The sequence below is a fragment of the Hippopotamus amphibius genome, chromosome 16, assembly GCF_030028045.1.
Source record: "Hippopotamus amphibius kiboko isolate mHipAmp2 chromosome 16, mHipAmp2.hap2, whole genome shotgun sequence".
Classification (NCBI taxonomy): domain Eukaryota; kingdom Metazoa; phylum Chordata; class Mammalia; order Artiodactyla; family Hippopotamidae; genus Hippopotamus; species Hippopotamus amphibius.
The window spans coordinates 44,409,816-44,534,857 of NC_080201.1; the positions used below are offsets into that span (position 1 = coordinate 44,409,816).

Genomic DNA, 125,042 nt, shown 5'->3' on the forward strand with positions numbered 1-125,042 from the left:
CCAAGGCCCAAGGCAGCAGTGATGACATGACTTACATGCCCATTTCACAGACTGTGGCAACTGAGGTCACAGTCCTATTTCCCCCAACTCTATCCCTCTTAACTTCCAGGATAAACAGCCCACCAATGGGGGTGGAGGGGAGGGAAGCTTCATCAATGTGTTGTGTCAAAGGGGGAAAAAAGTTCTGATTGGCTGATTCAGGTGGTATTGGGATTCTGGGCAGAGCTTTACAAAAGGATAATGTATCTTTAAGCCTAGGTGCCCTTCAGGGAATGTATTGGATAAATGTCTTCTGAAAAGCCTGTAAATATTCCATCGCCTCACTGTCATTACTACCATGAAATGATAATGGAGCATGAAAGAAATATAATTCCATATTCAGATGACAGCATTAGCCTCCATAAGCAAACTGAAATATTTATTAGTAAAATGTTCAGTATCTACGCCTGTAATCTAAAAAAAGGACAAAAATGTTTTATAATAAAAAAGAGATTGAATGCAGAGGTAAAATCTGGTTGGCTGATTTTATTGCTTATTATTAAATCCTGGCAAAACAATTATTTTTTTCTTTTCATTAGTAAGACACCCAAATTAAAACTATGCCCTCCGGCTGCAAGGTTTACAGTAGTGATTAAAAACAAGGAATTGTGATGCATGGGGCTTTTGACAATGGCATAATCAAATTCATTCATATTGTTCAATCTTTCACTGACAAATATTTTTACAGTGAAATATACCAAACAAAGAATCACATACAACAACTATCAATACAGAGAAATGAGGAAACCTTGTTATTATTTAAATAGTGAAGTGATACAACGTTGCCATACTCTTGAATACAAACATTACAGTGTAGTTAATTAGGGTAATTATTGCCTAAATTGTGCTTAATTGTCTTATCCTGAATAGGATGTGTGAATGAAGCTTTTTGAGCTTTTTACAATACGTTGAGTGCCGCCGAACTATTTTGTTATAATTTAATAAGTTTTGATGGTATTTCCTATAAGTCAGGAAATACATCTGAATACAAGCTGGGAGATAAACAGGAGCCATAGGCCTTGACCTCTGTTTCACCTTATTGAAAAAGAGGCATAAGAGAGTCATTTAGTAGACCAGCATCATAGAACGTTCCGTAGCTGGAGCACATTCCTTTAAGGAAAGGGGAAGGAAAAAAATCAGGGTCTTTGAAGTGAATGAAAAATTAGAAATTCAAGTGCCCACGATCAATTCTGAAACACTGCACAAAATTAATTACAGTTTTGCATCAGAAGCAAGAATGTAGATTTCAGACAGTCGGTGTCATTTATCTCGAGCTGCACAATATACAAGGCGATTAAAAAGCCAAATCTGTCCCCACCTCCCAAGTCTAAGGCCTCTCAGAGGCTGTGAAGTACAAATGATTAACTCCAAATTATGCAAGGGATTGTGCGGACGCTTCAGCTTGAATGGAGTGTGTGGCAAGTCGCAGAAGCTGGAGAGGGACAGATTTTGCGGCTCTTTATCAAAATCCAGTCTGGCCACCACTGACGGGATCCAGATAAATTGCACAGAGATCTGACAGTGGCTGCAGAAAGCTTGCCCAGTGAAATCCAAATCTCTAATTTCTATCTGTTTTTAATCGCTTGCCTTAAATTTGCATTTTTCTGCCATTGGTTTAAAGGATTTATTCTATTCCATAGGCTACCCCAACCAAATTGCTTCCCATTTCACGTGGAGTTGCAGGACCCTGTCTTGGGCGAGGGGTGGAAATTTGACTTGGTAACCACCTTTCACAAGCAAACTCAGGGTCCAAAATACACCTTGACTACGGAGGTCCCCTGCCCTCTCCTGCCCTCAAAACTAGCCCAAGAAGCCAACAGCATCCAGGAGGCACACAGATGCCCCTTTGTCCCCAGAAGAAGCCCAATGAGCAAATACCCCACAAAGAAACCCAGCCTCACCCTCCCTCTGTCCTCTGGGGCCCTGCTCTCATGAGCCCCACTTCAGAAAAGGCAGGACGGACATGTGTTCAAAATACATCTTATTCTGTTGTCAAAACTGACTCAGTGTTAGAAAGGCTGACAGATTTTCCCTGACTCCAAGAAACCACACGTGGTGTGTCACACACACCCGCACACACACAGGCAAGCTGGGTGCCTGCTTCACTTAACCATGCATTAGTAACCAACTTGTTAACACGAGGCATCGCCAAGCGAAAAACTGTCATTTTAAGATTTGTAAATTGAGCCTCACCTAACGAACTCTTAGATTCTAAGCAATTGACTCTGGGTCCTGGGGAAACCCCAACTGCCCTCAACCAGCAGTACCTTCACAAGCTCTACCTGCCTTAACCCAGGTCCTCCCCTGCGTGCCTCTGCTGAATCCCCTCAGACCTGCCCCCGGGGGTTTCTTGAACACATCTGGAGACATTAATTCACAGAAGTCTCTCTTCATCTAAGGAAGTCTGTTTATCCCAATGCTCTTGGATGCAAACAGCCACTGGGCCCAGGGAGGTGACACGGTGGGGAAGAAGACTGGATGTCAGAAAAGACCATTTCCCATTCGCCCCTTTGGGTAGAGACTTGAAAACAGAGAGCTCGTCAACTCCGGTTGGAAAAATAACAATGTAAACACATTAGAAACAGCAACAGACTCCCTGCCCCAATGCCAGGGATACTAGGGAGGGGTGGGGACTATGGCTAACTTTAAATACATGATCCCTCTGAAGGCGCTGCTGCACCGCTGCTCCAATAGATGTTGCCATGAAGACAAGCCGCTTTAGGTGGTCAGATATTTCGAATTGTTATGGAATCTAGACTGTTCCAGAGAATTCCTTCATTTTTTTCATATTGATTCACATTTTTTAAAGTAATTAAAAGAACCATTCTGCTAACTGAATAAAAAACACTTCTGATGGCCGACTCCATCAGGGCCCCCAACTTGTGACTTTAGGTCCACACTTTTGATGGATATATGCATTTTCATTGTTGAATGATTGTAAAGGATACACCTCAAGATTCTAAGGGGCAGATGACCCCCTTGGCCCCCTGTCATAGTCAGAAAGACTCTGTAACAGGAGTCCCCGAATTCTTCCCCGTGTTGCACTAACCACTCCCCAACATCCCAACCCTGCAGTGACTAGAGCTCATAACCTTGGACAACTTATGGGCTTTGTCCCAGCTCAGGGACAAAGTGGCTTTCAGGTTCTAGACCCAACCTTGGTTTTTTTTTCCAGTTCTTGGACTTCTAGAGAAGTTAAATAAATGCCCAAAAGCACAAGCCCAAGACCTTGCTTCAAGTACGCTGGCCTGGCCACCCCTGATCCCTGCTGTTCCAGGCTGGGCCCTTCCCTGTGCAAACCTGGGTTTCCACCCCTCTGCTCCCGCTGGCTGGGCTGCAGTCCCTCTCTAGGTGGACTTTCCCATGGTCTTGAGCAGTTCAGTACGCCTCCTAGAGAGAGAAAGACGTGATCAGCTACTGTGGTGTGCCCTCAAGCACCCCCCTGCCAGCGCCCATCACCCTTACAGAGTGAGGAGGAGGTAGGGAAGGCACTGAGCTGGGTTCCCAAGCACATGCCCCCCCAAAGCAACCAATAGTTATTGGTTGCTGATCCCTGGCTGAGAGAACACTTAGCTCTGACACCCTGGCTTCTCCCTATCCCGGCTCTCCTGACGGTCGAGGCCATGACAGCGACCACATGAACCCATGAGTCTCTGGATAGCACTCTGTTCTTGCACTGAATTATTTATGCCCCACTCTGTGGCTGAGAAGGCGTGGCCTGAACGTAGATAGCAGGCCACACCTGGTATATGGTAGCCATAGCACCTTGGGGAATCACATGAGCTCAGAGCTTCTGTTGGCGCATCCAGAGAGTTTATACCGCCTGCCTTGCAGGTGCTAGGGGAATTAAATTTGTTGTTCAAAGGCATCAAATCATCATGTAAACACCAAGGATGAGTCGTTTCTTTTTTTAGGATTATGTGGCTGTGGGAACAATGCACAGGGACCGGGTTCAACCTTGAGTCACTAAACTTCCAGTCTAGGACAGCAGTGCAATGCACCTTTGACGTGAAAATGGTGAAAATATATTTTTCTAAGAAATTCAATCTGTAATAATTTTAAGATGCATTTAAGAAGCCCTGAGAAGGATAAGAAAATAAGAGCGTATGGTTCCTACCCTCAAGGAGCTTCTAATCTCTTTTCAGTGCAGAGATGGTGGTGGGATAAAGTGGATGTGAGGTCCAGATACCTGAAATCAGGCCCCACTGGCTGGGGCCACTGTCTTTACTTCCCCAGCTCTGGAAAACAGCTTCCCAAAGGCTCATACCAGCCTCAAAAAGGGAGAACTATTATTTTTGATGCTTATGTTATTTGAATCTCCTGAAAATAAATCTTCACTTTTCTAAAGGCAGGGAGAGGCCAAGGGAGGGGTCTTTTTTGCCTTTGCACCCCAAGGTGGCTAGATGGGGAAGGAAACCAGGCAGGTTTGCTGCTCCAAGCCAAGTCTATCACTGAGATTGTTGTGACAATCAAATGAGATGACGTTTGAGAAAGGGTCTTATAAATGATTCTAGTCTTACAAAATATTCCAGTATTGTCTTCATCAAAGGGCTTATAATGTATAAGCTCAGAGTATTAAAGAAAAGCAGAAAGTTTGGCTTTGGGAAATCTATGAATCCGAGAGCTCAGGGTTTAACAACTTAGGAAATCATTTTTTGTAATATCACAAGTTTGAGTCTGTTCAGGCAATATTTATCTGTTACATTTTTTTCACTCTGCATCATGATTTAAGCTGCAATAATTTACTATGAAAGTAACAGAATGTCTATCTTGCCATTGATTACATGAATGTAATCATAATGTAATTACCTTATTAGAACCACAGACATTCATGTTAATACCTCCTGATTACCACTGTAGTTGATTTGGGCTAGGATGCCTCAAATGTACTTGAATAACGAAATTCTCTTCAAGGCAGAAAAAGACAATGTGCCCTGCAGAAGAAACAAGCACCTGGTTCACCCTCTTGAGCTTTATGACTTGTAGTTTTCAGAATCAGGGAGTGGCCTTACAATGAGGAAATGAAGGATCAGAGAGGTGGAGTGACTTATAGAAAGACTCACAGCAACTTGGTGACCTAAGACTACAATGCCCATCTAGAGCTCACTCTCTGCTCCCCCAGGGTAAGGGAGCCCCTCTACTGACACTTGAATATCTCCATGTTCACAAGGGATCGTCTTAGACCTTGGAGAAGGGAAAGGTCAGCCATCCTCCAGCCTGAGGGCAGTCCTTACTTGACTGCAGTTCCTGAGTTCCCCATCAGCTTCACCCTGCAGATGGGTTTTTTCAGAGAGGAACGGCACATCAGAGGCACTCCAAGTCATCTGCAGGGCTAGAAGTGGTAAATCGTGTGGAATATTGTCAAGGCCTTCAGGAAAACATGGGTGAAACAAATCTCAAATTATAGGAAAATTTTCCTAAGCAGAGCTGTTGACAGGGTATTTGTGTGGTTGTCTCTGAAAATTTCCAGGAAAAGGGAGACCCCAATTAAATTAGAAAGAGATGCACAAAGTTCGTGGAGTATTTTTCTTTGACTCTGTCCTTGGCAATGTACCTTAGAGAGACTCTGACAATGACAATGCAAATAGGATGATTTTCATTTCAAATTAGCTATTGGATATTTCACAACCCAAAGCTTAGGCTTCTAGGAGAATATCTGTCGCCAAAAGCAACGCATCACATTGTTAAATAAGAGCCAAATAAGTTTCATTAGAAAAGAGAATGATCCAGGGGTCATAGTGGGCCACTACTGATGATGAGTCAGGATTGTGAAGCAAAATGGAAAAACAATGAACCCTAGAGTCAGAATTCCCTGCTCTGCCAATGACCTCTCCTTATGTCTTGGTTTTTTCAGCCACAAAGTGAGGGTTATATGATACCCCTCCTGTCTTTCTCATGGTGTTGTTTTGGTGGCTCAAGAGAGAATGCAGATAACAGCATTTGGAAAACCTAAGGTGCCGCACATGCATCTGGGTGTACTGCTGAGATGTTAGCCCTAGGGTTTAGCAGGGTTATGGACTTGATCCCCCTTAACATGATTTTTTACATTTTTTAAGAAGAAAATTAACACATGTATACAATGGAATATTACTGAGCCATAAAAAAAGAGAAAATAGGAACTTCCCTGGTGGTCCAGTGGGTAAGATTCTGTGCTCCCAATGCAGGGCGTCCAAGTTCGATCCCTGGTCAAGGAACTAGATCCCACACTTATGCCACAACTAAGCGTCCACATGCTGTAACTAAGAAGTGTGCACGCCACAACTAAGAAGTCTGGATGTACGAGGAAGTCTGGCAGAAACCAACCAGGCTTGCCCAGACAGTACAATTGCCCAGAGACCCACAGAATGGTAGTTCCCTGAGCCACTGCTTTGAGGTGATTTGTTATGCAGCTGAGACACCAATCAAACAACCTCATTGTTATAGATGAAGCAGTAAGGGCCCAAAGGACCTTCCTCCTCTCCCCTCTGCAGCCTCAGCCTGTCCAATCCATCCATCTTTCAGCCTCCAGAGTGTAAGTTCCAAATTCAAAACTTACCATGTCTCTGCCTCCCAGGAGCCTTGCATCCCAAAGAATTGCCCCAACTCCTCCTCACCCAGCAATGCTGGGCCCAACCTTCCAGCCATGCCTCTCCAGATGAATTCTCCAGCAGGGGTCTTCAGCCACTGCCAGGGGTTCTTTGAGAACAACCACCGCCCCCCACCCCCCAAGCCTGGTGCTCTCTCAAGGGATCAAAGTTTCAGGGACACCAAGGTGGCTGACTGTTACTAGAAGGGGAACCCCTTCCCAGGCCTAAGAGTGGGCTCTTGTCTAACACCCAGAAATGAATTGTGGAGGAGACACACATGCTGGCAAAGCAAAAGACTTTATTAGAAAGGGGTGCTTGCGTGGAGAGCAGCAGGGAAAGGGAACCCAGGAGAAATGCTCTCCTGCTGGTGGGGTTAGCTTTCCAGTTTGTCTCTGGCCAGTCATCTTGCCTGTGCTCGTATCTGGTCCGACTCAGGGCCCTTCCTGGTGGCGTGTATCTCTCTGCCAAGACAGATTCCAGCACAAGGGTTTCGATGAGGTTGGCAGGATATATTTTGGGCTGGCGCCTCCTCCTTCGTTTTGACCTCTTTCCAATTGTCTGGGTTAGTTTTGGGCAGCAGTGCAGAGTTCCTCATCAGGACCTCCTGTTGTGAGACAACTCATGCAAGGGGTTGTTGTCTGCCTGTCCAAGGCAAGTGCTTTCAGACAACAGTTCCCTATCAGTCTTGCTCTGGGCTGGCGGCTCCCCTGTCCTCAGACTGGGAGGCTTGTCCTCCGTGCAGCCCTGCCCTGCTCTCACTGCTTCTGGTATTGTCACTCAGCATCTGCCCTGTCCTCAGAGTTCAGTCCCCAGAGGTCCGGGGCCTCTTCCTCACCTCGGGACACCCCACAGAACCTGGCATGGGGTCTCAGATCCCCTGCACACTGGTAAGAGTTTGCTGTGGCTACCGCAGCTGCTAAGCCTTGCAGGTGTGACACAGGGAGGATTCCAAATGTGTGACGACACAGAAAGAACCTCGGGTTCAAGTCGTGCCCCTCGACTTGCCACCTTGTGATCAAGGGGCAGGTTGCCGGAGAGCTCAGCATCCCAGTTTCCTCGTTTGCCAAAGGAAGCGGATGAATTTTGCTCAATCCACAGGGACACTGTGTGAGTTGAAAGTAATGCAGGTCAGCGTCTAGTATGGTTCACCTGACCAGCTGACCCTTTAGCATGCTCCCTGCCCCTTCCACTGAGTAGCAGCGATACCCAACCTTCACATCCCTGCCAGGAGCCGCCTCCACCACTTGCCACAATGCAGGTTGCAATGCACATCTGCAAATGCCCCCTCCCTTCTTCCTTTGCTTCCCTTCCCGCTAGGAAAGACCACCCCAGCATCCTTAGTCGGACAAAGACATCCTGTCTCTCTGCTTCTTGGATCTGAGTTCAGAAATCTGCAGGAGGCAGCCCCCAGAATGGAGGTGGCTTCTCTTACCCACCATATTTTGTGAAAAGCCCTCTCCCAGCCCCAAGCAGGAAGGCTGGAGGAATCCGACATTCTGCCCAATTGCCCCATTTTACAGATCCCAACAGTCCTTAAAACTACATCTCTGGTCATTGGCAATATGCATAGTAATCCTTGAAAACGGAAGGCCTGCCCTAGACACAGCCTGCTGAGCTGGGTGGCCCAGATGACAGCACCTCCTAGGAAGCGGGGGTTAAAAGCAGCGCCTCCCCGCCCTGCCGGCCGTGTGTGTGCAGCCCCTGGTCCCAGGATCCCCTGACTAGACCTTCCTCCGCATGCCTGGTGGGCGCACAGGAACTGTGAGGAGCTGCTTCAGAGAAATGGAAATGCAATTGTCTGACCAATGAAAAGCATCCCTGTATGTAATCCCTGTAATCGATTTTTAAATTCTCCGTGCCGACACACTGTTATGTGTTCATGGTTTATTATCTGTCCACTTCCAAACCGTAAGAGGTTAGATTGTTTAAAGATGTGTTAGCTATGAACTGCTTAAAGAAGGCCAAGTAGGAAACTTCTGGCTAATTGAAAAATAACATTTTATCAGATTCTCCTCTGATATGATATTGTAATGGTCGTACTTAGAGTACTCTCAATACTTCAATAAGTGGTGAAATTAAAAAAATAACATCTTCAGGGCTTTGCAGAAAATGTGGCTGTTACCAATTTATACTGCTTTTTTAACCATTATTTTCTTATATTTCCCACAATGCCTTGGATCAGAAGCAAACAGAAACTGAGTGATTACCCCAAAGTGTGCTAGATGAACTGGAAAAAGTCTATTCAAACAAAGCTCATTAGTTCTGATACCTCCAGGGCTATGACAAATTAAGCGGCTGGTGAGTGTGCTTGCAGACAAAAGGAGGATGCCGAAACGAGGGCTGAGCTAGGCACTGTGTCAATAAATTCCCCTGAAAAAGGTAAAAATTACAATTGGAGCTAAAATGGAATCCCTTTAAGGAGTATGTACAAAATAGATCATCCCTTCTTTCTTAAGTACATTTGTGAACCCGCCTGTGATGAATTATTGCAGCCCGGGAAGTGGCCACTCCTGAGGGGCTGCTGGGCCAGGTGTGCAGCCAAGGCACTGGCTGTTCCAGCACGTCCACCCTCTCGCCTCTGCAAAGACTTGGCCCTGCCCGGAGGAAAGGGGTTCCAAACTCAACAAGCAGAGCACACACTTTCAAAGCCACGGGGCGGGGATCTGGCTCGCCCACCCACCAGACTCCAGAAGGCAGCGGCCTGGCTTCGAAGGGCTCCGTGGCCTTAAGATAACCTTGGGTTCCCAGCCAAAAAAGGAACAGCCATAGAACCATGGCTTTCCTTTTCCTGGTTTGTGCATCCATCAATATAAAGGATCTTAGGAAATTCCAAAATGTCTATTGTACTTGCAATGAATCTGGCACCTAGAAGCTTTAATAATTATTTGTTGAAAAAATGAATGAAGGCTGAACAAGCCAGGCCTTCAGGTAGGGCCACCTGAAGAGGAAGTGGGGTATCAGGACTGGGCCCAGATTCTCGAGACTGTCCTTGGGTTTTCTGGTGCACCTACGTGGTGGTCACATATGCCCTCCTGCTTTGTGGGAGCCTCACAGTGCATTTTGATCTCACTGGCAGGATTTCTGTGCCACAAAGAATCGTGGTTTAACAGTAATTGCAAGACTAACAGAGTGGGGAAAACTCTCAGAGAGCTCCCAGTACCCCGGTCAAAAACTAGAAGAGCTGGGGCCAAATCTGACCCACAGACTTTTTGCCCCATGCAGGGATGCCTTTCCTTTTTATTTGAAATACTTGCCACCTAAAAATTTGGAGATTTCTCACAAATGTTCATTTCCCAGCTTCTTTGGAGACCTGAAAGATCTGGACAAACTGGGTCCGTGTTGCCACATAGCCCAGATGACCAGGACAGAATCGTGGTTGCCCCATTTAACAAGAGTGCCCACCCCAGTGTGCCAGCCTCTGCCAGGCCCCTGCACCCAGATATTTCACCAACCTGGCCCCTGCAGGCATCTGAGTTTACAGCCTCTGGTCTAACCAATCATCAATCTAGTCAACGTGGGGAAAATAAGCCCCAGAAACTGGGAGTGGTTTCCAGGGCCGACAGAGTGCCCATGGCAGTGCCAGGATTAGACGCCAAGTCTGAGTATTCTCAGTGCCAGCCTTGCTGGAGCCATCCACCCCCCTATACCCAGCAGAGTGAATTTTCCCCTCTTTTGTTTTTACTTCTGTACCTTGTTCATCTCTCTCTCAATGTCCTGTTGAGCCATGCAAAAAGGCGCCAGACTTTGGGCTGGATGCTATCATACACTCACCTGTTTGCAGTTCTGTCTCCACCACTAGACTGGGAGCCATTTGAGGGCAGGAGGCCCCGGTAACCATCCCTGTCTGCAATGCCTGGTACACAGGAGATCTTCAGCAAAATCTTGTTTCCCTTTCATCACACAGTCTCATGGCATCCTTCAGGTTCTGGGTCCCAAATCTTCATGGACGCATGCAGTAACTTGGGAGTGTAGCCCAAGACCACCATGACCATCAGTCTCTTCTTCAAGCCTTGACTCATGACCAACTCTAGCACCACTTCTGATGCAGACCTCCACATTCTGGCTTTCCTTAGCTTTCCTGAGGCTACTAAGAGAAGCACCTGGTCACCCCCAAAGGTTCATTGCATCCACACAGCAGGAAAATAACTTCCTTCTTTGTGATCCTCCTACTTTATTTACATTTTGCTTACATTTTCAGAACCGAAGATATTGAGGGGTAATTCTTCTCAAACCGATGCATGCTCTCACCTACAGGTGAACTTGCCGTTGTTTTTGTAATCCTGCCTCAGGGTGGCATGGCTGTGGCTTGGAGGCTTACAGCATGTGATCGTGGGGCCTGGGGACCACAGGGGAAGCTAGGAGCAGGAGCTGTGGGCAGGCGTGATGAGGAAACACCAACCCCATAAAGTATGGACCCCCGTTCTCCCCCCCATACTGGCTTATACTGCATAGGCAGCCCAGTGCAACACACCTGTTGTTGCAGAGAGGTTAAAAACAACGGCATGGACAAGAGAGAAAACAAAGGGCAGGACACACTAAATAAGCAGCATGTTTGTATATAAAAGCCAAGAAAAAGGGATGAAGACTTGGGATTTCACAATACAATTAGTTCGCTTCTGTTGGTTCTTTTTGTAAAACTTCTTTCAAAAAAAACTAAAACTTTTCAGAAAAAAATTTTTTTTTTTACTTTTATCTTTCCAATGTTGAGAAATAGGTGGGGAAAAAAACTAGGAGTAATGTGCAATCCAGGTGTTCCCATCACCTAATCAAAATTGGTCTAGGGGAGAGGAGAGAGTCAGAGCGGGCAACAGTACAGGGCCCAAGGCCCCCTGGGCATCTGCCTAGCCTAGTCTGCAGACTGCTCAGCTCCCTGGAGCACCACCGAAAAGGATGGGACAGAGATGCGAGCATGGGGCTGGAGCCGGTAGGTCTCCATCAGCTCCTCCCAGTTCCCAGGGGCTCTGGAGCAGCTGTGGAAGGCCAGCCACTTTTCCCACACACCCGGCAAGAAGGTGCAATGAGCTGGGAGAGAAAGTATGCAGCACGGGAGCACTCGCTGCAGGATGAGGAGCTGGCAGGTGTGGACACATCATGGACCAGTGAGAAATCTCTAGGCAGCAGCATTGAAGGCTATCTGGCTGTCCCCACTGCCCGCATGCAAGCTGTCCTCTCCATCCCAGGGATAAGAAGACTTGACTGAGAAACTCCAAATTAACTGTTTCTCCAGAATTGATTAGCTTGAGGTTCTACCATTGGCACAATATTTACAGCAACATAAAGAAAATTACAGTATGTCCCCACTTTGGTACATCTGACTTGGTGAGCTGAGAACTCATCCCCGTCACCTACTGGTTCATCACCATTTACTCTCACTGCCACCACGAAGCACGTTGGAAAGCATCTCTCCCAGGGGGAGCCCCCAGGCCTGGGGGAAGGAGGAGAGCAGGTCTAGGTGCTGCCTAATAACTGCAGAGAGGGCAGGAGTCTGAGCCAACGGGAGGGCACCCGAGGGCAGGCGGCAGGTCCCTCAAGTCAAATGCGGAAAGGATGTCTTCCAGGAGGTATGCAGGTGAGGCAGAAAGACTCCAGCACTGAGACCAACCCGCAGGGCTTTTCAGGTGGCCGGGATGGCTGGGCTAGTGGGAAGCTCTCTGCAGCCTATCATGGAACCCAAGTATCCCTTCTTCCCAGAAGAGCACAGCCCAGGTCTGGCCCAAGCCAGAGACACTCGGAGTGGGCCAGGCATGTCCACTGACATTCCCACAGGGTTTCCCCCACTGCCACCCAGCAGGGGTAGGAGGAGAAGCCTGTCACATGTGGGCTCTGCTCAGCGCAGCTCCGCGGGCCTCCGCCAGGGGTCTCCGAGCCTGGGCACACTGCACAGAGGAGGCAGGCACATGGATGGCTCAGCGGGGCCCTCCCTGTCCTTCCGACCCCAGGTCCTTCCTCGGCCCCTCATAGCCCAGCTCCCCTTCTCTTTGGAGTTGAGGAGTCCTTCCCCCCGCTTCACCCCGCTGCTCCCGCACCTCCCTGACATCCCTTCCTGGGCCTCCTAATGTAAGGATGCCCTGAGATTCTGACCTCCTCTCTCCCATGTCTCTCCCTGGTGGCCGCGTGCCCACATCTCCATGGGAGCGGCCTCCGCGTGTCCCGTGTCCGCCCCCACCCCTCTCCCAGACCCAGCCTCCTGCCCCAGCCTCCCACTGGGCCTGCCCTCTCAGGGCTTCCACTCAGACTCACCGTGTCCGTTTCTCCAACCTCCCATCCATGTGTTTCTCCAGCATATCATCACCATTTCAGCAGGGCATCCTTCCAAAGCTGGCGAACAGGGGTCTCTTTTGTAGGAAGTGCTCAAGGAGGACACCACCCCTCCTGGCCCACCACACCCTGCTCATCCCTCCTTCTTCACATCCCTGTTTCAATGCCACTCCCTCCAGGAAGCCTGCCCTGACCACCAAGAGGGGTGAGTCTCTCACTATATATTCTCTTTCTTCAAAATATTTATCAAGATTCTGATCAATAAATGGTCTGTGCAATAATTCATCTAATAGGGCCCTTCTCCCTGCTAGACAGTAGATTTCAGAGGAGCAGCAGTGGGTGATCTCTTGCTTGCCAGGCGCCTGTATGAAATAAGCACTCAATAAATGCTTGAATGAGAGGGAGTCAGGCACGTTCATTCATTCAAGCATTTATTCAAAATAAATGAAAACTGGCCACACACAAACTGGAATTTGTATTACATTTCTTTATTTGTGATAAATTTGTACAAACATCGCCTATTCAGGAATCTAGCAGGCTAGACATACAGGGCCCACGTCTTCTAGAAGGATGGCCCTGCCCCTCATCAAAGAATGAAGTTAAGCCCTGCTAACCCCCACCCTCAAAGAAAAGCCCACCAGGGGTCAAACTTCCCAATCCAGTTTAAGCTCTGGTCCTCAAAGCAAACACTAGTGAAGAGTCCAGCACCAGCACCCCTGAGCTTCAAAATACTTCGGAGCTCCAGAAATACGGCAGACCTGCCCCAGCGCCCATCACTGGCAAAAGGCAGGCAGAGAAGTGGCAGGGCCGGCCCCAGAAGAGCCCCAGCATAGCTACGACTGAACACTTCTCGAGAAGCTGTTCCTTCTGATCAGCTCCTTCTCTGCACATCCACCCACCAGCAGGGCAGTATCTTGGAAATGTGGAGATTTTTCATTGCACAAGGAATGGATGCTTATTTTTAAGAAATGTGCACATACAGACAAGCAAAATGAAACCACCCATGATTCCACCATCCACCTAAACCAGCACCAGTGTTGGCGTTTTGGTATGATCCTCAGCTGGTTCCTTCTCAGGAAGCTTGACATTTTGGGATGCCCGAAGCCCAATCCTGGAGCCATCCTCTCTTGCTACTCCCTCCAGCCCCATGGCTTCATGGGGTAACCTCCAAGGGTCATACCTCAGCCCAGCCTCCCTCCCCAACCCCAGCACCGAGCTCCCACTGCCCCGTCGTCACCACTTGGACATCTATCCCATGTCTCAAACTTAACATATCCAAAAACGTCCCTGCAAACCTCCATAAATAAAATCGGGACTGGTACCTTATTCGCTGAGTTTGAATCCCAGCCCTCTCTGATCTTGAATTTGTTTAGAATTTTGATATTTGTTCACATTTTTGCATAAATTTTGACTTTTTCAACCCTGTGTCCAAATGTGATTTAGCCTGATTGCCAGTTTGTTGGCACTGGAACCTCACTTGCCTGACCGCAGCCCTTGATCCCCACCTTGGTCACCACTGTGCAACCAGCAGCCAAGCCACACCTCTCATGTTTCCAGCATCTTCAGCCACTTGTAGACTTGCAGGAAACACCTCACCTCTGGGTCTGGGGCTGGTGTGGTGAGACGCTGCCAAAGGTGTAATCCAGAAGATGCATCTGCATCGTGGAAATGCAGAGGAGGTGCCACCCAAGGTACTGTGAGCAGAGGGAAACAGGAGATGGGAGGGAGTCAGGCACACAAATTCCCTCTTCACTTTCACCTCCAACTTCTCAGAGTCAGAGTTTCTGCGCACAGCCCATCTGGAGAAGACCGCAGAGCCAAGCAGAGCCACCTGCCCAGCCACCTGCTGTTTCTGTCCCATCACCATGCAAGACTGCACGTGGCTTCCCGTCCCTCCTTACCTCGCTTCCCCCGCCCTCACTCTCTCTGCCCAGTTTGCGCCTCCCAAATAAGGCATCAGCACTTTCATCCTTGCCTCGAGCCCTATTTTTCAGACGGCCCGGGCTATGACAGGTCTGCTTCTGAATTTTATGTTTTGTTGTCTTGATCTATCTTGTGGCTTTAAAATTCGTTTTAATATCTACTACGTTAGGAGATTGGGATTGACATATATACACTAATATGTGTAAAACAGATAACTAATGAGAACCTGCTGTATAGCACAGGAGACTCCGCTGTAGAGTAGAAACTAAGGCAACATTGCAAAACAACTCTACCCCAATTTTTAAAAATTGTCAATTGCCATTAAATTAATAAACAAATTCAGTGAAACCCTAAAAAATATCTAATACAAATTCTCCATCTCTCTTTTTTCCCCCCAAAAATGTCCCCGCCTATTATTAATCATTTAATCAACCAAATGAACTTTCCCAGAAGTTGAATTCTGGGGAAAAGAACTGCATTTCTATTTTTTAAATCATCTTCACATTTATCTTTTTCTAAATCCCACACAAATGTTTAGTAACAGCTTGGATGTAAGCACAGTCCTGGGCTCCAGGACACCCCAAGGCAATTGCCTTCTAAACAGAGCACGAAAGGGAATAATAAACAACCTTCGTGTAAGCCCTCGGGGTAGATGGCAGCAGCCCTGGCTAGCATGGAGGTGGACCCAGAAATTCCAGAACTGCCTGAGAAGAACAGTGGGAGGAAGCCAGCTAAGGCTAGAGTCCCCCGACCCCCAGCCTCTGGTCTGTACACTTGCCAGCCTAGAAGAGGGATGACAAAGACAGTACGCCTCAGGAGAGTAGGGGGATGTCACGGGAGGCTTCACGAAGAACAGAGGAGATTCAAGGAAATAAGGAAATACCCTTCCAGGGAAAGAGGAAATCTGTGGAAGCTTCCAAAAGCAATTGGAATTGGATTCCAGAGAGGACCCAGAAGCATCCAGACCGTGGTGGACAGGACACGCATACAGCAGGCACTCCTAAGTCCCGGGAGTACACAGCTGGTGGTCAGCCATGGCTTCTGATCCTATGAGTGCTCACTCCTGTCCCCTGAAGATTTTCCTCTGAACTCCCTCCCTGTGGCCCCAGCGTAGGCAGAGTCCTCAGCTTGTCCTAGGCACTGTTTGGTGGCTGTGTTTCCTGGCCAAAAGTTTCCAGGGAGATGGTCCAAATCCAGGACAGCAATGCCCCACCCTTGTTTTGCAGGATTTTTTTAATTATCTTCAAATGATCAATTTTCTTGAACCTCTCAAAACAAAATTTGACTTGAAAATAATACCTCTTATTATGGTAGTAATCTGTGTGCTTCTTAAAAATTCTTCAGTCGAAAATCAATTCACACGACCACAATGTCTCATCCACCCAGTCCCGTGCATGGGACTCATCATGGGCACCACCTCCGAGAAATGTATGACCCGTCTCCCCTTTGTGGGCGGGGATGTCTGCCCACATCCTGAGCAGTTATCACAGTACCCAAAACATCGTGGACACCTCAGTGAGTGAAAGAATGAATAAACTAATATGAACAATGGAGTAGACTCTGAGCCCCTGGTGCCGTGTGAACAAAGTGCCAGGGAAACGCAGGAGAGGGAGAAGACACACGTGCAGGGGACACTGTTGAAGCACCAGGCTCTTTGCCCAATTCCTGCTCAGCTGCCAGGGACCAGGAAGACCTGTATCATCCAAGGAGCAGTGTGTGACATGATGAACCAACCGCGATTCCTCAGAAGGCAACTGCCACCTTAGGGGGTGGCAGTGTATATGGGGGGGGGGGACAGATTCCTGAAACAGGACTTTTAGAACCCTCTGGAAGATCCTGATTTGGCTATTTCAGGGAGCTGGGAAGGCCTTTGCAAAAGCATGAGGCAAGAGCCTTGAATGTGCTTTGAGCCTGCAAAGTGGTCTGATGTAATTGGAGCCACTGACCGCACAGCATGGGACCAGGAGGGAAGGAGGGGCAGGGGGGCCAAGGAGGAAAGCATGGGCGGAAGAATGGATGACCTTGAATGCTGGCTGTGGGGAGGGGGGCCTCTGAAGACACTCTTGAGTGCCCCCACACTGTCCCCAAGAGAAAGGCTTAGAGAGGTACATCCATCCATCAGGTATCAGTGGTACACTTCCTACCGGCCAGGCGCTGCTCTGGTGCTGCAGCCGCAACAAAGGGCAAGAGAGATGAGATGCCTGCCCTCGCGGAGCTGAGGTTCTAACCAGAAGATAAAGCCTTCTGGACGCAAGAGCTTTGAGGAAATGCAACAGCTGTGGTGTGACAGCGACCGTCGGCCATCAGGAAGTCAAGCCCCAAATGCCAAACTGCATTTCGCGAGCAGAGGGAACGGCGGACGCTAAGGCTCAGGTTTAAGGAACCAAAAGGTCAGTGGCTGGAGGCTCCCGAGCATCGGGGAGAGTGACCTGGGGTCAGAGATCTGGCTTGTCCACATCGTGGAGGTCCGTGGAGGCTGTGATGAGAGATTAGGGGCTCATTCTAATGCAACGGGGAGCCATTGGAAGGGTTTGGGCCGGGCAGTGGCAGGGCCAGATTTCTGCTTTAACCATCATTCTCTCTCCCATGTGAAAACACAGGGAGAAGGTGGCGTCTGCAGCCCAGGAAGAGAGATCCCTTCCCAGAGCCTGACCCTGCTGGCACCTTGATCTCAGGCTTCCAGCCTCCAGAACGGCAAGAAACATATTTCTGTTATTTAAGCCACTGAGTCTGCGGCATTGTGTTATGAGAGCTCAAAGTGACTAACACAAGAGTCCTATTGCCATGTGGCACTTGGCCTGCTCTGCCCTCTTCCAGAGCATGCCACGGAGTGCTGGGGGTTGACGGGAGTCCAATTTTCATAGAGTGTCAAACTCTGCAGAAGCCGACAGCCCCAGCCCACACTATACACCCAGTAGAGGGGAACTTCTCACCCTTCCTGGCTCTCGTGCCAACGCATTCCCGTGTTTCATTTTAGCCCCCATCATTATGGCGAATGCAGACGCTCCCACAAGCTTTTTCTCTAAACACAGAAAAAAGAAAAAGAAAAAGCACCTGCACCAAAGATCTCAGAGGAATGTACAAGTGGTCTCAGACACTACAGACAAGCTCAAGCACAGTGGTGTCAAGACCGTAACTCTTGCAACTTTGAGTCACAAGCTCTGGCCATGCACGCCAGGCCGATTGCTGGGCTTAACTTTTTGTCCTTTGGTATGGCAGTCCACCAACATTCATACCCACGTGCACAGGGCACATGAATAAAAGATGGAAGACGAAAAAACTGCATAGGAGAGCAAACCTGCCCCGGCATTTAGACTCTTAAAGGTGGTCCTACATCACCTGCTATGAGGCCAGCCCACAATTCCAGCGCAAGACCCAGAAATTTCCACACTGTTTTTTCTGGGACTCTGCAGGATGCAGAGCTTCACTATACCTTGCCACTTGTCCCCGGTGGGCATGTGGACAAGATGTCCAAGGAGGGAGGGTTGACGAGCTGTCCCCAGGAGGCATCTCCACTTCTACCTCCCTTCCCTTCTGTGTCCTTGCCAGCTCCTGGGAGCAAGAATCACCATTGACTCAGACACTGTCTTGCCTTCAAGGAGCCTCAGGATGAAGGCTCAGCCTTGTGATAAGGACAGATGAAAAGATGAAACACAGCTAAAGAGAGGATCAGGAAGTCTGGGGCCCAAATGAAGAAAAGATCAATAAGGGGAATACAAGAAGGCTTCGTGGAGGGGATAGTTTGTGCCCTGGTTCTGGAAGATCAGGCTGGGTTTCTGCAAGCAGAAAACTGCCCGCTGTCCCTTTTCTCTGCCCCATTCCTTCCTTCACTGCCTGGATGGCTCCGGGTCTGCCTGTTGGATGCTGGCTGTGGTCACTTGAACCTTCTCAATAGCTGTCTCCATGCATGTGCACATAGGTGTCCGTGCCAGGCTTTCCCCACCAGGTGCACCCAAAGCCCTGGGTGCCCCCCTCCACACGTAAGACTGTGCTCAGTCCCTCTGCTGTTCCAGGAGCCAGACCTCCCTCCTGCCCCGCAGACTCCTCAGCAGCCTTGTACAATCACAGCACCAGCCTCGTCCCCACTGTCCCCCTGGGTACCAGTGCCCATGCAGGCCTCCATGAGGAGACACAGCAGACAGAGGGAACATGGGGAGTCCAGGCTGCCCCCCACTGCCCAAGGGAAGGGACATCCCTCAGCAGAGCAGGCAGATGGAGGCGGGCATAGCTGACACTTGTAGGAAGGGCTCTGAATTTGAGCACTTCATTGTCTTGGGGCCTCAGAAGAACTCTGAGGCAGGTACATTTTTATTTTTCCCATTTTACCAGGAGGAAACCACAGCTCAAAGGACCACACAAATTCCCATAGAGGTCACACAGTCATGACATGTCTGAATCTATATTTGACTCCAAGCTCCACGTGGTTTGGGGGCACCCAGTGAGAAAGAGACGCTGCCCGGTGCCATGTGTGCACTGAGCACACACTCCCGTGCCAGGGGGGCTGGGAGGGGACATGCCCCAGTTTCTTCACACCCCCAGGAGCTGGGAGGAGCAGAGAGTGCTGCAGGTGCACAAGATTCCAGCAAGGAAATCACGGTCTCCAAAAGTGGCACCTGTCACCAATTTCCCACAAGGCGGAGAGGTTCTTGTGGGGGCTGTAGAGCGTGGGCAGCCCGGCTCCAAACCCCAACTCCACGCATACAGATCTTGGGCGAGTGCCAGGCCAGTCTGCTTCTCTGCAAGGGGAGGAGGGCAAGGTCCCCCCCCTCCTGGGGGTGTCAGGAGGACCAGCATCATTCATGGAGTACACCATCAGCCGGCACAGCTGCTCCACGCCCATTTATTCAACATCAGCAGCCACAGCCGTTTTGACACAGCTGCTGTCACAGTAGTGACCTCACGTGCATGTTCTGTGTTGCATGCGCGTGTGTACAATGAGGTCACAGAGTTGCCTATGCTGAGAACGTGTAGAACACGCATGAAGCATCTGTCAGAGGTGACTACCTCTCCCACAGGTACGTCCTCACCTTTGGACCACCCCGACTCATCCCAGATTTTACCCCCTGATCACCCTTCTGGCTCCTGGACCACGCCCAGGTAGGGTGATCAACCACCTGGTTTGCATGGAACTGAGGGGTTCCCAGGATGTGGACATTCAGGAGTAAAACCCAGAAAGTCCTGGGCAAACCAGGACCAGTTTGCCAAAGGCCGAGGGCCCAGGAAAAAACAGCTCACAGTCCAAAGCCTGGGGCCCTTAGGACAGAGTAGCGCCGCCTCACCCTGCCTGGCTCCACTCCTGCCTGTGGGCTGGGCAGTGACGGTCAGTCCCCCACCAGGGCCGAGCGTGCTCTGCAGAGCTTTTTGGCTTCATAGGGTTTCTCAGCCTCCCTCAGGACCCCTTTCTTCCTGGAGAGTTGCTCAAGCTGTCAAACAGTTCACTACCCAGGTGGCCTCCGCTCAGAACCACAGAGGCAAGCGGGCATGGATGGTCATTTCTTGCAGGCTCTGACTTACGGAGGGACACAGGCTACAGAAGAGAGGCCAGCAGGCAGGTGATGCCACAGCTCCCGGGTCTGCAAAAGAGGCACGAGGGAGCCCTGGGCCTGCTCAGGCACTTGCATGCTCTTGGAAGCCAAGCCCTGACCATGGACAAAGGGCACCATCTCAGAGTCTGCGTGGGAAGGTCCCAGACCCACGTAGCTGGCATTTCAAGACCAATGCTTGTCCTTCCCCATCAGGCCACCTGCCGCCTCCGCAATCCACTTCACCGCTACACAGAATGGCTTTCATCAGCTTGGTTCTCCATATGGCAACCTTGCTGAGAATCAGGAAAGAATCTCCAAAGGAAATGACCTCACCGGTCAAGAGAACGTCTTCTCAGGGAGATGGAGGACCCTTCTAGAGTTTAACTCCATTTTCCAGCTGAGGACAAAGGTGCCCCGCTGGTAACGCAGCAAGTCGGCGACTGAAGCCTGTTCTAAGATGATGGTTATACCCCAGAACTCCCCCTCCTAACTGAAGGCCACAGGTGGGTCCCAGGATGCAGGGACATCCCTAGATAGGCAGTCACATTGCATAACCCAGCCACAGAAACCCTCGGCAGAGGGACCCTCTGTACCTGGTGCAGCTCAACTCCAACCCACCACATGGCCGGGGGGCTTTCTGGAAAGCAGTGGCCCTGGGCTGTGTGCGAAGCAACATTTAACCTGATGCTGAAGTCTGCATATTTCCACTACTGCGTACATTACCCTTTATTTAATTCAACTGGGCCCCAATCTACCGAACAGCCAATTAATAAGGTAGAATTGGAAAGGTGGGTTGTTCCCTTAGTCGGACACTGTGGCAGCCCCGTCCTTGCTTTCGCCATCTTCCTACTAATAAGAAAACTTTGTCCCTGCCTCTCCAGAATGTCAAGGCAGGCCAACACCTGCGGGGGAGCCGAGACGGCGCCCTACAGAATGGCATAAGGACAAGGAGAGTTTGTGGGAGACGGAGCCTTCTTCAAGGGCTCAAGGACAAAAAGCAAGAGGCTCCTGAGCCTTAACTTTGTCTCTCGACACTTGGACCTAGGGATGTCCTGCAGGGCATAGGTCCTGTGGAGGCAACCACAGCTGCCCTTCCTCCATGGAGGTCACTCAGAAAACATCCCTGCCTTCCAGCCTCCCCCCAGCCAGGGAGGCAGGCCCTGGGCAGAGCATGAGCTGGACCCCAGGAAGCAGCTGCTGTGTGGAGCTGAGGCTGCATCCCTTTTGAAGGGTCCAGGGGTGCCCTGTTACAAGCTGCTCCAGCTGTCAAGCACAGGCCCAGGCTTTCTGGAGGAGAGGAACACAGTTTAGGGAGTGTGCTTTCCAAAGATCAGATCATAATGATGCAGGTTCATGTTTCAGCAAGTCGGGGCCAAGGGCAGTCGGCAAAAGCTCTGTCTACCTGCCCACAGTCCCCTCTCCCCTCACCCCCGCCTTCTCTCTCTGCCCCTACTTTGCGCTCAATAAGCAGTAAGGAATTGCCAGAACAATAAGATCATCAGCATAAGTCAAGCACTTTTGCAGAGCACAGGAAAGGGGTGGGAATACATGGTGTGGGCACTTCCTCCCCACTTGCATCCTTCTACATCCCCCGTCACTGGGCCATCTATGATCAGCAAAGGGTCACGGGAAACTTCTAAATGAGGAGCAAAGAGGCAAAATGTGGAAGCCAGGCAGGCAATCCAAAGGAGTGATGCCAGTCAGGTGTAAGGAATACAGCAGTGCAAATTCAACTCTATGGGGACTGCCACGCACTGCAGGGCTGGGAGAAGGTGCAGAGCTGCGGGAACCAGGGCAAACTACAGAGCATGACCTCGTCTGAAAGGGGCAGCCCTATTCGGCACCCCGAGCACAGTCATGCAGGAATCTCTGGATTTTTTCTTTTTCAAGAGAAGTCGGAAATTTTGATTTTTACATGCAAATGTGATTTTTTTTAATTTATTTATTTATTTGTTTTATTGGCTGTGTTGGGTCTTTTTTTGCTGTACACGGGCTTTCTTTAGTTGCAGTGCGTGGGGGCTACTCTTCGTTGTGGTGTGCAGGCTCCTCATTGCCATGGCTTCTCCTGTTTTGGAGCACGGGCTCTAGGCAAGTGGGCTTCAGTCGTTGCAGCACATGGGCTCAATAGTTGTGGCTCACGGGCTCTAAAGCACGGGCTCAATAGCTGTGGCTCACGGGCTTAGTTGCTCCGCGGCATGTGGGATCTTCCTGGAGCAGGGATCGAGCCCATGTCCCCTGCATTTGCAGGCGGATTCTTAACCACTGCATCACTTAGGAAGCCCAACAAACGTGTGATTTTTAAGGGCTGGAACTTCATTGGGGTTTCGGTAAAAGAATGGAGAGAGAGAGAAAGAGAAAGAAAGAAGGAAGGAAGGAAGGAAGGAAGGAAGGAAGGAAGGAAAAAAGAAAGAAAGAAAGAAAGAAAGAAAGAAAGAAAGAAAGAAAGAAAGAAAGAAAGAAAGAAAGAAAGAAGGAAAGAAGGAAAGAAGGAAAGAAGAAAAGAAAGAAAGGGAAAAGAAAGGAAGGAGGGAGGGAGGAAGAACGGAGGGAGGGAGGGAAAAAAAAGAAAGAGAAACTACCTCGACCTGAAGACAGCCCATGGACCATCTGTTTGCGCCCTCTGTAGTCCCCAGGAAAAGCCAACCAGTAAGGGATCTCAGGCAGGTTGAAACCCCAGTGCAGGCCCTGACTCAGGGATCTGCCCTCCCTGGAACCGGCCTGCCCAGGCCCCCACCTCTGGTCTGTGGGTGATGCTGGGACTTAATGTTGGAGAACAGTGGAGAGACCAGGGAGAGGGGGCCTTGTCCAGCTCCGGCAGTTCGCTGCCGGCACACGCTACACAGTGACCTCTGCAGGGATGTGGGGCCCATCCACACACAGCGGGAGAGGAGGAGGGTGTGAGTTCCCTGCTCTATGGCCCTGCTGTCACCCCAGTTGAAAAAGGTATTTGAATGAATTAAATTCCACGAAAAAGTTCTGTTTCCCTGTCAAGGCAGCACCTATTTCCAAGTGTCTGTGATTGACACGACTCTTAATGTACATTTTTAAATGAGACCATTTTGTGTGCAAATATTGCAGGAAAAAGAATTCCTTGGTCCAGCGATCCTGAGGCTTCCTCTCCTGGTGAGACGCCCAGAGGTGAAATTGCCCTTGAATGCTATCCTCTGCTTCCATTATTTTTATCTTAGTTTCCACACCACAAATGAAACACGTTGGGAAAGTAAGAATCTGTGGCCACTTCTGGAAGCCTGTCAAAGGTGCTTGCATCCTGGCTGATCCAGTGGCCTTCCCCACACTCCATCAAGCTGGCCTGGCCACAGCTGAGGTAGAAGAGGACCAGTACTGTCACCAGGGTACCCCAGGCTCCAACTTTGGGTCTGTTCTCTTTAGCCATGGACAGAGCCTGCCACCTGTGCAATGCCTGGGTCCCTCACTCAAGAAGGGCCCTGCACTGGGTTTAAGAATCTGCGGCTGTGTCTTGAAATTCTTAATTTTGTAACAAGGGGCCCTGATTTTTCATCTGACCCTGGTCCCCACAAACCATGCTGCCAGTCCCGCCCTGAAGGGCACACATCCTGATGGCTGCCCTGCTGTGGGGCTCAGCTCTTGAGGGAGTTCCCTACCCCAGAAGGTGAAGACACACTGACTCTGACACCTTCACAGCCAAGGAAGCCTCATCTAAAGCTGTTTGCATGTGGTTGTGTGAGGAGCCCAGAAGCCTGCAGAGGAGGAGAAAGGTGTTCACCAGTATGTGTAGATACAGCACTGGAAAAGCAGAGTTCACTGTGGGCTTCCTGGAGGAGGGGGCCCGAATCCGGGGCTGAACTGGACAGATAGGCAGGGTCTGGAGGAGCCATGAGGAGCGAAAGTGGGATGTGTGGAGCACAGGGGATCAGCAGGCCGGGGGCCCCTGACTGAGGAAGAGGTCTCAGAACGAACCCCTTTGGCCGGCCACCCCAGCCACTGAGCAGTGACTTCACTCATCCTCCCAGGGTCATGGCATCTGCCACCCCCTAAGTACCCCCAGCCCCTCATCTCTCTGCACAAAGGCTGCTCTAATTCTCCTTGCAGTCCGGGTGAGAAGCAGTCAGGGAACAATGCTATCTGTGCATGGTGGCGCCCAAAATACGACTGTCATTTATTTCGTTATATGAAATTAGAGCACGCCTTGTAGCCATAATGAATCATTTCCTTCTTGCCTTGGCCACGGTGTCAGGCAGGAGCACGGCATCCCCCATTCAGGGCCTTTCACTTCATCGCAGGCTAATAATAACCCACCCGGGTGAGCACACATCTTCCCGAGACAATGCAGGGTCTGGACGGGCATCGTGGGCAGGAGAGCAGTGCCTGTGAGGGAGGGGGAGAGGTCAGGGGAGAGGTGTCACGCAGGAGGAAGACAATGCCCACAGGGAGGGGAGGGATAGCACTAGGGTGGAGGCCCCAGTGGGAAGCTGGGACCCCAGGTCCCTTTTCCAGCTGCTCCACCTGATGGGAGCAGGGAATAGACCACACTCCTGCTGGCTGTCTACTAGTATTTTTTTTCAATTAGTGCCCAGGTCTAGCTCAGAAGCCTCCTTCCTGCTCTCCCACCATCACTAGCGCCTGCACCTTCCATACAAGGGTGAGCTTTCAAGGCACTGACTGTCTCCACAGCCTTGTCGCAGCCCCACCCTGGCCTGGAACTGCCAGGAGCTGGCCTCACCTCTCTCATCTCACATCCCTGCCCAGGGTGGGCTCGGCAGTGGCAGACGCTCAGTATATGAATGAGTGTGCCATGATGGGGCCAAACCTCCAGGTGTCTCCCACTGGGGCCGTGTCTGGGAGCACCGCCTCATCCTAGGCAGGGGAAGCAAGGCACAGACCCTGCCCCCTCGAGTCTCCTCTAGGACAAGGCAAGGCCACCCCAAGGGAAACTATCCTCCCAGACCCTGTAATTACTCTTTGCCCCTTCCACTAACTGTAACTCATAAGGTCTTTTAATCACCACATCTGCAGAAAGAGGCTTACGTCAACTTTGTTGAATGAAAGAATAAATGAACAAATAAATGAATAAGGGCCAAAAACCATGTGCTAAATGACATTGAACAAATCCCCGAGGGAGAGTGATCAGAGAAGGGAGTCTGCCCGCTGGGCCCAGAGGAGATAGAAAGACAAAGGTAGACTGGCTAGGACCTCAAGACCCAAGAAATGACATAGTAGTCAGTTCCCGTGGTTTTATTTTTGCTTCATATATACTAGACTTGGATCAGAAGAAGCTGGAGAGACTTCCCTGGGGTGCATTGGTTAAGAATCCACCTGCCAATCCAGAGAACACGGGTTCAATCCCTGCCTGGTAGGGGAAGATCCCACATGCCACAGAGCAACTAAGTCCATGCGCCACAACTACTGAGCCTGTGCTCTAGAGACCACAAGCCACAACTATTGAGCCCATGTACCACAACTACTGAAGGCCGTGCACCTAGAGCCCATGCTCTGCAGCAAGAGAAGCCACCTCAATGAGAATCCTGCAATGAAGAGTAGACCCAACTCACAACACCTAGAGAAAGACCACATGCAGCAACAGAGACCCAATGCAGCCAATAAATAAATGCAGTGGATTAATTAATTAATTAATTTAAAAGAAACCCCAATAAAATCCTGATCTCTCTAGCCAAGGACAAGGAGAGGGGCATCCTAGTAAGACAGAAAACTTTTAGACAATAACCAATCTACTCCACCCAAACAAGAAGAGAAAAAAAAAAACTATAGTTTTGCCCACACCCATACCCACAAAGACCCAATGTGGGAAGTCTAGATATCCACATTCAAGAGGCTGTAACAAGGAACCCCGTAGTCCTCACTAATGTAATGTCAGAGAAGGACCAGTATGGAAACAGGACCTCCATCCGCACTGGGCTCCCTCTCCCAACAGGGTCAGTGAAGACAATGGGGAGCCTGCACTTCACCTCTCTCAGCAGTAACAAAACACCCCTCCCATTCCCAATGGAGTCAAAGCAGGCCTAGTGGAGACTCAAGACTTTCGCCATCACCCAGTTAACAAGGCCACCCCATCACTGTGTCACTGGTGTCCACATGCAGAGCCAGTACTCTTACCCATACCCAAAAGTAGTAAGGATCCTATTCCCTCCGTAGACAATAGAGTGGGGAACCTGAAGGTAGACTATATTTATATTAGATGAAATAGACTTCAGAGCAAAGAAAGTATCAGAAACAGAGACATTACATAATTATAAAAATGTTAATTCAACAAAGAGACACATCAATCCTAAATGTGTATGCACCAAACAGAGCTGCAAAATATGTGAACTCAAAATTAATGGGCAGCATCCCCCTTCCCCTACTACAAGAAAATCATCTAAAACAAAAGGCTTAAGTAAGATCCAGAATCTCCTAAGATAATGCAAATTCCCAGACTCCAATAAAAAAAAATCATTATCATACCACAAAAAAGGAAGATCTCAAACTGAATTTAAAAAGACAATCAGATGCCAACAACAAAGTGCAAAAGATTTTAAAGCTGTCACTTTTTAAATGCTTCGATGAGCAATTACAAACTCATTTGAAGCAAATGGGGGGGGGAAGGAATCTCAACAATGAAACAGAAGATATAAAGAAGAACCAAAAGGCGATTTTAGAACTAAAAAATACAGTAACCAAAAGAAAAAGAAAAAAGCTCAGTAGCTGGGCTTAAGAGCAGAATGGAAGAAAAAGAGGAAATAATTAGTGAACTGGAAGAAAGGACATTACCTAATCTGAACAACAGAGAGAAAAATAGACTAAATAAAAATAGACTAAAAAAAAAAAAATAGTAGCGCCTCATGGTCCTATGGGATTATAACCTAACACTCATTTCATCAGAGTCCTAGAAGGAGAGGAGAAAGAGGACAGGACTGAAAAGTATTCAAAGAAAGAGTGGTTGAAAACTTCCCAGATTTGATCACATAAACCTACAGATTCTAGTAGCTAAGTTTACCCAAACAGTATGAGTGAAAAAAAAAAAAAAAAACCATACAAGACACACAACACACCACAAGTAAACTTCTGAAAACTAAAAACAAAGACAAAGTCTTGAACACAGCCAGAGAAAAATATGTTAATACTGGGGAAAAGCAATGAGAATAATAGTAGACTTCTCATCAGAAACTATGGAGGCCAGTGGAAGTGATACAGTGTCCCTCAAGTGCTGAAAAAAAAAAAAGGCTGCCTACCCAAAAGTTTATACCCAGCAAAAATGCCCTTTCTTAATTAAAGGGAAATCAACACATTCTCCAGTGAAAGTAAACTAAGAGAACTTGTCCCCAGCAGACCTACCCTAAAATAAAGCCTAAAAAATTTCTGTAAACAGAAAGAATGCTATAAAAGAAAGGAAAAAAAAAACCTTGGCAAATGAGGAAAGAAGAAAGAATACAATAAGTAAAAATATGGGCAGGTACAATAGGTTCCCTTCTCTTGAGTTTTCCAAAAACGTTTGATAAGCAAAGCAAAAATTATAACACTGTTTGATGTGTTTCTAAATACACATAGAGAAAATATTTTAAACAACAACATTATAAGTGAGGAGGATAAAGGTAGTTAAAGGGAGGTAATGTTTCTATACTTTACTCAAAATATAGAAATGATGATACCAGTAGACTCTGATAAGTTATATATAAAGAATGTATTGCCTAGAGCAAACACAAAAAAATTATACAAAGAGATACACTCAAAAACACTACAGATAAATCAAAGTGGAATTTTTTTAAATATTCAAAGTAACCCACTGGTACACAAGAAAAAGAAAACATAGAAACAAACCACAGAAAACAAATGAAAGACAATGGTAGAATTAAACTCTAATAAATCAATAATTATATTAAATGGAAATGGCCTAAGTATACCAAGTAAAAAGGTGGCAGAAATGGATTAACAAACATGACCCAACTACATGCTATTAACAAGAAACTCATTTCAAATACAACAATATAGACAGGTTGACACCAAAGGGATGGAAAAGATACATCATGCAAATATTAAGTAAATAAAAGGACTATTTATATTAATATCAGATAAAATAGACTTCAAAGAAAATTACTATAGATAGAAAAGGATAATACATAATGATAAAAGGATCAGTCCACCAAGAATGCATCCTTATATACATTATTCTTGTATACTTGTATACAAGAATAGAATGTGTATACATCCTAAATGTGTTTATACCAAGCAAAAGAGCTGTAAAATATAAGAAGTAAAATCTGACAGAACTGAAAGGAAAAAGAGATAAATCCACAATTATAGTTGAGTGTTTTAAGTCCCCTCTCTCAGAAACTAGACAGAAAACCAACAAGGAACGGAAGAATTCAACACCATCAACCAAGAATGAATTGACATTTATAGAACAGTCCACACAACAACAGCAGAATGCACATTCTTTCCAAGTGTCCGTGGAACATATACAAAAACAGACTATGTCCTAGGCCATAAATCTCAACAAAGTTGAAGGAATTTAAGTCACACAGAATGTACTCTTCAACCACAATAAAACCAAATGGAAATCAATATCAGAAAGACAACAGAAAATTTTCCAAACACTTGGAAACTAAACAATACACTTCTAAGTAACCCATGGATTAAGAAAAAGTCTCAAGGGAAAATTTTTAAAGAAACAATGAAAATGAGAATACAACAATCAGAAGTTGTAGGACACAGCTAAAGCAGTGCTGAAAGGGAAAATTATAGTACTAAAGGCATACATTAGAAAAGAGAAAAGCTCTCAAATAAATAATCTAAGCTCCCTGTAAAAGAAGAGCAGAATAAACCAAAAGCAAACAGACAGATGGAAATAACAAGAACAGAAATAAATGAAATTAAAACAGAAAAACAATAGAGAAGATCAATGAAACAAAGAGCTACTTCTTTGGAAAGATCAATAGAATTGACAAATCTCTGGCAAACTGACAAAAGAAAAAAAGAAGAAAATGCAAATCGTCTTGATAGGAATAAAGAAGAGGATATGACCACAAACTCTGCAGATATAAAAAGAATGATAAGGAAATATTGTGAACAACTTCACATCCATAAATCTGACAACTGAAACAAAATGGGTTGATTCCTCAAAAAACACAAGTTACCATAATTCACCCAATATGAAAGTGAGAATGGAATAGTCCTATAATGAATAAGAAATTTGAATTTGTGATTTAAATTTTCCAAAAAGGAAATCTCCAGGCCCAGATAGTGTTACTGATGAATTCTATCAAACGTTTAAAGAAAAATTAATGCTATTCTATAGTATTTCTTCCAGAAAATAAAGGGAAGGAAACACTTCCCAATTCATATTATGAAGTTTGTATTACTGTGATGCTAAAACCAGACAAAGACTGTGAAAGAAAGAAAGAAAGAAAGAAAGAAAGAAAGAAAGAAAGAAAGAGAGAGAGAGAGAAGGAGAGAGAGAAAGGAAAAGGAGGAAGGAAAGAAGCAGGAAGGAAGGCAGGAAGGAAGGAAGGAAAGGTGAAAGAAATGAAGAAAGGGGAAGGAAGGAGGGAGAAGGAAGGAAGGGAGAGGTGTGAGAGACGGTGGGAGGGAGGGAGGAAAGAATGAAACTACATGAATGTAGATGAAAAAATCCTTCACAAATATCAGCAAATAGAATTCAGCAAAATACAAAAGAACTACATACAGCAACCAAGTGAGATATGTTCCATGGTTCAATATTAGCAAGCTAAAAAATAAAAACCGTATGATGATATTAATTGATGTTGAAAGAATATTTGACAAAAATCAACACCTATTTATGATATTAAAAAAAAAGAATGATGCTCTCAGAAAATTAGGAATCGTGGGGAATTTAGTCAACTTGATAAAGGGCATCTACAAAAAACCTACAGCTAACATTGCACTTAATGGCAAAAGACAATGTTTTTCCCCTGAAACCTGGAACAAGGCAAAGTGTCACTCTCATCATCGTTATTTAACACATTGGTAAAAGTTCTAGCTAGAACAACAATGAAACAAAAAGGGAAATAAAAGGCATACAAATCAAAAGAGAAGAAAAAAACTGTTCAATTTGTAGATGAAATGATTATCAATGCAGAAATCTACAAAAATTATCTTAGAAATAACAAATAATTTAGCAAGGTTGCAACATACAAGATAAGCATGCAAAAATCCATTGTATTTCTATATACTAGCAGTAAACATGTGAACACCAAAATTGTTAATATAATACATTTATAATTGCTCAGAAAATAAAATATTAAGATGTAAGTCTAACAAAACATGTACAAGACTTGTGCAGACAACTACACAATGCTGATGAAAGAAATCAAAGAAGATCTAAACAATCGTTCATGGATTAGAAGACTCAAGAAAGAGGTCAGTTCTCCTCAAACTGATACACAGGTTTAATACAATTTCTATCAAAATTCCAGAAACGCATACACACATGCATGTACGCACACACACACATACACACAATTCTAAACTTTATTTCAAATGCCAAGGAACTAGCATAGCTAAAACAATTTTGGAAAAAAAGAAATAAAGTGGAAGGAATTGGTCTACCCACGTTCAAGACTACTATATAGCTACAGTGATCAAGACTGCGTATTGGCCAAGAGATAGAACTGTATCTCAATGCAACAGAATAGAGAGCCCCAAAGTAACCACACAAATATGCCCAGCTGAATTTTTTATTGAAATATAGTTGATGTACAATATTATGTAAGTTACAGGCATACAATATAATGATTCACAATTTTTAAAGGTTGTAGCCCATTTATAGTTACTGTAAATTATTGGCTGTATTTGCTATATTATACAATATATCATTATAGCTTATTTTATACGTAACAGTTTGCAACTCTTAATCCCTTACCCCGGAGCCCCGCCCCCCTTCCCTCTTCCCACTGGTGACCACTGATTTGTTCTCCACATCTCTTAATCTGTTTCTTTCTTCTTATATTTACCAGTTTGTTGTATTTTTTAGATTCCACATACAAGTGATAACATACAGTATTTGTCTTTCTCTGTCTGACTTATTTCACTCAGCATAATACCCTCCAAGTCCATCCATGTTGTTGCAAATGGCAAAATGTTATTCTTTTTTATGGATGAGTAATATTCCATTGTTTGTATATATATATATATACCACATCTCCTTTGTCCATTTATCTGGTGATGCGCACTTAGGTTGCTTCCATATCTTGTATGCCCAGCTGATTTTTTACAAAACTACAAAAGCAATCTAATAAAGGAAAGATACAGCCTTTTCAACCAATTGGACATAGGCAAAAAAAAAGAACATTGATCCAAGTTTAACACTTTACAACATAATTAACTCAAATTGATCACAGTCAAATGTAAAATGTAAAACTACAAAACTCTAGTAAAAAGCATGGGAGAGAAATCTTCAGAATCTAGGGCTAGGCAGAGAGTCCTTAGACTTGATAGGAAAAGCATGATCCAGAAAAGGAAAATTTGATAAAGTACACTTCATCAAAATTAAAAACTTTCACTCTTCAAAAGACCATGTGAAGGGCTTCCCTGGTGGCACAGTAGTTAAGAATCTGCCTGCCGATGCAGGGGACATGGGTTTGATTCCTTGTTCCAGGGAGATCCCACATACCATGGAGCATCTAAGCCCGTGCACCACAACTACTGAGCCTGCGCTCTAGAGCCCTCGAGTCACAACTACTGAGCCCACGAGCCTAGAGCCCGTGCTTCACAACAAGAGAAGCCACTGTAATGAGAAGCCCAAGCACCGCAATGAAGAGCAGCCCCCGCTCGCCACAACTAGAGAAAGCCTGCACGCAGCAACGAAGACCCAACACAGCAAAAAATAAAATAAAATAATATATTTTAAAAAGACCTTGCGAAGAAGATGAAAAGACAAGTTCCAAAAAATACTGTATATCTGAAAAAGAACTAGTATCTAGACTAAAGAAAGAACTCTCAAAACTCATCAGTTTAAAAAAATCAGTTGAATTTTTTAAATGGGCAAAAACAAAAATATATGTCCATATTCATTTGCTTATCGAGTAACAAGGTCTAGCGGCAGATTCAATACTTTCTAAGTAGAGATGAACACAAATTATATTTCAAGACACCTACAATAGCTATAATGTTATATGGAAATATCTGTGGTTTCTATTGGTGACAAAGTCAAAGGATATACAAGGGACAGAGGAACAGAAGTGACGCAAAAACAAAGCAATCAGCAAAATTACATCTGTGGGAATGGTACAATTCATCCAGTTCCTTCTATACATTCAAAGGGAAAAAGAGAAAGAGAAGGTGGGGACTTAGAGATGAAAAAAGATTACATATGTCAACCAGTTGCAATGGATGGACCTTATCTGATTCAAACCCAAAAAAGCAGCTTAGAAGAAAAAAGAAATATTATGAGACAAAACTGACCATTGACTGGATGTTTGATAATATGAAGCAATTTTTGTTAAAGCGGGGTAAAGGTATTGTGCTTATGCTTTTCTAAGGAGTTCTTATCTGTTAGAGATGCCTTCTGAATTATCAATGGAGGAAATAACCCGATATCAGAGATTTGCTTCAATAAACCAGGGGACAGGAGGCGGCCTGGGAGTTAGAGCTTGGGAATGGGTACGTGGGGGTCTGTTTTTCTGTTCATGCCAGTTTTGTACATTTTTTGGTTTTCTATAATAAAAAGTCAAAAAATTGCAATAAACATCATTGTACATGATTCTCTGTTTCCATTTAAGATTATTCCCTGCAGACATTTCATGAAAGTAGAAGTGTAGCGTTCAAGGCTTTGCACACCGAAATGCTTTTGAAATGCACTGCTTGAGAGAATTAGCAGAACATGAAAAATCAAGAGTAGCCCAGGACCACGCCCTGCAGGGAACCAGGGAACAATCTCAGAGGTGAGCGTTGCTTTCCTCCGCCCTCCCTCTCCTCCTTGCCCAGATGTGTCCTTCCTCTATGAAAAAAAACAAATCTGACTTCTGGTTTTCACCGTTTCAGCTTCCCTGGTTCTTGCACCCAACTGCTGCATTTAAATCATTCATCCATCTAGTCTGGTGGTTAGACATATACATTTCATCTGTACCTTTCTCTTATACAAGATGCTGTAGCAACACACCTGTAGTAAATTGCCATGCTTATTTGTAAAAACATCCTCAGAATAAACCCCTAGAGGAGCCTCACGAGGTTAGAAGACGGTGTACTCTGCCCTCCTAGAAACTTCTCCCGTTTCTCCCCCTCACGGCCAACAGTACTGCTGGTTCCTTGCCTCTGACTGCATACCATCGAGCCTACAAACAAACACGGACCAATTTGGTGGGTTAATATAAGGTCACCTTGCCATTAACATCAGCATCTTTTATTACCGGGACGTTGAATCTTCTAATGTGGTAAACCCTTAGGAGCACAGAAGAAAGTTTAATTCCTTAGACTCCCAAGGAAAATAGGGTCTAGCACAGATCCTTCCTCCAGAGAGTGGATTTTCTGTTACCACCCCCTCCACAGCCAAAGCCCACATGCTCCCTGAGTTGTGATCCCTGTGTGGGGCCCCAGCCCTGGCACGGGAACCACTGGAGAGGAGGTCCCCTGGGAAAACTCCAGGAGCAGAGTCTCTGGGAGTGGAAACCGGGCATCACTGTGGAACTCTAAGGAAGACTTCTGACCAGCACCGCATCCCTAAAACCTGAGTAGGGGTGGCAGCTGCGGCTCTTTCCCAGGAGGCAGCCAGAAGCACTTCTTACTAAATGAACCAACAAGGAATAAGAGAAGGAAGGAAGGAAGGAAGGAAGGAAGGAAGGAAGGAAGGAAGGAAGGGAGAGGGGGAGGGAGGCGGGAGGGAGGGAGGGCAGGGGGAAGAAAGGAAAGGAATTGCTTAATTAACTGACCAATAAATTGATTAATGAACAAATGAGTTAATTCATTAACAAATGAATAAATGAGGCAGCGGATGGGTTAATAAGTGAATGTCTATGAGAGAGCTAGGAAGAGATGGAAGCCTGCCAGCCTGCTCTCTGTTGCAGGAAGCCAGGCTGGAGGGAGAGGCAGAACCACATCCTACCCCCAACCTCCCCGTAGATGCCCCGGGATGCTGACTGGTGCACCCCAGGACCAGAGCACCAAACCACACCCACGATGCTTCTCATAAAATAACAGAGTTTTACGTTTTCTACACATTTTTTTCAGGGAAGTTTTGTGTGTCCTCACATACAATAATTATTTCAGGGCAAGGGGGAGGAAAGCTTTCAACATCTGAGATAAAATAACACAAGCTGCTGAGAAAATGAACACTTGCCTTCTGAGTAAGCAGAATGGATTTTCCAAATTTCCACCAGGGAACAGAGATCTGAGCCTCTTGGGAGCTGGAAGCTCCTTTCTCCCTTCTCTTCTGCCAGCCCCCACCTCCACCTTTTCCTTCTTTGTCTTCCTAAGAAGGATTAGCCCCGGCTGAGAAAGCCATTCACCACGCCCCCCCAGGTCACCCCGACCCCCTCCATGCCGCATGGGGGAGGCAGCCTACACCCCCTTGCCAATCCCCACCCAGAGGCCAGAGGAACAATGACATGTCTGGGATCCCTGGGCAGCGCACAGGGACCGAGGTCTGGGGTCTCTGCTGTCTGTGTTCTAACCCCGACTCCAGCTTCTTCAGGGACCCACGGGCACCTGAGAAGACCCCAGACTCGGGAATCAGGGCAGGGTTAGGCTGATGGCCACAGGCCAGCAGGGGACACACTGCTTCATGTTTTTAGCCGTCCTTGGCCACAGCAGACTTCTCTCCGTAGAAAACCCAGGAATTACTCATTTTTATTGCTTGTTGCTACAAGTTCTTGAAAATGAGTGCCCCAAAACTTGGGCAGGTTTTCCCAAGAGGTTTCATTTGCTCCTGTGCTCTGCCTTCTAGAATAGGCTTCCCCCTCCTAGAAAAGCAGCAGGGCCTTTGCACCTTGGGAAAGCAAGAAAGGCTCAGCCAGTGCCTCACTGCTATTTCAATATCTGAGCACCACCACCTTTGTGTGCCTCACTAACTCTGTGACAAAGAAACGGCTCTGGTTACACCCACCCTGGTCTCCGCCCTGGGAGGCGAGCCAGGGTGGCAATGATGAGGCTCACGCCCTCGGCACGAGGATGCTCATTGCCTCTTAGCCCAGCTAACCCCACGCCCCCTCCCCCGCCGCCGGGCTCTGCCTTTGCTGCCAGCCCATCCTCCTCCATCACCTTCAGAGGACCCGTCCGGCCATGTACCGCTTCCCTCCAATGTTACTTCAACTTCTCATCATAAAACGAAATGATTCCACTGTTTGTGCTGTTAGCTACATTTATCTTTAAGAGCAAAATGTTGAGTTTAGTTTTAATGATGAAAAAAGCCTTTCCAAGGATAACTCATTGGAACTCATTATGTACCATAAAGGCCACTATTTAAAGATTCAGTAATTCCAGTGATGATCTTTTTAAAGCAGATTTATAGCAGAAAATAGTTAGATTCTTTGACTTCGGTTATAATTTTCCATTTTGTAATTTAATACTCCTTTAGTTTATATTTGCACATTAAAAATATAGCATCTAAAAGTCCATCATTAAATACTTTTAATAAGTGCAATAAATAAGTTTTACAGTGTACATAAATCTAAAAACAAAACCCAACATAAATTGTTAATCTTACACTTTTTCTCATTAATTGCAATACATAAACATATGTTTTATACAAAGATATTTGCTACAAAATAAGTATAATAAATACAGTTTACCACATGTATTCATCTTAATAGTTACAAGCTGTTAATCTTATATATTAGGTAATAATTTGCAATAAATAATTGTTTATTATCTTGATGTTTGCTTGTCTTGGGTTTTAGCAATATGCAATAAAGAAATGCAATTTTGAATAATTTGATTGTAAGACTGCTGGGGAAATACTGTATGTTATAATTAGCTGGGAGACGATTCTGTTCACAGGAAGAACTGTGGAAATGGGGGGAAATAAGCATACGTTAGTGAGTCCATAAATAATTTAAGAAAAGTTCAGTTTCAACTAATATATTATTTTGAACACTTAAATGCAAATGCAATTAGTGAAACATGTCACATTCCTTCGTGCTTTCATCATTACATATTCAAAGAAGGTGGAGAAAGCGGGAAGCCTCACGGAAACGGCCCAGTTCCAAGATGGGATGCAAACATGATGGCCTTTTGGTGGAAAGAGTGAACTGTCTGCCCCATCCGCCGAAGGCTCCCCGCAGCCTGTACGTGCAGCTTTTGGAACAGCCGGCAGGAGCGTGTGCAGACACAGCACCCCCCAGACCCAGCCTTCTGCCGGCACTTGCCCGATTCCACGTGAAAACCGCACGCCCATTTTCAGAGAGAGGTTGTCACCTTTACGGAACTGAATAGAAACGGTTCCTCTTATATGTAAAGGTAATAATTTGTCATAAATAATTGTTCATTATCTGGGTATTTGCTCGTCTTGGAGTTTAACAATATGCAATAAAGCAGTTCAATTTTGAGTAATTTGATTGTAAGACTGCTGGGGAAATGAGGTGGATTGTAATGAGCTGAGGGAGGGTCCTGTGGGCGAGAGACGTCAAGACAGAACCAGACCACTGTCTACCAGCAAATATAAAACCAGCGCCCTCGCCAGTGACAACATGGGGTCTTTAAATATTCACTCAAAGACAGAGACTGCATCAGTTTCCCTTTCTTCCCTTTCGGAGGCAACTAGCTCTGGCTGAATGAAAACTTGATCCCTCAGTGATGCAGAGGTAGCCCCAGGGATGCTCAGGTGCTACTTACGGGTGCTGGGGGCACAGCTGCAGACATAGGTCTTGACCAAGACCCCACAAGGCCCTTCTGCTGGCCAGTTGGTGTCCAAGGCTCACCTGTTGGCCTGATGCTTCTCACTGCAGCAACCACACCCTGTCACACCCCTGCAGGTGCAAAGCTGGAGGGGTCCCAGCCATGATGAGACTGTATTGGCCGGGAGCTAAGACCCTGTGGGCTCTGGCCTCATGGGATCCCAAGGGCACAGTCACTTTAGGAAAACCTCCCCCAGCCAAGAAAGGAAAGGAGGAAGGGAGGCAGGAGGGGAGGAAGGGAGAGAGGGAGGGAGGGAGGGGAAGAAACAGAATCCCAGGTTCATTATAACTGTGAACAACTTTTCCAACTGTAGACAACATTAGCACCCCCACACAGACACACACACACGCACGTGCGCACATCAAGTGATGCAAAAGTCTCCACATCGAAGCACACTAGCAATGTGTTCATGTCAGTAGTCCCTGTGGCTTTAACACCTCCTTCTTCTATGCTTCTGTTACCACATGTCCCTGGTACAGCCAGCCTGGCTTCTTTTTACACCCAGCTCCTTGGACAGCCCTCCCAGCCTCACCTGGAGGGTAAGCCCCTGCCACCCTCTGCCCAGGCTGGGAGGAGGCTGTTCATCAGAGCAACAGATCAGCTCAGTCCCTGGTTGTTCCTGCCTAGCTCTGGGCTTCAGGCAGAGCTGGTTCCAGGTGTCTGGGAGCAAGTTCCATGAACCTGAGGCTCAAGGGATCTGAAGACATCACAGACTCACTGGCTTCTCCTCTCCTTGGTCACAGCCAGCAGCTTCCATCCAATTGCCCTGCTCTCTGTTAGACAGGGAGGAAATCCACCCCACCCCCACTTCCCCCACCTCCCCCCAGGCACACATCTCCAACAAAGCCCTCAGTTCTCAGGTGTCGCTAACCCAGGCTCCCCAGCCTCAACCCTGGATATGAGATAACGGGTCTCAGGATGCTGTTAGCACTGCGGGGGCAGGGACTGGCCCACCCCCAACTCATTCCCCCATATCATGACTTTGGAGAGGCCTCCTAAGGTTCGAGAGGGGTTGGCAGATCCACACCCCAGCTCACTGAGGGGAAGGAATTTTAGAACATCCCTAGATAGTCGGGAAAACCTGGCTAATCCGAACTTCTGGTGGAGAGCCCGGCTTGAAGTGGGACCACTCTGATACCCCCGAAGATGATGTAACAGTCGCAAAAGGGGAGATTTGGGCACCTCTCAAACTCAAGGGGAAGAAAAGCAGTCTGGAAAAGTCTGCTGCTCAGAGGCAACTACCCCTAAAACCCAAATTGACGAACACTAAAGAGCGTTCTGGCAGATGGAAACGCGCCTGCCTCCTCGCCTGAAGATGCAGAAAGCAATCCGAGTCCCTGAGCGGCGCGGGGCAACTGCGGAAATCTCGCAGCCAGATGAAGCTCATAAATTTCCCCTATGAACAATTGTTTTCATTTCCCTCCCATGCCACTAGATATTATAAGTGGAAAGCAAAACACAAGTAAATATGTTCATTCCACTCTTGTGATCAGTGATAAACGAGAGGCCGCCGAGGCTGACAAAGGTCAGCGGGCCGCGCGGTGGGTCTGCGAGCGGACACTGCCACCCTCCGGCCGCGCGCGGGACTGCACTGGTCGGCGCCGCCCGACTAGCCTGCCTGCCTGCCTGCCTGCCTGCCTGCCAGCCCGCCCGCCGGCCGGAGCCGCAAACGCGGTCTGCAGGCTCACTTCCTATAAACGTTCACTTTGCTCCAGTTAGGGCATCAACGCATACGAAGTGCAGAAAACTGACACAGTACGGAAAACCCCAAATTAAAAATAGACATCATTCATAACCCCTTTTATTAACATTTTATTAACATTTTAGTACATTTTTCTCCTCTTATTCTGTGACCGTCCTACCATGCATACAGAAGCTGTGCATACAACATATAAAAGCGCCTGTTCAATCCTGACTTTCTATGTGATGTTTCCGCTAAAGTAATTCCATAAATATGGAATATATTTTTAAGGGCTGCATAATATTTCAACTTGCGACTGTATGAAAAGTTATTTAACTATCCTCCAGTTTTTGTTCATTTGAAATGTCTCTGATGTTTAAATCATTGTAGATAATGCTGTGACTAAAATCTTTATGCATAGACTTTGCTCTATGTTCACATTGTTAAGACTGGTCACTACTAAATGGGAAGGAAATCCAAAGAAGAGGGGATACATGTATATGTATAGCTGATTCACTTTGCTTTGCAGTAGAAACTAACACAACATTATAAAGCAACTATAACAAAAATTTAAAAAAAAAGACTGATCACTAAAGGCAGAATTACTAAGGGAATTAATTTTTTAAGGCTCTTAATGATGTTATTTTCTAGATGTGTAATACCTATATGAAGAATATTACAGAAAATGATAGGTGAGCATGAAACAGTACTATCAAGTGAATAATGAAAGGTGAAGAAGCACCAGCTCCTGGACAGAAAGGCTCTGCACTGTCAATGTGTCAGTCTTCCTGCATCTAATCTTTCAATTTAATGCAAGCCCAATCCAAATAACATCAAAACGTTTTTGAGATTTTGTCATATTGATTTCCAATTACATCTGAAAGCATAAATAAATTAAAAAAAACTTTCCAGGAAACATTTTTTAAAAAAAAGGAAAAGAGAGAGATGGATACATGAAAAGAAAGTTGCTCAACCAGATATTAAAATATATTGCATAAAACAACAATAATTAAAACAGCGCACAAATATGCATACATTTATAAAGGCATTTATATCAGTAAGGGAAGGATGGCTAATTGGTGAAGTTGTAAATACACTCTGCCACTCATTCAAAAAACAAACTAAATCAGTGCCCTACTTCGCACCACAAATCAAAACAAACCCTATCAGAATCAAAAGATTTTAATTTTTAAGTAAAACTACAGAGGCACCATTTATATAAATTGTAATGGGGAAGCTCTTTCTAAGACCAATTCCAAAGGCAGTAACAAGAAAGATAAAAGATGCAAATTTAAAATATGCATATGTGAAAAATGCAATTTTGAAATTGAAAGGTAAACCAAAACCAGGAAAAAACATTTTTAACATATATAACAGAGAGAAGGTTAATGGTGCCCCTAATGTAGAAAGCTTTCTTACAAATGAATAACAAAGACAAATATTTCAACAGGAAAAAAATGTATGGAGGACATGAGTAGCAATTCACAAAAGAATAAATACAAATGACAAACACATAAAAGATACTCAACCTTCTTAGTAATCAAAGACACTGCAAATTGAAACAAAAATGAGAGATCATTTTTGCTCCTATATTGGTAAAGATCAAAACAATGATAATATATGGTGTCTTCAAGGAGGGGAGAAATGAATCGTTTCAACACCACTGATGATAGGGTAAATTAGGTAACCTTTATGAAGGGTAATTTGGTAATACTATCAAAATCCTTAAAAATGCATGACCCAAAGATTCTACTTCCAACAGAATCAATTATGGATGTGTATAAAGATTTAGCTGTAAGTCGTTCATTGGTATTGCAAACAAACCGAACGTCCGACAATAGAAGAGTAGAAAATTATGCATATTCTCCATACAATAGAGTTCTTAAAAATGTTATAGAAATGTACCTAATAACATTTAGGTATGTTCACAACATACTGTTAAGTAATAAAAAGCAAGTTACAAACAATGTAACTATGTTTTCTACACACATAGGGAAAAAAAAAAAGTAAGGGTTTTTGTTTTTTTTTTAACTACAAAAAATACTGGCAGGTGAGACAAGTAATTTTTTTTTCATCCATAGTACTGAATTTGTGTGGATAATTGATGCAGATAAACAGGTATACTTCATATACAGTTACCGATACTTTTTTATTTTATTCAAGTATAGCTGATTTACAATGATGTGTTAATGTCTGCTCTCCAGCAAAGTGATTCAGTTATACGTATATTCCTTTTCATATTATTTTCCATTATGGTTTCCCACAGGATATTGAATATAGTTCCCTGTGCTGTACAGTAGAACCTTGTTTTTTTATCCATCCTGTATATACTAGTTTGCATCTGCTAGTTTGGGAGTTTGGGATTAGCAGATGCAAACCAATACTTTCTTAAACAGTTCATATTTCAGTGCTTTGACACTATTTTATTTACGCTTTGTTTATGTACACTGGAATCTTTCTTAAGTCCATGCACTGTCAACACGTTTTGTACAGTAATTCACAAGGCGAAGGTAGTTAATAGTTAATTTCATATATATGTAATTTTTAACACTTTTTGCTGATTGGTATTTTCTAATTTTCTCCATTTAATGATTTCTTATCAATTGTTAATGAGAAAAACAATTTTTAGGGGTTTTCTAGAAATGTACTGATTAACATGCCTTACCAAGCAGTGCATTCGGGTGTTTGTTCACTTATTCATCAGATACTCTCAGAACACAGACTCAGAGCAAGGTGTATTCTAAACGCTGAGCTACAGGCCTGAACCCTCACAGAGTTCCAGCGTCAGGGAGACAAAGAACCAAGGGAGGAAGGAGCGCTGGGGTGAGAGTCTAATACGTGCTGAGCAGATATCTGCTATGGAAGGCTGGGGAAGGGAGCTATCTTAGGGAGGGGGTCGGGAGGGCCTCTCTGAGCAGAAGAAAGAGGAGAAACCCGAGTAAAGTGAGGAGCAAGCATTCCCAGCGGGGGGGGCAACAAGGTTGAAGGTGCAAGACCGGCTTGCGTGGTTGCAGGAGAGAAAGCAAAGGCGAGGTGGCAGAACATCGAGGTCCAGGACATTGAGGGAGGGGATGGGTGACAACAGCCTGGAGAACCTTTTGGGCCACCGTAGGAAGTTTGAATTTTCTTCCGGATGTAATGGGAACCATTGGAGGATTTTGTGCAGAATGACGTGATCCAGTTTTGTTTCTCCCAGGATACCACTGGCTCTGGGTTGAGAATGGTATACAGTAGGCAAGGACGGAAGCAAGGAGACCCCAGTCACTGCAGATGCTGGGTCTGGACTGGAGTGGCCTGGCTCATGAGAATCAGGCAGGCCTGACCATCACACTTGCTAATTTAGTGAACAGCCGTGAGGGCATCTTGGGGCTGGAATCTAAATACGTCTTCTTGGGGCCCTGGTCACTGAGGATGCTCAGGCAGCTGATCCCTCAGTACAATTGGACTTTCCTGAAAAGAGAGAACCAGCTGAGGGGTTGACCATCCTATCCCTCCCCAGCCAGCACTCATCCTGCAAATGGGCCTTGAGTCCAACCAAAACGTTGACCAGTTAGTGGCTAAACAAATCATGGAGTCATAGTTCCCACCTGCCCTTACAAGAGCCTGCATGTCCGTCACCACAGGGACCAACATAGACGTCACACTTTCCCCAAAAATGTGGATCTAAAGTTTTCCTGCATCCAATGCCCCATGTTATGGAAGGAGGAATATATATGATCTCACACATTTTTTTTCAGGGTTAGGAGATTAATAACAGATTTCTAGGACTTACTTTCTCCTGGGTTCCAATGTGAGTCCACTGTATTTGTACGGAAGGAGGAAAAAAAAAAATCTGTTTTCCCTACTAATATTATTTTTAAAAGATTAATCATCTTTTGTATGATAAAAATTAACCAAAATATATTTTTACTTATTCTTATAAAATTGTGGTGTCTGTTCTAGACCTACGCATCTTATAGATAGGTAGACCATCAATTACAATAAGTCTTTGCCTCTCCTGGTGCCATATCCCCACTTCTCTGCACACTAGGTCCCCAGTTTCTGAAGAGGTCTGTGTCACCTCTGTTCCTTTGCACCCAGAAAGCACTGGGAGTCACACCCTGGGGACAGTCTCAGGCTAGTCCTATGCCTTCCTAGGGAGCAGACACTAGGACCCACTGCCTCTGTGCAAATACATCAGAGAAGAATTTGTGATTTGCATCATCCTTACCCAAAGCTGGATCTAGCTGCTCTCTGTGCATATCTAGAGGACCATGTACTTGGGATAGGGGCAGGGGGGTTCTTTTGTGCAAGGCCCCTCAGGAATTCAGTCAGCACCCTAAGGCCAGAGGCATCACCTCATTGAGTAGATCCAAAGGCACCAGAGAAGAAGGTGCCTATGTGGATACAGATACTGGGACTCCAGGCTGGGGTCCTCTCAGCCACCTAACTGTAATCCATCTGTCCCCACTAAGGCATGTGATAAGAGCAGGGCATCCCCAAAAGAGTCCCCTGGGCATAGTGCTGCCACCAAAGCTAACCCAGAACCCACTCCATTGGCCTGGAAAGGTCTCATAGGAAGTGACTCGCAGAGCCCACCACAGACAGCTTAGTGCCAGCAATCTCTGACGTGCCCCCGGGGCCCCTGAGGTATCACAACTGACCAAAAGCCATAGCCCAGCCTGGACAACATTGCCACACCCAGGCAGCCACGGCATGAAGTCAGAAGGCCTTCCCTTTCCACTCTGGCTGCGTCAACAAAGGAGCCCGCCGAAAGGAAGCCGTGAGAACACACGCGGCATCTGTGAGCATCTCAATCCACTGCTCTGCCCAGGTGCTCAGTGCGATGCCTGGCACGCGGTGGACACTCAACAAGTGTTCACTAAATATAAGAATTCACAAGGGAGGGTGGAGGGAGGTGCAGACCCAACCCAATGGCTTGTTTCTCTCCCAGTTTTGTATCCAAATGCAACGCGGCATTTCCGGGTCGAGCTCAAAAGCCGTCATCAATTGCATACTGAGCATCTGCTGCGGGAGAGAAGACCACGTCCACGGTCTGGGTGGCTCTTACCTTCATGACAAATCGCCTTCCGAAAGACCCTCCCCAAGTGCTGCTGGGGAAGAACACGGCAGAGTCAGAGCTGCCCTCGGGGACGGCTGCAGCGCAGAGGCAGCTGGGCTGGAATTTGAGCGCGTGCTATTCACTTGGCAGCAGGGAAATTTGGACAAAGCTGGGTCTCTGCTTCCCCATCTGTGAGATGGCGCTAATTCCCCAGGCTTGTCCCAAGACTCTGATGATGTAATGAGCACCAAAGCCCCTCGTTAGCGGGGGCTGACGGCATCACTGTGCCATGTTTGAGAGAAGCCCTGTCCACCGCAGGCCAGAGCGCGGAAGGGGATGAAGGGATGAGTACCCCATGAGCATCGCACAGCCCAGAATTTTAGCCCTGGGGCTCCTGCCCCTCCTCTTGGGGACCAGAACTGCCTGCTGTCTGAGTTCCTTCTGAGTGCTCAGGGGTATGTGGCTCTGCCCTGGAGGATGGGGAGGGTTCGTGGTTGGGGGGGGGAGCAGCAGAAGGCAGCCCCTCATTGAAGGGTCTGTGCTCCAAGTACCTCCTTTCCCCTGTGCAGAGGCGCGGGGCGGGCAGGGCAGGTATGCGTCTGCCTCCCGTTCAAAAGGCCTCCCCACTGGCTCATCCCAGGGTTCTCGCAGGGAGCCCACAGGTCCCCACACAGCACTCAGGCTGCGCCACCACCAATGGACGTGGCAACAGAATGTCCAGCGGGTAGGATGGATAACCAACAAGGTCCTTCTGTACAGCACAGGGAACTGTATCCAATATCCTGTGATAAACCATAATGGAAAAGAATATTTAAAAAAAGAATGTCTATCTGTGTATAACTGAGTCACTTTGCTGTGCAGCAGAGATGGGCACACATTGTAAATCATATATACTTCAATTAAAAAATTAAATTAAATTTTTAAAAAAATGTCCAGCAGGGCCTCCTCAACTCCTTCAGCGTCAGAATGACTAAGAGATGAGAGGTGACACAAACTAGGAAACAGATGAGCACACTGAATAGACATCAGGATGATTGACTCATATTTTTTTTTTACCCCAACATGAGATTCCTAAGCCGACTCTGCCACGCCCACTCCCCAGGATTAGTGTAGGATGTTTCCCACCAGGCACGTGCTCTGGGATGGGTCGGTGTCCTGCTGCTGCCATGACAAGGGACAAGCCCCCAAGCTGGAAACACAAGGATAAGGTCTGCACCAACACTAAGCCTGCAAAAACAAGACAAAAGAAAGTGCACCTCCTGCACCCGCGGACAGGAGAGTGCCCCTGCAGTGACCTTCACCACACGCAGGCTCACCGAAGAGACATCCATGCTTTAGTCCAGAACACTCCCCTTCAAGCTGTTCCATTAAGGGACTCAAGGACAAAAGGGGAAGCTGGAGATTGGCAGGTGTGTCCTGAGAACCTGCAGCACCCTCACCCTCCTCAGGCTTGAGGAGATCTCCAGAAAAGGTAAAGAGGCAGTTCCAGCCCAGGGAGCTCCCAGTGAGCCTGGAGGAAGAAGACCCAAGCCAGGAGGGAACCCTGGAGGAGGCGGCAAGTAGGACACGGCACTGTGCCTGTGTGGCCCCACAGAGCCTAGCGGAGCTGTGTGGGCAGCAGAGGTCCACCCAGGCTGGGCAGTCAGGGCCTTTACCAAGCAGTGTTTCAGGTCAAAAGTGGCCTTGGAGGAATGAAATTAATCGGACTCCCCAGCCTGGACACGTCTGGTGGACGTGCTGGATGTCGCTCCCTGGGGAAGAGCATGGGAACCACAGTGCAGGTCTCGTTCCGTGCAAGGCCTGCTGCCTGGTTCACGCCTCTGAAACCAGGCCATGGGTGAGGGACGAGGGGCGGCATTCGGCTCACAGGAAGCCAGGGCGAGGGCACAGGGCATTTGCTGGAAGGTGGTTAGGTCTGAAAGCTTACTATCCTGAGAGTCTGGGGGTTCACCCGGCCCCTCATTCTGCCCTGCTCCCGCCTCACACTGAGCACACCAAGCCCTCTTCCATCCACAACTGAACACATGTGTCTCCTCTCTCTGGAATGTTCTCCAGGTCACCTGAGAGCCATGCATCTGGTTGCAGGTCAACACCCCTTCCTCGGGGGCATCTTCTCCACCCACCCCAGACCTGGTCTAGTCACCCTGATTCACATAGACAGGGCCAGGGTGAGGAGAGTAAGGCATTCAAAGTTTGGGAGCGGGGGGGCCACAAAAAACTCAACAATTAGGGTAAGTGCAATATTTTAAAGAATCAAAATTGACACGAAAGAAATCCATGAGCAAAATCTCAAATTTTATATAAAATAAAGATGACCCCACCTTGGAGGCCCCCCCCCAACCCCAGCCCTGCCATTTCACTGTGTCACAGTGCCCAGTACTCTGTCCTCATTGTCCTCACCCTGGCTGTAATTCAGTATTCATGGGGTGACGGCAGGATTCATCTCTGATCCCACAAGGGCAAGGGCAGCGTGATTCACCAACCCTGGTGTCCCTGGCAAGCTGAGAGCTTGGCACACGGTAAAGAGGTACCTGGGAATCCTGGAATGAACATCACAGGTGGAAAAGAGCCCTGACAGCTGTGTGTGAGCTGTTCTTCTCTGCTCAGATGACACGACCCGCGAGAGGCTTCGGTTCCCAGTCTGGGGGACTCGCCCGCTGGACCAGTCACTGCCATCCAACAAGCCCCCATCTTCCCGCAGGAAGGAGCCAGGGCTGGGCTCTGATGACCCTATTGCTGTCATTTGTGAAAGGATACATTACGCGCAGGGCCGATGGGATGCAAAAGCCAATGAGACTCGCAAAACAATCAGGCAGATCCTGAGGAAATGTATCACCCATTCATTTCCTATGGATCCCAGGACTTTTTCCACCTTTCTCACAATGGCCACCTCCAAACCGCATGAGAGGGTGTGTCCTGCCGGTCCAGGCGCTTGGGTGCCTGGGCTTCCACCGCTGGGGTCCCAAGTTGGCTCCATTCCCTGTCCACTTGTCCACAGAGAACATTTCTATTTTGAGAGAGTATAATTTGAGGCCGGTCAGAATCACAGTGGCTAGGTTTGCCTGAAACATGCTGAAATGCAGGCAACTGCTAAATAAAAGTCCCCAAATAACCACGCTCTATTTTTGTGCTTTTATAAGTTCTTTGAAAGGAAAAAGAGAAAGAGATTAAGAAATGCAGCATTTTTCCATTTTCTTACCTGATGTCCCAGTTGCAGGAGAAATAGGAAAGGGGGAGGGGGAGCAGGGGGAGGCGGGAGCAGGGGGAGTCCCACGTGGGCCGTCTGCAGGCGCCAGCTGCCTCTGCCCAGCCGGCACTCCTGCTCTGCGGGTGGGCACTGCCCCAGCCCTCCGGATGCACCTGCCTTGTCCCTCTGGTTTGGAGGGGCAACTGTGCGGTTCTACCTCCGAGGATAGAAAAGGGGAGAAGAGCCCCAATTTTTACCATTCACTCCTCAGCTGCTGGAAAGATGTCCAGCTGGAGAGATGCCCGTGCACAGCCCCCGATGCCAGCAGCCCGGTGCTGCCGGCTCCTGGGGACCCAGGCCGAGCCAGAGACCAGCCTGGGCTCATTGTTGAGGAGACACAGATGAAGAAGGGAAAGCAACACGCTGTTCTGATTCTTTGTTAAAAACTCACAAGCCCTGGCAAAGGGTCAGTCTCTCTTTCAGAAAGGACATGAGGTGCCGTTTTCCTCCTGGAAGCCCCATAAATCCCCACGTCTCCTCAATATACAATTCAAAAAAGGCCTCAAAATTGCCACCGCTGTCATGCTAAGCACTGGAAAGTTCTGCTTGACCTTTTATTAACATTTTTCTAAACCAATATGCTTTTTTTTTTTTTGCTACAAGCACCCTGAGGAATTATGAAAAATACTTTTTTCTGTAGTTTATCCCATATGCACTTAATAGGCTCACAAATATAATACCATTATAAAAAAGAAAAACTGCCAACTCTGCTAAAAAAATTGTCATAACACTAAATTATTATATAAATATAAAAGGAGTGTGTCTGTAAAATATTCACTCAATGAACATCCCAAGGTGATGGTTTTGCTATGTTGTTTTTATTCCTGAGAGATCCATAAGGCATTTGGAGATGCCGCATGTCACCACATGAATCAGGCAGTTAATGCATGTGCTTTTTAGAAGCAGGGATGTCTTCCCAATAGAATGTGCTATAAAAAAATGTAGAGATCCGGCTGCTTTGTCTGATAGGCATAATTTAATGTCTTGCTTATAATACTGCATCTTAAGGAAAAATACACACTGTCCTATGTAGTTATTTACAATATATTGCTAAGTCTATGCAAATATGTTTCCCCGAGCCCGGGATTATATAACAAAGGTCAACAATGTTTGAAATATTTTGAAGCATATTCCCAATATGCTTAGTGTATGGTGCTAATGTCCAATATATGCACATATATCTTAATATATTTCCAGATATTTCTGTTCATTGTTCTCGCCGTAGAGTCCCACAGAATGCTATTAGAGGAAGGTTTTCCTCAGAAGAAAGCCAAACATCGCCTATCCATCTTGGAAAAATTTATTAAGGCGGCTAATTATGCAGTCCTTAATACTGCATTAGTGTGGAGGTTGCTCAGTGCCACTGCGGAAGAGAAGAAGATAGAAGCCAGTTCAGTGATCCTGAAACCAGAGATTCGACATCTGCAGAACGAGCGCACACCTATGCGATCTTATTTTGCTGTCACAAATTTCCAAACCTGGCAATTACACAGAGGCAGCGCACGCGCACACACACACACACACACACACACTTGTGATTGGGCGTACACAAAACAAAGATGACAAGCCACACAATCTAACTCTCCTTTCTAAAAATTGCAAATTCTGTCCTTATTTTTCTGAGGGGAGTTTTGTGATCACATGTAAATTTCATTCACATCACTTTCTTAAGGAAAGAAAATCTGATCAGTTGCACAAGGGTTGGGGAAAGAGCCAGAAAAACCACACCTCCAGTATCCAAGCTACGCCTGGAAGAGATTCGTTTGTATCAAAGGTATCTGAGATCTGGGCCCTCAATTGCATCCTCCATTCCAGACACGCTGTTCTCTTACCATTCCCCAATCACTGGGTTGGACCAAATGTTAATCTGGTGTTTGGGGGGGGTTTTGGCCATGCCACACAGCTTGAGGGATCTTAATTCCCTGACCAGGGATTGAACCCAGGTCACAGCAGTGAAAGTCCTAACCATTGGACTGCCAGGGAACTCCCTGGACCAAATTTTTAAAACCTATACATTCACCCAGACACCAAAACAAGCAGCTGGTGCCTTTAAGAAGAAGTCAATCCTAAGAACAAGACTGGTCAGCTGGTTTTCATTTCTGTGCTGTTGTGACACTGTGTAGCTGTCACCTACCCTGGGCCACATCACTCCAGAGGTTCACTCTGCCAGCTTCACACTCCCCTAGTCTTCAAGGTCCTCAAAAACCCCAACGCAAAACCCTTCCAAACAATCCACTATTTAAGACACTACAAACATCACCTGCTTTGAAGGGCTATGATGTATGCCTAGATCAGCACTTTTTATTAGAATCCTTTTCCATATGATCAGTCCAGCCAACCACAAAGCCCACCTGATAAGGCCTCTGAAAAGGGCCAACGCTATGAAATCAAGCTTCCCTCCAACCAATGCTTTGCATCCACACCATCAACAGAAAGGAGTTACCCAGAGCGGCCTTGAACATGGAGTTCTCGCAGAAGCACAATCAAAGACACACAGTGCAGGCTCCTGGTGAGAAGGCACACTCTTCTTTTTCTCCAGAAGGAAACTTCATTAACAAACTTTGGCACAACAGTGCAAAGCAATTATATTCCAATAAAGAGCTTAAAAAACAAAACAAAACAAACTTTGTTCCAGATGACCTTCTTGTTTGACTCTGGCCATGGGGTCCCCTGCACCCCAGGAGTGATCCTACATGTGTGGGGGTGATGGGAAAATAGGACAACATGTGTGCCAAGGACAGCCCCTAATCCTGCTAAACCATACACTGGCTTCATTGAGCATTCCAGAAGGTTTTCAGAGTCTCACACACAAAGGCCAAGAGAGCTGTGAGCATCTTTGTTCTCCCACCTGAAGCTCAACTGTATATAAGGAAGAGCAAATGTTAAATCATTTAAAGAGAGCTATTTTTCATAGTTTCCAGTACATAAATGTGTTTCCATACATGTTATTATAAAATAGTGTTCCTACTTACGTTCTTATACATCTGTTGTGTTTACTCATCCTCTAGTTCTGATGTTTAGAAATAGCAATACATCTATTTTTTAATCCACTCTCCTGATGACTGATCATTCATCGCTAAAAGGGACAGAGGGAGACCTGTGTGAGGAGCGATCCACCCTCTGGAGCAAACTCCACTTTCACAAGATAAACAGGGTCCGGGGAGATTCCTCTTCTGTCCTGGGTAGTTTATGCAAACGAAGTAAGGAGTTGGTGGCAGCTCAAATAAATATAAATTACCCTCCAGTGGAAAATCCAACCACTTGTTACAGTCAGTTTCAGCAAGGAGGAGCCAATGGTGACATCTACACAAACAGTACAATTCATTTTTATAGTGCGTCCCTAATACAAAGATCACAAACGGCTTTGTGGAAAGTCAGTCATCCCTGAGTGAAAGCAGAGAGGATGGGAAGCCAACCAGGTGGAGGGAAGAGGAAGAGGAGCCTCCACCTCTGGGCCCTGGGAAGAGGGGAGGAGCCAGTGCCTAGAGAGCTGCGTAAGCCAGGATAGGACAGGTTTGTGCTGCTGTAACAAACAACCCCCAAAGCTCAGTAGCTTAACACAACAGTGTTACTTTCTCCCTCTCACAAAACTCGCTGAGGCTCATAGGACAGCTGTCTACATTCCATGTGACTCAGTGGTCCAGGCTATATTGATCTTGTGGCTCCTACATCTCAACAGAGGCCTCTATAAGCAGAGGGATCAAGCCATGGGTAGCCACACACAAGTGCCTCGATGCTTTCACCTGGAAGCAGCCCTTTGACCCTCCATATTCGCAAGGGAGCTGGGAAATTTAGGAGAACAGAAGGGAATGTTTGGTGAACACCCCTACCTCTGCCACTGGTGACAAACCATTCCACTGAGTCAATCATGGCAGAAGGAAGACGGTTCCCAGGCAGGACACATAATATAGGACGTTCCAAGCACTTATCCTAAAAAACTGTTCACTCCCTTTGTCTCTAACTAAACTATGCTTTGTTTAGTTGGATTCCTTGGGCTGAGAGGTCAAAGAAATGTAATTTCCTCATCTGTAAAATGAGGGTACCGATGCCAGTCTAACAGGTTACTATAAAGATATAAGACTTTATGCATTTGTAAACCTCACTCGGTGCACACATGTGGGTTAGTGGAAATAACAACCATAGGCATTTGGCCAGCATTTCAGCACGTTGGAACATGCTCTGGTTCAATGGCTAGAACCGCGGCATCCAGAGTGGTCACCAAATGGTGATACCCTTCTGGTTCTATCTGATGTCTAGCTGGTTGCTTTGGAAACCACTTTTGCTTTTAATGTCTTTCACTGTCATATTTGCTTTAACACCTCTGCCAAGAATATACACTTCTCTATTTTTCGTATACACATTCCTACCGAGTGTCAGAAGTTCTCAATTCTGTATACTTGATCCCACAGCAGAATGCCTAGATTATTGGCTAGAATTTTGGTTTTTTTAATGAATGCCAAATATGTTCCAGGATATCTAGCAGGTTCTTGGATTTTCACTTAGTACGTGCTTAATCTTGTCAGTTTTCCCACACTGGAAAGTTAATTCTAATGGGTATATGAGGGGGTCGTGGGTTCAGGTATTTTTCCAATGGTCTAATACTGATTTTCTGCTTTTGGGTTAGATATATATTGCAAACCATTCTTCCTAAAAGCTTCTGACACCGTCTCATCTCTAAGTCATGTGTGAAATGACCGATTGCAAGCAAAACCACCTTAAGACTCGACAAGAGGAAAGGGCTGGGGTGGAATCGTTCTCACTGGGTTCAGTAGAGATGGCATGGCATGGCAAAGTGGAAGGATCTTGACGTTGAGCTTGGGTTCCAGTCTCGACTCTGCCATTGCTAATTTGGCCTTGAGCAGATGGGATCATTTCTTTGGCCTCTGCTAGCAGGAGAGGAGGGCAATGCAGGGTGCATTCAATAATTCAACATCCCCAAGACTGTGGCTTGGTGATGGTGGAGTGCTCAGGGAAGTCCTTTTTTTTTAAACCTCTGGTGACTCCCTCATCACTGGGCATCCGAAGTGCAGTAAGACTCTGCCCATGTAGGTATCATGCTGGTTCAGGGAGTACATGGGAATAGTCTCCTCTTTATAACTCTGTTGGTAAAATGGAGCCACTTCTAGAAAGTAGCCCATAAGAACTTCCTTGTGGCTTGAACCGGAACCCCCTAGAAGCCCCCAATAATGGGGCCATCCAACCATGGGCTTTCCTGCTCAAACTCACAGGGCAGAGTCTAACCTTTGCCACTGCCGCCTCCTCCAACATTACGGATGGGAATTCGTGTTGAAATCATCCATCCGTTTTCAGACCACACTGACCTGTGCCCAGTTCAGCTTTCTTAACCAACCTATTGGCTATTTCAACCAAATTACCAAAACACGAAGATAAAATAATCAGAAATGCTAATTCGTCGCTGAATATCTGGCCAGCAGGGCCTAGGTTGTGCGAGCAGATTTAATATTATACTTTTGTGCTTTCCTAAACTAATTTAGCCTACTAATTTTCTATAATTACCTGAATGCTCTTAGCTTTTGCTGGTCAGATGAGTTCCGAGACACTTACATAACCAGCATTAAAAAGATGCATTTAGCAGCTCAGATTGTTAAAGTAACAAAGCCTATAGAATCCGGAGGTTATTGTATTCTCCCAAAAGTACTTAAATAATAGCCTAAAATCTGAAGAATTACTTTAATACTTCAATAAAAATAACCCAATTCAAAACATTTTCAAGGAAACAGAGTTCTTTGCTCTAGGCTACCAAGTAATGGCTGAGAGAAAGTATATAGCCTGTCACTTCTGATTAGAGAACTGTGCCTCTGTGCTTTGAATGAGGGGCATGTCTGGTAATAGGAAGTGCAGATATTAAAGTTAATAAAATAATGTGGAATACGATATATATGAAACTTGACCAAGTATAGCACAGAATATAACATACATTACCCTGTTCAGTCAACTCCTGTGGCCCGGCATCTAATGACAAGCTTAATTTCTGTTTCCAATGAGAGTACAGCTAAAAATACAATTTCCAGATTAGACAAATATTTTATCCGACTCCCTAACAAATGTAACCAAGAATGGCTGACATGTCTACCCAGATGCCCGGCGACCATGAGAGGGAATTACTAGGATTGCAAACTGCTCAGCCTGAAAAGTCCACGAAACCTCATCATCTTTGAGGTCATTATAAATAATTAGTTGCAAACATGGCAATGTCGAAGCTTCACCGCTGGAAAAGGACAGGGGCGCCTCCATTTCTCTCCTACCCTGAGAGGCTCCGGGCTCCCTCTCGGCACAATTAGGCCTCCCCAAACAACTCGGCGTCCAGGCCCTGCACACCCATTATTGCATCTTTAATCTAAAGCCCCAACGCCAACTGTAATGGTTTTGTTTTTCGATACATTAACCTTCAACTTGTATTTTCACTATTAAATAACCAGCCTGAGAACCTCCTAGAATTTTTTTTTCCTCCAGTCACCTACATGAAACCATACAGTACCCATGATGTGACCCTCTTAAGGGATTTAAAAGCAATTCAATGAGCTAATCTCGGTAAGCCTAGAATCAAAGTTCTTGTTTCCATATTTCACTTTCAAAATATTTAGAACTTTGACAGATATGACATTATGTTTTCATTAAAACAGCTGATTTCAAAATGCTGCAGTGTGCAGAAACGCCATAAACAGTTTATGATGAACTGCCACGCTCTTAATTAAAACAATAAATCCAAGCACACAATATTTGTGCAGCCTCCGGTCTGACCTTTGCCTCTTGCTATCCACCACGAAGCCGCGGCTGCGTTCCCAACGCCAGACGGGGAAGGTTTTAAAACATGATCTGAAAGGCACTAAAGATAAAATAAGAGAAAACGTACCATTAGTCTTCGCAGTTATGATTAATTCAGTTCATATTTTACAATCTGGTTATGGAGTAAAACTGCAGACTTTACATCAAGTATTTGCCATTCACTATACCTAATGTATAAAAATGCTTGATATTTTAGAAAATGGCACCAAGCTAATTCACCACCACCCCATGAAGGACAGAAATTGAAATCATAAACACAGAGAGTGATTAGCTATCCATCTGAAGTGACGGGCAGAACTCACTCGGTGGATGGTCAGCCTCGGACGATAAACATGTCGACTGCAGCTCAGCCTCACCACGCCACTCATCTCCCCGCTGCTAGATTTCAGATTAAAATATTCCCTTAAGTCTCTCTCGCATCGGCTGCTGGAGCAGGCAGCAAGGGTGTTAATTACCAAGCAGGAATAACAGTAAATTTGTGGCACTGGCCCGGAGTCGCCAAGTTAACCTGGGTCCCTGCCAGCTCGGGGTGGAAACTATTCTGAGCTGAGTCTCATGTGCACCCTGCATTAAGAGGGCAGCAGGTGGCTGGAAGAGTCCATTCTGCAGCCTCCGACTTGATGGACAGACAGACAGCCAGCAACTGTGCTCTGGCAGACACTGTGCCCACCCCCACCCCCACCATGGGGGAATGAGAGACTTCCTGCAGGAAGGGGAGAGGGTGGCCAAGCTCCTCTGGAGGGATGGGGACCAACCCCATGCTGCCTGCAGCAGACTGGTCCCCAGGCACCTCCCATCACACCTGATGTGAGTGTATGTGTCCAAGCCTTTCCTCTGGGCTTTGTCCCAGCTCCATTTTGCTGTCCTCCCAACCCTCCATCATCCCACGTCCCCCACTGCACATTCATGTGACATGCACACAGCACTTGGCCATGCTGACAGCGGGGGACAGCAACGCCTCAGAGGCTGGAGGACTGGAGGGTGACAATGAGAGGCGGGACACCCCCTTCAGGTGCTCGTTGGTGCTGCAGGCAGAACCCACCAGAGTTCCAGAAGATGGAGCGTAGGGAAGCAGTGCCGGCCACAGGAGGCCATACAGGCTTTCAGTCCAGGAGCGGCATCCCTCTGCCCACGTTGGGAAAAGGGAAAAGCCTGGTGGGCCACCTCCCGCTGTGAGGGCAAGACCCCCACCTTAGCCTAGCTGGCTCTGGCCTTCACCCACCTCTGCAGCCTCATCTTGCCTTGTCCTCTCTCTTGCAGGCACCTTACTTAACCCCAAGGGCCCCTCCCAACCCACACAGCTGTGAACTCACAGCTCTGACCCGTGCCCAAGTCCTGGAGGGGACTGCTTACCCCTGCTCCTGGGGTGTCCAAAGGCAGCCTCCAGGGAAAGATGCCCAGCTGACCCCCCAGGGCCTTTCTCCCGCCCAGCCCTAAGACATGCCTCAACCCTGCTGTTTAGTTGGGGAACTCTGTCCCAGGTTATTGTAGCAGGAAAAGCCCCCTCCAGGAAGGCTGGGCTCTGGGGTCCCTGGGCACCATGCAGTGATCCTGTGCCCACGCAGCACGAGCCTCTGCAGGAGCCCCTCAGTGTCCTCGACCTTAGAGTCAGACAACATAGTTAGGGTACATTCCACTCACTGCCCCCTCATCACAGAAGAAGGCGCCCCAACAGGAGTCAGATCCCTTGCCCCCACCACCTGTCCGCATCCCCAGACACTGCGCACCTGTGGCCCCCTCCACAGTGTCACGTACCACACTGTCCAGCAGTTCGCAGCCCACCCTGGCTGACAAAGGTCACACTACACATGTCCTTGTGGTCACAGTTGCCCCCTGCCCCCATGCCATTTTGTGAATACCACTATTTTTCAGAAAACTGAGTCCCAGAGAACTGAAGTCTCCATCCTGAAGTCACCCAGCCAGTGAATGGCCCCACAGAATTAAAATCCGCTCCCTCTATCCTTGGGACCAATGCTCCCTCATGGTGATGCCCCTCCTTTAGGTAAACTCTGAGACTCAAACTGAGGCCCCTGGATATATTCTCAAGGGTCCGTAACTCTTTTTGGTAATTTTTATTTTTTAATTTTTTTTAGTATTTTCACATCCGTGAAAATCCATCTAAAAGACACTTCTATCCTGTGATAGAAGATAATGGAAACAAATATTTTTAGAAAAGAATGTAGGGGCTTCCCTGGTGGCACAGTGGTTAAGAATCTTCCTGCCAATGCAGGGGACACAGGTTCGAGCCCTGGTCCGGGAAGATCCCACATGCTGTGAAGCAGTTAACTAAGCCCATGAGTCACAACTACTGAGCCTGCGCTCTAGAGACCATGAGCCACAACTACTGAAGCCCACGCACCTAGAGCCTGTGCTCCGCAACAAGAGAAGCCACTGCGATGAGAAGCCCACGCACCACAATGAAGAGTAGCCCCTGCTCGCCGCAACTAGAGAAAGCCCACGTGCAGCAACGAAGACTCAACGCAGCCAATAAATAAATAAATTTTTTTAAAAAGTAACCATTACATTAAAAAAAAAAAAAAAAGACAATGAATACATATTCTGGATCATCTGGGTAACCAACAATCGTATGATTTCCATTCCAAGTTTGTGTGTTCCATTGTGGAGGTAGAAAAGCACACTCTTCAAATCAGCTAAGCCTAAAGAATGGGCAGCAGAGTGAATGGGCCCCGGGGCAGAGGGAAGGCCAAATAGAATTATAGGATTCTGTCCATGGAAGTGTAAGCCTTGCGTTGCTCCTACCTCGGAGTGGGGAGGGAGGCCTGTGCCCTGAAAGACTCTACAGAAGAGTACAAAAGATAGCATATTACAAGCAACCTGGAGTCTTCCCCCTCTGTTGCTCTCTCTTCTCTCCTACCCTCTTGGTCTCTTTCCATCCCTATCTCTTCCCTGTGGATCCATATCCCATGCTGGAGAGGCAGGGTCACGTCTCCAGATTCTGTATTGTTTTGAGATTTTAGGCATCTCAGATTCTTCAGACTGTATCAATGACCTTTTCTTGTTAATCTTGACAGCTCTTCAAGCTTAACTTTCATGCGTTGTTATGAAATTATCTTCTCTTTATTGATTCTTCAGCAAGGAATAAGGGAGGTCAAGGAAGAAGGGGGCACGGAAAGAAGAACCCCCTGTCTGGTCACCAGTGATGGTTCAAGCAGAATACAAGTGGTGGAAAAATTGAATCAGCGATTTCCCCGCCCCACTCCACCCCCAAGATATGTAATCTTACCAATCTGGAAAGAACCTGGGACGTATTTGTCAGTTCCAGAATCATATTATAAGCTGTGATTTTGTTTCAGCAAAACAATATTGTCCCTTCCATTAAATGAATGTTTCTCTTTTAAATTTCTTGGTTTTATAATTTTGTTTGTATTTAATTTGTAAGTGAGGCCTGGTTTTAGAGTCGTCTAAAAGCTACAAGCACAGAGAGTTTAAATTGACATTTGTAAGATCTTTCATCAAGAATACTACTGTCTTTCTCCTTGAGTGGTTATAAGAATTAGATGAAATCACGCAGGGAACATGCTTAACACAGTGCCTGGCACATGGGAAGAACTCAATGTGTTACTAAATTTTTTATTGAAGCATCATTGATGTATAATATTATATAAAATACAGGTGCAGAATACAGTGATGCACAATTTTCAAAGATTATACTCCATGTACGGTTATTATAAAATATTGGCTCTATTCCCCGTGTGGTACAATATATCCTTGTAGCTTATTTCATACCTAACAGTTTGTACCTCTTACTCACCTACCCCATGTTGCCCCTCCCCCCCACACTGATAACCACTAGTTTGTTCTCTAAATCTGTGAGTCTGTTCCTTTTTTTGTTATATTCACTAGTTTGTTGTATTTTTTAGATTCCACATATAAGTAATGCCACACAGCATTTGTCTTTCTTTGTCTGACTTATTTCACTTAGCATAATGCCCTCCAAGTCCACCCATGTTCCTGCAAATAGCCAAATGCCATTCTTTTTCATGGCGGAGTAGTATTCCATTGCATACATAGACCACATTTTCTTCATTGTTTATCTGTTGATAAACACTTAGGTTGCTTCCATCTCTTAGCAATTATAAATAGTGCTGCTATGAACATTGGGGTGCATGTATCTTTTCCAATTAGTGTTTTTGGTTTTTTCATATATATACCCAGGAGTGGAATTGCTGGGTCATATGGTAATTCTATTTTTATTTTTTTGAGAAACCTCCATTCTGTTCTGCACAGTGGCACATGAATTTACATTCCCAATAGTATATGAGGGTTCCCTTCTCTCCACATGTTATTAAATTTTGTTATCATCTTATAATAATATTATAGCAAAAATACATCAAGTACTCTTGATGGTTTGCAATATTTTTTCTTTTTTTTAAATTTTTTTTATTTTTATATTTTTTTATTTATTATTTTCTTTGGGGGGTACACCAAGTTCAATCATCTGTTTTTATACACATATCCCAGTATAATATTTTTTCTTAATAAACTACATCAATCAGGGTTTTTGTACCTCTCAAGATTCAAAAATTGAAGTCCTAACCCCCAGTACCTCAGAATCCGACTATTTAGAGACAGGGCTTTTAAAGAAGCAATTAAGTTAAAATGAGCTTCTTAGAGTGGAGCCTAATCCAATATGACTGGTATCCTCATGAGAAGAGATTAGGACACAGACACACACTGAGGGAAGACCATGTTAGGACACAGGGAGAAGGTGACCATCCACAAACCAAGGACAGAGGCCTCAGAAGAAACCAACCCTGCTAACACCTTGATCTTGGACTTTCAGCCTCCAGAATTGTGAGGAAATAAATTTCTGTTGTTTAAGTCCCCTAGTCTGTGATATGTCGTTACAGCAGCCCAAACGAACTAATAGACATGTGAACCTCAAAACTCAGGAACAGACTTGCATTTCCCCGTGCTCTGTTGTGCCGTCCCTTCCACAAGCAGAACCCTGTCCAGTCAGGGTGAAGAAGGTGGGGAAAACGATGACTACGAGAGCTTGAGTCCACATCCCAGCCTCATTTCTCTCTACGAGGCTTGCCAGCCAGGCCATGAGATCCTGAGCTGAGCCCTGTCTTGTCCACCGGGGTCTCCCCTCAGGGCCCGTGTCAGCAGGAGGGACCCTATGGTCCCCCACCACCTGCACCAAATCCAACATGTCTTGGCATGCATCTCGCTGCCCCTGTGCCTCCTGGCGGGGGCGAGGTGGGGGCAGGGTGGGGGCAGAGTGGGGGTGCAGCACGGAGCAATCGTGGAGGATGGCCCTTGGGTGGATGCAAGTTCAAGCAGGGTGGCCACCCCAGGCTCTGGAGCCCCCGGAGCAGCCTGGGGTGCTGAATCCATCAGCATCCCACTGAGTCCATCCATCCTAGGGGCACCCTGCAGGGCAGGAGGGCCAGAAGCACAGGCAGGACCACAGAGGCCCCCCGGGACTCAGCTCAGCTGTACAAGGGCACAAATGGACCGTTTCATTTGCCAACATAGCTTTCCAGGAACACTTCCATCCAGGATCATAAAAGAAGATTTCAAACCAAGAACTTTTACAGGGTTTTTTTTTTAATCTCTGTGAGTGTCAATTGAGTTTTACACCCCTTTAGGGTATCTATTGGCTGCGGGCAGAGTAGGAAAAAGCCTTTCATTAAATGCAGGAAGGAAGGAACAGTCAGAAACGAGCTGGACTCTTCACCCTCCGGTTTTAAGGTAATTCTTTTAAAACCCCACGTTCACGCCTGAGCTCCCATCTGAGAGCAGCCAGCAGACTGAAAGGTGGCGCCCTCTGGTGGGTGGTTGCGTTCTGAGTCCTAGCCTGAAGTCCAGCGGGGCCACGGTCAAGGGCTAGCCCAGCATGAAAGCCTCCTGAGGGCGACCAGGGCCAGGGATGATGAGGAGCAGCCGACTCGCCAGACAGAGAGGGTCCAGGTACCCACGTCCACTGGGCCCTGGGAGCAGAGGGGCAGCCAGCTACACAGGGTGCCCGAGGAGTCCTCAGGCTTCCCCACATCTCGTGACCCACCTCAGAACATCCCATCCTGCTGTCAGGAATGTCAGCACTACAGGATTAGCCTGTGCATTAAAGACAAACTGTGGGTTCCAAGGCCCCAGGTGAAGGAAGCGAGGAAAGGCTTAAAGAGGCAAGGGCAGGCCAAGGAGTCACCGGGTCTGCAGACCGCCCATCAGCACCTGCTGGAACAAGGTATAGAGCATGCTGCTGGTGACACGGGCTTGAGAGGTCTTCCTCCAGCTCCTGTACTCCCGGCTCACTGAATCTAAAGCCTCAGCGTCTCCATCTGTGCAATGGGAGAGGCACAGAACTCATTGCAAAAGTAAAGAACACACGGCACAGACATGCTGAGCACCAACCTGGCCCAGCACATGGCTCTCAATGTAAACCACTGTCATCTCTACCAAGATGATGGCCATTACTTTCCTACTAACACCACATAGCGTAGCCAATACAAACGGTGGCCCGAAGACCCACCAGGGACCCAAACCTTCCCCAGAGCCAACACTCTATATTTTCCACCAACTTGTGGGGAAAGAAGGGGCAGAAACATTGGCCCAGGATCCCCTACATCTCCCCCACCCCCAGGACTCAAGCAGCATCAGACACTAGCCCCCCGTCTGTCTGTGAGTCTTACCTGTTCCTTCTCCCACTGCAAACACCTCCTGCCCAGCTCCACCACCAGATAACCATGGAGGCCAAGACGGCCAGAGCTGAGCTCGAGGAGAAGTTCGGTGGTGACTAGGGAGGACACTGGCGTCCCCAAGTCTATTTCCATCTCGAGACACAAAAATTCTCCAGACACCCTTCGATCTGCCGTGAAGGCAGGTCTCTGCCAGCACTGCACCCACACGCACTGCTCCCCAAACCCTACGTCCAGAGCACCCAGCAAACACAGGTTGTAACTTTAAAAGCATGAAAATCAGGAAACGGAACATTGCTAATTCTCACGGCAGCATTAACTCATTCGCGTGCCCATATGGGGTATTTGGATCCCAGTAGGTCTTCTATATATATAACTTATTATACAGTAGGTGCAACTTGGAGAATTAATGTTGCTATAGGAACATTCGGATCAAGGCTGGCTTCCAGAGTGAAGAGAGAAAAAATAAGTTTTCCTCCACAGTGTACTTCTCTGTTTTCAGTTTCAAAGAGGAAGAAGCAATGTAATCGAGTCAAATGAGGCGAGGAAGGGCTTCCCCTAGTGGTTTGGGGAAGGTGAGAATTCCTGGAAGCAGCTCACTGGGGAGAGAAGGGGGAGGCTCCGGCTGCGCCCCGGTGCCCACGTGGCTGGAAGGGCTGCAGAGAGAACCCTCGGAGACTGGGGGTGTGCGGGGGGGAGGGGGAGGTAACTGCCGACTCTGGCCAGGAGCAAGACAGGTGCCAAAGCTGCAACATGGCCTTGGGGTGATTCCAGAAACTCCCTTGAGGGAGGCTGGAAGTCCTATAAACTCTAGAATATGATGTGCTCGCCTCCCCCAGCCCCACGCCCTTGCGTCCTATTCTTACAACTCTCCATCCTTGCTGGGGATAAGGTCGAGGGAAAGGGGAAGTCATAGGTGAGCTGAGTGGTCTGCATTGGTCCCTGGATGGACACTGCAGGGACCCGCCTCTGGCTGAGTTTGTGTCACCCATGATGTGAGAACTCAGATCTCGTGTTTCGACCTTGTGTCCACCTGCAAATCCCCTTCCTAAACTAAACTCTATTTGTTAAAAATCTGAGCATTTGGCTTACCCATGAGAGATTTTCCCGACTAGTAAACCTGGATGTGCACTGAATCCCCTAAGTGCTCCAAAATGTGCAAGCCTCTCCTTTGGGAAGAGTAAGGGTCCTAAATCTCCTTCCCCACTACTTTTCCTACACTATCTGGGGGTCTCAGCAGCCCACAGCCACTGAGGAGCAGCCAAAAATTCTACCCACGGTGAGGGCAGCCCCAGGACACCCCAACTCACACAACCAGATTGACCACATCACCCAGCCTCAGCATCTGGCAACATACTGGGCACAGAGAGGCAGCCCAGAAATGCGTCGACTGAAGGAGTGGATGCTGTGTCCCAAGATGGCAACAAAGCAAAGAGGAGAAGAGGAAAGAAGAAAGGTCAGCCATCCTAACACCACTTCCAACTCCATGTCTTCCAGGTGCCCACAGATAGTGCCAGGCACTGAATTATGCCCAGGGGATACTCAGATAAATAAGACATTACCTCTGCCCTCAAGATGCTCACAGCCCATCTAGGGGAGGGTGATGAAGAGACACAAAAATAAACAGCCAAGGACCATGTCTTACTTGTGGTCTCCCCAGGAGCCATGCTTAGGCACCTGCAAATGTCCATGGGATGAATGTGGAAATGGCAGAGTGGCAGGGACCTGCTCTAGGAGAAGCGTCGAGTGTCCAAAGGAGCCCAGAGTGAGGTAGGTTCATTCCAGACAAGGAGGCAACATCCCACAGGCCCTCCAAGTCCAGCAGTGACTAAGGTCTCTCTTTCCATTAGCTATCTCAGACACGTTCCGAATACTGGGACAGGGAAAAGAGGCTGCCGCTACCCTGAGCTCCTATTTTGCATTTCATTTGAAGCTGTGTCTGCTTTTAAATATATATGTAAGAGTCAACTGGAATATCTGAATGCTTCCCAGTCCACTCCACTTAGAACTGCGTGCTGAACATCTTAACCAGTGGGAGAGGCTGAGTCCTAGAGACAGAGGGGAGACCGGAGCACTTCCATCCTCAAGGAAGGCAGACAGGACAGGCATCAGCATTCGCCTCCCCTCCCTCTCACATCTTCTCCACGGTTAAAATAAACGTGGATTTGCAGCATCCCTGAGTCAACAATTGGCCAAATTTCACATCAGAGACCAGCAAGAGAAAAAATGAGTAAAATATACCCGAAGATATTAGTAACTCTAAGGTAGGGGTGGGGAAGTGGTTTAGGGTTATCTGTTTGCTTAATAGACCCAATAGGCCTCTGGGGCAGCATGGAGAGAGACCCTGTTCCAGGGCTCCCAGGAACCACACAGCATCCTACACATTGTCCCTCTGTTCTGTGTCAAAAATACTTCCCTTTGTTCCTTCAGCTCACTTTAACTCAAGTGTGGTGTTTTTAATTCTGTCTGTGACATGATTTTGAAATTAAGCAGTTTGTGTGCTGACAGCTGGTGTTACAACTGGCCTATTCCCTTCCACCCCCACAAAGAGCCAACTCGGTGGGCGTGCAGCCTCAGAGGAGCTCACGCACGTCCCAATACCCACCTCCTCTCCTTGGGAGCGGGTGAGGGTGCTGTGGGGTTAAGAGGCCAACAACCTCACACAGCCCTGGGTGCAACCTGAGGAGGCACAGCAAGCACCCCTAAGGCATCATCCTCCCTTTCCAACACACCTTCAGGACACTGTCAGGGTCCAAAATATGCTCCACGCCATCGGAGGCCTTCCAGCACCTCCCAGGTCAGGCCACAGGCCCAGGCTAAGTGGCCGCGCCACTAAAGCGTAGGAAGGTGTGTGTCCCCCGGGTGTTACAAGGGAGAACTCTGGGCACACGGTATGTCTTGAGAGCACTTTATATTCATTACTCTGATCTTTTTGTCTTGACACAGCCCTAAGACTGCTGTCAGCCAGGCTGCCCTAGACAGGTGGGGGGAGCGATTTCCCAGGAGGTGGGCATTTCCAGAATTTTGCTTAGTTCAAGGTGCTAAGAAATGGTCCCCAAACATAGAAGCAGATTTGAGAAGGCAACCCCACAAAGAGCCAGTAACCACGTGCACTTCCAGACCTCACGTGTGCCCATCCGTTATCCACAACCAGATCCCCGGCTCCCACCCCCCACCCCTCACCTCATCCTGAACCTTCCCCCCACGTCACAGCGGGTCCTAGGGTTAGACAGCAACCAACAGAAGTGGTCTAATCCCTGACCCCTATGCCCGCGAAACCTCAGGCCTCGGCCATCCTTGACATCTAACTTATGTCAGAGGCTGCCAGAGCTGCTTTTTTATTTTCCTCTAGGCATTTATATCTCCCTCATCATTTAGACCATTTTACATAACCAGACAGAAAGTGAAATTTCTGGAGTGATTTTTTTCACTATGGGGTAGTCTAGACCTTAGGACAGCTAATCTAAGTATCCAACTTCTTCATGTGAATGCAGAGTTGAGATTTCTGTAAAACAAAGGATATGATGTCGTTCTTTGCAAAGTTCAGTGAGTGGTTCACAAGGTCCTTCATATTCTGTGAAACCTTTAACTGGATCCCACTGGTCTCAGGATAAAGCCCCAACTGCCACCAAGGCCCACAACGCCTGCCTGCCTGGTCTGTGCCTTCCACCAGCATGTGTGCTGTCCCATGCCTCAGACGTACCTCAAACACACCAAGCTCCTTCCACTCCAAGGCTGGTCTCCATGCCCATGCCTCTTTCTCTATCTGGCCAACTCCTCCTCATTCTTCTCAGTCTATATAAACGATGGTTTTTTCAGGGAAGCCGGTCTTTTCAGAGACTGTTTCATCCTCTCAGAATCCCTACTCTTTTTCTTGAGAGCAGTTTTCATCAGTATAATTATGTAAGTACTTGTGAAATTACATTCTTACTATATATCTAACTCCATATAAGCAAAAATGGTACATTTTTCTCACCACAGTATCTCCCACCCTAAACAAATGCTTGGGGCTTAGTAAGTCCTCGGGAAATATATATTTTTAATGAAACATTCGTTTTCATTATTAAATCACACATACAGTTAGGCTTAAAAGAAAAGCAAGTGAAATTGATAAATTGGACGTTATCAAAATTAAAACCTTTGGAGTCTGCAAAACCCATGTGAAGAGGATAAAAAGAGAAGCTACAAGTTAGGATAAAAATAGTTGCCAACCGCATATCTAACAAAGGACTAGCATCTAGAATATATAAAGAATCCTCAAAACTCAACAATTAGGACTTCCCTGGTGATACAGTGGTTAAGAATCCACCTGCCAATGCAAGGGACACAGGTTCGATACCTGGTCCGGGAAGATCCCACATGCCACAGAGCAATTAAGCCCATGTGCCACAACTACTGAGCCTGCACTCCAGAGCCCTCAAGCCACAACTGTTGAGCCCACGTGTCACAACTACTGAAGCCCAAGTGCCTAGAGCCCGCTCACCACAACTAGAGAAAGCCCATGCACAGCAACAAAGACCCAATGCACCCAAACTCAACAGTTAAAAGAACACAATCCAATCTGAAAATGGGAAGAAGAAAAAAGCCATTAGCAGACACTTCATTGAGAAGAACATACAAATGGCAAATAATTACATGAAAAGGAAGGTGGATGTGTCACCAGGCTTTCAAGGGCCCTTTTCCAGAGAGTCTTCTTCTAGGGATTTCTCCAAAGGAAATAGAAATCTGCGAAGGTTGTCAGGATTCCAATTGTTGACTGCAGCATTATTTACTTACAGTAACAAAAATTTGAACCCTGTAAGTCTCCAACCACAAAGGATTAGTTGAATGATTGTGTTTCATCCAAATGTATCAGAATGTAGACTCCTCCAGGCTGGGGTCTTTGTTTGGGCAGCAGGATATCTGAAATGCCTAGAATGAACTTGAGTAAATAGTATCAGATTGATTTGAACTCAATGGTGAAACACCTGGCACCACAGAAAATTGTGACATAGGAGAATGTAAGTGAAAAAAGAGAAACAGATTGACAGACTATGCATACATTGTAACCATAGCTTTGTTTAAAGGAAAAGAAATTTATGTATGTTTGCATGCTAAAAGACAAAGGAAAATAAAGCAAGACCTTAACAGTGGCAATCTCTGGCAAATGGGCATTTAGGGGATTTTTCGTTTCCTTTCCTTTCCCTTCTTTTATTTCCTTTGTATTTTGTATGTGTGTTTTCTATATATTCCAAATTTTCTACACAGAACATTGACTCCTTTTTCAAACAGAAAATAAGACAGTGGTATTTTTAAAGTAGTTTTGAGGACTTCCTAGGTGGTGCAGTGGTAAAGAATCTGCCTGCCAATGCACGGGACACGGGTTCGAGCCCTGCCCTGGGAAGATTCCACATACTATTGAGCCTGTGCTCTAAAGCCTGTGAGCCACAACTATTGAGCCCATGTGCCGCAACTATTGAAGCCCACGCGCCTAGGGCCCATGCTCCACAGCAGGAGAGGCCCCTACAATGAGAAGCCTGCACACCACAATGAAGAGTAGCCCCCACTCATAGCAACTAGAGAAAGCCCGTGTGCAGCAACGAAGACCCAACGCAGCCAATAAATAAATAAATACATAAATACATAAATTTAAAAAAAAAACTCACAACCTTTCTAAAATAAAAAATAAAGTAGTTTTGAGGACTTCCCTGGTGGCACAGTGGTTAAGAATCCACCTGCCAATGCAGGGGACACGGGTATGATCCTGGTCCGGGAAGATCCCACATGCCTCGGAGCAACTAAACCCGTGTACCACAACTACTGAGCCTGTGCTCTAGAGCCCAAGAGCCACAACTACTGAGCCCACATGCTGCAACTACTGAAGCCCGCGCACCTAGAGCCCGTGCTCCGCAACAAGAGAAACCTCTGTGCACTGCAACTAGAGAATGCCCATGTGGCAACGAAGACCCAACGCAGCCAATAAAAAAATAAACTTATTTTTTTTTTAGTTTAAAAAAATAGTTTTGAGTCTGTACAGAGTTACAGTGAATTCTGGTGCAATAACAGAGTTCCAGGGGGAGGTGCCCTGCCTTTCTGCCACCAGCCCCTCACAGCAATATGGCAGTTTCCCAGACTACGCCCATTCACAGGGCATCTTCAGGATCTTTCCCGTAAACCAGCACCACTTGGACTCGTATTTACTTAATATCATTCTTAAATAGACTCTTCTTATTTAAAGAAATATATTTAGAAGGAATCTTTATCATTACCACAAAGGGAAACCAGTATCATTTGTCACACATAAAAACATAATTATAAAATAAATACCAATTTTAAAGTGGCATTTTTTAGCTGCAGCTGGATACTGTCCCCTGAAGAAGGTTCTGAGTCCAAGGCCTGTTCTCCGTTTTTTCATAAAAAGAGGTTAGCAAATCTAAGAGAGTCAGGTATTAAAGACATTTTCACACCATCCATTCTGGGTTTGGGTTAGGGTTAGGGTCAGAGTTAGGGTTAGAGCCTTTCTCTTTGATACAATCAGAAACATTGAAAATGGATTGAAGGAGGAAAGATATTTGATTCAATATCAGTTATTGCTATGTCTCCATAGCAACCCAAATATGTCACATGCCACTAGTGGTACCCATCCCACTGCAGAGGGCACCGGGCTTCATGGATAATCCCAAATAAAGCCCTGGAGTAGCCCAGCCTCCATTAGCCCTTTGGGCTCCGAGCCACCCCTCCCGAGATGTGAGACAGAGGAAGGAAGGCAGCAGAGACCCAGAGACTAAGGAGGGACCCTGACTTTGTCAAGCCCTAGGGGGCTCAGCAGGTCACCCTGAGACACCAGGGAGGGTCTTCTCCCACCCAAGGAGGAGTCATGGGTAGGGGAACAGGAGCGCCCTCTCTCCAGCTCAGTAAAGGTGTGAGATATACTCTTCTGGGGCACCAGACAGGAAGGACTGGAGTGAATGATCTGCAGTCATGTTTGCTGGTTACAGAACTAGGAAAAATGATCCTTTTCTGCCCAGAACATTATCGAGTGAACTGCACCAGCTCCATTAGTGTTCAAAGCATCCATATGAAATTATGGAACTCATGATGGCTTTGTCTGGGAAACTGTTCATTTCTGATCGGAAGTTCTATTACACATGAATTTAATTCTAAACAGTGTTACCAACAGATCCAAATGATGTACATGTTAAGCAATCTTCCTTCGTTATCCCATACCTTGTCGGATAGCAAAAGATGGATTTTTATAAGCCTCTATGATAAGAAATGATGAATGTTCCTAAATGGGAGTCTTTCCCTACTCCAGCTGTTTTGGTGTGGGGATCACATCCCTCAGTCCTGCTTCAGTGGGCACATGTGAGAACTGAGATCAAAGAAAGGGCATGCAGAAACTGCATCCCAAACTTTCCTTATGTTGGATCTAAACAAGGTAAATGTTTCCAGGTAGGGCATTGATACCAGTTTGGTACCATTTGGTACCAAACATTCTCTTCTATCCAGAGAGAAGGAAAGAGAGAGAAAGAGAAAGGGAGGTTATCTACTAATAATGTCCAAAACTGTTACACAATCTTGAACAATTGTAAGAGAAACAACCTGGTTTTAACCCATCAGGACATGGGTATGTGAGAAGGGAACGTGGACACTGATTCCCAAGTAGAAGCAAATGTGGAATTTGAGTCTCATTGGTGCTTTGAATCATCTCAATGCTAGAGGGTAAATGAAGCAAGCTGGGTCTCTCACTTGCTTTGCATTTGCCCCTGAGTTCATTCCATCCAAGGGAGACGTGGACAACCAGCCCAGAGACACCCTGAAGATGGGACAAAGATAAGGTTACTGTATAAACTTTTCCAGAAACCTCTGTCCACACACCAGATTCAGATGAGACATTCCTTGAGGGGCAGATTCTCTTCCTGCAGTTAATTTCTCCCCCACCTTTGGCCCAAGGAAGGGTCCTCTGACTCTGAATGGCTTGGGTGAGCCCTTCGGATTGAATGGTTGGGTTAGAGCCTGCGTCATCTGGAAGGAAAACAGAATGAGATGTGCCTGGGGCTGCCCCGCAGCTGAGCGGCAACTTTAGACTTCACCCAAATCATAGCACAAGTTTAAACCCAAAAGTTTAAAAAGTGAACAAAATAAAAGGCAAGCAACTCCATGCGCTGATTTCCAAATTTTAGAAAATAGGCAAAAAATAGCCTCCGGATATCATCTTTGCATCTTCGGGAATCCTGCTGCCCTCTAGGCTTTGGTTGCCTCAGAAGACTACTCCAAAATGACCAACAACAGCAAATAAAGGGGCAGGAAAACAAATGGCATGGCAGAACGTGAACTGCCCTCCACTCGGGGAAGGGGGTCATGTCCTTGAAGCAGGGCCGACGGTTACCAGGAGCCCCCTAGAAAGTCTCCCCCTCCCCCTACCGTTCATGGTATCTTTAGAATCAAGGCTACAAACTGCATGAATAGCGAGTAATTCAATTAACTCTATAGTGTGAGATGAAAAAAGGGTCATTTTGCTAGCTCGAGTGGAGCACGAGTTTAACCCTGGTGCTCAGGAAATTCCCAGGCCAGACAGCATATTAAACCAGCTCTTCAACTTAAGAACAATTACTGTCATTTATCAGCCTGAATAGCAATAATGCACAAATCGACAGCTTTCAGGAGGCAAAAAGCTAGCTAGGTGTAATGATATGCAAAGCCACAGCACTCTACATTTTGAACTGTCTCCGTCCCATCAATACATCTCCTACCACCTACAATTTATCAATACAAATGTGGTGCCCAATGAAGGCAAGACCAAGAAGATAAATATGAACGGGGTGAGGGGAAAAAAGGCTCAGGAATGTTTGAATTTTAAAATGATGAAGTACAGATCACATTCTTAAAGCATTTTACATGCAATGACCCGATCACATCAAGCTCTCTTCTCAAAGAGGAAAGAGAATAAGGGGATTTTTCTACTCCAAGGTTGTAGGTAGATGCAGATTTTATTTCTTTCTGTTCCCAGATTATATCTTGAATAGAAGGGTGTGATCATTTAGGACCTAATAGCTAAAGGACTAGCGAGAATGCTAATCACGGTGACGAATTTGCATAGAACCTTTTTCCTAATTCCTTTCACATCTATCACTTCATTTTAATTTCATAACATCTATAAGAGGTAAAAAGATAAATATTATTATATCCCTTTTGAAAGAAGGGGAAACAGAATTTGAGAAAGCCCCCACATCACTCTCTCAGGGCTAGAATCAGGGTCTGAACTCCCAGCCCACCCTGGTGAAGTCACAGCACACCCAAGGCAAGACCAAGCTGTCCAGAAGTGATGGGGAGGATTCAAGAACTCTAGTACACAAAGGGAGAGGATGCTGATAGAAGTGGGAGCCATGGAAGAGGGGCAGGATCAAGACGAACAGAATTTCAAATTTCAAAACCAGACAAATGGAATCCCAGGGCTGAAGCACACAGTGCTTGAGCTTCCAGTGTGAGCTGGGGGAGGTGGGGACAAGACCACTGCTAACCCAGGACCTGCTCGTGGTCCCTGCTGCCCCCACACCCACCACACACTGACTTTTTGCTGAGCAGCATCTCTTAGCCTGATAGAATAAATTTACTTTATGTCGAGGGAAGCTGGGGAGGGTGGTACCCAAAGTGGAAAATATGCCTGCAAAGGCAATGGGGATCATTGCCCCTGGGAGTTTTGGATGCAAGTCAGGCAAGCAAGGCCCACCCAGCCTGGTGCCGGGGGAGTTCTGGGGGTTGTTTACTGCTGTAGCCACTTTCATCCTTCACCTTCCAATTATTCCACAGACCCTTTCAAGCCTCCCAGTGGCTCCATCACAGGTGCTCATCATCTCAGCCCTAAGATTGTGCAACAGCCTCTAACTCTGGCATGCAAATTCTTGGCCTTTAGGTAATATTTTTAACCAATTTAAAAGGGAAAAGAGTGACTGGTGATAAGATTTAAGGGATTTGTTTGCTTGGTTGTTTGTTTGAAAGGTTGGGGTTTTTTATTCTGGTTATCTTTCTTTCCTAATGTAATACCTATATAATTTAAAATCCCACTCACAAATAAAATGATCATCTCTGATAAAACACTGAGCCGATCATTTGGTGAAATGACATCTTATTTCTTAATTTTTAAAAGGGTGGGGAAAATCTTGAACAGTCTTATTTTCTGACCTCAAATAAGAATGTGGATGCACTTCCCTCTCTTTATAAGAAATTACACCTTGCTCTTACTATTAAATTAGAATCTCCTCTCCTCTCTCTGAAATTTGGCTGCTTTACAATAAATACATAAATCAAAGAGGCATGGCATCCAGACGCCAATTGGCAGACGGCACTATGAAATAAGCACCGGGACACGGGCGTGCGGAAGTGTTACAACCTGTTCCAATCTGCTCCCTGTTCTCCCTCATAACAAAAGAGGAAGAGAGTCCAAACCCTCTTAAACGTGCGTGTGTACACACACACACACACACACACACACACACACACACACACACCAGAGCAAAGTTTGGGAGGTTTAAATAGAGCTAAGCCTGCTGAGAAGAGCCACCCAACTGCTCGGGACATGGGTTTCTCACTCTTACCGCCGAGCTGCAATATTTGCCACATCTTGCCAGCAGAAGATGGTGTGAACCTGCCATGCGACTGCTGAGAAGTTTGGAAAAGCCTGGGGTTTTGCCAGTATTGTTATCACCGTTGTCGTTGTTGTCTTCAGGCCAAAGAAATTTTCCAAGCACTTGAGCTTAGGATTTCTCTCAACAGCCATGAGAGGGTGGTCAGGAGAATTACTGCTATTGTTCTTGTGACAAAACCCATCCAGAGAGAATAAGGTGGGTGTAGCAATTTGGACAACTTTGGTGGCCGGTTGCAGAAAATACAACCCAAAGAGACTTGAAATGAAAGAGAAAAAGTAAAAGCCCAAAGGGTGAGCTGGCTTTGGGCAGGAATGAATCAGAGACCTACCACTCCCAACCTCCACCTCTGCTCCCTGGGGTAACCTTCTTCCCCAGCTCAGTGGGGTACCCTGGCAGCCTAAGGCTCAGGTAAACATAACACAAGGGTCTGCAGATGAGTTCAAAACAAAGCTCAGAACTGACACTGACTGGCCCATATTGACTTGGGTCATGTGCACATGCCTGAACCAATCACTGCAGCCAGAGGGATGGCGTGCACTGATTTGGCTTAGATGGGGTCACATGCCCCTCCCTGGGCAAAAGCTTCACCAAAGCGTGTAGACTTAGAGAAGTGAAGTGGGAGCTCCAGCCAGTAAAACCAGGTGGGCTGGATGTTGGGAGGTAAAATACAACAAATGTCCACTTCAAAGCATCATGAGATTCAATCTTCGGTTGGACCAAAAATCTCCAATTCCAATGACCAAGACACATGCCCAGAGTTCATGTACAGCTTGAGTAGAGAATATAGCCACTTACCTACACTGAATACCTTGTATCTTTCAGCATCCAGACTGCATATAGCCACTGCATCTCCAGGACAATAGGTTCACAAAAATGATTCCTGTAGGTGAGTTTCTCACCCACTAGTGTGCAAACTTTTAATAACTGCCACTCTCAAGTTATAAAGCTTACACCAGATGATTAAATCCACCCCCCACCCCCCAACCCCAGTTAAGAACTAGAGCAATGAGGTGAACTGCAGGACCAAGTCACTTCTGCTTTATATGTTTTCTAAAATTTTAATTAAGATTACAAGTCAGATTAAGTAATTGCTTTCTATAAGACAGATAAACCCAGAAAGACAACCACACCAAGATTTTTTAAAAGAACCCATTTAGTTTCAACTTTGATATCTTCTTTTTTGTGTTCATTAAACTTCCTTTGTTGAAATACAATGTACATATGGACAAATGCACATCATAAGTGTACACCTCACTTCATCATCCCAAAGTAAACCTACTTTCAAGCAACTACTGTTGAGGTCAGGAAAGCCCCAGAGGCCTCTTTTGGGCTCCCTACCAATCAGTATCTCACTCTTCCACCAAAAGGTAACTACTGTCTGATCTCTAACAACATAGATAATATTTACCTCTTGAGCTTTATATAAATGGAGTCATAGAGTGTATACTCTTTTGTGCCTGGATTCTTTCTTTCAAAATAGAGTCACCCCAGAGAAAGACAAAGACAGTATGATATCACTTATATGTGGGACCTAAAAAATACAGCAAACTAGTAAATAAAGCAAAAAAAGAAGCAGACTCACAGATATAGAGAACAAACTAGTGGTTACTACTGGGGAGAGGGGATGGGTGGTGGGGCAACATAGGGGTGGAGATAAAAAAAGAGTTATTATGGGATTATACAAAATCATGTGTGTGAAACTTCTGAAAATTGTAAAGCACTATACAATTTTTTTAAATAAAATAAAGGGGACTTCCCTGGTCGCGCGGCGGTTAGGAATCCGTCTGCCAATGCAGAGGACACGGGTACAATCCCTGGTCCAGGAAGATCCCACATGCTGCAGAACAACTAAGTCTGTGCACCACAACTACTGAAGCCCGCACTCCTAGAGCCCATGATGCACAACAAGAGAAGCCACAGCAGTGAAAAGTCCACACACCACAACAAAGAATAGCCCCTGCTCACCACAACTAGAGAAAGCCAGTGTGCAGCAACAAAGACCCAACACAGCCAAATAAATAAATAAATAGTAAGAAAATATTAACTTTTTTAAATAAATAAAATAAAATAATACAATTTTTAAATTGAGTCACCAAAATGTTGCAAGTAATAGTAGTTCATTCACTTTTCTTCCCATTAAATAACCTATTATATGAATATTCTGTAGTCTATGTGCAATAGACCAAATGTTTATATCCCCCCAAAATTCTTATGTTGAAATCCTAACCGCCAAAGGGATGGTATCAGGAAGTGGGGCCTTTAGGAGGTAATTAAGTCACGAGGTGGGACCCTCATGAATGGGATCAGTGCCTTTGTAAAAGGGACTCCAGAGAGTTTTCTCGCCCTCTTTCACCATGTAAGGGCATAACTGGAAGTTGGCAGTCTGCAACCTGGAAGAGGGCTCTCCCCAGAACCTGAACATGCTCACACCCTAATCTCAGACCTTCAGCCTCCAGAACTGTGAGAAATAAGTTTCTGTTGTTTATGAGCCACCCAGCCTATGGTCATTTGTTATAGCAGTCCTAACTAAGATGCTATGTATTTAGTCTACTCATGGTGGTCACTTTGGTTACTGTTATGCACATTCTTAGGCACATACAGACATTTTTGTTGAGCTTACATCTAGGAGAGGAACTGTTAGGTTACATGTCCATCTTTAGTAGATAAAGGCAAACAGTCTTCCAAAGTGGATGTACCAATTTCCTCTCCCAGCAGCAACGCCTCCCTGAACACCTCCCAACCGGTCATTATTACTGCCTTGATCAGTTCAGCTCTGTCCCTAACCATGACCCAACCAAAGGAGATCATGTGTACAGCTTGGGAGGCAGCCAGAGCTGTTTAAATCCTGGCTTCACCACTTACTGAATGATGCGTGTTTCTTTGGAGAATTCCACTTAGCCTCAGGTTCCTGATCTGTGAAGGGACCATAATCGTAATGTTCTTGTAAGAATCAAATTGCATTTTATACACAAAAGTGCTTTGCAAACTGTAAAACTATATACCTATGTTAGGGATTAGGAAGAAGCTGTGGGTCCCTTCAGCCAATATTACAGTCACCTGGTGTTAAAAACAGAAATCTCCCAGTAGTATTAGGAGGGCAGTGGATACCAAGTTAGAAAAGCCTGGGTTAAAACCCTGTCCACAGCACTTACCACACGACCTTCAAGGAGTTGCTAAATCCCCCTGATTCTTGGGTTTTTCATCCATGAAATAAGAATAGTAAGGCTTCCCTGATAGTTGTTATGAGGGGGAAAAGGACATAATGTATCCCCCAAAAAAGTGAGAGTGAGAGCAAGATTGAAAGAAAGAGAGAATCTAAGTGTTGATTCCAGCCCTGGAACACAACAGGTGCTCAAAAAATGACAACCATCACTCATTAAAGTTTAGAAAATGTGGCAGACATCTGGTTCCATGAATCCTTTTTATTGACTCTCTTAGCTTTCACAACGAAGACTGGTTTATGCAAAATTGTCAATTGATAAAATTTGGCTTTTCTGCCTCAAGCGCCGCTTTTTCTGTTTTCTGCCTGTTCCAACCATTCAGGGGCTCAGTATACCCAGGATCTCTGCCATCCATCCCGCTAAGAAAAGCTTGCTATCAGGAAAGAGTGAAATTTCAGAAATCTATATGACAGTCCCAAAATGTCAGAGCTAGAAGGGACATGAAGGCATACAACTCATTCAATTCATTTTACAGATAGTGGAGCTGAGGCCAGAAATTCAAGGTAACATCTCCAGTTAGTGGCAGAGCCAGGGAAAGGGCCCAGCTTTCCTGACAACCAACCCAGGGCTCATTCTTTAATAGCTTAGTATAAATGTTAATCTGTATCTCCAGTTGTAAATAAAAGAGTTGTTTCTTTATTAAAGGCCTTTCAAGTATCAGAGAAAGAGTTAAACCACATCTAATCTATTCATAAATTAAACAGGCCCTGCTAAAATTTAAAGAACTGACATAGACAAAAACCAGCAGCATTTATATTTTAAATAACATATTTTCTTTAAAAAAAATTGGAGAACTTCTGCTTCCAACCATGACAGAATAACTGATAGGAGACTTGCCCCTCTGCCAAAAATAACTATAAAACTAGACAAATATATGAGGCAACTGTTTTCGGACATTGTGCAACAGACAGTACAGGACTGTAATTTTGAGAGAAGGCATACACATGAAGTGAACCCCATCATTTCTCTGGCTCTCTGCAGGGAGCACCCTTCGGCCATGGCACAAAGACGAGTGGTAACAAACGGAACAGTAGTTACACTAAGCTAAGGAGGTAAAGATCAGAGATCTACGTTGTTGAGGTGGATGAATTGTGTAGAGCAGAATAACACAAAAAGAGGTCCTGTAAATCTAGTTGAGGGTTCACCATGGGACATTGGCTGAGGGCTGGAATGTGCATGCACAAGGTGACATTCCAAGAAGCCTAGCAGATGTTTCCTGCTATGGAGCTGAGAGTGGTATGATGATACTAGAAGCTGTGCCCTGCCGTAGGATATTAAAGTTGAAGCCAAGCCAAGGTAGAGAAACTTCACTGAATACTCTAAGCCTCCAGTTGAGATTTTAAAAATGTCATGCCTTTGGATTAAGGACCACAATCCAAAGTGAAGACAAGCTCAAAATTAAAATAGATCCTAATAGCAAGTTAAACCAACTCTAGCAGACAGAAAGGATCCACTAGTAATGTTACTACCTCACAATAAGAACTAAAACTCTTTAAAGAAAGATGACATAATCTGGAATCCCAACAGTGCACCATTCACAATGTCCACTGTTCACTCAAACATTACTAGACATGAAAAGAAGCAGCAAAATGTGATTCATAATTTAAAAATAATAATAACAATTCAATAGAAACTAACCCCAGGATGACCCACATGTTGAAATTAACAGGAAAGAGTCTTTCAAGAAATTTTATAAATATGTGTTCAAGAACTTAAAAGCAAAGATAGCTATAATGAGTGATTAGCAGATATATCCCCCCAAACTTTATGTATGTGCATGTGTGTATGTGTGTGTATACACCAAAAAAAGCCAAATGAAAATTCTGGAAATGAAAAATACAATTACTGGGACTTCCCTGGGGGTGCAGTGGTTAAGAATCCACCTGCCAATGCAGGGGACACAGGTTCAAGCCCTGGTCCCAGAAGATCCCACATGCTATGGAGAAACTAAGCCTGTATGCCACAACTACTGAGCCCACGTGCCACAACTACTGAAGCCTGTGCACCTAGAGCCTGTGCTCCACAACAAGAGAAGCCGGTGCACTGCATTGGAGAGTAGCCCTCACTCGCTGCAACTAGAGAAAGCCCCACAGGCAGCAGCAAAGACCCAATGCAGCCAAATAAATGAATAAATAAATATTTTTTTAAAAAATACAATGACTGAAATGAAAGCTCTGTTATGTATAGGCTTAACAGAAAATTGGAGATTGCAGACAAGTTAGTAAGCTTGAAGACAGGTCAATAGAAAGTATTCAATCTGAGAAAAGAGAGAAAAATATTGGGGAAGAAATGAACAAAGCCTTGAGGATTTGTGATGAAAATGTCAAGCAGTCTAACATACATGTAATCAGAGTCCAAGGTGGAAAGGAAAGACAGGACATAGAAAACTATATGAAAGAATAACAACCAAAGCTTTCACAAATTTTGTGGAAAGTGAGAGCTTATGGAGCCAAGAAGCTCAGTGACTCCCAAATGGCATAAATATGAGGAGAACTACACCTAGATCAGATCAAAGTCAAACTGCTAAAAACTGAAGATAAAAAAGCAATCTTAAAAGCAGCTAATTAAGAAAGGCTCATGGCATATACAGGAGCAATGACATATATGAATGACAGCTGACCTCTCATCCGCTTGGAATTCAGATCTACAAGAAGGAATGAAAACATCAGAATGGTAAATATGTGGGTAAATATTAAAGACTTTTTGTTCCTCTTTTAATTTATTTGTAAGACAACTCTCTAAGCAAAAAAAAAAAATAATAGTAACACAATGTTGGGGTTTATTAGTATTATTAAAAATATGACAGTAGGACTTCCCTGGTGGTCCAGTGGTTAAGACTCTGCACTTCCACAGCAGGGAGCACAAGTTCGATCCCTGGTAGGGGAACAAAAAAATTATTAAAAAAAAAAATTACATTAATGTCACAAAGGATGGTGGGTAAGTGGATTTTACTGTTATAAAAGTCTTACACTTCACATGAAGAGGTACAAGATTAACTCAAAATAGACTGTGGTGAGTTAAGAACGCACAATGTAATCGCTAGCATGGTCAAATAAAACAAAACAAAACAAAGAGGTAGAATTCTTTGTATTAAAATGTATAAAAAGAAGAATTAAAATGGAATGCTAAAAATAGTACAATAATGCAAAGGTAATCACGAAAGAAAGAACAAATAAATACAAATTAGATGGAACAACTAGAAAACAAAATTGCAAGATGGCAGACTTGTAGACTATCAATCATTAAATTAAACATAATGGACAAAGCCCTCTAATCAAAAAGAACAGATGGGATTCAAAAATCAAGATCCAACTATATACTCTCTATAGGAGACATTTTCAATGAAAAGAAATAGCTAGGTTAAATGTAAAAGGATGGGAAAATGACAATAAGTCAACTGGAAAGGTAGTTTGACTATATTAATATTAGTCAAATAGACCTTAAATTAAAGAATATAACCACAGATAAGGATCTTTCATGGTGATAAAGTGACAATTCATCTGAAACACATAATCCAAAATATAAGGGAATTCCCTCACAGTCCAGTTGCTAGGATTTTGCACTTTCATTGCCATGGCCTGGGTTCAATCCCTGTTTGGGGAACTAAGATCCTGCAAGCTGTATGGTGCTACCAAAAAAAAAAAAAAAAAAGAGTGCAGTAAACAACAGAGCTTCAAAATACATGAAGCAAAACTTAACTAAACTAAAAGGAGAGTAGACAAATCCATAATCATTACTGAGGACTTTAACATCCATCTTTTGGTAAATGATAAAACAACTAGCCAAAAAGTCAACAATATATAGAATATTTGAAAAAACAATTGTCAACACTTAACCTAATTGACATTTTTAGAACATGGTGCCCAACAACTGTAGAACGACATTGTTTTCAAGTGTATCTGGAATGTTCACCAAGATAAATCATATGTTAGGTCAAATTCAAATGTCAATACATTTCAAATTTTTGAAATTTTAAACAGTATATTTTTGACCACAGTGGAAAAGCTGCAGATATTTGGAAATTCACAACACACATCTAAATCATGCAGAGATCAAAGAAAAAATTACAAAAGATATTGCAAACTATTTTAAATTAAATGATACTAAAAATACAACATATCAGAATTTGTGGGATGCAGCTAGCACAGTACTTTGAGAAAATTTATAGCTTTTAATGGGTATGCTAGAAGGAAGAAAGATTTAAAACCAATGATTAAACTTTCCATCCTAAGAGGCTAGAAAAATTAAATCAAATTTAACCTAATGTAATTATAAGGAAGGCAGTAATAAAGATGAGACATTGATGAAATAAAAAACAAATAATTGAGAAATTAACAAAACCAAAATTTATATTTTAAGAAGATTAACAAAGTTGATGTTAGAAAGACTGAGGAAGAAAAAACAGAGTAAACACAAGTTATCATTATCAGAAGTGAAAGGGGGGGACATCACTACCGTTTCTACAGACACTAAAAGGATAACAAGGCAATATTATGAATAATTTTACTACAAGTAAATTTGACAGCTTGTATGAAATGGACAAATTCTTTGAAAACTTCTGTTTACCAAAACTGATATTAGAAGAAATAGAAAATCTGAAAAGTCTTAATTCCATTAGAGAAGTTGAATTCATAAACAAAAACAAACTTAAGGCCCAAATGGTTTCATTGTGAATTATATCCAATATTTAAGAAAAGCACAATAATCAACCTTGCACAAACTCTCTCATAAAATAGAGGATGAGAGAATATTTCTTAACTAGTTTTATAAAGACATAAAAACACTGATTCTAAACCCGAAAAAGAAAGGAAGGAAAATTGCCAATGTCTTTCATGAACATAGCACTAAAATTGTTTACAAAATGTTAGCAAATAAAATCCAGTAATATATTAAAAATATACATATCATGACCAAGTAGAGCTTTTCACAGAATGCAGTTTGTTCAATAGTCATAAATAAATCAGTATAACACACTATACTAACAGAAAAAGGGAACTTAAAAAATCATCTAAGTATATATGCAAAAAATGTTTATGAAGATTCTACACCCATTTGTAGAAGAAAAAAATTTAAACCAGGAATAAAAAGGAACTTCATCAGTCTGGTAAAAGGCCTCTATGAAAAATCTACAACTAACATCATGTTTACTGGTAAAACATTAAATGCTTCCCCTTAATATTGGAAACAAAGCAAAGAAGTCCTCTCTCAGCATATCTGTTCAACATCATCCTGGAGAGCCTAGCCAATACACTAAGACAAAAACAAGCAAACAAACAAACAAAGCAAAGATCAAAAAAGAAGAAATAAAATTGGAAACACTTAGAGATAGTAGAGTGGTTTATATAAAAAATCCTAAGGAATCTACAGAGAAATTGCTATAACATAAGTAAATTTAGTAAGGTTGCAGTATAAGCCAGTATACAAAAATAAACGGTATTTCTATATACTGGCAGCAGCAAACAATTGGAAATAAAAACTTTTAAATGCTATTTACAATGGCATCAAAAATATTAAACACTTAGAAATACATTAACAAAACACATGCAAGATCCTTTCTCTGAAAATCTCTACAACAGAAATTAAAGACCTAAGTAAACGGAAAGGTATACCATGTTCATGGATTGAAAGATTCACTATTGGTTGATTTCTAATATTGGAAGACTCAATATTGAAGACTCAGTGTTGTTCTATAGACTCAATATAGTCTCAACCAAAATCCACATTTTTTGTAGGAATATATAAATTCTAAAAATTTTATGGGAATGAAAAGAACCTGTAAAAGCCAAAACAATATTAAAAAAGAAGAACAATGTTGGAAGACTCATGTTACCTAACTAATTGTTAAGCTAGAGTAATCAAGACCTAATTTGATATTAATTAGGATCATAACAGACAAATAGACCAATGAAATGAAATAGAATCCAAAAATAGACACACACATATTGATTTTCAACAAAGGCACCAATGTAATTCAACTGGGGAAATAAAATCCTTTTCAAAACATAGTGCTGGAGGAACTGAATAAATATATGAGGGGGAAACAAACCTCAACTCCTATCTCAAGCTATACACAAAATTAATTAACTTGACATAGATCATAGACCTAACTATAAAAGGTAATACTATAAAAATTTCAGAAGAAAACATAGAAGAATATCTTCATGACCTCTGGCAGGTAAAGTTCTCTGAAAGAAGATAGAAAAGCACTCCCTTTGAAAGAAAAATGATTGATAAACTGAGCTTCACCAAAGTTAAAAATTCCCACTCATCAAAGTCACTGTTAAGAAAATGAAAAGACGAGATACAGACTGGAAGAAAATATTCACAATTCATATGTTTGACAAGGTACTTGTATGTAAAATACATAAAGAACTCATATAAATCAACAGTGAAAAGTTAAATAATTTCATTTTTTAAATGAACAAAAGACGAACAGACTTTTCACAAAAGACTGGCAAAAAAAAAAAAAAAAACCACATGAGAGGTACTCAACATCATCAGGAAACACAAATTAAAATCACAATGAGATAGCACTTCACAACCACTAGAATGGCTACAATTTAAAAAACTAAAACACCAAATGCTGGTGAGGATGTAAAACAACATACATTGCTGGTGGGGGTTAAAAAGATACAACCACTTTTGACAACTAGCAGTTTCATAGGAATGTAAACATACACTTACTACATAACTCAGCAACTCCACTTTCAGAATTTTATCCAAAAGAAATGAAATTTATGTCCACACAAAACTTGTCCACAAATGTTCATAGCCGCTTTATTCATAATAACTAAAAGCTAAGTACAACCCCAAATATTCATCAACAGAAGAATGGATAGGGACTTCCCTGATGGTGCAGTGGTTAAGAATCTGCCTGCTAATGCAGGGGACATGGGTTCGATCCCTGGTCAGGGAACTAAGATCCTGCATGCCTCGGAGCAACTAAGCCCATGAGCTGCAACTACTGAGTCTGCGAGCCACAACTATTGAAACCCATGCACCCTAGAGCCTGTGCTCCGCAACAAGAGAAGCCACCATAATGAGAAGCTCACAAAAAAGAGTAGCCCCTGCTCTCCACAACTATAGAAAGCCAGCGCACAGCAACAAAGACCCAACGCAGCCAAAAATAAAATAAATTATTAAAAAAAGAATGGATAAATGAACTGTTTATGCAAGGTTATACAATGGAATACTAATCCACCAACACATACAATAACATGAATGAATCTCAAAAACATGTTGAATGAAAGACACCAGATACAAAAGAGCACATTCTATATGATTCTATTTTTTTTTTTTTTTGAAGTGTAAGATCAAACTAACCCACAGTGATAGAAATCAGAGCAGTATCTGGCTATGAATGGTGAGGATTCACTGCAATGGGACACAAGGGAACTTTCTGGGGTGATGGAGATCTTTCATATCTTGACTGTGGTGTTGGTTCCAGGTGTATATTTTTTGTCAAAACTTACAGAATTGTACACTGAAGACACGTGCATTTCACTGAATGCAAATCTTACCTCAGTTTTCTCAAATGTAAATACAGGGGACTTCTCTGGTGGTGCAGTGGTTAAGAATCTGCCTGCCAATGCAGGGGACACAGGTTTGAGCCCTGGGCTGGGAAGATCCCACATGCTTCGGAGCAACTAAGCCCATGCGCCACAACTACTGAGCCTGCACTCTAGAGCCCATGAGCCACAACTATTGAAGCCCATGCACCTAGAGCCCGTGCTCCACAACAAGAGAAGCCACTGCAATGAGAAACCCTCGCACCACAACTAAGAGAAGCCACGACTAGAGAAAGACTGTGTGCAGCAATGAAGACCCAACACAGCTAAAAATTAATTAATTAATTAATTAATTACAGATACCATCTTCACTGAATCTTTAAGTAGTTTTATTGAGATATAATTGACATACAATAAACCGCATATAGTTAAAGTGTACAGTTTGATATTTTTTTCCTTATTAGTAATGTATATATGGCAATCCCAATCTCCCAATTCATCCCTATCTTCACTGAATCTTGCTAATGGTAATCCAGAACCTTCTTCAGTCTCCCCAGTGTTTTCTGAAGTTCCCAGAGAGTACATGTGGGCTCATCAACAAGTCTGTCTGGCTTCCTTGAAGCACCTGCTAACTGTCATTGTGACTTTTGCAGGCTCTGGGGCTTGCCAAGCATCCTTGCCTGTCCTGGGTTTGCTCCCTTTCCGTCCCTCCCACTGCAGTCTCCCACTGTGTGTTGGATCCCGACACACTGCCCGGCCCCTAGAACTGTGAAAACTGCGTGGTTATCTGTGGTGATGGCCACTATCTGGTAAGTCATCAGTAGAAGGTTCCAGGGCAGTGCTGCCTGGGGAGTGCTACCACAACATCCTATGAGGTTTCTTTGTTGTTAGGCCCCAGTCATTTTGCTGTTTTACAGGTTTTACTATTGTTAGTGCTGTTTTCCTGAAAAAACTGTTCTTTCAGTTTCTGCTTAGATCTACCTTCCTGCCTACGACCTAAGGGAGTTGGATCAGGACCAAATCTGAGCAGGCGATCATCTACTGTCCTTGGGAGCACATCTCCCTCCAGGGACGACAGAGCTCATGTGACCTTGTTCTCAGGCTTCCACGGTCTTCCTTCGCTGTGATACCCATGCCCTGCCCCCCTCTCATGAGAAGTCAGGCATCCTGGACCCTTCCCTCCTCCCACACTGGGCTGTGGACATCCAGGGAGAGCTGACATGTTCTTACCGGTGTTTGTTGCCTTTTGCACTGGTTATCGCCATGAGCATCTCTGTTCTTGCCTAAGGAACTCTTATATTCCCCCCATCACCCCCAGTCTTTAGTAGTTTATTGAACCCTAAATCCAGGTGGTAGGGCCTTAAGAAATGAAAGAAGGGCTGAAGTCCCTTCGTTTCCAGTCCACTTTGCCCCAGGTGCGGACTCCAGCCCTCTCCTCATTCTCAGAGCCTTACTCACCTGGACTTAGTGTAAACTTTCTAAAGAGTGGCGATAACAGGAAGAAATGTAAAGAAGAAAAGGAACAATTTAAGCCTGGAGTCTCTTAATTCCCTCAGCCAAATCCTTTCCCTGGGAGCCCCTGGCTCCCAGACTGACGACACACTGCTGGGACCCTCTGATATCCTCTCTCTCCCCTGTGCCTAGGTCCAGTGAGAGGAAATAGAAAGTAATAATTTTATAAATAAGTAAGTAAATAAAGTAAAAAAGTAAGTGTGTATATGTGTATATATGTCATTTACTAGCGCAGTAATCTCAGTAAGAGGGGGCCCAGTCTGAAGTCTGCGCATCTCAGTGAAACTCAGTGCTTCGAACCACCTCCAGGACAAATCTCTGCCTTGGCGCCACAGGTGCCAGCTGCTGGGAAGTGTAAATAGACACACCCACACTGAGTCTTCCCCCCACTTCTCTAAATCCTCACTTCCAGCCATCAGCAGAGTAGGGAACCAAGGCGCTCTCAGAAACCACCCCCAACCTACTGCCTGTACTTAGTTCCCCAAGTCAGACAGGCAGGCAGAGCTGCACCCTGTCCCCTCTCAGTGAGTCTTCTCCAGGGAAGCCCCTCACTCCAAGGTGCCCAGACTGCTTCAGCTCAACCTCGGACACCCAGCGCCCAATTACAGTAACCAGTCGGTTGGTATTTGGGCTGCTCTTGCTGTTCTCATTCCACCTCTCAAACCACTTAAGATAATTGCAGCTCTGGAACCAAAGCAAATGATTTGTTAATTTTTTTTTTTTCCTTTTGGCCACGCTGCTGCACAGCATGCGGGATCTTAGTTCCCTGACCAGGGATCTAACCTGTGTCCCCTGCATTGGAAGCGCAGATTCTTAACCACTAGACCACCAGGGAAGCCCCCAAAGCAAATGATTTGAACTCGACTCCAAGTTAGAAACTTGGTTTGGGCTCTGGAATTATCATCAGTAGCTGGCTTTCCACTTAATAGCTGGGTGACCTTGGGCAAGTTACCGCAAGGTACCTTGACATGATTTGCACAGGTTACCTCTCTGTGTTTCCTCTTTGAAAAATAGGGTTAATAACAGGACCTACATGGGAAGGGCTTAGAGCAGTGCATGGACCAAAGTAAGTGCTATCAAAATGTTAAACCAATTATAAACATTATATAAAACTGTCCTCATGGACTTCAAAAGGAGGACAATACACAGGAGGAGAAAATTAGCCAAAGAAGCCAAAACTCATGCATGTTTCTTTAAGTACACCTCTGGTGTGACATTTTCAATTCAGTTGAGAGGGAAACTATATACATATATACAAAGGTTGGTTTTAGCTTAGTCAACAAGGGCAGAATCTTCAACATGGCAACATAAAATAACATCAAAGACAATATTGAAAGAAAGGTGGACGATAAAATTGGGGTCAAGCAGTCTTAAATTGAGGGCAATTTCATGGCTCTACTTCCCTCACAGTAAGAAATACAGTTGGAGGACGTTGGCCCAGGAGCTGCCTGAGCGGTCTGAGTAAAGACACTGCCAAGGCTGGCTTGTGGGCAGCTGCTCTGTGGTCTGCATGGGGCAGGGCAGGGGAGGGACCTTCCTCGGTGTCATCTTATGAGGCAGAGAGACTATCCATCACAGAATCATAATGCCTAAGCAGCGTGAAGTCGCAAAGCCAGCTGGTGCCCCTAGCTCACACTCTCTCTCCCTCCATTTCCCCCAATTACTCCCCAGCCCGTTGGCAGAGGCAGGAGGCCCTGTGTTCTTCAGCTCTCTACTCTTTAGCCCTGTCACTAGCAGGAGAAAGCTCCTGAGGATGCACTCTCTGTCCTGCCTGCCTGACAAGACTATGAGGGCCAGAGCAAGGCAGTATTATTCATTCATTCAACAAACATTGAGTACCTACCATGCGTTGAGCCCTGCCCTAGGTGTTGCAGACATCAGAGGATCAAACCAAGAAAGCAGTGAAGGGAGCCAGACAAGAACAATAAATATAATAAATATTATATAGTCTGCGAAAAGGTGCTGAGTGCTTTGGGAAACACAGAGCCGAGGAAGGGGCGTGAGATTGTTGGGTGGGGGAGAGAATGGGCTGCAGAATTTAAGAGGATGACAGTAGGCAGGGCAGGCGCTAGGGCAAGGGGAGCGAGGAGGCGCCCAGGGTGCAGTGTGTAAGGAGGCCTCGCTCTCGGGGACTTGCAAGGGCAGGGTTGGCACCTGAGAGTGAGCACCGCTTTGTATTTCATGCCCTGGGTACTTCTTCACTCACCTCGCCCTTGTTCAGGCTCTGAGTATAGGCCTCTTTGAGGAGATGAGGTGTCAGCCAAAACAGCCTTGAGAAAGAACAAAGTTGAAGGTCTCACACTTCCTGATTTAAAACTTACTACAGACCTACACTAATCAAAAGAGTGTGGTGCTGGCGTAAAGACAGATATATACGGCAATGGAACAGAAGAGACAGCCCAGAAATAAACCCTCATATCTATGGTTAAATGATATTCAACAAGGGTGCCAAGACATTCAATGGGAAAAGGGTGTTTTGTGGTTTTTTTTTTTCAGCAAATGGTGCTGGGAAAACTCGATAACCACATGTAAAAGAATGAAATTGGGCCCTACTTTACACCACATACAAAAATTAACTCAAAATGGACCAAATACATAATCATAAGACCTAAAACTAAAAAAAAAAATCTTTGATGAAAATATAGGAAAAAGTTTTATGACATTTGATTTGGCAATGATTTCTTGGATATGACACCAAAACCCTAGGCAACAAAAGAAAAAGTAGATAAAGTGTACAACATCAGATTTAAAAAATTCAGTTCATCTAAGGATACAATCAAGAGATGAAAAGGCAACCCATGGAATAGCGGAAAATATTTTAAAATCATATATCTGATAAGGGGTTAACACCTAGAATAAATAAAGAACTCCTGCAATTCAACAACAAAAAACAAATCCAATTAAAAATGGGCTAAGGACTCAAATAGACCTTCTTTCAAGAAGATATACAAATGATCAATAAGCATGTGAAAGGATGCTCAGTATCACTAGTAATTAATGAAATGCAAATCAAAACCACAGTGAGATAGCAACTCACACTCATGAGGATAGCTACTTTGAAAAAAAAAAACAGAAAATGACAAATATTGGAGAGCATGTAGAGAAAAGGAACCTGCTGGTGGAAATGAAAATTGGTGCAGCTACTACGGAAAAGAGTATAAATGTCCAGTACAGAGCTTTAATTTAAAAATTAAAGATTAAATTACCATATGATCCAGCAATTCCACATGTATGATTCCACCTATGAGATACCTACAGTAGTCAAATTCACAGAGACAGAAAGTAGAATGGAGGTTATCGGCGGCCAGGGGAGGGAATGGGGCATTCCTGCTCGATGGGCACAATTTCCGTTTTGCAAGATGAAAAGAGTTCTGGAGACGATGGTGCTCATGGTTGCAAAACAATTGTGAATATACTTAATGCCATTGAACAATAGACTTAAAACTGGTTAAGATGGTCAATTTTATGTTATGTGTATTTTACCAAAATTAAAAAATAGTTACAAAAAAGAAGGCGAGGTTTGAAATTGGTGAGGAAATTGGTGAGGAATTTAGCCAAGTGGACACTTGGGGGAAAAGCAGACCTGGCAGACGGCAATGCAGAGGCAACAGCCCTGAAGAGAGAGCGTGCTTGGCGTGGCTGAACCACAGCCTCCCCCAGACCTCACGCGCACTGGTGACATTGCACGTGGCCAAAGATGGTTTCAACCTTCATTCCTTGCGAGCAAGACTCAGTTTACTGTCAGCGTGTTTAAGCCCCTGCCAGTCGGGTTTTTGGGCATCAGCCTCCTGTGAAGTGCTTTCTTCTGGGCAACACATGTGTCTGCAGATGACAATGTAGACCACAAGCCCCACGAGGCACCCGGGAGCACTGAGCTGGCCCCGAATTGAGCTGGCCCACAGCTGCTTGTTGCTGAGCTACGTGCTGGAGACAAGAGCACGAGCAGGGGGAGAGAGAATGGCATTTCATGCTCCACAGAGGAATCAGGTCCTCGAGATATCAGACCCCCGAGGCTTAATAGGCTTTGTTGATTCACCAGCTTTGGCGATAAATAAACTTCATCATTCCCCAGTCTGCTGATAATTAGCTCTCAGACAAATCAGTGATCAAACTTAAAAAGATGGTCTGTGAACCACTAATCTCACAGAAGAACAATTGCACAAAAGTTTACTGTAGCCATATGAAGGGAATTTTTATGAACCTTTTAAATCTGCTGATATACTTGGGGAGTGAGTGCATCAGTGGTGCATTTAAAAGTCTATGTGGAAGTAAACATTTTACTGCATGTTTGGGAAGAAGGGAAAAGTTAGCCAAGATTCATATTTTTCTAGGGCAAACGAGGTCATGCACTGGTTTGCAGCTGGTTTTCCCTCCCAACGGGTCTGTAAAGATTCAAGAAGACCCCAAACACTATTGCTTTGTTACTCCTGGAGATTTATGGGGTTTTAATTAAATGTAATAGTAAACATTCTACCCAAGACAGACCAGGAGGCAACAGCTGGAAGATGGCATTGTGGCCCCACCAGTCAAGACAACAGTGCCCACCCACGCCCTTCCACGGCCTGAGGACGGGGACCCAGGAGCTGGGGCAGACGTGTCCAGGACCAGACTGGGTCTTCACCCCAAATCTGGGCCCAGGGGAGGGCAAAGAGAGGCCCCTTCCTCTGCTCCTGCTCCTCAGACTCTTCTGGAGCTCATGGCAGGGGTGCGATAGAGATGTGCCCGGGTGTCCCTGGATTCCCATGTGGCCTCAGCAGGGAACTCAAATAGACCTTCTTTTCAAAGAAGATATACAAATGATTAATAAGCACACAAAAGGATGCTCAATATCACTAATAATTAATGAAATGCAAATCAAAACCACAGTGAGATACCACTTCACACCCATGAGGATGACTACTATGAAAAAAAAAAAAGAAAAGAAAAGAAGTGTTGGAGAGCATGTAGAGAAAAGGAAGCTTGTGCACCACTGGTGGGAATGAAAATCGGTGCAGCTACTGTGGAAAAGAGTACAAACGTTCAGTTTGGAGGTTTAATTTAAAAATTTTAAAATTACCATATGATGCAGCAATGCCACATGTATGATTCCACTTATACGTGTTTAAGGGCACATTTGCCACTGTGGCTTCTGAGCCTCCAGTGCCCTTCCTCTCAGGCCCCTCGTTTTCTTTGAGACTTCTCTTTTCCGCAAGCGTCCTGCCCTCTCCCAGCCAACAGGTGACCCACTGTCCAGGTTGGCCAATCAGGCTGCTTAACCCAGGCCTTGAGCCTTGAGGGAAGTGATGCAGGAAGGGAGCCCTTCGCTCCAGCCCTGGTGCCCGGATTTGCAGAAGCCACCGCACTCTGCAGATGCCTCGGGCCACCTGACTTCTGCTCCTTTTTCCGAGCCTTGTTCTCCAGCCTTCCCATCCTCTCTAGAGCTGCCTGGGGGCCTTCCAGTAAATTCCTAATGGGCTGATAATCACTGGAGTTAGTTTCAGGTGCCTGTTAGCAAGGAATCCTGATGGGTACAGATGGGCATAGCCCCAGGGCATGCTACTAAGACTAACCCAAAAAGTGCCCCTCACATCTCTGGGCAAACACTCACTTTGCCTCCAGAGACCCTACCTTAGTAGGACAAGTGTGCCTCTCTAGGGGTTCAAATGAAGGCCTGAGTAGCTATGAGTTCATTAGTCCAACAACCAAAAAAAAAGAAAAAAAAGCCTTGGACTCTATAGTCTTCATGGAGACAAGGCTAGACTCACCCTCTCAAGCAGGATTCTCAGGTTATAATGGTCATGGGCTATCACAAATCAAGATGCCACATGCAGAATCTTGAGTTTATTTTTTTTATTATGGTAAACGTACATAATGTAAAATGTACCATTTTAACCATTGTCAAGTACACAGGTTAGTGCATTAAATATTTTCATTGTTTTGCAACCATCACCGCCCCCACCTCCAGAATGCTTTCATCTTCCCACATTAAAACTCTATAGCCATTAAGTAATAATGCCTCCTCTCCTCCAGCCTCTGGAAACCACCATTCTACTTTCTGTCTCTATGAATTTGACTACTCTAGGTATCGCCTATAAATGGAATCACACAGTACTTGCCTTTTTGTGACTGGCTTATTTCACTTAGCATAGGTTCAACCATGTTGTAGCTTGTGTCAGAATTTCCTTGCCTCTTAAGGCTGAATAATATTCCATTGTAAATCTATATCACATTTTGTTTATCCATTCATCCATTGATGGACACTTGGGTTGCTTCCACCTTTTGGCTACTGTGAATAGTGCTGCTATGAACACAGGTGTACAGATATCTGTTCAAGTCCCGCTTTGAAATCTTTTGGCTGAATTTACTTTTGAAGACTGCCAAGTGTGGGTTGCGTGGCCTTGCCTTTTCATACAGGTGATCTACATAAGTAATGTCTTTCTGAGTGCTTGCTATGTGCAGGATGCTATGCCAGACTCAGGAGACACAAAGATGGATAGGCTGGGGGCCTTCTCCAGCACCCACCAGCAAGACGAGAGGCTCCGGCAGAAATACCCAGAGTAACGGCTACGTCACTCCCACACGGTGCAGACAGGAGTGCTAGTAACTTTTCCAGGAGGACTAGGAGAGAAAGGCCAGTGCGGGCTAGTGTGGTGCTGGGGATGGGCCCTCAAGGGTACCAGGACACGGAGCAGCAGCAGGGACCACCGTGGCTGGGCCCACCCATCTGTGGTCAGAGCCTATTGGTACCTCATTTAAAAGGATCCAAGGAGGGACTTCCCTGGTGGTGCAGTGGTTAAGAATCCGCCTGCCAGTGCAGGGGACACGGGTTCGCTTCCTGGGCCAGGAAGATCCCACATGCCACGGAGCAACAAAGCCTGTGCGCCACAATTACTGAGCCTGTGCTCTAGAGCCCGCGAGCCACAACTACTGAAGCCCGCTGCACCTAGAGCCCATGCTCTGCAACAAGAGAAGCTACTGAAATGAGAAGCCTGTGAACCGCAACGAAGACTAGCCCCCGCTCACGGCAACTAGAGAAAGCCCACGTACAGCAACAAAGACCCAACGCAGCCAATAAATAAATAATAAATAAATTTATTTAAAAAAAAAAAAAAAAAACAGATCCAAGGGAATTCCCTGGCAGTCCAGTGCTTAGAACACAGCTTTCTCACTGCTGGGGCCCCTGGTTCAATCCCTTGAATCCCTTGTTAGGGATCTAAGATCCCACAAGCCGTGCAGCCAAAAAAAAAAGTCCAAGACAGGCCTTTCAAAGGCTCCTCCCTTGGGGTGGCAAACAGGAGCTCCACACCCACACAGCAAGGACTTCATATGAATTCTCAAAGGATGGCAGGGAACCTCTCAGTGCATGTGATCTTGGGTAAGTTACCTATCTCGGGATAAGCTCCCTGAGCCCCTGTTACTTCATCTGAAAACTCATCGAGCTGTTGCCGGAACTCAATGATATGATCCACGTAGATCCTGGGCTCCGTGCCTGGCCACAGGAACGCCCTCAACAGCGTTGACTATTTCTCCCCAACCCATGAGCTCCTTCTGAGCACATATCCTCATCACTGCATCCCCAGGGCCTAGCATAGTGTCTGACACTTAGTGGGTGTATAAGAAATCTTTTTTAATTCTCTAATCTTGGAATTTTAAGTCACAAAGAAATACGAGACAGGCGTCGGTGAATGGGTAGCACAGTGAACACTGTCTCTCGGCAAACGCCACCCTTCCGGCACCCCTCCCTAGCGCTGGGGCTGGAGGCCCGCAAACGGCACCGTCCACACTCCTGTGCTGGCTGGCCCACTTCCGACCAGGTTCTGCTATCAGGAGGCTCTAGGATAAAAGCGGCAGGCCTGAGGGAGGGAGGGGCCGTCGCCCCAGCTTCCGAGGCTCCTGCAGCAGAAGCAGCAGCCCCAGGCGTGGAGGAGGGCCCGCGGGCACAGGGACAGCAGCCGAGGCAGTGAAAGAGGCGGCGGCAGCAACCCAGGAAGCACAGGCCTGCCTTCCCGCTCAAGCCGCTCATCTGCAACCGCGGCAGAGGCACCCGACCGCGGGTGCTCTTTGGAAATACCCAGGAGTGTATTACCGATGGGACGCCAACCGATGCAATCAACCAATTCTGAAAGCAAGCATCCAGGAGCGCTTCTCCCAGGGCCCGTCTAGATGTGGTGCCTCTTCTTCATCTCTGCACAGCAAAGGCGGTTATGAGGAAGCCCCACCCGAGACACAGGCCACCTCATACAGTTGTGCTGGTTGTTCACCGTGTGAAAGTGCCCTGCTAGGGGCGTAGGTGCGGCTGAGCTCTGTGCTCTAAGTCCTGTGTCTTAGGATGCTGGGCTCACCTGGAGGAGGCCTCTTTTTTTAACTTATACATGAGCTGGTGATGTTCCTGATGAGATGCTTCTAGGCCCAAGCAGGCCTGGTGAGGCAAGCTCTTTCCGCAAAACCCCAAAGGCCCCACCCTCCTCTCAAGTAGTCCCCAGGCCTGTTTTCTGGGCTGCCTGGAGCATTTCAGAGGAGAAGAGTTTCCGTTAGGATTGATGGGTACTTCCACTCAAGTGGAGGCCAGGCCAGAACAGAACAGACTCAGGACTCAGCCGAGCTTCTGAAGCTGCCTGGAACCTGGGCTTACATCCCTCGACCCATCCCCAGGCAGGCCTCCTTTCCATTTTGTGTGGCCCTGAGTTGAGCGCAGAGAGAAAACAGAAAGTGACAGCTGCTCTTGTGGGGCTCCTGGACACTGGGACCCCAGCCAAGCCACAAATCTCTCTCCACGCCTTCTCCCATGACACGAAGAACCCAGAAGGCTGCTCCAAGCTATCCCCAAGTCACATGCTCCCCAGGCCAGGCCTTGATGCCACCAGCTTTTCCCAGGCATCTGTGCCAACATGACATTTTTGAAGGGTTTCAGGTACTCTGATGAATGCAATAAAATGAAACAAGCCTCCCTCTCTGGGCTCCCTAACTCTCGCAGAGTTTACCACTTCTTTTCCCGTTGTTCAGGAAAAGCACGCGGGGCTGGGAGACCATACCACCCACCGAGTTCACTGGAACCGAGGCACCCTATTCCTGTGGGAGAGTGAGCGCACGTATATGCTTGAAACCCTCCAGCAAGCCCTCGCCATATGTGTCGATTTAAATGGAAACCGAACGGGAGAGGATTCTGACGACAGTCTGTCACTGACAGCGCTACTTCCTCCAGTTAATTTATGTCTTCCGTAATCAAGCTGATGCTTTCTAAAAGGCTCCACCTGTGATGGCACTTTTTTGCCCATACGTTCACATTCAAAGGTCCCCAGCCTGGGCGCTAATAGTCGTTTGAAGACACTGCACTCTGCGAGTACTTTATCTTCCCCGCTCTTTACCTGTATTAATTAATTAGTGCTATAAATACAACCAGCACATGACTCTTCTGGAGCTCATCAGTCACTGACACAGCTCAGGACCTGGAGGGAAGTTAGGAAAATTGAATCTTTCGAAAGTTAGACCCATACTAGGTAACTTAGTCGATTCTGGCCTTAGGGTCAACAGGGACTGGCTGATTTAGGCTCCAACTGGGTAGAAAAGCAATTTCCTTAACAGCAAGCCAGCACCCCCAGTTAAGGTGATGCTGACCTATTTCAAGTAAAACACGGACAATGTTTTCTTGCTGGTTGAGTGTATTGGCATTTACTGAGGGCCTACTATATACCTCGCCCTGAGCTGTATGATAAGTGCCGGGGGACTTAGGCCTTTCCTACGAAATTGTTTCGGTGGCTTCAGCAAAGCCAGAATACAGTCCGGGGTCAGAAACATCAACCCCCCCCAAATCAAATCAGGGCACTTGGAGTTGCTCTAAAATAGTATAAATTCACTGAGTAATTCAGAAAATTAGTTACTGAACATCTGCTACATGTTGCATACAAGATACTAGGAATAAGACTCGGTCTCCACTCTTGGGCTGACAGCCACTGAGACATGAAAACCACAGAAAACCCAGGAATCTGTGATGCCCAGAATCCAGCTGGGGGGAGGGGTACAACACAGGATGTTCTAAACTGCCCGACTCACCTGGTCATTGGCTTTTGTAGGAAAAAGACTGAAGAAGGAAAGTTCTGTTGATTCAAGCATGGGCCTTGAGGGCTGTTCTCACTGCTGACCCAGAAACTACCTCTGTTTAGTCTAGACCTTAGTCCTGCCTCTGAGTTTCTGGGTCCAAATTTGCTTCTGTGATTCCACGTTTGGCCCACTGGATCCTGTACACCAGCCCTTGGCCCCACCCTGCAGGCCTCTGCCCTGAGTCTGGCCTCCATCTGGGTTGCGGGTAAATAGGACCACCTGGGGTGAGGTGAGGAAGGACACCCTGAATGCCTATGGCTGAGCCAGGAACTTCATTTCTCCAGCTCAGTTTTCTTCTATTAACTACAAAATAAAGAACGCATCCCATCTGGGGTCTTTCCATGGGCCAGGAGCCACCGGCTGGCATTTGTATGTGTGAGTAGAAGCATTACTTTGATCTCCTCTGATTTGCTTTTGTTTTTGCCCACCTTGACAGTTAAATCCAGCAATGCTGTTACACACAGGCTCCGGGCTGGGCACTGGGGGATCAGGGATGCAAGGGCCTGTGACATGACCCTGACAAAGGAGACAGGCTGCCTGGGACTCTGGCTGGGAGCTCGGCCTTAGAGAGATGCGTGGGTTCACAGCAGTGTCAAATTCACAAGAAGCCCTGAAGGTACCGGGTGGGAGAGATGGACTCTGCCTGCTTCTTTGAGTGGGGAGTAGAGAAAGTGGGTAGGAGGTCAGGAAGAATTTTGGAAGAGGGCCCCTCCCAAGAGGGAGGATTTAGCAGCAACAGGGGAGAAAAGCATCCCGGGGCAAGGGAAGCCTGTGGGCAAGGACAGGAATGCACTGGGCATGCTCAGGATGCCTCTTTAAACATGCATTCTGAAAACGCTCTTGGTAGATTTCACTTCCTCCTTCCCTGAACAAATCCTCTACTCCCAGCCCATCAGGCATCTTCTGACAGTAGAGAAAGCAGAGACAGTTTCCCCTCAGAGCCAGCCTGTGGGGAAATGATCTCTTTGTGTCTCCCATGCTTCCCCACCCCCTCTTGCAACCCCACGGGCCAGCTCTATTCTGAGGCAGTCCCCCTGCACAGAAAGAGGTGATTTTTCTTCTCGTTTCCTTGCAACAACAAACCACCCCCAGATATTTTGCTTCTGCTCCTCACTGAGGGGTCCAAAAGGTCCAAACACAGATGCTTCGCCTGCCCACGTAGAAAAGGGAAAGTCCAACAATTGGGCAAAGTCAATCTGAGTGGCTACAAGTTGAAGACGGTGAAACTGACAAAGAAATGCGCCAATTCCCATTTTCTTAAGATGTGCACTCAGTCCTAACAATGAACTCTCAGGCTGCAGAGGTCCTGGGATACGATTGGGAGCCCATGAGAGGCTCATACTGAGACTGTCCAGGGACAGAAGCCACCACCTGCCAACGGACACTTGCTCATACTTTACCTGCCTAGTGGAAGCTACTGTTTTGCAGGTGTCCAGCCAAGGCCACCTCTGCTTTCAGGAAGGTGACAGGTCCTCTGTCAAGGATCTTCAGGAACACCAAGCACTGCCTGGTGCCAGGCATGGAATCCTACATCTGCCGACAGACAGAAATCCTTCTACCTCCTAGCCACTTCCTCTCCTGGCTAAAGTCCCTTGTGCTTTCCAGGAGTGCCTCTCAAGGCCACCTACTCCTACCATCAGTGCCCGTCTTGGAACTTCCAATGGCAGAGCGGCTTCCCCCAAGATCACCAATGGGACAGTATGAAACTCAGCTCCCTAAATAAATGGATGAGTGACTGAATGAATGATTACACTATACCTCACCCTGTCCTCTCAGAACAGAAGACCTAGAAGAATAACAGACTACAAGATTTAAGCCCAGGATCCTACCACTTTAGTAGCATTCAGATCTTCCAACTTAGGAAAGCTAATTATCCGCACCCACTCTTGCGTGAAACAGCAACATTCAAAAAGGAGTGAGCAGCTCATCTCCAAAAATGTGTAAGCAGAGGCGCAGGGACTGCCTGTTCTGAGCCAAAGATACTCTAGCCTGGTGCTACCTCCAGTGTGGTCCACGGACCCGCTGCATCCGCATCACCTGGGACTGGTTAGAAATGCAGAACCTTGTTAGAAACACCCACCCCAGATCTACTGAAGCAGACACTGCACTCCAGCGAGAGCCCAGGTGATCCATGCACACATTAAAGTTTGAGAAGTGGCTGTTCCCAGCCCCAGCCACATATTAGAATCACCTGGGCAAGTTTCGTGTTTAAATACCAACGCCCAGGTCCATGTACAAGCAAGTGAATCAGAATCTGTGAAGGTGGGGCTCAGTCACCTGTATTTTTTAAATTTCTCCAGGGGATTCTAATGTGACCGGATTGAGAATTGCTGCCCTCAAAGATTCCTCCACTTCATATCCGGCTGGACTTGAGATATTTTCCTTCTCTTCCCTATTGTTATTTTTTTTAACAGGTAATATATTTACGCAGCTTTTTAAAAATCAACAAACTAGTTATACAGTGAAGAGCAAGTCTTCCTCCATCTCTAATTTTCAGTGTCCCCATTTATCTCCCCAAATACAACCGCTGTTACCAGATTTTTACGTCCTTTCAGAGCTTTTCTGTGCCTGGCCAAACCAAACACATCCTTGTATATATACCCTTCTTCTTCATATACACAGTGGTGTCACACTACACATGCTGTCCAGCATCTTGTCCTTTTCACTTAGTATATCTTAGAGATTGTTCCACAGAGGTAAACGTAATTCTGTCTCATTCTTTTTGACAGCAACATAGTATTCTATTACATGAATGTAACAATTTATTAATGAGTCTCCAATTGATGGACATTAAGGTTGTTCCTTCCTTTCTTTTCCTTTCTTTTTCTTTTTCTTTCTTCCTTCCTTTCTTTCTTTCTTTCTTTCTTTCTTTCTTTCTTTCTTTCTTTCTTTTTCTTTCTTTCTCTCTCTCTCTCTCTCTCTCTCTCTCTCTCTCTCTTTTTTGCCACACCGCACAGCATGCAGGATCCTAGTTCCTCCACCAGGGATGGAACCCACGCCCCCTGCATTGGAAACATGGAGTCCCAACCACTGAACTGCCGGAAAAGTCCCTAATTTTTTGCAGATACAAACCATCTGCAATGAATAATACATAAAATAGCACCTACTTCAGTTACTGCTTCCCTCTTTTTCTACCTTATTTTTTTTCATAGCATGTGTCAGCACCCCTTCAGGGTGACCATATAATTAATCACACAGATTCAGACACTTCCGAGAGCAGAACAGGGTGCTATTAACAGTTACAAGGAGGACATAAATGTGAGCATCCCAGGCAGCTGGGTTGCATGGTCACCCTACCTGACTTGCTACATGTGTGGTCCTTGTGTTTTGTTTATCATCTGTCTCCTCCACTAGAAAATAAGCTCCCGGAGGGTAAGAGCTAGTTTGTTTTGTTCACTGCTGTTTCTCCACTGCCTAGAACAGTGCCTGGAATGCAGCAGGAGCTCCTTAAATACGTGATGAATAAATAAATAATAACAATGAATAAATATCTTTGAATATTCATCATTGGTGCATGTGTGAGTATATCTTTAGGATAAGTTCCTAGAAGATGAGTAACTGTGTCAAAGCATATGTGCATCTTATAATTGGATGGATATGACTGTCTTGTATCCCATGGAGTATGTACTAATTAACACTCCCACCAACACTGAGAATGGAACCTCTCTGCCCCTCTTGATCCTCATGGCCGCATCTGGGTGGATGTGTGTGTGTGCACAAATACATGTGTACATGCACATCTGTGCTCAATGTCCCCCCCATACAGAGACCCACTGCTACAGCATGGCTATGGCCAAGCACTGAGGCTTCTGACTTCTCAAAGGCACACGTTTTGGTGCAGGGGTAGATGAGGAAGAGGCGCTCCTCACATCAGCTGACATGGGTGTTTGGTGCCTCCTCTCTTCTCCCTGGTACCCTCACAGGCAGGATCAACATCTGCAAATTACCTTCCGGGCCCCTGACTATCAGACACAGCATGGCAGCACCCAGTTCAGGCCTGGCTCAATAAATGTTTCATTAATTAATCAATCAAGCCAAATCAAAGATTAGGTTGATTATCTAGATCTTTTTATCTATACGATGCTAGGCAACTGGTTAATTGCTCTTTCTTTTTCTTTTCTTTTTATTTTTTTCAAGCTTTATCCTTAAATGACAATACGTTTTGGAATTACATACATATAGCCTCAGAGGTCAAAAACCTGATAAGTAGGAAATATTCCCAGGGTGTCCTTAAGAGCAGATTGCTGCAGAAGCAGCAGTCATTAGCCTAGAAGTCAATGCCTTAACGTTATCATAATGCTGAGGTATAGAATACCCTGGCTTATGATAGGATAACTAAAATCCCCAAATACAGTTCTGCAAAAATAAAAAGCCAGACTCAGAAAACCGACCTCAGCACTATTTTCCCCACTGTGGATGTCCATGCATATGCTGATCATAAAGACAAAGGGATGTGTTATTGCATAAGATTCTTAATTGTGCCTCTCCCTGTGGGAGTCTGTCGGAATCTCGGCATGGCATAGCTCTGTGAGAAAATAGCAGGGGTAAAGTGTAGGAAAGTGAAAACCTGGTAATCAAATAACCACAATGAGGAGAAATGCTATGTGGTTCCTGTGTTAAATACACTTCCCACGGATCATGGAGATTTCTAGGAAACTCCATCTAATAGCCTCATGGAGCCCCATGTAGGGTCCATAAGAGTCTTCATATATTCAATTACAAGCTCTAAATTATCTGCCTTATAGATTCACTTATAGATCACAAGATGCTGAGATTTTTGTGCTGTTTATTTTTAGCTATAAATATTAGACTAAGGCCTTTCCGGCTATTAATCTCACTGGAATTGTGTTCTTGGTGGATTTGGGGCAGAATAAAGTAATGGTGTCCCAAGGGCTTTCTCTGCCCATGCCACCACCAGGCACCCAGGGCAGTCACGTCCAGAACCCACCACTTCTCGGTCACTGGCTGCAGCTTGGCCCAAACAGGCGCAGGACCTCGGGAAGGGGCAGAAACGCAGAGCAGGAAATCCTAGCAGGTTCAATTCAACTGGAAACTTCAGATCACTTCCAGGAGCTGAAAAAATAATTCACAAAAGCATCTTTCCCTTACTTTCTGAAGATCTGCCTTTGACTTTTTAAAAAGCTCTTTTGGGTTGAGTTAGAGCACTCACTCACACATTCGTCTGGGAGCGGTGATCTGGCAGCCGCCCATGCCTCGGAGGCTGCCAGGAGGACTCCAGTGGCTGCTTGAGGCCTCCGTTCCTCGCAGTCTGAGCCCGAGCGCAGAGACGCGTGATCCCGACCATAAGCGCTGCCTTCACAGGCTGTCGGGGAGTGTGAACCTGGGACAGCAGAGCTGGCTGGCAGCCCTGCAGTAGCCACTTCCTCCTCCACCCGCCGTGATGCAGACACTCGGAAAGATCGATAGCTGTGGCTTCAGAACTTCCCTCTTTTCAACGCTGTTAACACACGTGCAGCCACACATTACCTACATGTAAGTCCACAAAGGCACACATCAATGCGCATTTCTGTCACATGTTGATTTTCATGGTGAACTCAACATCTTTCAATGATGCAACTCAACATTCAGGAGTGGAAACCCGGGCTTGGCTAAAGACTGATGCCCACCGGCTCTCAAGCGGGTCCAAGGTCCAGTCAAGGTCCACCAAGGCTTCAGGGACTCTGATCTGGGGACCTGGCAATCCTGCAGGGACACCTGTGCCTTCCTCAAGCCTGAGTCACCTGTGAGGGGACATGTGTCCAGGGTCTGAATGATAGATTATGTATCAGAAAGCACAGAAGTGGTGTCCAGAGGGGCAGCACCTTGAGGTGTGGACCCCAGAGCAGGCACTGCTCCTGCTGGGGGACCCACATTTTCTTCCACGAATCATCTTCCAGCAAGTGCCACTATACGACCTCTTAACAGATGGCAGCTCCAAACAACTTGGTTCCAAATTGCCTGTGTCTGTCTGTTTTTAAAAGCAGAGGAAGAGCTGTCTTTCCTAGGGACTTTCACTAAGAGCCATGCGAGGTGCTGTGGAAAGAAAGCAGCCCTGGTAGTAGGCAGGCTTAAGTTTAGTCTCTGGCTCTGGTATCAACGGCTAGGTGACCTCCAGCTAGTTTCAGAACCTCTTGGACCTTTGCTTTCTTAATCTTTAAAATGGGGATGATAGCATCCACTACCTGGAGTTCATTGTTGAGGGTTAAAGGTAAGATATATAAAACACTTTGCACCCAACAGAAGTGTGGCATGTGGAGGGGGAGGTGGGGGCCATGGTCACCCCCTGAATAGGAAAACTCAATCTATGTGTGGTCTTTCCTCTTCTGCAGAGTAACTTTCCCAAAGACCCTCCAGGAAACAGAGATCAGACCAGTGTGCTTTGGGCCTGACCACAGAAAAGAAGAGTCGAGGACGTGTGGAGTGGGCATGGGTGACAAAGTGGTATGTGGGCAGGAAGCAGAGGCCTGGCTCAAGGGAAAAGGGAGGAAAACCTCGTGCTAAGCTGGCTCTCCCACACCTCTGATAGAAGAGAACTGAATTGATGGGTGACCACTGGAAGGACACTATTGAGACATCTAGGAGCCTAACCAGACAGAGTCCTCGCCAGCAGGTTCCCACCCAATGATCTTCATCCCACATAATGGGCCTTCAGTAGTAGACTCCACACACACACACACACACATACACACAGTCACCAAGAGGGTGGGGACCAGCCCTGAACAAGTCACCAGCCAGCTCCCCCTAAAGAACAACTCCCTGTGATGACTTAGAGGGCTGGGATAGGGAGGGTGGGAGACAGTCGCAGGAGGGAGGGGATATGGGGATACATGCATAAATACAGCTGATTCACTTTGCTGTACAGCAAAAACTGGCACAACACTGTAAAGCAATTATATTCCAATAAAGAGCTTTAAAAACAAATGGACCTAAAAAAAAAAAAAAGAAGAACAACTCCCTGCAGTATCTTCTAAGACTACTGTAAAACCAAAGGGGATCCCTGGGCACCCAGCAGGGTCACGGGGAGGAGCTCCACCCATGCATGGGAATAAACAGAGAGGACTTTGGCATCCCAACGTGGGGCAGTCCCAGCTCATCACAAAGGCAGTGGAGAGTGTTGCTCATCATTACCATCATTCTGGTCTGGGAGGTCAGACACACAACAGGGAAGTTGCCAATAAGCTTCCCTGAGCAGAGAAGAGAGACTGGAAGAGGTCCCTGGGAAGCCATCTTAGGAGTCTATACAATGGGATGGGAATATAACACAAGAGGGAAATGCTACACTTCAGACTTCCTCCTGGAGAAAAACTTTATCTGTTTAAAAGAGATACTTTGATAAGCTGCCTGTGGTTCGGGGGTAAAACTCCAGGGCACGCTCAAGTAATAAATATGGCAAGCACACTGCCCTCTAAAGAGTATCCTGTCGGCTAGAGGATGCTTTGTTGCATCGGATTTGGGTTTGTGAGTTTGAAGGTAGGACTGAGGGAAGAACTGAGCAGTTTGACATAAAGAGGAGAGAAATTTTGGATCCTGATATGATGAAGAGCCAGGTGCTAGGCACTGCATGGAGGACAGTTGGGAATGACCAATAGTGGTCATCGGTAACCAGAACTTTCTACTGTGGATGCTAGAAGGTCATCATGCCATGACTCTCTCTGCCATCCCAATGCTATGAGTGCCTTTGAGGGTAAGGACTTGTGGAGTGCAGGGCCATGTTTAAGTCGACATGTGAGCAAAACACAAACAGCATGCCTGGACACAGGGGCCCAGGAGTGAGGTAAAGCTGGCATCACAGCTGGAGAGAGAACACAGGGTAGGAGACAGAAGCTTGGGTGCAGGTACAGCTCTGCAGGTAATGATTTTTGAGACCCTGAAAAAGGTCCTTCCCCCTCTGAGCTTTATTTACTCAGCCCTAAAATGGGCTCATGATCTTCCAGCATAGATCTAACATTCTATGACTCTGATTTTAGTTCGACACACCATGGGATGGTGGTGGCTATTAGCAGAGCATTTGTGCATTTGTATGGAATGTGTTTGCTGCCACCACGACATAATGAATTTTCTCACAAATTACATGTGCAAAGAACTGCTCAGATTGAACTGTAAGATCACTTCAGATGCACTATTGATTTTCATTATTTCTGTTTTCTCCATCCCTGAGTTCCCTGCAACCATCCCCCAATTTGATTTTGCCCAGCAGAAAAATCTCTGCCTCCTCTTTCTAATAATCAGTTCATAAAGCCTCAGAATTTGGGAGTCTGAGGAAGTAGGCTGGTTTGGATAGAATGTTTATCCTTCTAGAGGAATGATGGTTTCTGACCTCCTAGAGCCAGTAGGAATCTCTCTGGCTAGAGCAGTAGATGTCCTTCAGTGGCAATGTGAAGAACCAGCCATGCATGTGTACCCGCTCTTATTATATAATAAAAAAAAAAAAAAGCAGCTTATGTTATGGAAAGTTATCCTGCTAAAGCACAAGTGCTTTTTTGCCCCTACCACGGCTGTCCACCTGGGAGTGCTGAGCAGCCCTTCTCCATGGAAGCTCTTCCAGTGCCCACTTTCCCACCCTTTTCACCTAGTTTCCTTGCAGTGACTGGGCTGTGCAGCTTCTAGGTAGTGCCAGCTCCCCAGAAGGGCAAGCAAGCTGGTTTTCCAGCAAAGGAGGCCTCTCCTGACTTCACAAGGGTCGTCCAAGGGACTCAGACCCCTCGAGCGTCCTCTTCAGCATTTCCCCTCTGATTCATTGTCATCCTGGGACAGATTAGTTCTGCATACAAACACTGGGATGTTAACATTGGACACTGCTCTGTTGCTGATATTGAAGAACAGTCACAGACAGCTTTGCATGGAATGACTTCTATGACAGAGCAACAAGATGCACAACTTCAAGGCTATTTTTTGTAAAGAATAAAAAGTAAAACTGGAAGGACTGGCTCACCTAAAAGGAACCTAAATGTCCATCAACAGATGAATGGATAAAGAAGATGTGGCACATATGTACGAAGGAATATTACTCAGCCATAAAAAGGAATAAAATTGAATAATTTGTAGTGAGGTGAATGGACCTAGAGTCTGTCATACAGAGTGAAGTAAATCAGAAAGAGAAAAACAAATACCGTATGCTAACACATATATATGAAATCTAGAAAAATGGTACTGATGAACCTAGTGGCAGGGCAGGAATAGAGACGCAGATGCAGAGTACGGACTTGAGGACACAGGAGGGAAGGGGAAGCTGGGACGCAGTGAGAGAGTAGCATTGACATATACACTACCAAAAGTAAAATACATAGCTAGTAGGAAGCTGCTACAGAGCACAGGGAGATCAGCTCGATGCTTTGTAAAGACTTAAAGGGGTGGGATAGGGAGGTGGGAGGGAGGCTCAAGAGGGAGGGGATATGGGGATATATCTACACATATAGCTGATTCACTTTGTTGTACAGCAGAAACTAATACAATATTATAGAGCAATTACACTTCAATAAAGATGAAAAAAATTTTAAAAAAGGGAGAGAGACCATTATGGAGAAAAAGACCACAAAGAAACTGGACTCAAGGGCTTAATGTGTTGGCCTTGGGGACTTGAGATGACTAACTCCTTCACTGGGTATGCATAGGCCCAGGCACTGTCCTAGGTGCTGAATTCCTGCACCTCCAAGAACAGCCAACAAGCTCCTTGCTCCTCTGGCGCTTATTTCTAGTAAGGAAAGATCAACAATTAAGTTGTATCATAGACAAGATAACTCAGAAAATTGTAAATGCTGTGAAGAAAACAAAACAGGATGGAGTGATTTAGAGACACTGGCAACTCAGAAAGGCCTCTAGTATAGCCTCAGTGGTTAGCAAAGGCCTCTATGCAGAGGTGACATTTAATAGAGACCTGAAGGCTGACATCCAGCTAGCCACGCGAAGATGAGAAAAAGAACATTCTGAGCATCCATAACAGCTCGCGAAAAGGTCCATCAATGACTTCCAGGGCAGAAAGGAGGTGGGCATGGCTAAAGCACAAGCGGAGAAGGGCACCTGACAAAACTGGTAACAGGAAGGAGACTTGGCAAGAAATTTGGATTTTATTCTAAGGGCATCAGGAAATCCTGAGGGATTTAAGCAGAGCAGTGATACAATCTGACTTTTGGTTTTTAAAGATGACTCTGGCCACTGTCTGGAAAGTGGATTCTAGGGGGCAGGTGTGGCAGCAGGGAGACTGACAAGGAGGTTCTCACAGATGCTAGGTAAGTGATGATGGTAACCCGGAGTGATGGCAGTGGAGGGGGAAAGAAGCAGCTGGACTTGGGATTTTTTCTTTAAGATGGAGCCAATGAGACCTGCTAATGGATTAGGTGGGAGGCATATAAACAAAGCAATTCAGGGTGACTTCTGGAGTTTTTTTGACTTGAACAACTTTTTGATGCAAATGAGTTATCAGTGCATCAGGATTAACGATAAACCCTTTCCCATCATTCTTGGGAGGGAGGCAAGGGGGTTTTGTTTGTTTGTTTTTGTTGTTCTTGGAGATTAGGAGCCAACTCATAAGAAATATAAGCACCAGTAGCACTCAACTCTGCAATATGAGAAATGTTTTAGCTTTTGTTTGCACATGATGGTTTTTCTCCTACTTTTTCAGAAAAACAAATGCTGAGCAGAGGTTAGGAACAAATCTTGGCATAAATGTAAACATCCACTCTGTGGAGACTCAACCTAAGGAAGGTCCTTTCTCTGCCAGAAATGTGTTTCTAATCTGCAAAGGGCAGGTGAGGCCTTAACTCAACTGTTTGCTGGGGGATCCACCAGACTTTTATTCTCTTAGACTTATGCTTATACTTTTATACTTCTCCCAGTGGGTCTTGAAGCCAACCTCACGGAGTGTCTTTGTTGGGGATTGTAGTGTATTTGGTGGAAGCAAGTGAGCAAAAGCAAACTGAGGGTTCAGAGGAGGAATGAGATTTTAGAAGAGGCAAAATAGCTAAGAAGAGGAACTGCCAACAGATTCAAGGGAATCTACTGGCTGCCCAGTAGCAAATATCACTTCTGTGATTCCCGTGAAGGAATCACGTGACTATTTTCAAGTGCATTAGCTTGCTGTGTGGATGGCCTCTAATGAGGCACAGTTTCTAGCCAGTTGGATTTCACACTGCTCGGTGCCAGCTCGGTGATTTGTTTGCATGAAACACTGCAGCCTGTTAACCTGGTGAGTTACAGTTCCAGGTGGGCAGGGAGGATCCCCCACAGCACTTAAATACTTTTTTCTTAAAATAAAAAGAAGACGGTCATGATGATGATGATGATGGTGGTAAAGCAAATGAGTTCAATCCGGTTACCATCTTGAAATCCTGAACTCATTCAGCTAAAATGACCCAGATAATGGGCCTTTTTTTAATCTTTTCTGGATCATTCCAGGGAAGAGCTCAATCCATTTTTCAACATTTCTCTGCCCTCTGCTCTTGTTGGGAAAACTAGGCCTGTCCATTTCTTTCCTTTCAGGCTCAAGAGAATTTAGAGTCCTAAAAGAAGCAGGACACTTTGGGAGTTTGGTCTGGGGCAAACTGAGCCTGAGCAGGTGGTATTGGGGGTTGGGGCGAGGGGGTAGTAAGAATTTAGGAGCAAAGGCATCAGACTTCATTCATCTCAACTGTAAATGGGAAAGTCCTCCTGTGTGTGACACCACCAGGAAGGTAGGTATTTTCTTCTTTAGGGGACTAAGAAAGAACCATTCTCAGCAGGAGTCTGTGCACGGACTCTCTCTTGTTGATTCAAAGGAAGTTAAAACCTTGGGCTGAGCCAAGTCTGATCTCTGAGCATGCTCACTGAGCTGCATTAGAGTCTGTCATTTACCTTGAAAAGTCTGTGGTTACCCTCTCCATGTTCCTTCTCTTCTTTCTAGCACAGAAGGGAAAAGGGTGTGCTAGCTTTGATACCAGGAAGTTTTCAGAAATGCATGTCCCTGCTCCCTTTACAAGGGAACATTTGATGGCTAAAAGAGCTCACTTCCAAATTTCCTTCCCACAGAGGTCAGGGCAAGATAACTCTGGTGGTCACAGTCTCAGTGGAGGATGAACCTTGGTTTGCTGAGTTTCAGCTGCAACTGCTACTTCAATGAGAACTGTACAGAGCTCATCAGAACACCGGGCTGCTGACAAGAGATGATGAAAGCTTCCCTCCATCGACACATGAGACTTAAATGACAATTAAAAAAAGGTTTGGGCGGCAATAACATGATTTTGACTCATAATGAAAATGAAAGGTTTTCTTAGTTTAGAGGAGAAGTCAGGGAAGAATGTGAATGCCCATACGCACATGTGTTTGTGAGTGTTATGTGCGTAAGTGTACGTGAGTGTGTGTGTGTGTGTGTGTGTGTGTATGTGTGTAGGTGCAAGAGACACTCCCTCAAAGTACCAGAAGCCAAACTGTCCACTGATTTTCTGACAAGCTGCACGGTCCCTTTCAACTACCAAAAACAGAAATTTGACCATAAGCAGACAAATACTGTCAGAAGGCTCAGGAAGTGTACACCAGGCCACCCTGAGCACCTGATTCAACTCACATTGGCAGCTGATCACAGTGGAATTTCTGCTCCCGGCCCTGTGGCCCCTTAGGCCAAGCCCAGAAGTTGCAGGGCTCATTGGTTTTACACTAACATGGGCACACTGAAAGGTTATGCCCTGGAGAGCCATAAATTGCTTTTACATATTTTGTGATTTAACCTTTGTGGTCTAATATTTCAAGCAAATACAGTCACTTTCCAAAAGAGAGTGTTTCTCCTATGCCTCTCTCAGAGTCCAGTGTGAGAAAGCCATGTGGGACTTTTGTTTGGTGATATGTTTGTGAGGTGCTCCCATAACAAGTAAGTAAGCTTTATCAAGGCGCTATGTGGCTTTGTGACAATTGACAGACAAGAGCTGCTCTAGTATCCAATACAGACAGAGGACTGGGTTATGGCCAAACTCTCAGCTCTAAGAGGGTGAAACACATATCAGCACACAAAAGAGCAGGCAGAGAGCAGGTCCATTCTGAACTATATAAATACATGCAGTTGTTAGTGCAATTCAAAGAACTTGTCTTGTTAGACCATTTTACGCAAATACTTTCCAACATATTCGGCCCCCTCAAATTGATGCTGTCACCAAAATTCAATCAATACTTCTTGTGAGAGAGGAATAAGTATCTTATCTAATAATCAACTTATCTGAGAGTCACAATGCTGGTCGCTAATACCAAAAGGCATTTCTCGATTATTTACATTTAACTATACATTACTTTGATCTTTGTATCAGTTGCATTGAGATAAAATGTGAGCTTCTAATTTAATTTTGTTTCGGATTTCTTTTGACATATCTATTTATACCCATTGCCCTGGAGGAAAAGACCATCGGTAATAATAACAGTTATGGAAAATACTTACTGAGCCCTCCTACCATCCAGACACTGGGCTCCAGCCATCACCGGGAATGTCTACTTTAATCTTCAGGCCAGTCTACAACGGTGCTCTGATCGGTATTCCCATTTTAGGGTGATGAACCGGGGCTGAGACGTTAGTCTTATTCCTTGGATTTGACCGAGGCATTCTGACTTGAGAGGTCTGTTCCTAACCACTGCATGATTCCACCTCTTAGTGGCATGAGTCATTCCAAAAGCAGATGCCTAAGACACCTTTCCACTCTGAGTCAGCAAACAAAAAGAGGGGACCATGCAGATGGCATGCAACTAACAGATGACCCAGGCTCTGAATAAGGTCCAAGTCATTTCTGTTTACTGTTCTCTGGGCTTTGGTTTGCTTTGGTTTCCTTCTGTTTAAGATGTTTGCTTCTCCCCTAGGAGTGTCATCAAAGAGATAGAGCAACAGTCCATTACATTCTTCAGAAAAAGGGCATTTTCTGAGTGAGAATAAAAGGGTGGGAAAGGAACATGTGGATATGTATGGCATGTGGATGAAGAGTGCCTGTAAAACTCCCAGCTCATCATCTACTAACTGATAAGGGTCCTGATAAGGGTCAATTCTCTGCACCTTTGTTTTTTCATCTGTGATATAGGGATGGTCATAATTCCTCTGCAACATGTGATTAGAGACAGGGTTATAAGAAACAGCACATGTAGGACTTCCCTGGTGGCGCAGTGGTTGAAAATCCGCCTGCCAATGCAGAGGACACAAGTTTGATCCCTGGTCCAGGAAGACCCCACATGCACACGGAGCAACGAAGCCTGTGCGCCACAACTACTGAGTTGAGCCCGTGTGCTGCAACTACTGAAGCCCACGCACCTAGAGCCCATGCTCCACAACAAGAGAAGCCACCATACTGAGAAGCCCACGCACTGCAATGAAGAGTAGCCCCCAATCTCTGCAACTACAGAAAGCCCGCATGCAGTAACAAACACCCAACAGAGCTAAAAAAAAAAAAAAAGAAGAGGAAGAAGAAAAGAAAAGAAACAGTGCGTGTAAAGCACTCACCACATGCCTGGTACAGAGTAAGTGTTCAGTTCTGCCGTATGAGCCATGATCACCTGCCACGACCCCCACCACCACACCCTGCGTGGCGCCTGCTCCGAGGCTTTGTTTACACACCTTCCTTCTCCACTGCACTCTGAGTCCTTCGTGGCCTGGGCTGTGTTCATTCATCTCAGGATCCACAGGCCTCAACACAGTTCCCAACCCACAGCCGGCACTCATGGATATCTGCTGAGTGAGTGACCGATTGCACAGATGCACGTACTCCAAGCTCACCGAACAGACGGACTGAAGCTCAGAGATGCCAAGCCACTAACTGAGGCCACAGAACTGGACGCTGGCAGAGCTGGAAGGGGGATCCAAGCTTCTTGACTTCCAGTCCAACGTCTTCACATTACCACAGAGTGCCTTAACTCTGCATTTTCTTAAAAAGGTTTAACCGAAGACCATGCCCAAAGTGATAACCAGAACATCATCAGTATCGTCAAACTAGGGACACATTCAGAATCTATTTTTCCAACTTCCTATACCTTACATGTCAGCAGTCCATCATATAAAATGGAAAAAAAAAAAAAGTTGCAAAAATATAGGCCTAAACATTTTTAGTGTCTTGCATCTTAAGTAATTACACAGCAATACTATGATAATTTAACAGCAATTGACAAGACAAAAATGCATAGTAATCATGTATTGTACCTGATATAAGCAATATTACATCATCTAATATCCTGCCTTTTACACAACTATTTCATTACTTGGAAGCTGCCTGGTAATGAATATGCTATTAAGCAGGGTTTTTTTAATTTGCATGTTTCTCTTATAGTGATTCTTAAATAAATTTTTCTGACTTCCTTCATAAATAAGTTTCATTATTCCTCATTATTAAAAAAAACAACCACATTCTCCTTTCCTGAAAGGATACCATATATTAGATGACCCTCCTATATAAAATCATAAATGAAAAAGGACCAGACAACCTGCAGGAAAATAAGTAATCAGACAATAGGGCACTAAATACAGTTGGGCAGATATAAGGCCTTATGGTATAGTTAGAAGTCTGCAAAAAGAATATTTTACAATGCAAAGCATCAAAAGAGAATTTCGTTTTACTACAGCAAGAGACAGATCCCAGCTTTTGCACAATTTATCACCGATTTCTTCATTTTGTTGTTTTAAACATGCTTTTAAGACATACTGGATAACTAGTAAAAATTGTATACAATGCAAATGACATTTCAGATAAGTTTTATTGACTTAATGCTCTGATAATAAAATTATAACAATCAGTATTATTCAGATTTATTGCAATTTTTACTTTCACTTTGTAATGGACTCGGTGCCTCGCAGAATTGAATGTAATGTTGCTGCCACCTCAAGGTCACTCACTGAAAATGAGATGACTCACTTCGGTCTAATGCACTAAAGTGAGTAAGTAACTGAGGGCTTTATGGATGAAAATATCACATTGTGGTCACGTCACAATAAATCTAAACTTTTATTTGCAATGAAACAATGGGTTTTATATGCAATTTGCAATGAAAACATACTCCAGTAATGCTAGGACGGCATGGTGAGTCCCAGGTCTGCAAGGAGAAAGGCTCTTGCATCACACACAGTCCAGGGGAAGAAATGTCAATCCACCAAACTGGAGAGCCATCTGTGCATAACGGGCATATCGACAGGGCATCATCCAGATACAGTGGTTTCTTTAGAAGAAGAAATAGTCCTGGAGTTTATTTTTCTTTCATAGAGCTCACTTGGCTCTTTTCCTCGCCTTCTTAAATCTCTCCCAGTTGGTGACCTCTCTGAACCTGACTCTCTTCCAAATGGATTTATCAAAACTACCCTTAACATGAACGAACAGTTTACAGAGAAGGAAATGCCAAGGAGCCAGCTCACTCAAAGAGATACATGTTTTGCCTAACAGATTGTCAAAGATCAACTTTTGATCCCACTGGTTTGGCAAGGTGGTACTGTAAATTAGAAAAGAGGGAAATGTGGTGATATTTTTCAAATTTTAAAATGCATATACCCTCTGACCAGCAATCCCATATCTAAAGATTTGTTTTTCAGATATATACATACATGTGCACCAAGATGTCTGTACAAGGAAATTTATTACAGCCAAAGATTGGAAACAAACTAAATGCCCATCAACAGAAGACTTGTAAATTACAGTAAATGCATGAAACAGAATCCTGTGCAGCCTTTGAAATCAACAAGGCAGCTTTCTACGTACCAATATGGCACATTTTCCAAGATCATGTGGGAAGTAAGAAAAAAAAGCAATGTGCAAAACACTGTATATAGTATGCTTTGTATGTATGTATTTGCATAGACTCTCTTTGCAAAAAATGCAGTAAACCATTAACAATGGTTCCTTTGTAGAGGAACTGGGGGGCTTGTAACAGAGGTGGGGGAGACAGTTTTCCCTGTATACCCATTTTTGTCTTGAATTTTATACTGTGTATATATGTTAACTACTTGAAGTGTGTCAATAAAAATAAAACATCAGATTGTAATTCAAGGGGAAAGCCAAAATTATGAAGACGAGATAAAGAACGTCCTGAGGTGAGGAGGGAGGAGGGACCGAGGAGGGAAGGGTCGTCAAGGGAAGGTGAGCAGATGACACTGCCTTCCCCTGGGTGCTTCCTCTGCTCTGATCCAGGCTGAAATTGTATTTCTTTTCTAGTCTCCGCATTCCTTTTATTCTCTTCTGCCTCCTCTTCTGGCTGTCAGTTCTCATTTCAGTTTCTCTGCAATTCCTTGTATTCCGTCTCTCTCTCTCAAGATCCTCGCTCCCTACAGTCTCCAACTTGAGGAGAACGAGAGCCAGCCCTCCTGTTCCTGGTGCCAGGATGTGGCCAGGCTAGCCAGGGACACGCCCTGTGCACGCTGAAGGTACACAGCGTGAAGCGGCAGCATGGCAGTGGACAGCCCCATCGGCCATCTGCCCTCGACTGGAACTCAAAGTTCAGCAGAGATTGTGTGCATTCCGCTCCTTCTCTAAGCCCAGATATCACAAAGATGACCACTAGATCTGCCCACTGAATGGCACTGGCCAGGATGCAGAAGAAGTGCCTTTGGAACAGGATCTAGAAACCTGGAGATAATCCCGCAGTTTGGGAGAAGGCAGTGGGTGGACCAGTGGGTGACCCTGGTCCATTTCTCAGAATTGGACCAGGGTCAGCGGGCACTCATTGGCTGTCTGTGTGGAACACCTCAGTAGAGGGGGTGAGGGGCACCAGCAGAGAGAAAAGGGAGGTGGGGAAAGGAAGGGGGTGTCTCCAGCTGCTCAGCTTCATTCGTTTACTGGATTTCATTTGACTTTCCCTTTTCCCTTTTATTAAAACAAATCTCTTGCTATTTTTATAGCTCCTTTCAATGACACATCATTAACGGTGAAGCCAAAATTCTATTTGACATTGCTTAATAATTCAAATTCCATCAAATATCCACCAAAATACTAAGCTACTGATAGGCAGCATTTTAAAAGCACAAGCATTTTGAAACTTTTGAAAATTGTACAGCATTATAGAATTTAAAGAATCTTTCATTCAACAAAAAAATTTTAATTAAAAAAATTAAAAATGGGGACTTCCCTGGTGGCACAGTGGTTAAGAATCTGCCTGCCAATGCAACAGACACAGGTTCGATCCCTGGTCCAGGAAAATCCCATACGCCAGGGAGCAACTAGGCCCATGCACCACAACTACTGAGCCTGCACTCTAGAGCCCACGAGCCACAGCTATTGAAGCCCATGCACCTGGAGCCCATGCTCTGCAACAAGAGAAGCCACTGCAATGAGAAGCCCATGCACCGCAACAACGACATAGCCCTGCTCACCGCAACCAGAGAAAGCCCTCGCGCAGCAACGAAGAGCCAACACAGCCAATAAATAAATAAATAAATAATTTTTTTAATTAAAATGGGAAATAAAAGCACATGCATTTCCCAACAAACCCACACTTGGGCTGGTTCGTTTCGTTTTGGTTATTAATTTGAAATGTTACAGCTGAAAAGATTGAATGTTTCTGTACTGATCCAGGGAATTTTACAAACTTTGTCCTTTTTGAAAACAGACACCATCATTTTTATTATATTTGGAGGCTACTGAAAAAGTTAGAGGCAAAACAATAAACTGGGCCTATTTAGTCTTAGAGGGATACCTTTGTAGATTTCTGGCATATGTAAACTCCTCTCCTTTTTTCTCATAGAGAGGTGCCAAGGGAAGGGAACGTGCTAAGCCCTGCCTCACCATGTGCGGGGGACCCCCCAGGGTGGTGCAGAAACTGGGCCCACAGCAGGACTGCTGGGTCCCCACCTCTGCTCTCTGGGCCCCACGGTCACATGATCTCACTGCTCTTCCCATTCCCTAAGATCCTTCCAAACCTAAAATCCTATAACATTCACTCTGAGATAAATAGTGAAGGAAAAGGGCTTCCCTGGTGGCACAGTGGTTAAGAATCAGCCTCCCAATACAGGGGACAAAGGTTCGAGCCCTGGGCTGGGAAGATCCCACATGCCGTGGAGCAACTAAGCCCGTGCACCACAACTACTGAGCCTGCGCCCGAGAGCCACAACTTTTGAGTCCACATGCTGCAACTACTGCTGCGCCTAGAGCCTGTGCTCCGCAACAAGAGAAGCCACCGCAATAAGAAGCTGACTCACTGCAATGAAGAGTAGTCCCCATTCTCTGCAACTACAGAAAGCCCATGCACAGCAACGAAGACCCAATGCAGCCAATAAATAAAAAATAAAATAAATTAATTAAAAAAAAAAACAGCGAAGGAAGAGGAAAAAAGCAAAAATGGGGAGCCACGAAAATGGAGTTTGGAAAATTTAAATCAAGCCCCGCACCCAGCCAGAGTCAGGAAATAAGCTTCCGTTGTCTCTCCTCCCCCCGTGCGGGGTTTTACACAGATACGAATTAAGAGAGACTATTTTACTGAGTACTTTTGCCTCCAGATCCCTTCTTCCACCTTCTGTGTAATTACCTGCAATCAACTCAAACGTATAAATAGACACATTTAAAAATACCCCCACCTCATTAGGTGTTCCCAACTTGGTTTTGATATGGCACTCTAGAAATCCACGGTCTCCTGAAGACACTAGGCATCCCGTGAGTTGAGGCAGAAAAGGGCCAGATCTGGTCTCTGAAGCAATGGCTGGAGCCTCAGAAATCCAAGCCCTTAACCTAAGAACAAGCCAACATGGTGGCTGCAGGATAATGGCCCACAGGAGAAGGGAAAGGCTCCTGAAGAGCGAACTTGGGGTTGGGGGAAGGAATTCTCTGGAAGAGAGGCACTAAAGACAAGGACTCCGTGGTGAGGTACTGACCTCATCAGCAGGGATGCTGAGGTGAGGCCCACTGTGAATAACACTGGTGATCACAGATCTGATGGGTGGTCTGCTGCTAACAACATCCCAGCATTGTACTAAAGTGGGTTGGACAGAATTAATTACTACAACTGTTGACGTTATAGGGTTTCGAAGATTTTTATTCCGTATTTAAGAGATTTACAGGAAATCTCCAGGCAGTTAAGGCAAGGGGCTGAGCTTGTCTCTCAGCTGGCTCAAAGCCAATCATTTGGAGGGTAACTTTAATTCCTGGGATATGGAGTCATACAGTCAGGAAGCAGGCCTGACCCCTGTAAGGTCAGTGTCGTGGCCAACTACCCTGGGCTCAATTTAGAGACATAACTATAGCAACGACTGTGCCCAATCGGTTATTAGAGGAGATTTATTGACGGATATGCTTGAATAGCAGAGCCATTAATTGCAATTACCAGACAGGACACTTTGTTCATCTCGGGGAACTGCATGCCAAAATGCCCTAACAACTTTAAAATCCCATTTGCTCTTGGGCTCCCGGCTGGCCGTCACTGCACCTGCCTCAGCTTCCCAGTACTGGGAGCGAGGGGAGAAGGGGTTTAGCTTGACCTGGCACCAGACGCAGAAAATGGCAAGTGCTGGGCTTTGGGGCACAAGCTATAGGAAACTCACAGAGTCCCAACACCCTTCACAATAGTGAGAGAGGAAAAAGCAGCACTGCTCCTATTGGTGCCCCTTCTCTGGGTCCCACAAACGGCAGAGAGAAATGCCTTCCTCCTTCACTCTGCTGGTCCATGCCCATCATTGTCTTCAAGACTCTCTGGGTGGCCTCCTGGCCTTCTTGTGCTTGGTTAGCTCAGCCCAGGTTCTGTCCAACTTGTGGTCCCCCAAGTCTGAAACAATCAATTCCCAGATTTCATCTTTCTGGTCTTCCTCCAGGCAGTCTCTCTTGAACACCCCATTTCTCTACAATAGTCACTGACTCTCACCTCCCCCTGTACTTCCTAACCTCTCACTCTGCTCTCATTCCTTCTTAGATTGCAGTCATACTAGTTATTGGTCTGCCTGTTTACCTGTTTATGTCTATCTCCCTCACTGGATTCTAAGGTCCACGAGGGCAGAGATTTGGTCTGTCCTTTCCACCGCAGTACTCCTTGTGCCTAGAACAACACCTGGCACACAGTAGGTGCTCAAGAAATATTTTTTGACTGAATCAATGGATTCAGTCCATTCTGCAATTGTGCTTAGAGGGCCCTTCTCTCTCCAACTAGGTCATAACTTCCTTGAAAGCAGGGATGCTCCCTGTAGCATTTTACTTAGCACCACGCATACCTGAGATACTTTTTTTTAAATTTCATTTTATTTATTTATTATTTTTTGGGGGGGACACCAAGTTCAATCACCTGTTTTTACACACATATCCCCGTAGTCCCTCCCTCCCTCGACTCCCCCCCCCCACCCTCCCCGTCCCAGTCCTCTAAGGCATCATCCATCCTCGAGTTGAAGTGAGATACTTTAAAACAAGTGGAGGAGAGAGGATGCGAACCACAAATTCTATCCATGCATTGGAACAGGCACAAGCACATCTCCCTCCACTTCTCATAGAAGCATAATAGCTAAGGCTGAGATATGCTTTATGCAGGGGCATATTCGAAGCACTCTCCAGAGTATTCAGTCATAAAACCCACATGATATGACTGTGAGATCTGGAATGTTATTCTCTGCACATTAAAGGCGAGGAATTAGGACGCAGTGAGACAAAGTGATGTGCCCAAGATTACACAGCTAGTAAGTGATGGAACCAGGAAAGAGACCCAGGCATGGCCCTTAACCTCTATGCTTGCCATTTTTCTTGACCTTGGAATCTAGGATAAACACAAAAACAATTAGGAAAATACCCCCAAGAAAAGCCTTTGGGCACTATGTCCCCTTGAGTTTACTCCTATTTTTTTCAAAGTAGATTACAAACGACAAATCTCTGCTCCAAATTAAGATGTTACATGATCATCTTTCCCTTATAGAGAGAACATCAAGACTATACCTACCTGAGGTTAGTGAGGCAAAGGATTTTTAGAAAATTCCTTCCAAGGGAGAGTGGTACACAGTTCTTCTCTAGAGCAGTGAGAATGCAACTGCCCTTCTCGGACTCCGCCTGGGTTTGAATCACAAGAATTCTCCACTAACACAGATGAACTTCATCAATGCAGAACTGGCCATAGCAGGTGCCTCTTTGTTCTACAACATCTCAGTGTTAATACGCAGGAGGCCCTTTGATCAGTGAGACAACTTAAGTAACTGGAATTTTCTGTACTCAACACCGAGACCCAGCAATGTGAAGTATCCATTGAAATCAGATTTTCCTCATTGGGTCTTAGAACTCACTGAGGAAAATTTAACCCATATTGTATATTATCCAGTTCTCTATTTTGTACAATCAAATGGAGTGCTACAGACTGAATGCTGTGTTTCCCCCAAATTCACATGTCGAGACCTATCCCCAGTGTGATGGTATTTGGAGGTGGGATTCTCAGAAAGTACTTAGATCATATGGGTGGAACCCTCGTGAATGGAAATTGTGCCCTTATAAAAGAGACCCCAGAGAGCTTCCTCGCTCCTTCTGCCATGTGAGGACACAGCAAGAAGACAGTCTATTAACTAGGAAGTGGGTCCTCCCGGGACACCAAATCTGCTGGCACCTTGATCCTTGACCTCCCAGCCTCTAGAGCTATGAGAAATCAATTTTTGTTGTTTATAAGTCCCCCAGTCTATGGTTTTCTGTTATAGTAGCCCAAATGGACTAAATCAGAGTGATTTGATATTGGATTGATGAATCTGAAGCACTATAAGAATCTCAGTCACTTAAGACAAACTCCACCATATTCATCATTCATTCATTCATTGTTTGTCTCTTCATTAGCATCTACTAGTGCCAGGCACTACACTAACACAGCATGTTGGCCGACATCACAGAGTCTGCCATTTATGAAGGGGGTTGACATGGACACAATAACCATAGAGAGAAACTACAGCGACGGCAAGAGCTGCGACCAAAGGGCACAAGGCTCTCAGAGAGGGTAAAGGGATTTACCCTGGTCGTGAAAGTCAGGGAAGTCCTCCCTGAGAGATGGCTCTTCACTGAGACCTAAGGAAGAATAAGAGATAACCATGTGAAGAGGCAAGGGAAGAGGTTGGAGGACACCAGGCTTGGTGTAGCTGGGAAACCAAAAAGCCCACCTGAGGATGGGCAGATGTGATGGAGCTGAGGCTAGGGCAGTGGCCAGGGGCATCAGGCCAGACCTCAAAGCCTGGATAAAAGTCTGGATCTTTATTAAAAGCCAACGGAGACTTTTAGGCACCATCAGAAAGGAAAAGATTTGAGGACAATTTGGAAGGTGAAACTGACAGCCTGGTAATACATCAGTTCTATACACTCTGCTTGCTATGGCGGGAAACCGGACAAACACTCTAAAGAGAGAAAAGGAAAGGTCAACAGCAAGAGCTGGAACAAAAGGATTTCCTGGCCCATCTTAAGATAATCGAAGGTAAACGATCAGAGTGCGCGTTTCCATAGTGGTACACTTGGGCCAGGTCTCCCCAACCCTCAGCCCACTCTGTACAGCTCTGCAAATCAGAGAAACGAGCCTCACAGCTTGATAACACTGAGGGTCAGCTCATACTCACCCAAGGAGATGAGTCCTATTTTGCATTGCTCTCACTAGAACATAAAATCTATAATTCTTGTGCTGCTACCAACATTATTATGCATCAGTGTAACAGGGCACTAATTTTAATCTGCACAAAAATCACAGAATTTTCATGCTGAGAGGAACCTTAAACATCATCTGAACATTTGTGAATTTTTCCAGTATGTTCATAGATGTTTTCATGTATAATTTATTCTCTACTAACATGTATGTTTGGTATCCTCTAAATTATGTTTTTCATGGACTTAACACAGGTGTATTGCCTTTGGGGCCCCTATTAATCCCACCTGAACCTCATGGGACACACACACACACACACACACACACACACACACACACACACGCATGCACATGGATAAGACTGTACCCAGAAGGTCCTCAGTCAACACTGTCAGTCGACTGACACTCTAACAAGAGACCAAAAGCTCCCTCTGAGTCTGACAGTCAAAGCCACAAAAATCAAAAGAATGACCCCATTTAAAAGAATCTAGTAAAATCATGGGGTAGAGAAGAGGAGAACAGTCAAAGACTCCCTCCACTGGCTCATCAAAGAATGGAAAAACTGGAAGGAGCTAGAACTTGTGGTCCCAGCCCCTCGCCATACAGGGAAGGCAGATCTGTCACCTACAGGAAGAGTGGTTGAGGCTCAAACAGGAGAGCTGAGAAGGATGCCATATCACTGGTTAAAAGGTCAGGGGGGAAATCAGTATATTCAGCAAACTGAGAAGTGCTGCAATTTTAGAAGGAAAGTCGCTTTCTTAGATAACAGCAGAAGCCACTTTCAGCTTTTCCCCTCCTTTGATCCATCAGCGTTGTCCTGGCCACCAACCAAGTTCACAAGGTCCAGACATTTTAGATGGAATCAATGTGTTAGCACCCCTATTTTTCAAAATGTAGAGGACATATATCTAAGATTAAACCTGTACAAACCAACCCCTAGATGTCATTGTTGCTGCTGAAATAGCAAATCTTGACTCTTTGAAATTCTAAATTTGAAGAGATAGCAGTGTTAATCTGAATAAGCCACTTAAATGATGCAAATTCAATTCACTTTCAATTTTTCAAAGCCAAGTCCAAAGTCTTCTGGACTTCTTAACCAAAATGTAACTAAATCTTAGGGTGTTAGCACTCATTCTGTTGCCAACAAAATCTGCGTTTAGGAAAAATAAGCTGGAAACCCACGTGGCCGTATGTAACATGACTAACTGGGCTCACATCAAATTCCACGAGCGATAAGCTGATTGCAAAGTAGCTGCGGGATCCTGGCCTCTTCTTGTCCGTGTGTCCTCTGACTTCTGTGCTTCCCTGTCATTGGTGTTGAAGCCCAGAGCTGTCTGTCTGTCCCACCAAGGGCACGCTGAAAGAACAGAGGTGCTCACTGGCCCTCTACTTCACACCCTCTTTCCAATTAGCCCCAAATGTTACATGTTCTCTGATCAGAGTCTCACCTCCATCTCTTCCTTCCATTTCATATCATTCCAGCTTGAACCTTTGCAATAATAATACCTGTTGTTTATTGATCGGGCACATCAGTGCTTCCTACACTATTCTGTCCTTTAAATTTTTTCAATAGCCCTGCAAGATAGGTATCATTATCCCCATTTCACAGATGAAGTAGCAGAGGCACAGAGAGTTTAAGTAACTTGCCCCAGATCACACAGCCAGTAAGTTCTACCAGGTTTTGAAGCTCGGAGTGAGACCCAGCCCACAGCCTGGATTCTTAGAGCCTCTCTGAGGCCAACTCCCAGGTCCCTAACCAGACATCATCTTTATTCTCTCTCCCAAGCCCCCAGCTCTCAATCAAATACTTGAGCTTCCCCAAAATGGCTTTCAAGCAGCTCCTCAAATAAAGCCCAGGCCTGGGAGCATGTCTGCTGAGTGAAATCAGTTTTTCATTCAATCAACTACATTCGGGGTCTTAGTCTAGGCCAGGGGGAATACTGATGCACAAGACTGGCAAGCTCCCTGGGCTCTTGGAAGTCATTTCTTGCCAGGGTAGACAGATGCTGAGGCAGGGATTACACATGTAATTAACGATCACAGAACCAAGTCCACACAGATTTGTGAAACAAGATAAGCAGAGCCCCTAACACAGGGCCCTACACTACAAGGACCCCCAACAGATGCTTGCTGCCTGTCTCTGCCTGGGCCACCTGCAGCCCCAATGTGCCTTTCAGGACAAAGCCCTCCGTACTCCCCACTTCAAGGCCTCCACGCCAGGCAGAAGTGTCTTCACAATCCAGACAGGTGCCCTGTGTTCACTCTTACCTCACACTTGCATTGATGTTGGTCCATATTCTTCCACATACCGAGCTGATTTACTCAAGACCTCAGCTCAGGCATCTCCCCTCCCATCAGCTGGGCACAGGGATCTCCCTCCATGGGGCCCTGAGCTGTGAGCTGAGGGAGAGGTGCTGGTGCAAGAGGGGTGGATGACATGGGAGCCTGGCCACCTGCTCATGAAGCTCACATGTGCCCTGCAGCCCCACACGTGCCTGATTCTAAATACACCACTTCCAACTCACAACAGACTTTAGCTAGGTCCTCCCCAATCTCATGGCTTGCTGGAGCCAATGATGACCAGTTCTGGCCTCATAGCCAGAAAAGGCATGACAGTTACCGTGTGGACCATCTCTGGGTGCCGTATCCATTTTCCCTTCCCTTTCTCACTCATGTCTCTTTCTCAATGAAAGAAACATCCCAGAAGATCAAACAGTGTTCCTCACGCCTGGTCTTCTATAGTAAATGAAGAGCTCAGCCTGGAGGACCTTGGAAGGCAGTCTACTTACTGTCTGTGGTTATCCAGTTACTAATGTCTTAAGGAAGCAAGAGGTGGAACTCCCAGCTGGCTGACGATGATGCTAGTGGCTTCTTCTAGTCTATCACCTCAAGAGGAGCTGTCAAAATAACAAATGACACATTTGGAGGTCACAGGATTACCCTTTAGCCAGGAGTTCTTGGTTTGATTAGCAGTTACTTTTCCTCTTAGTGTCTTTCTTCACCTTTTCCTTCTTCTTTTCATTTTCTTCCTCTGCCCCTCTCATCAATAAAGGTCACTGCGTTAAGGAAACTGCTTCTGTGAGAAGAATTTAACGGTACCCTATTAGAACCACACCGTCTTGTTCAGAAGCAGGTGGTATTACCTGTCAACAGGGTTTTGGACACAGCAAATAGCTGCCACCCAACTCAGCTGAGGCTCCTGGGCAGATAAAGTGACCAAAGGAGACAGCCCTCTGGAGGCCTCAAAATCTCATTTTCATTCCCCTGGTGGAAAAGAGACTGACTTTATTGACAAAGACCACTGAAAATTGCTTGAGCGCTCCAATAACAGTCTGCGTTGAAGCAGAGAGACAGTCTGGCAGAGGCCAACTCCCTGCTCTTCTGCACAACTCCACCCAGCTCTGAGTCTGGAGTATGCAGACCAGACTGAAGGGAGCCTCCTGACACCCTCACGAGCAGCCCTGCTCCACCTCCACTCCCAGCCGGCTGGTGCCTTTCCTGGACCCCAACCATAAATCAACATGAATTCGGGGCAGTTCTGCCAGAAAGCAAATTCTTAGATTGATTCAGGGACCCGGGGGGTCAGGCCTGGGTTAGCTGGTTCAAGGCAAATGTCCTGCTTCCCACTGGACTGCTCTGTGGCTTGACTGCACATCCCAGGTAAGCCACTAGATGTCACCACTATTGATGCTTGTCCTTACTCCCAGGTGCTGGTATAAGACAGAGTTCAGGGACTAAGGGAACTCTACAGAATTCCATCACCACCTGGACCACAGGGCTGCTTTAGGTGCCCTGACAGTCTGAGCTCCTCGTGGGCCTATTCTAAACCAGGTAGTGGCTCAGACCCAAAACCACTGAGCTGAAAGTTAAGCAAGAACAAACCTCAACTCTCACAATAGATGCCCCCACTCTTTCTCCAATTCTTCTTTGTCAGTATCAGTTGTTGTGTATCCTTCTCATTTATCCCAGTCCTCAATAAGAAATAAATTAATATGCGTGCCTCGTAGCACTAGAGATTTTAGATGTCAATGTGCTGCTGAAATGATGTAGGTCTGTGGCTTTTAGCAGAGAATGAATGACAGATGGATAATTTATGATGATTCTTGAGACCTGAACTATAATTATGAAGTATTTCTAGGTGTACATTCAGGATGCAAAGTGTAAGGAACTTAGCGCTAATGTTAATTTATTACTGACAGCAGTATATATAATAATATATCATGTCTTTTAATCTCACATTCCTTCTGACTTACATCAAGCAATCTTTTCATTCATTAATAAAATCAAGCCTTGCCATTACTTTTAATGATGAAGCCCCATTTTGAACTCGGAGGACTCCTATAATTAAACTCTGTACCTCCATACACCAGACATTTAAAGCTAAAAAAAAAAAAGAGGGTAAATTGAACTTCTTGTTTTACAGGCAGGATGAAAACATCAGAAAGATGCAGCCCACCTGCTCACAGTCCCACAAGAGCTAAATAGAAAGTTAAGAAAAATTTTTGTGTTTATCTTCTCCACTCATACCACCACATCCCGTTTTCTTCCCTGTTTTAGTCCCCTGCCTTCTCTGACCCTTCCACAACCTTTCCTTTTTTTTTTTTTTTTTCATTGAAGTATAGTTGATTTACAATGTAGTGTTAGTTTCAGGTATTCTTTTTTTTTTTTTTTCATTGAAGTATAGTTGATTTACAATGTCACTTTAGTTTCTGGCATATATATATATATATATATATATATATATATATATATATATTCTTTTTCAGATTCTTTTCCCTTATAAGTTGTTACAAAATACTGAGTATAGTTCCCTGTGCTATATAGCAGGTCCTTGTTGGTTATCTACCTTGTATATAGTAGTGAGTATATGTTAATCCCACCCTCCTAATTTATCCCTCCCCCTCCCACCTTCCTCTTTGGAAACCATAGTTTGTTTTCTATGTCTGTGAGTGTATTTATCTTCCCTTTTTTTGAGGCAGTATACCCAAAGAATATTTTTTAAAGGCCACAATAAAAATTACAACTAAAAGAAATGCAGGCTAACATGTCTCCTCCAATTCTCTGTGCTGTGCCAAAGACTTACATGATTAATCCCTTCAAAAGAAGTCTAACCTAATCGTATTATACCAAAGACAAGGTGTCCTTCATGAGTATCACGGCTGGAAACAAGTTGGTCTTCTCCACAAGTTTCAACTGGTTAATGTCTTATTCAGTTTACAACCAGTCATCACCCCGGCAACTTACTGCACTCTCCTGAATGTTCCCAAAATTTAAACAGTGCTTTGGGTTCAGTTGTAAGTGCACACCATGTATTATCAGACAACCCGGTCACTTTAGAAGATACAGACCCATGACACTTGTAGAAGTGAAACCTTTAAGCTCATCTGCTAATTAATGATCCCAAAGTAGAATAATGAAATGTGTGGAGATAAGGATTCAGTTATCTGGGTCATCTTTCATCTAGAGACAAAATCTGATTCCACCGAGTAGGTACTAGATAAGTGAGTAAGCAAGTTTCCTATCTATAACACTAAATCTTACTATGATTGGTTAATTAAATCATGACAAATGGCATTCTGTGGCAAGTGGAAGGCGCTTAAAAGAGATCTGGTGAGATGTCCACAGGTTCAATGGAACTACACGTGAATGTCTTTATATTCCCCTGACTTTAAAATGTTTACTGCAATTATCTAGAGAGATTTTGTGTAGGAAAGAGAAATACTGAGGTTTTGCTCCACTGGCTTTTTGAAGTTGCCTAGGTTTTTCTATTGGATTACGTGTCTTATTCTCCATCTTCAGGAATGAAGGTCCTAATCCTTTTATTAACATTCCTATCTGCCTGTAATGGTTTCTTCTTATTGATTCTGTCTCCTTCAGTTATTTCAGTGTAGGGAAGAGAAGCATCAGTCAGCAGTGGTTATGTTGTGCTGAGGTAACAAACAGCTCCAAAACCTCAGTGACTTCCTCATTCTATATATTCGTTGTGGGTCAGCTGAGGGCTTAGCTCATCACTGCCATTCTAAAATGTGGGCTGACGGGTGGCCACCACTTCAAACATTGCTGGTCATTAAGCCAGCAGGGAAAGGACACTCTGGTGGGGACTGCCCTGGCAACTAAACACTCCAGGATGAAAGCGGTAGCCCTCACCTCTGCACACAACTCATTAGCTAACACAAGTCACAGGCCACACCTCTGAGCCAGGAAGAGGGCCAGGGAAGTGTTGTCTAACTTTGTGCTGGAAGGGGAACATTGGGAAATAGCTGGTGAATATTAGAAAAGATGACCACAGGAACTTCAAAGATACACTTAACTTCTCACTTGTTTTAGAATTCCCATATTTTCTCTAGATTATAATTTCTCCACCTTGTTTTTGCATTCTGCCCTGATCAAATACTCCTCTGATTCCTGTTCTGTCCACTTTCAGATTCATGGACATTACAGTTAAGACAGTACTAAAGACAAGGCTCTCTTCAGATAGTTATAAACAAGAATTGTTTGTGTCAGTAGCTCATGAAGAAATAAGAAATTTGCACAGTAATTGTTTGTTCTCACTTTCTTCCTTTTATGTATTTCTGGTTTTCCTCAATTTTTTTTCCTTCCATCCTTCTATGCTAGTCTCCTGCTCAATCTCTTTTACTGAAAAAAATTACTCAACCCTTTATTTTTCCTTCTTCTTAGCTATTTGGTCCAATTGGCAAAGAATTCTGTGGAATAGCAGAATCCTAACTTTGCTGGTTTCCCAACCCCCCAAATTCAGGTGAATTTGTATCCTGAGATACTGACCACATCTCAGGAATTACTGACCTGTCTGAACAATGACTAGGTTTTGCTGCATCTTTCTCCCACTTGATAATTGAGAGCCCAGCCTGTTGCAAAGGTCTCTAATTACATCTGGAAGTCCCCAGGAGATACAGGTATAACTCATTTTATTGTGCTTCATTTTTTCTTTTAATGAGCTTTGCAGATATTGCATTTTTTGCAAATTGAAGGTTTGCGGCAATCCTGAAACAAGCCAGTCTATCAGTGCCATTTTTTTTCAACAGCATTTGCTCATTTCATGTCTCTGCATCCCATTTTGGCAATTCTCAAAATATTTCAAACCTTTTCATTATTATTATATTTGTTATAGTGATCTATGACCTTTGATGTTACTATTGCAAAAAAGATTATGACTATGAAAGCTCAGATGATGGTTAGCATGTTTCAGCAATAAAGTATTTTTAATTAAGCTATGTATACTGTTTTTTTGGCATAATGGTATTACACACCTATGAGACTACAGTAGGATGTAAACATAACTTTTATATGCCCTGGGCAACCAATTAATGTCAAATTCATGTGACTCGCTTTATTGCAGTGGTCAAGTACCAAACCCGCAATCTCTCCCAGATATGCCTGCATCTCAATGAACAAGTCCATTACTATGACTGGAATTTTCAGCTTTCTCCCTTCTTACTGTTCATGGCCCACCTGCTCAGTCCGGATCCAAGCACCCTGCTGTATAGTTCCTAAGACACCAAACCTCTCCACGATTCCTAAAGCTGTGTGGAACACTTCAGTCACATTGCATTTTACTCTGTGAGCAGGGGGACCAAAACGGGACTGCTTATAAAAGCTGTTGTGTCTGTCATAAAACAGATCCAAATGACCAACACCATGGTGCCCTCAGAGGACTGACGTTGTGCTACCGGGTGAAGCAAGCTACCAAGTCTGGTCCTACAACTCCCAGGACGAGTTCTTTCCCTGAAAATCCTCAATCTCTCCAGCAAATAGATTTTCCAAGGCCAACTCTACCCCTCACCAGGCACACCTTAAGTCCAGCCAAGAACCTAGGTAGGACCTCTACATTTTAGCCAAGAACACCACAAAAATGTATAGCCCAACCAAAGGCAGTAAGAAATTCAGAAGCATAGGGATGAAAAGAATGTCAACGCCCACTGCTGAAAGCCAACGAGGAAGAGGATGGGGTGATAAAGCTAGCCCACAGCAGGTTTGGGCGACGCGGGGAGACTCCAAAGTGAATACTCACTGACTTCTAGACCCAACGACCACTGAGA

At 45.3% G+C, this 125,042-nt stretch overlaps 1 long non-coding RNA gene across 1 annotated transcript; it reads right to left on the reverse strand.

Moving 5' to 3' along the window:
• Positions 1-46,085: 46,085 nt before the first annotated feature.
• On the reverse strand, positions 46,086-120,045 carry LOC130839186 (uncharacterized). The gene is made up of 3 exons (XR_009049773.1): positions 119,775-120,045; positions 53,864-53,948; positions 46,086-46,861 (listed from the first exon to the last, which is right to left on the reverse strand). It is a non-coding gene; the product is annotated as an uncharacterized LOC130839186 (long non-coding RNA).
• Positions 120,046-125,042: the final 4,997 nt, after the last annotated feature.